A 144,179-nucleotide genomic window follows, 5' to 3' on the forward strand; every position below is an offset into this window, starting at 1 on the left:
ACAGAGGGTGACATGATGATGGAAGCAGAGAAAGAGAAGCAGTTGCAGTGATGGAAGCAGAGGTCAAAGTGACATCAATTGTGGAAGGGAACCACAAACCAAGGAATACAAGTAGCCTCCAGAAGCTGGAAAAGGTAAGGAATGGATTCTCCTCTGGAACATCCAAAGAAATACAGCCCTGTCATACCTTGATTTAGTCCAGTGAGACTTATTTTGGATTTTTGAACTCCAGAACACTCTCAGGGAATCCAGGAATCAGCTAAACACTCAGAGAAGCAACTGCTTTTAAAGACCTGGGACTGACATTCTGAAGGTGGCTAAGAAACTCCTGGCCTTGGGCAAGGTTATGAGAAGGACACAGGAGCCAAAACTGAGGGCGGGGCTTTGAAGAGTGAGCTATGATTCCATGAGTCTGGAGCTTCCTGATAGTTGAATACTTTTCTCCCTCTCAGGAGATAGCATAGACAGTTTTATGTTGAAGGGAGCAGCAAGGTCTTAGGGTCAGCACATCCTGTCAGCCTGGGTCTGAGAGAAATGCTGAAGAAGGAACCAAAGAACTAAATTTGTCAGAGCTGGAGATTTTTGAGACAACCTATTTTGGTAGTGTAATTTCCTGGTGAGCAGGCCACTCCTCCTTGCTCAACATCCCTGAACAAAGACTAAATCAATTATGACATCTCTTTTTGCCTTAGCCCACTGAGTACCAATACTACCTCAGAATCATTTTCGGCCAGCACCCCACACAATAACGATCATGGCAGGCATGGATGTCCCTGCTCAGAACTCCCTTCATGAAAGCACTTGCTGCCCAGCTGCCAAGAGTACAGCATTCTTCAGCTGTTAGCTCCTTCAGGGTCTGTCTCAGCTTTCGAGAGGAAATTGGATTCTTTTCTGGGCAACCACTGGTCAATGCCTGAGCAGGGCCATAGTGTAAGGGTCCAGTTGTTAATAACTCCAGTTATTATGCCATAATAAAAATTTTCCATTCCAAAAAGTGTGTATCAATTCGCCAGATATTTCAAACTCTTTGATAAACTTTTAAAAATAAAGCAAATACAATGATGGACCTAAGTGGTACAGCAGTACTATGAAGCAAGCTACCTAAGATGGAAATGAGCAGTCTAAAAAGATAATCAAGGAGATGGGAGAGAGGCTTGACAGAATACAGAAGGCTCTAAAAACATGAGGTGCCCTAGACAACAACAGATAGCCATACTTAAAAAACAAAACTAAACAAAACACTGCTATAGCCAAGTGTCCACTTTGTGAAATTTCCTGACCTATATTTTTACTAAAATGAAATAATTAGAAAAACAATTACAGAGCAACTTAGCCAATAAGTCGGGAATAATATTATTAAGGAAAATAGTAGAGAAAAAAGAAGAAAAGAAGTAGGATTACAGATTATTACAGGGTTAAAAAAAAAAAGACTAGTGAGAAAGACAAAACTCACACACTCAGTGGGGAAGTTTCAGGGATGTAAACAGTTCAGAAAGATGGGGTTTCCTTGTTTTCCTCCCAGGGTCCTTGCCAGAAGGTTGAAGAAGACAGGCTTAAAAATTTGAACTTACTACTCTTGGAGTGTCTCATCAGACGCATCTCATCCTCGAACAGGGTACCAGTGCCAATAACATCCACCCAATGGCCTAGAAAGGGGCCGTCTGACTCTGAGCAATGACACCCTGAGGCAGCCCTGTTCCTCCTGCACAGCAGCACCGTACCACGATGAACAGCAGCACCAAGATCAGGAAGAGCAAGGAGAACAAGGCCAAGGCCATGACCGCATATTCTTTTATTTTTTTTTATTCCTAGGTGTGCATTTGTTTTTGTAAATATATTTTTTATTTATTTTAAGAGATACTTATATTATGTAAAATGTTACATAAAAAAATAAAAGGGATTCCCATATGCACCACTCCTCACACCTCCCACTTTTCCCACATTAGCAATATCTTTCGTTAGTGCCCTATCCATTGGGCCAAGTCCATTTCCCCAAAGAAATTTTAGGTCACAGTAAAGTGACCTCCCCCATTCCCCCTTCCCTATTAATAACCTTTTTACATGTGGATGGTACATTTGTTACAACTGATGTTCAAATATTGAAATCATGGTCAGTGGTTTACATTATGGTTTACATTTTACACCATACACTTTTATCAATTTTTGATGAAATTTGACATGGCCTGTATCCATCATTGCAAGACCATGCAGAACACTTCCATTGCCCCCTAACTACTACTCTTCTATCTATTCTATTCCTCCCTCCCCCCCACCCCTCAGGGCCCTCAGTGACCAGACTTCACTGCTTGAAGGACAAGATTCATAGATACTTGCAGCAATGCTGAGGGCTTGACACACTAGTGTATCCTGCCCTATTAGGAACCACCCATGCTCTCGAGAGACACCTACCCTCTAAGAACATATTGAGCCTCCCCAATTTGGTAGTCCAGCTACTTCATTATGTTGCTTTCCTCCCACTGATACAACACACTATGACCAAACGATCACTCACACATTCTCTGGAAGATTGCCCCAGGTTTACCCTGTGCCGAATGCCCCTCCCCCATCCAGCACCCTGAACCAGTAACCTTTCCTTGTCATATTGCCAAAAGAGTTTTCTTAATATAGTAGTTTCAACCACATACCTGCAATCCCCCATGTTCACCTGCTCCCTGCCCTAACCCTCCCCCCAGTTCCATGGACCTTCCAATCCATCCTCCTCATCCTACCCCCTGTCAAGCTTGCAGCACCCAACCCAATAATATCCCTACACCACTGTCATATCCCTTCATTGCACAGCTACTCACTTCCACTTGATCATAGATTTTGCTGGTGTGGGTGTTGGCTCACAACCTTCTTCTCGCTTTCTATTTCCTGTAAACCTACCTATCTTCCAGACTCTAACTCTCTGAGTCAGCTCAGTTTCCTTAATTCATATCAGAAAGGTCATGTAATATTTTTCCTTCAATGCCTAGGTTGCTTCACTCAACATAATATCCTCAAGATTCATCCATGTTATCCCATGTATTAGTACTGTATTCCTTCTTACAGCTGAGTAATATTCCATTGTATGTACATACCACATTTTGTTTATCCACTCATCTGTTAATGGGTGTTTTGGTTGATGCCAAATTTTGGCAAAAATGAAGAATGCCACTATGAATATTGTTGTGCATAAATCTGTTCATGTCCTTTTTTTCAGTTATCCTGGGTTTATACCCACCAGTGGAATTTCTGGATCATATGGCAGATATATAGTTAGTTTTTTGAGGAACCACCAAACTGTCCACCACAATGGTGGGGCCATTCTAAATACCTACCAGCAGTGCATGTGTTCCCTTTCCTCCACATCCTCTCGAACATTCGTAGTCCTCTGTTTTTTCAAAGGCCACCAGTCTAATGGGTGTAAGAGAGTATCTCATTGTAGTTTTAATTGACATTCCCATAATAGCTAGTCATGTTGAGTATGTTTTCATGTGCTTTTTAGCCATTTGTATTTCATCTTTGGAGAAGTGTCTGTTCAAATCACTTGCCCATTTTTTAAATGGGTTGTTTGTCTTTTTATTTTTAAGACATAGGATTTCTTTATATATGCTGGATATAAGGCTCCTATGAGATAAATGGTTTCCAAATATTTTTTCCCATTGTTTAGGTTGTCTTTTGACTTCCTTGACAAAATCCTTTGAGGTGCAAAACATTTTAATTTTGAGCAAGTCCCATTTATCTATTTTCTCTTTCATTCATCATGCTTTGGGTGTGAAGTTCATGAAACCATTTCTTATTACAAGTTCCTGTAGATGCTTCCTTATCTTATCTTCCAGTCTTTATGGACCTGGCTCTTATATTTTGATATTTTATCCATCTTGAGTTGATTTTTGTATAAGGTGTGAGATGGTGTTCCTCTTTCATTCTTCTGGATATGGGTATCCAGCTCTCCAAGCACCATTTGTTGAAGAGGCCTTTATCTCCCAGTTGAGTAGGCTTGGTGGTCTTTTTGAATATCAGAAGACTATATATGTGAGGTTCTATATTAGAACTCTCAATTCAGCTCCATTGGTCAGTATGTCTATCCTTGTGCCAATACCATGAAGTTTTGACCACTGTTGTTTTGTAGTATGTTTTAAAATCAGGTAGTGTTACTCCTCTGATTTCAGTTTTCTTTCTCACTATATCTTTGGCTATTCAGTGCCTCTTGTACTTCCAAATAAATTTAATAGTTAGTTTTTCCAATTCAGCAAAAAAAATGCTGGGCTGATTTTTATTGGGATTCCATTAAGTCTGTAGATTAGTTTTGGTAGGATAGACATCTAATGATATTTAGTCTTCCTATCCATGAACAGGGAATATTCTTCCATTTATTTAAGTCCTCTTTGATTTCCTTTAACAGTATTGTATAGTTTGCTATATATAAGAGTTTTACATCTTTAGTTAGGTTTATTCCTAGGTGTTTGATTTTTTTAGTTACTATTGTAAATGGTATTTTTTCTTGATTTCCTCCTCAGATTACTCATTATGGGTGCACAGAAATTCTACTGATTTTTATACATTGATCATATAACTGCAACTTTACTGAACTTGTTTATAAGTTCTAGAAGCTTTATTGTAGATTTTTCAGGGCTTTCTATGTAGAGGATCATGTCATCTGTGAATAGTGAAATTTTCACTTCTTACTTTCCAATTTGGATGCTTTTTATATCTTTTTCTTGCCTCAGTGCCCAAGCAAGTACTTCTAACACAATGTTAAATAGGAATGGAGATAGTGGGCATCCTTGTCTTGTACCTGATTATTAGAGGGGGAACTTTTAGGATTTCACCATTGTATGTGATATTAGCTGTTGGTTTTTCATATATACCCTTTATCATGTTCAGAAAGTTCCCTTTCATTCCTATCTTTTGCAGTGTTTTTATCAGGAAAGTGTGCTGTGTTTTGTCAAATGTTTTTTCTGTGTCTATAGAGATGATTGTGTGATTTTTTCCTTGAGATCTGTTTATGTGGTGTATTACATTGATGGATTATCTTATTTAACCATTCTCGCATACCCGGGATGAAACCAACTTGGTCATGGCGTATAATTTATTTGATGTGTTGTTGAAATGATTAGCAAGTATTTTGTTAAAGATTTAAAAATCTATGTTCATTACAGAGATTGATCTGTAGTTTTCCAATTCTTGTGGCATCTTCATTTGGCTTAGGTATTAGGGAAATGTTAGCATCATATAGTGAATTAGGCAATGTTCCTTCTACTTCTGTTTTTTGGAAAAGTTTAAGCAGCATTAGTGTTAGTTCTTCCTGGAATGTTTATTAGAATTCACCTGTGAGGCTGTCTGGTCCTGGGCTCTTCTTAGTTGGTAGGTTTTTAATGACTGATTCTATCTCTTTACTTGTGATTGTTCTGTTGAGTTCATCAATTTCTTCTTTCATTAGTGTAGGCTGCTTGTGTGTTTCTAGGAATTTGCCTATTCTAAGTTGTCCTATTTGTTGGCATATAATTTTTTCAAAATATCCTCTTATGGTTCTCTTTATTTCTGTGCAGTCAGTGGTGATATAACCTTCCACATTTCTTATCTTTCATACTTGCATCTTCTCTCTTTTTTTCTTTGTTAGTTTAGGTAAGGGTTTGTCAATTTTATTGATCTCCTTGAAGAACCAGTTTTTGGTTTTGTTTATTTTTTTCTTGTGCTTTCTTATTTTCTATTTCATTTAATTCTAATCTTTGTTATTTTCTTCCCTCTACTTGCTTTAGGGTTAGTTTGTTGTTCTTTTTCTAACTCCTCCAAGTGTGCAATTAGATCTTGAATTTTCGCTCTTTTTTCTTGTCTGATATATGCATTATGGCTATGAATTTCCCTCCTGGCACAGCTTTTTCTGCATCCCATAGGTTTTGATATGTTTGCTGTCATTTTTGTTCATTTCAAGGTATTACTGATTTCTTTCAAAATTTCCTCCTTGTCCCACTGTTTGTCTAAGAGTGCGTTGTTTAACTTCCATATCTTTGTGTCTAATCTAGTTCTCTGACCCTTACTGATTTCCAGCTTCATTCTATTGTTTTCAGAGAAATTACTTTGCATAATTTCAATCTTTCTGAGTTCACTGAGAATTTCTCTGTGGCCTAGAATGTGGTCTATCTTGGAGAATGATCTATGAGCACTCAAGAAAACTTTATCCCACTGTATTTGGGTGTAGTATTCTGTATGTGTCTATTAGGTCAAGATCCTCTAATGTATCATTCAAAGTTGTTGTTTCTTTATTGACTCTCTGTCAAGAGGTTCTGTCTAATGGTGATAATAGTGTATTAAAGTCCCCCACTATAACTGTAGAGGCATTTATTTCTCCACCTTAGTTTTTCCAGTCTTTGCCTCATATATTTTGAGGTACCCTGGTTAGGTACATAAATGTTTATAATTGTCCTTTCTTCTTGAAAGATTACCCCTTTTACTAATATATACTGTCCATCTGTATATCTTACAATACTTTTGCATTTAAAGTCTATTTTGTCCAATATTAGTATAGCTACTCCCACCCTTTTTTTTGGTTGCTTGCTTGTAAGATTGCTTTCCAGTCTTCACTTTCAGCCTCCTTGAATCCCTGGGTCTCAGGTGGGTTTCTTTTAGACAGCATATAGGTGGGTCATATTTCCTTATCCTTTCTGCCCATCTGTGTCTCTTGACTGGTGAGTTTAGTCCATTAACATTCAGTGTTATTATTCTCAAGGAATTACTTACATTAGCCATATTTTCTTTGGGTTTAGTTTATATATGTCATATGTTGTTTTTATTTCTCTTTTTGTTCTTACACTCTCCTCCAAACTCTTTCTCCTGTTTTTTACTTTCAGCTTAGAGAACTCTTTTTAGTATTTCTTGAAGGGCAGGGTTCTTGGTGACATACTCTCTTAATTTCTGTTTATCTGTGACTATTTTCATCTCTATCATTTTTAAATTCCAGTTTTACTGGATAAAGAATTCTTGGCTGAATGTTTTTTTCTTTTAGTATCTTAACTATGTCATACCATTGCCTTCTTGCTGCCACAGTTTCAGATGAGAAATCAGCACTGATCTTATTGAGTTTCCTTTTTATGTGATGGTTCTTTTTTCTCTTGCTGCCTTCATTATTTTCTCTTTGCCTTGAGCTTGAAGAGTTTTGCACATATATGTCTTGGAGTAGGCCTGTTGAGATTTATACTGTTTGTGGTGTGCTGCACTTCCTGGGCATGTACATCCATCTCCCTCAACAGGGTTGAGAAGTTTTCAGCCATTTCTTCCTCCAACAATCTTTCTGTGTCCTTTCTCTTCTCTTCTCCTTCTGGAATACATAACCATACTTATGGACACCATGGTAGGAAAAAATGAGCAGTTATAGCAGAACAAGATGCAATGTCAAATTCATAAATTGTATTTCTAATAATGGGTTTGTTATCAGTGGCATAATCAAAATATTCTATTTCTAACCTGATCAGTGTAAAGAAGGTAAATTATGAATTTGTATTTCACAATTTTACAAGTGTGTTTGAATTTAATAAACTTTATATTTTTTGTCAAGCAACTTAATTTTAGAATCACAAAGAAACATACCAACAATCATTCCTCCTCAACTTTTTCATTGTTGAGCAGAGGTCAAGAGACCTGCAACATGTGCTTTGGAGTTGGACAGACTTGATTCAAAACTCAGGTTGGCCTTTTATTTGCCATGTGATTTTGACAAGTTACTTTATCTTGGTTAATCTCAGTGACAGCAAATTGACTATCCAAGACCCATTCTCCCTTTCGTCCCTATACACAAACACCAATTAGTTTTTGGCATCAATGTGCCAAGTTAATATTCAATTTTCCCTGGCTTAACGTTAGCCATTGAGATATATGAGGAAATTCTTGAGAGGGGCTTCCAAGAAAGATTCTCATCCATGAGCAGAATCACCAGGCAATCAATTTTAGCCCTTTCTCTTCTGCTTTCCCCTTTGTTTCTGATGTAGACACAGTACCTGGACTAGAAGCAGCTATATTGTACATGAGGAAGCACACTATACAATAAGATGGCAGAGGATTTCTTACATACCATGGAGCAAATGCACCATCCCTGGACATTAAACCTCTGAACATTTGATATATGGAAAAACTTAAAATCTCATTTGCTTACGCCCCTTTTTTCTGGGGTTTCTGTTGCTTGCAGCAGAGCACATTCTAATAGTCTCCCATTTTGATGTTATGGCATCATACTTAATGTTATTTGCTTATTAAAATATTTAGCACATGGTAAATGCTAGGAAATGTTAATTACTAATGTTGTTAGCAGGAATTCTATCAAAAGCCTTAAAAGGCATACTTGAGATCCCTAATGTCTGAGGCAAGACATGAGTTGGGGAGGGACATGAACCCAAATATAGAGTTATCAATTTTTATAACTATTTAGTTTCATAAAATCTGTGTGGCTTCTAGTTGCGCCTTCACTCAGCTAAGGAAGGCTTCTATATTACACACTTAACCTTGGAGCTTCTCTATTCCCCATGGTTTTGAACATATCAATAACTAATTGATAACTTTTCTGTTACTTTGGGCAGTTAATAGAACCTACACAGCTTTTGTTATATCAATTTTTCTGTATCTGAGGAGCAAAAAATTGATTTCACAAACTTACTGGTGCATATTGATCCTATACCTATCCCTAGCTCATTTCTATTTAATGCTTTTGTGCAGTCACTGAAAAAGAAAGTCTCAGGACTGTTGAGTGAAATCCAGTTCTGTGGAGTTTTATCTATTACACCACTTTGCAAGTATTTTTAGTATCAGTTACATACTTTCAAGCTTGGAGATCTAGACATTTTCTTTTCAAATGTTTTCATTTCTGGAAAATAAAAATAGGAACCAGCTAAACATTATCTTTCATTAAAATCTGAAGTCTCAGAAGACACTTTGCAAAGGAATTAGAAAGCTGTGTGTGTGTTTTAAACAAAAGAATAGGATTTGTGTTTTAACCCTCTCTCTTAGATTTCATTAACTGAATTGAGATTATATAATACAACTATATCTCCAACACTTTATTCGTGAGGGGTGCTCTCTTTCTTCATCTTCCCCAGGAGCCCTTAGTTATCAAGGGTAACATTAAAAGAACAAAGAGAAGAAAGGCATGATGAGACTTCTATAATAATAAGCCTTACAAGCAAACCTAAATATTCCTTTACTGAAATAGTTCCCTGTCAACCAATATGTATAAATTATCAGTTCTGTGTTGGGCACATTCTAGGTGCTTGGGATAATGCAGTGAGCAAAACAGTCAAGACTTCTGCCCACATAGAGCTTATATTCAAAAGAAATACAGGTGGTTGGAGAAGGGAAAGGTAGAAAGAAAAACAAGTGAATAAACAGTGTCATTTCAGAGAGTTTTAATGCTGTGGGGAATATTCTAGTAATGGAATAGAGTAGGTAGCTTGGATGGGAATTTGCTATCAAGATAGGATGGTCAGAAAGTTTTTTTAATGAAGAGATGACATTTAAGCTAAAATTTGAATGACAAGGAGGAAAAAGAGGTGTACAAAACAAGGTGAAGAACATTCCAGGAATAAAGAAAAGCTTGTGCAAAAGCCCTAAGGCAAGAAAAGGCTTGGTTTGTTCAAGAAGCAGACTTTCAGAAAGCTAGTGGCTGAGTGGTTGGAGAGAGCAAGGGGCAAATGGTAGAGGGTGAAGTGAGAACAGAGGCCAGATTGTGAAAAATTTTACTCTTATAGACCGTGGTAAAAACATTGGCTCGTACATTCTGTGACTTGAGTAGCCACTGCAGGTCTTTAAGCATGGGAATGATTGGATCCAGTTCATATTTTGTTTCTTCAATCCCACTGTCCCTAACTAATTCTACATTTCATAGGAATTAAAATTTTTTTAAAATTACAAAGAATGTAATTGTTTTCCTTCATACTTCAAAATTCAAAAGCTGTTGGTTTGCTTTGTAAATAATGGTTTTCAGCCAAGGATGAGCTTTGTCCTCCAGGGACACTTGACAATGTCTGGAGCCATTTTTTATTTGAACGATGAGGGTGTGATACTGGATCTAGTAGGCAGAAGCCAGAGATGCTACTAAATATCCTACAATGTGAAGCGTCATTCCCCCCACAATGCCCTGTCTGGCCCAAAATATCAGTATTGCCAAGGTTTAGAAACTGTTCTGTAAAAGGAACTCAAACAATAGAATTGGTAGGACAATTATGACACTTGATCTAAAATATAAGAAGCGACTTTTCCTTGACTTGATGCTGGCATCTTTACTCTAAAGATCCAACAACTCGCTAATAAATAAATACATAAATGAATTTATACAAATAGACCAAAAACAAAGCAGTCAGACCTCAGCTATGATCTTTCCAACCAATGATCAGTGTGGCTGAAGGGAAGAGTTCAAGAAAGAAACACTAACCTGTGTGACTGTGTTTCAAAGTCACCACAACTTTCAACCCATTGCTTATTCACTTTGATACAGCCAGGGAATTGTTTTCCAAACTCTTCCCTGGGATAGAAAATCTACAGCTTCTTCATCACCCCTTAACGTAGATCTTATTCACAGCAGTGTTCTCCTGAAAACCGCTATCTCCTTGTTGAGTAGGCAAATGGTCAAACATATGGCTTCAATAAAGTAGTGGTCATGCTATGTATATTTTCACTTTAGGACAACCAACTTTCTTACTGTGGAATTTATTCTCCAGTTGAATTTTACTATCATTTCATCTGAGGGAAAATTGCCTGAAGATGTGATAGTATTATATTTCAGCCATTATATTTTATTCTTTGTAATTAATAATGCAATTTCTGTGTACTTCTCATTTTTGATGCGGCACGAGAGACTTGACAGTTGGAAGAGTTTATGGAATGTGTTCGGTTGTGTTGCTTAATACCACATTAAGGAATCTTACTTGCCTCTGAGGCAGCTCTGTTTGCTACATTCCAATGAGATGGTAAGTTACTTTGACAGGGAAAACAGGAAAAAGAAGTCTGTACTTATAAATATAAATAAGAACCCAGAAAAAAAAGAAACTATTTAAAATTACTCCATAACCTATATGATGATTGAGGATACTGATCTGCGGAAGCATATAACTCAAACATAAGTCTATTTTCTTTTCCTTTGATATCTTTATGAACATAATCAAGACTTTGATACAGACTTTGCTGGCCAATATTATAACCCTGCTAATGTTTATGAATATATATAACTAATTTCCATTTTAAGCATTTACATCTCCCTAAAAATAAATTCCCTATAATTCTATTCAAATTAAATATTGTTTAAAAGTCTACCAGAGCCTGCCTCCTCTGTAAGAAAAACAAAATAAGGTTATTTCATAGATATGTAAGACTGTTCTAGTGTAAAATAGTCATAAAATTAATGGTAAGCTATTACTATGTTCTTCAACATACTATCTAAGTACATAGGAGAGATAAGAAAGGAAAAGGCTACTCAAGATGGAGATTTGTTATTGAATTGAAATAATAGAAGATTACAAAAGATTTTTTTTCAAAGGGAAATAGAACATTCCACTTTCCTGGTGAATTGTTGCAGTGTTAAAGTTAATCAATTTTGCTTGGTGAGTGCTCTGATGCTAAACTCCTAGAATGAAATATTAACTAGTCATCCTAATGCTTGAAAAAGAAGCTATGTTTCTGCTCTAGCCTCCTCTCTCCAAAAAAAAAAAAAAGAGAAAAGAAAAAGAAAGCAAAGAAAAGGAAACCAAATGGAAAGGGAAATGGCGAGGGGAAGAGAAGGGGTAGGGGAGCGGAGAAGATAAGGAGAGAAGAGGAAAATGTGTGGGCTAGGAGGAAGGACATTAACTGAGTTTAGAATTCATTGAAATAATAATAATATAAAAGGTAAGTTTCAGGATGCTCCAGGAGCAAGGAAAAAATAAATTATGAAAATCATAAAGTCAGCTTCTAGTCAAACCACCCACTTCAGTTATGACCACTGCACCACACAGGATGTCAAATTTCACACCCCCTTGGAAGCCATGATTACATAGCCATAACCAACTTCGTACCCTCCTGGGCCAACCTGCTCAGAGAGTTGATAAACTCCCTGAATCTGACTTGAGTCTCTGCCCTCTAGGGCAGCTGAAATAAATGGGCACTCACTCAAGAAGGTGCAGAATAGGAAAACTTAGTCATTTTTGTCATGCCATATGATGGAAATGAGAAGGCTAAAACAGAAAAAGCCCCAGGAAGGGAGACAAGTCCTATTACTGACTACAGCTGAGATGAGAAGAAGATGGGTCCATTGAATCTTAAGAGGAAAAAGAAAGGCCTAGTAAGGATCTCCAGCCATCTTGCAGCAACACAAGGCAATAGACTTTGGTGAGAAAGTGACTTTGGCTTGGACTCTTTAAGGCTTTGAATCTGTAAATTTTACTCCCAAACACACACACTTTATTTACTTATTTTTATTTTTATTTTTAAGTTACTCAGATTATATAAATGTTACATACAAAATATAGAGTATTTCCATTTGCCTTACTTCCCACACCTTGCTAATTTTCCCACATTAACAACAACCTTCATTAGTGTGGTACATTCATTACAATTAATTAACACATTTTTAAGCATTGCCTCTAAGCATGGATTATAGTTTGCATTGTAGTTTACACTTTCTGTCCTACAATTTCATAGGTTATGGCAAGATATATAATGGCCTGTATTTTGTATTGCAATGTTATTCAGGACAATTCCCAAATCCCCAAAATGACCACATATTATACTAATTTTTCTCTCTCCCTGCAGTGGCTACTGCCTCCACATCAATGATATAAGTTCTCCCATTGATAAAACCACAATAATCTATAGTAGGATACTGGTAAGTCTCCTTTAGTCCATAGTTAATTCCCCTATCCAGAGGATTCTGAGGTGGTAATGTCCACACCAACTCTTACTGAAAGGGGGCTTTGATCCCATAGGACAGTTGGATGGGATACTCTTACTTGCATCCCGTAGACTCTCTCCCTTCCTGTAGTGATCATTACCTATCATCTCACTTTTAGTTGTCCTGGGTGAGTCCAATGGCATGATGAATTGTAATGCTTGTCTTTATTAAGCTGCTTATTTTCTGATAGTTTGGGTTCAGTATGAAAATAGACCACTATTTCTTTGAAAAAAATTGAATATTTACTTAACAACTTTGAGATGGCATAATCACTAGGCAATTTCCTAGTGATGAAGTGAGGCAATGAATGATGTAGTCATATTATTTCCTGTGTCTCCTTAAACATCTGGTGTTTGTACTTGATCAAAGATTGCTTCTTGTAATGTAAAATTTCAAGTCATTTGATTTCCCCCCTTTTCTCTATTAACTTTTTCTTACTCTCTTAATTAAAAGAACTATGGGAAATGGACTTGGCCCAGTGGTTAGGGCATCCATCTACCACATGGGAGGTCCGCGGTTCAAACCCCAAGCCTCCTTGACCCGTGTGGAGCTGGCCCATGCGCAGTGCTGATGCACGCAAGGAGTGCCGTGCCACGCAGGGGTGTCCCCTGTGTAGGGGAGCCCCACGCATAAGGAGTGCATCCATAAGGAGAGCCGCCCAGCATGAAAGAAAGTGCAGCCTGCCCAGGAATGGCACCGCCCACACTTCCCGTGCTGCTGATGAAAACAGAAGTGGACAAAGAAACAAGACGCAGTAAAAAGACACAGAGAACAGACAACCGGGGGAGGGGAGGCGGATTAAATAAATAAATAAATCTTTAAAAAAAAAAAGGAAATATATCTCTCATGGTCAAAATTTTCCATGGACTGTGATTTGACTGTAATTATCCATACAACATTCCATATTTACTTGAAATGTATTAATTATAGTTGAGCTGGAAAATGATTTGAATTCACCTGAGAACATTCTTTTTATATCTTTCTCTGAAAGCCAATCCACTTCAGACTCTGTGTCAAATCTGTGTGGACATCTAATGGAGAAGATTCTCTTGTTGATATATTCTACATCAGTTTCTCCCTCTTCCTGAATTTGCACATTTAATTAGGTAACTTCTTCTAATGTTAAGTAGAGGCAGGTATCAGAATTATTACTCTTGTCTTTGCTGAAACTTTTATACAGTAAGTTAAATGAATTTATTTGCATGAAGTTTATGTAAACAATTATTTTAGTCAGCGGTTTTATTTCTAAGAAAATCTTCAAGACATATATTTGATTAAAGAGATTTGATTTTTCCACTTGTAAATACTCTGTATATATTCTGTCAAAGAAAATCAAGCAAAGGAAACAATTTAGCACAGTTTGCTATGATTTTTATCATTTTAATGAGTTTTGGGTTTGCATAAGATGAGCTTGTGGTTTGAAAAGGAAACTAGTCATTGACGTGTTGATTGGGGAACCAGGAATAGTCTCTCTTCACTGGTATAAGCAGGAGAGGTAGCTCTGTGCAGGAGTCAGTATACCTCAGAAATAATGCAGTTGTTAGTTGATTTCTCTCTTTTAAAATGCTGTCAGGGATGGTAGGACAACAGAGGCTATGTCTTGAGTCTCATTTTATGTTTTGGAAACTGAAACTCAACTGTATTTGTAGATTTCTCCATTTCAAATAGCAAGTCTGTGTCTGAGTGTGACTAGGAATCAAGTCTCCTCCATCTCATTACACATCATTCCAATAGGCATAATTTTCTTTTTAAATTTTATGCACTTTATGCTCATTTAAGTGAATAGATGAAGTGTATTAAGGGGATGTAGTTGGAAGTAGGATACTCCTCTGAAGTTTAATGTTTTCTTGGATTGCACAGTGAGAAGAGAGAAAAAAAGTACTCAGGTGTAAGGATCCAAATACCCTTCTGCTCAGGCCATTTTGAAACAAAATCTGGCTAAGTCATTACATTCTCAGAAATAATTGTAATCCCAAATGAAGTGGTTTCTGTGGAGTGAGGTGAGTGACTTAAACTGTTCCAGTATATGTATTTATTCCATGAAATAAAGTGAATGCATATTATTTTGACCTTGGACAATATTTGAGAACACAGTGATACAAAGATGAAGTAAGGACTCCATCCCCATATATATCATTCATGTCCTCTTCTCCAGTCCCTCTCTAATGTTAACACTTCATTCTCAGGTGTAGAGGGAGTAATTAGGGAACATTTATCCAAAATGCTCCCTGGCTTCCTCAGTTGACTTAGGTTCAGGAATTGGAGTGATGGAATATTTTATTGCTCACCTAAAGACAAATCAATCCCGAACTACATTTGTTTCTCAGATCATATATGAATTTAAAATAGAATTAGAAGCAGGATATTTTACTTAAATATTTTATTCAGTACATATTACAAGTAAAAAGCAATTCATTAACTATTTCAAGAGGTGTGTGTAATGGTATATATACATGTGTGGAGGGGATTGTGCCATTTTTATAGATGTGTTAACTACCAATGATTTATTGATGAATGAATCAATGAGCATTTGATTACCATTGGGGACAGATACAATAGATATTTCAGATGGATAGAGAGATAGACATAGATATAAACATAGACAGCAACATTAACATTAACATAGACATAGATGCAGACATAAACATAGATACAGATATAAATAGATAAGTAGATAGATTAGATTAACAGAGAGATACAGCCAGATAGACATAAAATGCAAATATTGATATTATATGTAGATACTACATTTATTTACCTGTAAATGGATACTATATATTCTCAATTATAAATTACTAACAATTGAAAGAAATTTTGATTCCCTAACAGTTTTAAATAAAATTATGTTTTATCATTTTATAAGGTTTTTCTCTTTCGAAACAAAAATGTGACTTTTCAGTTAAGGGAATATGAATGTAAGTTCATCATCCTCTACAAAACTGATTAGGGCTGTCAAGTAGAATTTTACATCTATAAGCAAACTAATCTGGGGTACATTTATCTTATTGATGATTTTTCCAGGGAGGGTTGTGACCTCTCATCTCTTTGCAGAAGTGCTATAAGCCCTGTTTTTTGGTTGGGAAACAGAGAAATAAATCCACAAAAACATGCATTTTTCTACTTAACTCATTAAATTTTATTAATAATAAAAAGCTAATAGTAAATTTCACTCAATTTAAGCATCACTGTGTCTCATTAAAACATTTTATAATGAATACCAAAAATGTGCAAAAGTATTACAGAATATATAACAACACCTGAGTACCCAATATTTTCTTTTAATAAATCCTAACAATATAAATATTTTCTACCATTCTTAACAGTTTAAATAGGTGGGATGTCTTATTAGATATATAATGCCAATGACCATTCCTACTCCTGATTATTAAATTTATAAATTAACATTCAATTCATAATACACAAACATTCCAGTCCTTCTTTGACATTCAATATACACAATATTAAAAATATAAAATATTCCAAATCTACCTAAATTTAGAGAATATTACCCCAAGTTTTATAACCACTTCTTTTTATCATTTATATTATTGCTTTCTTTTTTCTCAGCATGATTCCTAAGTATTTTCATTTGGTGCACTAAGAATCAAATTTTGTATTACATTTTACTTTATTCTCTAATTATTATAGTCCCAATCTCTGTTGGTTTCCTGACACACATGGTCAAAAATGAATAATTTTAACAGTTTTTCAAAAATAAATTTTCCATTTTATGAAATATACTGTCTCATTCCCAAATTTGATTTTGTTCTGTGTTTCTGGGAGAATGGCAGGAAATAATAAAACAAATTTTCAGAGCAGTTAAAAATTTGCATCTTCCTTTACTCATTATTACAAGAACTCACAGCAAGCACACTGTTTTTTTATATACCCCTTTATCTTTGCATGGGGCCATCTTTCCTAGGTTTATAAAAGATCCACACAAGTTCAAGTGTTTAGATAAGCTACTTCACATATTTATCTTGTTATGCCAGGGATTTATTTATAGAGAATTCCTATGTTCTAATTAATAGTTTAAACTTTTCATTAACACATTCTTCTTAACTTTTCATAAATAACAGAATCACAAATAGAAAGTTCACCATGACATTATTTAAAACATTAGAGATGAAAAGTTCTAAGACCAATTGGAAAATAGGTAATTTTGGAATTTGCCTAAGAAGGGGATTTGGCTATAAAGGTATCAATTCCTCTGAATCTTTGGTAGGGGGAAATGGTTTTGATTAGTACTTAGGATCTGGAGCTAACAGACATATACAGAACATTTCACCAAAATAGAGCAGGATAAGCATTCTTTTCAAGTTAACACAGATCATTCTCCAGTATATGCCACATATGAGGTCACAGAACAAGTCTCCTTTTGACCCCTCTATGGTTTTATATAATGTATTTAATACCATCATATTTGAGAATATTACTGTTGGAGAAAAATACAGCACTTACTGGGACACAGAGATGATATGGCTATAGACAAAGAAAGAATTTATTGGGAAGATCTCCCAATAGAGGGAGTATGAAGAACAGAGAGTAATCACACTGAATATTAATGAATAATACTCTCCAATCAAGAGACACAGACTGGCAGAATGGTTAAGGAAATATGACCCATCTATATGCTGTCTATAAGAAACTTACCTTGGACCCAGGGTTGCAAGGTAGCTGAAAGTAAATGATTGAAAAAAATTTACATGCAAACAGTAATCAGAAAAAAGGAGTAGATATACTAAAATTAGACAAAAGAGACTTTAAATGCAAAACTATAAGAGATAAAGAAGGACACTAAATATTAATAAAAGTAATTCAACAAAAAGAGCAATCATGAATATTTCTGTACTTAATCAGGACACCTCAAAGTACATGAGGGAAAGATTGGAAAAACTAATTGGAGAAATAGATGCCTACACACTTATAGTGGGGGACTTTAATACACCATTATCACCATTATACAGAACATCACAACAGATGATCGATAAAGAAAAAGATGTCTTGAATAATACATTAGATGATATGGACCTGATAGACATATGCAGAACATTACATTCAAATACATAGGGATGCACCTTCTTCTCAAGCACATTTGGATCATTCTCCACATTAAACTACTTACTAAGTCATCAAACAACTCTCATTGAATTTGGAAAGATTGAAATTATACAAAGTAATTTGTCTAAACACAATGAAATAAAGCCAGAAATCTGTGAAGTCAGAGAAGCAGATTAGGCATAAAAATATGGAAGTTAAACAACACAATTTTAGGCAATCAGTGTATCAAGGAGGAAATTGCAAAATAACTTTCTTGAAACAAATGAAAATGACAACACAATGTATCAAAACCGATGGGATGCAGCAAAAGCAGTGCTGAGAGGGAAATTCATAGCCATAAATGCCTACATTAAAAAAAGAAGAAAGGGCTAAAATCAAAGATGTAACTGAAAACAGGAGGAATTAGAAAGAAAAAAGCTAACCTCAAAGCAAATAGAAAGAAAGAACAGAGATTAGAGAGAGCTCAATGAAATTGAAATTGAAAATAAGAAAGCACTAGAAAAAATAAACAAAGCCAAAAGCTTTTTCTTTGAGAAAGTTAATAAAATTAACAAATCATTAGCTAGACTAACAGAGAAAAGAAGAGAGAAATGAAAATACATAAAATAAGTAAAAAGGAAGGTGATACCTCCTCTGACCCTACAGAAATAAAGAAAAGATGTGGATACTTTGATAAATTCTGTGCCAACAGAATGGATAATTTAGAGGAAATTGACAAATTCCTAGAAACTCACAAGCAGCCTACACTGTCAAAAGAAGAAACGGATGAAACCAACAGAACAATTACAAATAATAAGATAGAATTAGTCATAAAAAACCTCCCAAATAAGTGTCAAAGACCAGATAGCTTCACAGTTGAATTCTACAAATATTATGCAAAGAATGACCATCAATCCTGCTTAAACTCATCCAAAAGATGGAAGTGGAGGGAATATTGGCTAACTCATTCTATAATGCCAACATCACCCTAATGCCAAAACAAAATAAAGAAACCACAAGAAAGAGAAACTATAGACAAATCTCCCAAATGAACCTAGAAGCAAAAATTCTTAATGAAATCTTGCTAATCATATTTAACAACACATCAAATGATTTATGCACCATGATCAAGTTGATCTCATCACTCATGTGCAAGGATGTTTCAACATAAGAAAATCAATCAATGTAATACACCACATTAAGAGATCCAAAGAAATAAATCAAATGATCATCTCTATAGATGGAGAAGAATTTGAAAAAATACATAACCTTTTCTAATAAAAGCATTTCAAAAATAGAAATAAAATGACAGTTCTTCAACATGATCAAAGGTATATATGAAAAACCTACAAGCATCATATTTCATGGTGAAGTTCTAAAAGCTTTCCCTCTAAGATCTAGAAGACAAGTATGCCCACTTTCACCTCTCTTATTTAAAATTGTTTTAGAAATACTTGCTTGAGGATTTAGACAAGAAAAAAATATAAAAGGTATCCAAAATGGAAAGAAAGAAGAAAAATTTTATTTGCTGATGACATGATCTATTCATAGAGAGACCTGAGAAATCTACAACTAAACTTCTGGAGCTTATAAATGGTTTCAGTAAAGTGACAGTTTATAAGTTCAATGTGCAAAATTTAGTAGCATTTCTGTACAACACTATTGAGCAATCTGAGGAGGAAATCAAAAGAAATCCCATTTACTATAGCAAATAAAAGAATCAAATATCTAGGAATAAATTTATCTAAAGATGTAAATTACTTACACACAGAAAATAAGACAACACTGTTAAAGGAAATCAAAGAAGAGTTAAATGAATAAAAGTATATTCTGTATTCATGGATAGGAAACAAATATAATTAAGATATCTATCCTACTCAAAATGATTTACAAACATAATGCCATCCCAGTAAAAATAACCACAGCATTTTTCATTGAATTGAGAAAGCTAACTACGAAAATTATTTGAAAGGACAGGAATCCCAAATAACAAAATTCATATTGAAAAAGAAAAATAAAATTGGAGGAATCATACTACCTAACTTTAAAACATACTATAAATCTAAAATGGTCAAAATTGCATGGCATTGGCACAAGGATAGACATACTTACCAAAGGAACTGAATTGAGATTTCTGAGATAGAGTCTCACATATACAAACAACTGATATTCAACAAGGCCACAAATTCCACTCAACAGGGAGAAAATGGCCTCTTCAACTAATGTTGCTTTAAGAACTCTATACTCATATCCAAAAGCATGAGAGGGGAACACCATCTCAAACCTATATAAAAAATAACTCAATATGGATCAAAGATCTAAATATAAAAGCCTGGACCATAAAGATCTTGGAGGACAATGTTGGGTAGCATCTACATGATCATGTGTTAGAGAAAGGATTCATGAACTTTATAATCAAAGCATGAACAACAAAAGAAAATAAAGATAAATGGCACCTCCTCACAATTAAAGACTTTTGCACCTCAAAGAAGTTTGTCAAGAAAGTGAATAGGCAGTCAACCCAATAGAAGAAAATATTTGGTAATCATATAACTGATAGGGCTCTATTATCCAGCACAAATAAAGAAATACTACACCTTAACAATAAAAAGACAAATAACCATTTAATAAATGGGGAATTGATTCAAATAGACACTTCCAAAATAAAAATTAGAAATAGCTAAAGAGCATATGAAAAAAATGCTCCACATCATTAGTTATTAGGGAAATGCAAATCAAACTACAGTGAGATATCATCTTACACACATTAAACTGGTGGCTATTTTAAAAAAACAGGACTATAAGTGTTGGAGAGCATGTGTAGGAATGGGAAAACTTATCCACTGCTGGTGGGAATGTAGACTGGTACAACGTTTGTTGAGAAAATTTTGGCAGTTACTCAGGAAGCTTACTATAGAACTGTCATATGATCTAGCCATTCCACTGCTGATTATATACACATAAGAATTGAAAGTAGGTACATGAACAGATTTATTTACATCAACGTTCATAGTTGCATTATTCTTGTTGACAAAATGGAAAACAACACAAAAGTCCATCAAAAGAAAAATGATAAACAAAATGTTATTCAGGTGTAAGAAGGAATGAAGTATTAACACATGGGATAACATGGATGAAACTTGAAGACCTTATGTTGAGTGAAGGAAGCCAGGCACTGAATGATAAATATTACATAATCCCACTCATATGAATGGAGCAAATTGAGAAGTATCATGGAGCTAGAGCCTGGAAGATAGATTTACAAGATATAGAAATGGAGAAGGTTGTAAGCCAATGCCTATGTGGTCAAAATCTATGATAAGATGGAAGTGTGTAATTGTGCAGTAGATGGGCATGAAAATTTTGTAGCAATGCCATTGAACAATGCAGTGCCTGCTTGAGAGTGAAATACTATTGGGAACATGGATTGGTCTGTCCATGGAACTGTGGATGGCTGGAGGAAGAAGTAGGTGAACTCAGGGTATTTGTGGGCATGTGACTGAAACTTCAAAGTTGTGAATGCTGTTTTCTCAAATATTGCAGGGAGGTTTATTAGATTAGGGTGTTGAATGTGGGAGACATTCTGGACATGGTGAACCTGGGACAGGGCTCTAGGAAGTGTGTGAGTGTTCATCTTGTCAGGATGGGTTATTTCAACGGGTGGAACCACATATAATGAGTGGGAAAGTGTTGGACTTCCATTCTGGGGAGTCCTGCTAACTTCTCAAGTAGGAGGGCAGGAGTTCTTGAGAGCATAGGAAATGCCTAACAGCAGAGGACAAGCCAGTATGTCAAGCACTCAATGTTGTTGCAAGTACCTATGAATTTTGTTCTTCAAGGAGTGAAGCTAGGTGGTTGCTGTGGGTCCTGGGGGCGGGGAGGGAGGAAGAGAATAGATGTAACATGAGACATTTTGGAGGTGATGGAACTGCACTACACTATCTTGCAATGATGGATATAGACCATGTTAAATTTCATCAAAATTCATAAAAGTGTATGGTCCAAAAAGTAAAACATAATGAAAATCATTGACCAGGCTTAGTGACAATACTTCAATATTTATAAATCAGTTGTACCAAATGTTCCCTCCACATGTAAAATGCTATTAATAAGGTAAAGGGAAAAGGGAGAGGATGTTGGGTATAGGGGAACCCCATATCTTCTGTACATGACTTTTCTGTAACCTAAAACTTCTTTGAAAACAAAATGAAAAAAATAAGACACTGGAGGAATAAATGATAAAAAATGTCAGTGCACATACAAGACAATAGAAATTAAAGTGATGAAAGACAATGTCAACATTTTAAAAAATATTTTTCATTATTTTTAATTCCCAATTTTTAATATTTTTTCTATTTTTAATGCTATCATTATTTCATTTTCTTATTAAATTTATTTCGTTATTTTCTTGGCTTATTTTTTGAAGAAACTTTGGATCACAGATATGTTAACAACTGTAACAGGAGGATCATTGATGTGGGGTATTAGTGATGGGGATACATGGGAGGATGTTCACTTGTGGTGTATATATAATGAATATATATGTGTTCAAATGTTTATAGGACATTGTCATGGTGTGTGGAGATTCGCACAATAACCAAAATTATATCAAATTCTCATCCTAGGGAACTCTGCCGCGTTGTCTAAAGGAATTCTCCAACTACAGTGACAGTGACTAGTGAAGGAGGATGGTCCATTGATGGGTCCTTGATATTAATGACTGTACTTATGAACTTTTACTTTTTTATTTATGAAACTTAGTTTATAGTATTATAGTAATATATAGCCTAGTATTATAGGGTTCCTTAGAGTTTCCTCATGACAGCCTACTTTTTGCTCAAATGTGGCCTCTCTCTAAGCCAAATTTAGCATATAAATGCATCACCTACCCCTCAGCAATGGGCATGGCTCCCAGGGATGAGACTTCCTAGAACTGAGAGATCACTACCAAGAACCAACTAAAAATGCAACTAGAAAAAGACCTTAACAAAAAGTGGAAAAAGGTAAATACAAATGATTTCATAAGGCTAAGAAACTTCAAAGTGAGTTGGAAGATCATCCCAGGTAACACTTATGTACTTCTCATCAGTATCTCATTGACTACCAAAATAAATACTATATTAAATAGTGGGGCTCCTGAGGGCTATGGAGGCAGGGAAAACAGCTTAGGACTTTGGTACTCTGTCAAAGGGTCCTACTTTGGAATTTATGCTCCCCAGTGTGACAAAGTTGAACTCAGTTTTGATTTCCCTACACATGACTTTTCCGTCTGTGCTCTTTGAATCTATAATTAGTACTAGAATTCATAGGTGTACATCCAAGAGACTTAACTCTGGGCTGTACATGTCAGTTGGATTCTGAATCTCAGCAAAGTTGCAACACCTACTCTCCATTTGATTGAATCCACCCAGGACAACTAACTAGGAGATGATCATGGGCAACAATCATCCCAAGGAACAGAGAGAACCTGCAATTGCAAGCAAGTTATTCTCATTCTTCTGTTCTATGACATCAATGTCCCTCCTCAATTAGAGTTGGAATGGGTATCACCATCCCAGAATCATCAGAATTGGAGAATGAACTATGGAATAAAGTTTACTTACTGGTATTCTACTTGGACTTACTGTGATTCTAGCAATGGAAGAAATTATATCATTGACATGGAGGCAGTGGAGACTGGTGGTTCTGAAAGGAGGGAGATGGAAAAACAGGTGTAATATGGGGGCATTTTTGCAATGTGGTATTTGCCCTGAATGACTTTGCAATGAAAGACAGAAGCCATGACATATCTTGCCATAATCACGAAATTGGGTGGGAGAGAGTGTAAACTATGATGTAAACTATAATCCATCCTTAGTAGCAATGCTGCAAAATGTGCTCATCAATTGAAATGAATGTACCACACTAATGAAGGAGGTTGTTAAGTTGGGGAAATGTGGGAGGGTTAGGGAATGAGGTATATGGGAATCCCATATATTTTTAAGTAACTTTTATGTAATCTATGTATCTTTTTAAAGCTTATAAAAGAAAAATGGTGGAGGAAGGTTACTGTCCAAGAACAATATCACTGTTGGGGGGACTGATTTGGTAGAGAAATATAAATAAGGGGGACTCTATAATAATTTATTTTCTAGGTTAAAGGAGAAAATAAATAGATTTAAAGTAGCCACTGTGTCTAAACCTGTGCCTTCAAGATTTCTCAAGTTAATTTTTAAACAATATAATTTAATTATATTTGATGACCAATATTGAATTCATAGAAAATGTAAGGAAGGGACAATTATAAATTTGTGATAATTTGTGTGGTGTGTGAAAATGCTTGAGTGATGCCAATGCTTACAGGTGTTTCCTTTCCTCATCTTGGTTGAGTAGGTGTTCTAAGTTGAGAGGTATTAAGAATGAAGAACATATGGAAATGTTCTTTATTTTGAATCAAGAAAATAGCGTCAATATTTTTTCTCAATTGTAAACTCTTGAGCAAGTGAGTCAAATATGAATACAATTTACTAATATGTATTTCATCAGCCAACTTCTCTCTCTGCTCCTACCATGTAAAGGGTATTGATAGTTGCAAAATTTGGTAAGGATATAGAAGGAAAATGCCTAAAGTTCCATAAGTGAAAAGTTATTATCCTGATAATTGTGTTAAATTGCTGTTGCCATAGAACAGATATTAAGGACTTTTGATAATCTCCTGAAAATATATATCAGATTTATCTAATTTCTATCTATATAATGCCATAAAAAACTGGAGATGATTCCTCTTGGCTACCAAACTCTAAAACAGACAAGGTATATAAAATCTGCATTTATTCACTTAAGAACTTTCTCTGTTTCCAAAACCATCTTTTAGGCGAAAAATCTAATGGGTCATTTGTAGATTTCACTTAATTTGCACAGAGCATCTTCTCTAACTCAGCCACTCTAATAATTAGATGTTAAGAAATCAGTCAAGGTGGTGGACTTGGCCCAGTGGTTAGGGCATCCATCTACCACATGGGAGGTCCACTGTTCAAACCCTGGGCCTCCTTGACCCGTGTGGAGCTGGATCATGTGCAGTGCTGATGTGCATGCAAGGAGTGCCATGCCAAGAAGTGGTGTTCCCCACATAGGGGAGCCCCAAGTGCAAGGAGTGTGCCCCGTAAGGAGAGCCACCCAACGCGAAAGAAAGTGCAGCCTGCCCAGGAATGGTGCTGCACACACGGAGAGCTGACACAAGATGATGCAACCAAAGAAACACAGATTCCCATGCCACTGAAAACAACAGAAGCGGACAAAGAAGACACAGCACATTATCACAGAGAATAGACAACTGGGGTGGGGGGAGGGGAGAGAAATAAATAAATAAATAAATAAATAAATAAATCTTTAAAAAAAAGAAATCAGTCAAACTCTCAAGATATTTATTTGCCACCTCAACCCATAATTTTTGTTATCTAAATTGAAGTGGTTTCTAACTGTAGGCTCCCCTGATGAAGCCATATCCTAAAGTTATGAATTAAAGGTGACAAAAGTTGGATTTGATGTTCTTGTTCTTCAACTTGTCTGTATTTAAAGTTTTCTTGAAATAGTTTCTTAAGTTTCATTTTAAATCTGCATTCTAATTGAGATCTTAAGATTCTTTGCAGAGATAGAAAGACAAATTAGCTTTTTAAAATGCATTTTGTTCTATGTTAAATAATGCCCAAATATTCAAAGAATGACACAGCTTTTTAATAATTGCTCATAAGTAGATTCTTTTTTTTAAATTTTCACATCAATTTGACATAGTTTTCAGTGATAATTGAGATTAGAAAAATTTGAGAAAGGTAGGATTTTATCAGGAAAAAGATTTACTAACTGCATAAAATAAGTTTTTATCAAGAAAAAAGAGCATTACACTAATATCTGTATTAGTTGGTGATTTTAATCCATTTATATACAAAGTGATACTTTTTGCCATTTTCTATGGCTTTTCTTCAAGCCTCGGATTGATTTTATTCCTAAATTCATATGGTACTACTTTCTTTGCATTCACTGATTTTATAATATACCAATTTGAACCTCCCCTAACTTCTATTTCTGTGTATTTTCAGTTATTGTCTTGGAGATTACTCAGGTGGCTACAAATAACATCCTAAATTGACACAAGGTAATTTAGAATGATACCAAAATAGCATCAATAGAATAAAACTGTCTGCTGCTATGAAACTCCATATTCATTTATGTTTATTTCACAGATTAATTCATTATACATTGTAAGCCTCTTAACATGAATTTAACAAAATTTTTATCCATTTCTGGCTTAAATCATATAGAAAATAAAAAGAGGAGTTACTCTTCCATTGCTCTACAATGATGGATAGAGGACATGTTACATTTCACTAAAAATGCATAGAAGTCTATAGGCTAAAATGTAAACCATAATGTTACTAAAAATTTAGAAAATTTTACAGTCTATCATATAAACCATAATGTAAACCGTAATGGAACCATGTTTGGTAGCTATGTTTCAATATCTGTACATCAGTTGCAGCAAATAGAACATGAACATGTAAAAAGATCATTGTTGGTAAAGGGGGAAAAGGATTTGATGTTGGATATATGGGAGTCCCCTATATTGTATATGTGACTTTACTGTGGTCTACAAATTTTCTGAAGACAAAATTAAAAATTAAAAAAAAAGGATGTGGACAATGAGGAAGGATGAAAGAAATTGCCTTGGCATTGTACATAGAGGGCAACCCCTGTGATGAAAGACAAAATGTCAAAAACAAAGTATTATGGTATTTTTCATTTTTTTAATAGCCCAATTTACATTTTACTTTATTTTGGTATTTTTCTAAATTTGTGTGTTTTCTATTTCTAATCTTTAAAACTATCATTCTACTTCATTTTTCTACTAATTGAATGTGACAACATATTAGGCTTCATCTTTGAAGAAGTTTTGGACCACAGAGAGGTTCAATTATGGCAGGGGAGGAACACTGGTGTGGGGTGTTATTGATGGGGGACACGTGGTTGGGAGGGAATTCTTTAGGGCATGTATGTAGTGTATATAAACATGTTCAAATATTTGTTGGGTATTTCCATAGTAGGTACAGTTACAAACTGCTGACTTCCTAGCCATGGGAGCTCTGTCACATTCCTCAATGGAACAGCAAAAATCTCCCAAGAGCAAGGGTAAAGACCAGTGAAGATGGATGGTCCAATGATGAGGCTTTGATATTGATGACTAAGCTTATGAGCCTGAGTGCCTGAAATTTCAACTAGGCCTAGACCTGCAGGGTGCTTAAGAATTTCCTCCTGAGAGCCTCCATGTTGCTCAAATGAGGACACTCTCTAAGCCAAACTCAGCATATAAATGTATTAACATCCCCCCAGCATGGGCTATGACACCCAAGGATGAACCTCCTTGGTGCTGAGGAATTACTACCAATCACTAGCTGGTGATGCAGCTAGAAAAATACCTTGAATAAAAGAGGGATAATGGTAAAGACAAATTAGTTTATATGGCTAAGAGTCTTCAAAAAAGAGACAAGAGGTCATCAGAGGGGTTGCACTTTTGCATGTCTCAGCAGAATCCAAGAGACAGCAAAAGTAGATAACAACCCCAGGTATTGGTGCTCCTGGGGGCTACAGAGACACATAGGTTCTATAGTCATGGAAGATGACTCTGGAGTTCTGTGCCTTTTCAGTGGGCCTTACTTTGGAATTTGTGCTCCTGAGTGTGATGGAGGGATGCAGATGTGACATTTTCATACATACCTCTTCTGACACTTTCGCTGAACCTGTGGTTGACACTGGGATTTGTGTATACTTAGGGGACTTGAATCTCTGGACTGGTCATGTGCCAGCTGGGCCCTGAGCATCAGCAGAGTTGCAGCTCCTACTCCCCAGTTAATTGGAATTCCCCAGGTCAGCTAACATTTTCTATGGCTTTTTTCAAGCCTCAGATTGAAACCAGGAAACCATGAGTGCCTACAACTGCAAGCAGGAGAATGCATCCATCAACTATGTGGGATCTAAGCCCCTGCTTGATTTAGAGGTGGAGTGGAAATTACCATTCAAGCATCCACAGGGAGGAGGAATAAAATATGGATTAGAATGAACTTACTGTTTATTCTATTATAGAACTATTGTAACTCTAGCAATTGATGAAACTGTCATTGATGTGGAAACGGTGGCCATGGTATTTGCTGAGGTCAGGGAAAGAGAAGAAGAGGTATGATGTGGGGGCATTTTTGGTACTGGGAGTTGTCCTAAATGATATTGCAGGGACAGATGCTGGACATTATCTATCCTGACATAACCCACTGAATGTACTGGGGGAGAGTGTAAACTGCAATGTAAACTGTAATCCATGTGGTGCAGCAGTGCTCCAAAATGAATTCACCAAATGCAATGAATGTGCCACAATAATGAAAGAGGTTATTGATGTGGGAGGAGTAGGCTGGGATGTGGGGTGTATGGGAAACCTCTCATATTTTTAATGTAATATTTTTTGTGATCTATGTATTTTTAAATAAAAAAGACAAAAAAGAAAAGTTATAAACAAAAAAGGAGTAATATTGGATTTTATATTTAAATGTATATTTACCATTAAATATTTTTTCTTCATATAGCTTGAGTTAATATCTTGTGTCATTTCTTTTGAACTACAAGGATTCCCTTTGGTATTTTTTATAAGGCACATTTTCTAACAACTTTCTTCAGGTTTTGTTTATCTTGGAATGACTTAATTTCCCCTTCATTTTGATGGATAATTTTGCTGGATATGGAATTCTTTGGTTGAATATTTCATTTATTCTCATCAGTTTAAATATGTACTCCTACTTTTTAAAGGCATTCATGATGTCAGTTAATAAAGCAAGTGTACATCTTATAGTGGATCTCTTGTATACCATGAGTTGCTTCTCTGCTTCAATATTTTCTCTTTTTCTTTGACTTTTGATAGTTTTATTTTGGTATGTCTTCATGGGAATTTTTCTTGTTCATTCTATTTGGCATTAGTTGAACTTTTTGATGTGTAAGTTTTTGTCTTTTATCAAATTTTGGGGGATTTTGGCCATTATTTCTATAAATATTCTTTCATCCATTCCTTCACTCTCTTTTCTGACCCTGCCATGATTCATATGCTGGGATATTTGAAGATGCCACACTCTACTTAGGCTCTGTGATTTAAGTCTTCATTATTTCTTTTCATCCAACTGGCTATGTTCAATTGACCTATCTTCATAGTCACTGCTTCCATTTCTGCCTTGTTCCAAACTGTTGCTGAAATCCTTTTTCTTTTCAACTCTAGAATTTCTATGTATGTAGCATTTCTCATTTCCTTTAACTTTTTGTCCATAATTTATTCCATCTCTTTGATCAAATTTAGGACAGTTGACAAAATATTTTTCTAGTAAAGTGTGTCAGATTCCTTAGATTCAGATAATGTCATTTTTTTCCCTATGAATCAGCCAAAATTTCCTGTTTTATTCAAATGAATAATAAGTGTCTTGTTGAAAACTTGCCATTTTCAATATTATAATGTGGTAACACTGGAAATATGATGAGTCCCCTTCTCCAGGTTTGCTGTTTGTGCTTTCTGTGGGGTACAATTTTCTGTTTCCTAATAACATTTGCAATTATATTTTGCAAAGGTTCTATTTCACATCATTTGTGGTCGTTCAAGTCAAAGGTCCTTTTTACCATTCTAAGTGATAAGTCAGTGATCTGAGAAAGATTTTCATACATAGCTGGAGCTAAAAAGGAAAAAACCTCTTAATCTTTGAAAATCAGCTGTATTCTGTGGGACACCTTCAGCAATTAGTCTAGCAGCCTGCAAATCTGTCTCATCCTTCTCTTCTTTCTCGTGCAAAGTCCAAGTATTAGTTAAAGGCATAAATCAGGTAACTCTATTGTTTTTAATGTATGTGTCAAGCCCTGGTGATGCGTGTTTCACTCCAGTTATCTCAGTATATATAGTAACCCTTCAAATCCCTTATTTTGGCAAGCATCCTCCTCCTCACACTTATCTAGGATTTTGTGCATGTGAAAATCTCCCTTTATTCCTTCTCTTGCACACATGTAAAAGGGAGTTTATCTTTAAATGTTTCTAAAAATTGCTGCCCAGGAAGTCAACCAAAATTTGAAGGGGATAAAAGAAAGGCAAGTCTAAGCACTTGTCCCTCAGGGAAATGCCATAAAATCAACTAACACAACCATAATTTTTTGAGATCTATGTCCATTTTCTCCACATAGCAACACCAGATTGCTCTAGGAACAAATATCACAATATACACAGCCTCTGATAAGCTGAGAAATGGCAGATGGTAGATGGCTAAGCAAAAATGGAAATGCATTCTCAACCAAATTTCACAGCTTTTTTCATGATTATGTATTCCTCTGTTTTACATATTTTTATTAAGCCCTAAAATTCTGAAAAAAAAAGATTTTTAATGGTTTTGTTTTTTGTTAATTAATTTAACATTTTTATTCCAATTTTGTCTATTGATTTAATGAAAACCTTTATAATATTTTCCCTTCAACACAGCAACCAATTTAAGATCAGCTATTGCATTTAGTTGTAATGCCACTGATCCTTGTGAATTTTGATATTATTGCTTCTTAACATTTACATATCTCCAGAAAGAGGTAGCATTGAAATAATTGTTATAATCTTTATCTTTCATAAAACAAAACAATAATTTGTTAAAAAGCACTTTTATAGCATCATGTTTTCATCTGTTCTCTTTCTATTTCTTCTGCACAAAGCTTCTTAAATGTATGTTCTACATTCCCCCTTTATACATACATAATGCTTAACTATCTTTACTTTGGTTTCACTATTGTATGAAAACTTCTTTTCTCTACCCCATTTTTTCCTTTATTTTAGTTTCTCTAAATTGTTATGTAATTTATTTCTGATGTTTAAACCTATTGTTACTATTTCACTTAATTATTAAATTAATTTGGCAATATATTAGTCTTCTTTTTTTAAGAGGTTTTGGATCACTGAGGAGTTCAACTATGGCAGGGGAGAGCATTGGTATGGGTGTCACTGATGGGGGATGAATGGGAGGGAGTTCACCTTGGCATGAATATAGGGTATACAGATACACTCAGATGTACATTTTGTATTGACACAGTGGGTATAGATTCACATGAAAACAGAGTGAGTGCTAGGTTCCCATTCTGGGGAGCTCTGTCACATTCCCCCATGGAACAGCAACAATCCCCCAAGCACATGGGCAATGACCATTGAAGAAGGATGGTCCAATGATGAGCCCTTGAATCTGCCCACTAGCTTTATGAGCCTGTTATGCTTGAAATTTCAACTTGGCCTAGAGCTGCAGGGTGCCTAAGAGTTACCTACTGGGAAGCAGACATGGCCCAATGGATAGGGCATCCATCTACCATATGGGAGGTCCACGGTTCAAACCCTGGGCCTCCTTGACCCATGTGGAGCTGGCCCATGTGCAGTGCTAATGCACTCAAGGAGTGCCCTGCCATGCAGGAGTTCCCTGCCACACAGGGGTGTCCCCCGCATAGGGGAGCCCCACAAGCAAGGAATGCACCCTGTAAGGAGAGCCACCCAGCATGAAAGAAAGTTCAGCCTGCCCAAGAATGGCACTGCACACACGGAGAGCTGATGCAGCAAGATGATGCAACAAAAAGAGACAGATTCCCGTGTTGCTGACAACAGAAGCAGACAAAAGAACACACAGTGAATGAACACAGAGAGCAGACAACTGGGGTGGAGGGGGAAGGAGAGAGAAATAAATAAAAATAAACCTTTTAAAAAAAAGTTACCTACTGAGAGCCTCACTGTTGCTCAAATATGGCCACTCTCTAAGTCAACCTCAACATGTAAATACATTACCTTACCCCCAGTGTGGGACTTTACTCCCAGGGATGAGGCTCCCTGGCACTGAGGGATTTTCACCAAGCACAAGCTGATGAATCAAATAGACAACTTAAATAAAAGGGGAGAGGGGTAAAGATCAATGAGTTTACATAGCTATGAGACTTCAAAATGTGTCAGGAGATCATCAAAATGCTCACAATTATGCATATCCCAGCAGGATCTCAGAGACAGCCAAAATAGATACAACTCCAAGTAGTGGTGCTTCTGAGGGTTATGGAGACACTCATGTCCTACAGTCGTTGCAGATGGCTCCAGAGTTTGGTGCCTTGACAGTGGACCTTACTTTGGAATTTGTGCTCCTGAGAGGGAGGATGGAGTTGGATTCAGAAGTGACATCTCTGCACTTTCCTTTTCTGTCCCTTTTATTGAACCTGTCATGGGTGCTGGGGTTGGCGTATACCCAGGAGATTTTAATATCTGGACTGTCCATGTGCCAGCTAAGCCTTAAGCCTCAACAGTGTTGCAGCACCTACTCTCCAGTACATGGGACTTACCCAGGTCAGCTGACAGAGAGGTGAGGATGAACAACCACCACACAAATGAACTGAGAGAGGCTACAGCTGCAGGCATGAAGTCCCATCCACCAAACATGTGGGATTGAATGCTCCTCTCAATTGAGATGTAGAGTGGGCATCATCATCCCCAAGTCCTCAGGACGGAGGAATAAAATATGAATTAGAATGGACTTACTGGTATTCTACTATAGAATTATTGTGACTCTAGCAATGGAAGAACGTATACCATCGGTGTGGAGGCAGTGGTCATGGAAGTTGTTGAAAGCAGGAAGAGGGAAAAAGAGGAGTGATATTGGGGCATTTTTGGGACTTGTTTTTTTGTTTTTGTTTTTGTTTTTTGTAAATCCAGGATTTCCTTTATTTATTAGTTATTTGTTGCCACATAGAAAATTGCCAAATTGATAGGGCTGAAACATCCCACAATTATTATCTCACAGCCTATGTAAGTTTGGAGTCTTCTCCAGGGTCTCTCACAATCAAGGCATCAGCCAGGATTCAAGGTTCAACTATGAAAGGATCTGGCAGAACACAGTGCCTCAAGGGCTGGTGAACTGGACACCTCAGTACATAATTGGTTCTGGGTTGGTGGTCACGCTCCTTTCCTCGGCATGTGGATCTCTCCAAAACGGTCACTCATTTCAAAAAGTACAGGCCAAGAAGGCAATAGAATCTACTAGTAAGGCTGGAGTAAGAATCTTATGTAACCAAATTGTTAGTGACATTCCATCATCTTTGCCTATTCTACTGGCAACAAGCACATCACAGGTTTCTCTTTCACTCAAGAGAAGGGGATTACATAAGTGCATGGATGCCACAAGATGGAGATCAGTGGAATCCATCTCAGAATTTGCCAACCAAAATTGTTATTTACATTTTGTCTATGTATCTGGAAACTTCTGGCCATAATTAGCATTCCCTTTTTAGCAGCTATATTTTCTTGAAGGAAAACAATAGCCAGGTCAGTGGACATTCAGGCAAAGGCAAGGTACAAACATCCTGGATGTTCAGATCAAGGACATAAAGGGCCACTCATTTACCCTTTGTTTGTAGTTTTGTCAAATGGAAAGAATATGGGATCCCAGTATGACTTAGTATTATTTCCAAGTGATTCTTTTCCATAAATATAGACTTTGATTCTAACCTTCAAATGCAGGGAAGGTCCCATTAAAACACTGCAACATTCCCCATATCCTTTATTCTGTTTATCTTTCCCCATGTCTCTTCTTTTCAAACCTACCAAATTTTCTGCATGTTTTCCTTCTCCTTCTGCTAGAGTATATCTCCATAGTGGCAGGGATTCCTTCTTTTGCAACAGTGCTGTATCCCAGCACCTATGTTTCAGGTTATAAAGATACTAGTGCCTATGTGCTAATGAAGACATGCATGCAGAGATGAAACAGAAGAAATGAATGACTATGAGCCCCCACCCTTGAATTGAAGAAGTACCAAATATAATGAGCATAGGTTTCTAAGTATGTATTTTCTTCTTTAGTAATGTCAAAATATTTAGATTAAAAGCTTGGATCCTCAATGTTATGGTCCATAAATTAATGACACTTATGATATTGCCTGTGAGAACATAGACATACATGTGTAAAAAGTTTTGATTGCAGTGTATCAATAATCATATCTAATAACATATATCTGTTATTCCTATTAAATTCTGTTTTCCTCCAAATTCTACTCAATTTATTCATTTTCTAAAGATATTACATTAAAAAAATATGAGGTCCCCATTCACCCCCAACACCCCCATCCCACCACTCCCCACACAGTAACACTCTCCCCCATCATCATGTCATATCCATTGAATCTGGTGAGTACATCTCCGGGCATCGCTGCACCCCATGTCCTGTGTTCCACACCATAGCCCACACTCTCCCACGTTCCATCTAGTGGGCCATGGGAGGACATACAACATCTGGCAATTGTCCCTGAAGCACCACCCAGGATAACTCCAAGTCCCGAAAATGCCTCCACATCTCATCTCTTCCTCCCATTCCCCACACACACCAGCCACCATGGCCACATTTTCCACACCAATGCCACATTTTCTTGATTATTAAACACAATAGTTCATGAATAGAATATCATTAAGTCCACTCTGATCTTTACTGTATTCTTCCTTCCCGTGGACTTTGGCTTGGTTGTGTCCATCCCACATCTATGTCAAGAGGGGGTTTAGATTCCACATGGATATTGGATGCAATCCTCCTGCTTTCAGTTGAAGGCACTCTAGGCTCCATGGTGTGGTAGTTGACCTTCTTCAACTCCATGTTAGCTGAGTGGAGTAAGTCCAATAAATCAGAGTGTAGGAGCTGAGGTCTGTTGAGGCTCAGGGCCTGGCTATCATATTGTCAGTCCAGAGATTCAAATCCCATAGATTTATCTTAAGCCCCAGCACCAACTGCAATTCCAGTAAAGTAGCATGAAAGGTTTGTGAATAGAGATCCCATCTGAGTCCAGTTCCATCACATAGAAACATCAGCTCCAAAGAAGGGCCAACTGGTATGGCAGTGAACCCCATCTGCCATGACCATAGAATCTGTGGGTCTCTTCAGCCCTCAAAAGGACCAATATCTGGGGTTGTATCTACTTTATCTGTCTCTGAGACTCTGCTCAGGTGTGCCTAAGGGCAATCCTTCTGACAACCTCCAGACTCTTTTTTAGAGACTCATAGCCATATGAACTAATTTGTCTTTTCCATTTCCCCCTTACTTTAGGTCAAACAGCATTTTTAACTCCTGTTATTATATGTAGACAGGGATAGTCTGCTGGTCTGCATTGAACCTTTAATTTAAGGTCATTTTCTAGTTATGTCATCAGCTGGTACTTGGTAGTGATCCCTCGGTGCCAGGGAGGCTCATCCCCGGGTGGGGGAAAGCATTGCGTTTACATTTTGAGTTTGGCTTCGAGACTGGCCACATTTGAGTAACATGGAGGCTGTCAGGAGGGAACTCTTAGGCACAGTGCTCCTCTAGGCCTTGTTCTTATTTCAGGTATATAGGCTCACAAGCATAGTCATTAGTATCAGGGGCTCACTGTTAGACCCTCATTCCTTCCTGGTCATTACTGCTGCACCTGGGGGACTGCTGCTGCCACCCTAGGGACCATGACAGAGCCCCCCCAACCAGGAACCCAGTACCCCCAGCTGTTCTTTTTAATTGTTTCCACTATGAGTATATCCAAACATTTCCATGCACCCTGGACACATGCCCTGTATAACCCCTGTCAACCATATATCGCCTGTCAATAACATCCCATACTAGTATTCCTCCACTGCCATTGTTGACCCACTCTGTGATCCCAAACTTCCTGAAAAGTGAAGCCCAATATAATGTCAGGTTCCCTTACTAAGAAAATGGAATATAGCGATGGGTTTAAAGGTTAGATATAGAATACATATTGATTTGGAAAAATTCTACATCCTATCTTTTTCTTTTCTTTTTTCCTAATTATTGAGCTTCTCTTCACAAGAGCCTTAGATCACAGTAATTCATATATACAATATACAATACTCCCACACATCTGCCATAAAACCTTTTCCCTTACACAGCGATAATCTTTTAACTTATTCATACCATATTTACTGAAACTGATGTACAGATATTGAGACAATAGCTTTCTACATCTGTACTTACATTTTAGCCCATACTTTAGGCTATATAGTTTTCCAAATTTTTTAGTTATCCTATGTTTTACATTATGGTTTACCTTATTAGTCTGTCATCCCCTATATGTTTTTGGTGTAATATTACATGCTTTATAGCCATCCTTGTGTACTCTCACGAAACACCTCTCTTGCCCCCACATTTACCTTGGTTCCATCCATTCAACATCCATTTTCCCCTCCCCTCGGGGCCCATAGCGCAAGCCAATCTCCATTTTCCCAGGAGCCACATCCAGAGATACTTGCAACAGTGTTCAGAACCTGACTTGCTCAACTGCCCTAATGCCCTGGGAGCCACCCTTTCTCTCAAGAGATACAGTTCCCTCTATTTGATGGCAGTAGTTCTCCCCAGGATGTGGGTCCACCCCCACTCTCGCTACATGGTTCTCTACCCAATGGTACAACCCACCCTGGAAAAATGAGCATTCAGACCTTCCCCAGGAGTCTGTCCTGCATCAGACCATCCCATCCGAGCATCCTAAACAGGTAACCCTCCTAATTATATTTTGATATGGTTTTCTCAGCATTTTACTCTCCACCCACACCTGACAATCTCCTATGTTCGCATGTTGCCCCTTCCTCCCCCCAATTTTTTGGGCAATATTACCCATCCGCCCATCCCCAGCCCCCCTCAAACCTGCAAAGCCCCACCCAAAGGCAACCCCTTACCCCATTTTATCTCTTCTTTGTGCACATACTTACCACCAGCTCATCATAGATTCCACCCATGCAGATATCAGCTCACATCCTTCCTTCATCCCCCGATTTCCTGTAAGCCTATTTTCCAGTCTCTAGCTCTCTGAGGCAGCTTGCTTATTTCATATCATTGAGGTCATGTAGTATTTGTCCTTAAATGTCTGAGTTGCTTCACTCAATATAAGGTTCACAAGATTCATCCATGTTGTCACATGTGCTTGTAGTGTATTTGTTCTTAAAGCCAAGTAGTATTCCATTGTATGTATATACCACATTTTATTGATCCACTCATCTGTTGATGGGCATTTTGGGTTGATTACAACTTTTGGCAATAGTGAACAATGCTGCTATGAACATTGGTGCGCAAATATCTGTTTGTGTCCTTGTTTTCAGTTCTGCTGGGTATATACCCAGCAGTGGTATTGCTGGGTCATATGGCAAATCTATGGTTAGTTTTTTGAGAAACCGCCAAACTGTCCTCCAGAATGGTTGGATCCTTCTGCATTCCCACCAGCAGTGAATGAGTGTTCCCATTTCTTCACATCCTCTCCAGCATTTGTATTCTGCTTTTTTCATAGCTGCCAATCTTATGGAAGTAAGATGGTATCTCATTGTAGTTTTGATTTGCATTTCCCTGATAGCTAGAGATTTGGAGAATTTTTTCATGTGCTTTTTAGCCATTTGTATTTCCTCTTTGGAGAAGTGTCTCTTTAAATATTTTTCCCATTTTTAAAATGGGTTGTTTATCTTTTTATTTTCAAGATATAGGAGTTCTTTATATATGCAAGTTATAAGTCTCTTATCAGCTATATGGTTGCCAAATATTTTCTCCCATTCCGTAGGTTCCCTTTACTTTCTTGACAAACTCCTTTGAGGTGCAGAAGGCTTTAATTTTGAGGAAGTCCCATTTATCTATTTGTTCTTTTGCTGCTTGTGCTTTTGGTGTGATGTTCATGAAGATGTTTCCTATTACAAGGTCTTGTAGATGTTTCCCTACACTGCTTTCCAAGGTCTTTATGGTCTTGGCCCTTATATTTAGGTCTTTGATCCATCTTGAGCTGATCTTTGTATAAGGTGTGAGATGGTAATCCCCTTTCATTCTTCTACATATGGCTATCCAGGTCTCCAGGCACCATTTGTTGAATAGGCCATTCTCTCCCAGTTGAGAGGGTTTGGTGGCTTTATCGAATATTATATGGCTATATATATGAGGTTCTATATCAGAACTTTCAATTCAATTCCATTGGTCTGTGTGTCTCTCCTTATGCCAATACCATGCTGTTTTCACTACTGTAGCTTTGTAGTATGTTTTGATGTCAGGTAGTGTGATTCCTCCAATTTCGTTTTTCTTTTTCAAAATGTCTTTGGCTATTTGCAGCCTCTTTCCTTGCCAAATAAATTTCATAATTTATTTGGAAATCTTCTTTGATTTCCTTGAACATTCTTGTATAGTTCTTGGTGTATAAGTTTTTTACATCTTTAGTTAAATTTATTCCTAAATACTTGATTTTTTTATTTACTATTGTGAATTGTATTTGTTTCTTGATTTCCTCCTGATCTTGCTCATTATTGGTGTACAGAAATGCTACTGATTTTTGCGCATTGATCTTATAACCTGCAACTTTACTAAACTCATTTATGAGTTCTAGAAGCTTTGTTGTAGACCTCTCAGGGTTTTCTATGTATAGGATCATGTCATCAGTAAATAATGAAATTTTGACTTCTTCCTTTCCAATTTGAATGTCTTTTATATCTGGTTCTTGCCTCAGTGCTCGAGCAAGTACTTCTAAGACAATGTTAAATAGAAGGGGAGACAGTGGGCATCCTTGTCTTGTTCCTGACATTTGAAGGAAGGATTTTAGGATTTCTCCATTGTAAACAATGTTGGTAGTAGGTTTTTCATATATACTCTTTATCATGTTCAAAAAATTTCCTTGTATTCCGAACTTTTGGAGTGTTTTTATCAAGAAAGTGTGCTGTATTTTGTCAAATGCTATTTTGCATCTATAGATATAATCATGTGATTTTTTTCTTTCAATCTGTTTATACGGTGTATTATATTGATTGATTTCCTTATGTTGAATCATCCTTGCATACCTGGAATGAAGCCCACTTGGTCGTGGTGTATAATTCTTTTAATGTGTTTTTGAATACGATTAGCAAGTATTTTATTAAGTATTTTTGCGTCTAGGTTCATTAGAGAAATTGGTCTGTAATTTTCCTTTCTTGTGGTGTCTTTGTTTGGCTTTGGTACTAGGGTAATGTTGGCATCATAGAAGGAGTTAGGCAATGTTCCTTCTGTTTCGATTTTTTGGAAGAGTTTCAGCAGGATTGGTGTTAGTTCTTTCTGGAATGTTTTGTAGAATTCACCTCTGAAGCCGTCTGGCCCTGGGCTATTCCTTGTTGGGAGTTTTTTAATGACTGATTCTATCTCTTTACTTGTGATTGGTTTGTTGAGATCATCAATTTCTTCTTTCATCAATATAGGCTGCTTATGTGTTTCTAGAAATTTGTCCATTTCCTCTGAATTGTCATTTTTGTTGGAATATAGTTTTTCAAAGTATCCTCTTACGTTAGTCTTTATTTCTGTGGGGTCAGTGGCGATATCTCCTTTCTCATTTCTTATTTTGTGTATTTGCATCTTCTCTCTTTTTTTTTTTGTTAGTCTTGCTAAAGGTTTGTCAATTTTACTGATCTTCTAAAAAAATCAGCTCTTGGTCTTGTTTATCTTTTCAAGTGCTGTCTTATTTTCTATTTCATTTAGTTCTGCTCTTATCTTTGTTATTTCCTTCCTTCTTCTTCCTGTTGGATTACATTGTTTTTTTTTTCTAATTCCTCCAAATGTGCAGTTAGTTCTTCAATTTTTGCTCTTTCTTCTTTTTCGATGTATGAATTTATGGCTATAAATTTCCCTCTCAGTACTGCTTTTGCTGCATCCCATAAATTTTGGTATGTTGTGTTATCATTATCATTTGTTTCAAGGTAGTCATTGATTTCTTTTGAGATTTCCTATTTGACCCACTGTTTTTCTCAGAGTGTGCTGTTTAATTTCCAAATCTTGGTGTGAAATCTGTGCCTCTGGCCCTTGCAAATTTCCAGCTTCACTCCACTGTGGTCAGAGATATTATTTTGTATGATTTTGATCTTTCTGAATTCATTAAGCCCTTTTCTGTGGCTTAGCATATGGTCTATCTTGGAGAATGATCCATGTGCCCTTGAGAAAAATGTATATCCGGTTGTGTTTGGGTTTAATGATCTGTATATGTCTATTAGATCCAGCTCCTCTAATATACTGTTCAAATATTTTGTTTCTTCAGTGATTCTCTTTTGAGATGTTCTGTCCAGAGTTGATAGTGGTGTATTAAAATCCCCCACTCTAATTGTAGATGCATCTATTTTTTCACTTAGTTTTTCCAGCGTTTGCCTCACGTATTTAGAGGTGCCCTTGTTAGGAGCATAAATGTTTATGATTGTTCATTCTTCTTGACAGATTTTCCCTTTCACTAAAATGTATTATCCTTCTTTGTCTCTCACAATTGTTTCACATTTAAAGTCTATTTTGTCTGATATTTATATAGCTACTCCTGCCTTTTTTTCATTATTGTTTGCTTGTAAGATTGTTTTCCAACCATTCACTTTCAGCCTCCATGAATCTCTGGGTCTAAGATGTGTCTCTTGTAGACAGCATATAGATGGGTCATATTTCCTTATCCAATGTCCCATTCTGAATCTTTTTTTTTTTTTTTTTTTTAATTTTTTTATTTTTTATTGACTTTGTAATAATATTACATTAAATATATATGTGAGGTCCCATTCAACCCCACCCCCCCACCCCCCCTCTCCCCCCCCCCAACAACACTCGTTCCCATCATCATGACACATCCATTGGATTTGGTAAGTACATCTTTGGGCACCTCTGCACCTCATATACATTGGTTCACATCATGGCCCATACTCTCCTCTATTCCATCATGTAGGCCCTGTGAGGATTTACAATGTCCGGTGATTACCTCTGAAGCACCATCCAGGGCAGCTCCATGTCCCGAAGACGCCTCCACCTCTCATCTCTTCCTGCCTTTCCCCATACCCTTTGTCCATTATGTCCACTTTTCCCAATCCAATGCCACCTCTTCTATGTGGACACTGGATTGGTTGTGTCCATTGCACCTTTATGTCAAGAGGAGGCTCAGATTCCACCTGGATGCTGGATGCAATCCTCCCATTTTCAGTTGTAATCACTCTAGGCTCCATGGTGTGGTGGTTGTCCTTCTTCACCTCCATCTTAGCTGAGTGTGGTAAGTCCAATAAATCAGATTGTAGGTGCTGGAGTCTGTTGAGGCTCAGGATCTGGCTATCACATTGTCAGTCCAGAGATTCAAATCCCCTAAATATATCTTAAACCCCAACATTAACTGCACCTCCAGCACATTAGCATGAAAGTCTTATGAAGGGAGATCCCATCTGAGTCCAGATTCATCACACATAAACACCATTTCCAAAGAGGGGCCATCTGCCCTGGTAGTTAACCCCATCGGCCATGACCATAACTCCCATGGGTCTCTTTAGCCCTCAAAGGAACCAATATCTGGGGGTTGTATCTGCTTTATCTGTCTCTCTGACTCTGCTCAGTTGTGCATGAGGGCAAACCTTCTGCCAGCCTCCAGACTCTTTTTTAGAAACTCGTAGCCATATAAACTCATTTCTCCTTTCCATTTCCCCCTTACTTTAGGTCAAACAGCATTTTAAAGTCATGGTATTTTATGTAGACATGGATATTCTGCTGATCCGCATTGAACCTTCCGTATAAGGTCATTTTCCAGTTGCATCATCAGTTGGTAGTTGATAGTGGTCCCTCGTTGCCAGGGAGGCTCATCCCTGGGTGTCATGTCCCACGCTGGGGGGAAGGCATTGCATTTACATGCTGAGTTTGGCTTCGAGACTGGCCACATTTGAGTAACATGAAGGCTGACAGAAGGAAATTCCCAGGCACAAAGTTGCTCTAGGCCTTGTTATTATTTTGGGTTTATCAGCTCACAAGCATAGTCATTAGTATCAGGGGCTCACTGTTGAACCCTCACTCCCTCCCGGTCCCCACCACTGTACCTGGGAGACTGTCGCTGCTCCCCTAGGGACCACGACAGAGCACCACTGGCCGGGAACCCAGTACCCCCCCTACTGTGGTTTTTAATTGTTGCCACTATGAGTATATCCAAACATTACCATGCACCCTGGACATATGTTCTGTACAGCTCCCTGTCAGTCATATATCATCTGTCATTGGTATCCCATACCAGTATCCCTCCATTGCCATTGTTGAAACACTCTGTGATCCAGAACTCCCCGAAATTTGAAGCCCAATATAATGTCATGGTCCCTTACTAGGGAATGGCATATAGCGATGAGTTTAAAGGATAGATAAAGAACTTGGATAAAGTTACCATTCTGAATCTTTTGATAGTTGAGTTTGATCCATTGACATTCAGTGTTATTACTTTAAAGGAATTATTTATGTTAGCCATATTTTGATTGGACTTGTGTTTGTCATTTTTGTTTGTTTTTTTTCTTTTTCTTTTTTTTCTCTTACACTGTCCTCCAACTCTGCCTGTCCTGTTTTTTCCTTTCTTCCTGCAGAACTCCTTTCAATATTTCTTGAAGGGGAGGTTTCTTGTTTGCATACTGTTTCAGTTTGTGTTTATCTGTGAATATTTTGAACTCTCCATCATTTCTGAATGCTAGTTTAGCTGCATAGAGTATTCTTGGTTGGAAATTTTTTTTTCTTTTAGAACCTTGACTATATCATACCACTGCATTCTTGCCTCCATGGTTTCAGATGAGAAATCAGCACTTAATCTTATGGTGTTTCCCTTGTATGTGATAGTTTTCTTTTCTCTTGCTGCTTTTAGAATTTTCTCTTTGTCTTGAGCATTTGATAATTTGCCTAGTATATGTCTTGGGGTGGGCCTGTTGGGGTTTATGACGATTGGGGTGTGCTGTGCTTCTTGGATATGTACATCTGTCTCTTTCAGTAAATTTGGGAAGTTTTCAGCCATTATTTCCTGCAACACTCCTTCTGACCCCTTTCCCTTCTCTTCTCCTTCTGGGATGCCTATAATACGTATGTTTGAGCGTTTTGCATTGTCATTCTGGTCCCTAAGTCCTAGCTGGATTTTTTCTATCTTTTTATCCATCAATTCTACTATCTGTTTGATTTCTGATGTACTGTCTTCCATATCACTAATTCTCTGCTCTGCCTCTTCTAGTCTGCTGATATTTGCAGCGAGTGTATTTTTGATTTCTTGAACTGTGGTGTACATTCTCATCATATCTGTTATCTTTTTGCATATGTCTGCAATTTCCCCTCCAAGTGTTGTCTTCATGTTGTTAACCTCTTCCTTTACTTCATTAAATTTGTTGGTGATAAATGTTCTGAGAGCTTTCATTTCTTGTGTGAAGTTCTGCTCTCCTTCCTGATTTTTAGTTTGTTCATTGGATTCAGCCATGTTTTCCTGATTACTGGTTTGGTTTGTAGATTTTTGTTGCTGTCTGTTCATCATTTTATCTTGACGGGTTTCATCCCTTCCTTAGCTTCTTTGTCTAGTCTTGGGGATTAATTAGCTGTTGTTTTTGCATAAGTGTTATATCTTCTCTTTGTCACTTTGTTCTTCTCATTCTAATTTCTCATTGCTGGTTGAGTTCACGTTAAAGGAAAGTATTAGGGCCAGGGAAAGGTAATTGTGTAAGCAAGGAAAAAGTGTAAAGTAGTATTGGTGATAAATGTTAACAGAGCAAAAATGTGAGATCTGGGAGGATGGATATTAGATTCATGTAAGTTGTGTAGAGTTATAGCAGTAGGTAGAGTACCTATAATGAAGTAGTCAACTGAATATGGGAGGAATATGGTATGAATTAAAAAGCTAGTGTTTTCGTGAGAGGGGAAGAGAAAAGAAAGGCAATAGTTTCAAGAGTGGATAAAAGACAGAAAACAAAACAAAGATATTTTATTAAGAGTTAGACACTTTGGGGATCAAAGAAAGGGAGGTGGAATACAGGAGAGACAGTAGATGATGGAGGATATCAAGATGTAGGGGAAAGGGGATAGTGTAGTTAGCCAAAATCAATTCACACAGAAATGAGGCAATGGAGGATGAGGAAACCCAGCAAATGTGAGGTGGTCCCTGCAGCACTTATTGTATAATTAAGATAAAATAAATAGAAGAAAATGAGGGACAAGAGAGAAAAAAAAAAGAAGAAAGAAAGAAAGAAAAAGGGGGTGGGTAAAGAGAGGGGAACAAATAGGGGAATGAAAAAAGATATAGAACAACCACAACAGCAACAACAACAAAAAAACACTTAAATAACTGAAGAAAAAAAGACTTTGGGTGATATGCTGGGAGAAAAGACTAAGAGATAATGCAATGTTAGTGATCAGGACAATAAAAAATAAAAAATAATAAAATAAAAACAAAACAAAAAAGAAAAAACACAAATGTTGAGGGCTGGGACATTCAAGGACTGCAAATGGACCTCAGGGCATGATGGATTCAGGGATGGAAAGTCTGTGATATTGAAGACTCAAGAGGTGTGAGCCACCAGGGTTTAGGGGACTCAGACCTGGCAACCCAAATTTGGTTAATAGGGAGCCTAGGAACACCACAGTTCAACACAGCCTTTAGCGATCTCCACACCTGGGTGCCAGCCCTATGGGGGAGGTCCCATCTGCAAACTGTAACCTATGTATCTGTACCTCACAATTCACTCACTCACTTGGGTCTCTTCTGTAGCTGTATCACCAATTCGACTTCAGGACACCTCCCACCCTGTAAGCCCTCCGAATGGCAACCTGGGGGCCCCTCTACACTGCAGCCAATGTAATGACACAGATCAGTAACCAGGCCCAGGGGTGGGGCTCCAGCTGGAAATGCCGATACCAGAGTCCAAAACCAAAATTCCCACACTTCACAAAATATTCCCCTAATCGGCTTCCAGACATCTTCCACCCTCCCAGTTCCTGAAACAGTCTCCTGGTGATGTCTTGTTATTGTGAACAATTTAAGGCTGCTGCAGATCAGCAGCCAGCCTTGTGGGGGCGGGGCTATAGCCAGAAGCGCTATTATTTGTGTCCGCAATCAAAAATTCCCCACCTCGCAATAAAACTCCCTTTTGTCTCCCCAAATCAGTCTGTGAAGGCCTCCTGCCCTGTTAGCCCCCCAACAGCCCTCTCAGGGCTTATGAATTCCCCAGTACCACAGAGCCTCCAGAAATCGCCCCCGCAGCACCGGTGCCGTGGTTCCGTCCACCCCAGGAGGGAGTCTCCCATGCGCAGTTCCCACCTCCGTGTAATAGAGCCTAAATTTTATCTTATACACGAATTTTCTCTGTTACTTTTCCACCAAATCGATGTCCAGACATCTCCTGCCCTGCAAAATCCTGAAACAGCCTGGTCCTGTAGAATTTCCAATGCTGCCCAGCTGCTTCTTTGCAGGAGAAATTATCATGTATGCTCACTCAGCCACCATCTTGCCCCGCCTAGGACTTGGTTTTGTATTGAATGATAATGCAGGGACAGATGCAGGACATTATATATCCTACCATAACCCACTGAATGGACTGGAAAAGAGCATAAACTACAACATAAACTATAACCCAATCTGTGTAGCAATGCTAAAAAGTGTACTCAACAAATGCCATGAATATGCCACACTAATGAAAGAAGTTGTTGATGTGGGAGGAGTGGGAGGTGTGGGGAGTGGGGTATATGGAATCTCTTATGTTTTTATTGTAAAACTTTTGTGATTTTGTATCTTTTTAAAAGATAAAAATTAAAAGAAACAAAAAAACAGTTTATCTATTCACAACAGATGAAGCTAGAAATCAATAAAGAGGAAGTACACATATATGGAAGTTAAACAAAACACTCTTAAACATATGTGGGTTAATGATGAAATTGCCACAGAAATTAGTGACTACCCTAAAGTGAAAGAAAATGAGATCACGGGAAATGGACTTTGGCCCAGTGGTTAGGGCGTCCGTCTACCATATGGGAGGTCCGCGGTTCAAACCCCGGACCTCCTTGACCCGTGTGGAGGTGGCCATGCGCAGTGCTGATGTGCGCAAGGAGTGCCGTGCCACGCAAGGGTGTCCCCCGCGTGGGGGAGCCCCACGCGCAAGGAGTGCACCCGTGAGGAAAGCCGCCCAGTGTGAAAAGAAAGAGCAGCCTGCCCAGGAATGGTGCCGCCCACACTTCCCATGCCACTGACAACAACAGAAGCGGACAAAGAAACAAGACGCAGCCAATAGACACCAAGAACAGACAACCAGGGGAGGGGGGGAAATTAAATAAATAAATAAATCTTTAAAAAAAAAAAAGAAAAAATGAGATCACAACATAACAAATCTTATTGGATGTAGCAAAAGAGTGATATAGGACAATTTATAGTCCTAAAATGACTACATTGGAATCTTGAGGACCTTATGTTGAGTGAAGCAAGCCAAGTATTGAATGACAAATACTACATGACCTCTCTGATATGAAAAAGCAAACTAAGCTGTCTTAGAGAGCTAGAGACTGTGTGTTAGGCTTACAGGAAATTGCGGGTGGAGAGGAAGATTGTGAGCTGATGCCTATATGAGGGAAATCTATGATAAAGTGGAGGTAAGTAGTTGTACAAGGAAGGGATAAGAAGGGAGCATAAGGTTAGTATTGGGTGGGGCTTTGCAGGCTTAAGGGGGTCTAGGGATGGGAAGATGGTACAGATGGCCTAAAGAATTGGAGGGAGGGTTAGGGAGAACAGATGAACATGGGAGATCATCAGGTTTGTGGTTGATACTATAATGTTAATAAAACACTTAAGAAAATACAATAAGTAAGAGTTACTTGTTTAATATGCTTAATGGGAATCATCTCACACAGGGACAGGCTTCTAGGGAATGTGTGAGTCCTCATCTTGTCATAGTGAGTTATATCATTGGATGGAGACCCATACAATGAGGGGGAAGGTGTACCCCCATCCTGGGGAGGTCTAAAGTTCTCAAACATAGGGAATGGTGTCTCTCAAGAGAATTGGTGACACCCAATGGGGGAGGACAGTCTAGTGTGCCAAGCCCTCAGCATTGTTACAAGTATCTGTGAATCTGGTCTTTCAAGCAGTGAAGCTCAGTTTTTACTGTGGGCCCTGAAGGGAGGTGGAGAGAGGAATAGAATAGATGGAAGTGGGGTAACTGGGGGACAATGGAAATGTTCCAAGAGACCATGAAATGGTGAATATTAGACATGTTAAATCTCACTGAAAATTTTTAAAAGTCTATAAGCTAAAATGTAAACCATAATGTAAACCATAATGTAACTAACATTTTAGAAAATTGTACAATCTAAACTATAAACCATAATGTAAACCAAAATGGAACAATGTTTGGTAGCTATGTTTCAATAACTGCATGTCAGCTGCAGCAAATATAGCATGAACATGTAAAAAGATAATTGCTGGGGAATGGAGAAAAGGGTTTGATGTTGGATATATAGGAGTTCCCTATATTGTATATGTGATTTTACTGTGACCTAAAACTTTTTTGAAGACAAAATTAAAAATTGAAAAAAAAGGATATATACACTGAGTAAGGAATGAAAGAATTTGCCTTCCACTGTCCACACAGGGCAATACCGATTACAGTGATGAAAGACAAAACATCAAAAGCAAAGTTTTCTGATATTTTTCATTTTTAATAGCCCAATTTATTTTTTACTTTATTTTAGTGTTTCTAAATTAGCATGTATTCTATTTCTAATATTTGAACCTATCATTATTATTTCCCTTTCCTACTAATTGAATTTGGCATTAGGCTTTATTTATAAAGAAATTTTGGACCACAGAGGGATTCAACTATCACAGGGGAGGAACAATGGTGTGGGGTGTTAGTGATGGGGACACATGGTTGGGAGGGAGTTCTCCAGGGCATGAATATAGGATATATAAAAATGTTCAAGTATTCATTGGATATTTTCATATCCATTAGTTACAGTTACTAATGACAACTGAGAGAGTGCAGAGTTCCAGTCAGGGGAGCTCTGTCACATATCCCAGTGCAACAGCAATGATCCCCCAAGTGCAAGAGCAAAGAACAGTGAAGGATGGCCCAATGATGAGCCCTTGTTACTGATGACTATGCTTATGAGACTGTGTGCCTGAAACTTCAACTAGGCATGAGTTGCTGAATACCTAAGAGTTACCTCCTGAAAGCCTCCATAGTGCTGAAATGTGGCTACTCTCTAAGCCAAACTCAGCCTGTAAATGCATCACCTTCCCTCCGATGTGGGACATGACTCCTGGGGATAAGCCTTCCTGGCATGGGTGGATGTCCACCAATCACTAGCTGGTGATGCAACTAGAAAAAGACCTTGAATAAAAGAGGGAAATGAAGACAAATGAGTTTATATGACTAAGAGACTGCAAAAAATATAAGGAGGTTACCAGAGGGTTTGTGCTTATGCATGTCTCATTGGACTTACCCGGGTCTGTTAACAAGGAGGTGAAGATGGTCAACCACCACTCCAGGAAACAAAGAGTGCCAAATTACAAGCAGTAGAATCACGTTCATCAGCCATGTGGGATCTAAGCCCCCTCTCAATTTAGAGGTGGAGGAAATTCTTTCATTCCTTACTCAGTGTATATATCCTTTTTTTTCAATTTTTAATTTTGTCTTCAAAAAAGTTTTAGGTCACAGTAAAATCACCATCCCAGGTTCCACAGGATGGAGGAATAAAATATGGATTAGAGTGGACCTACAGCTATTCCACTATAGATCTATTGTGACTAGCAATAGAAGCAATTGTTGTCATTGGTGTGGAGACAGATGCCATGGTAGTTGCTGAGGGCAAGGAGAGAGAAGAAGAGTTGTTATGTGGGGGAACTTTTGGGACTTGTAGTTGTCATAAATGATATTTCAGGGACAGATGCTAGACATTTTATATCCTGCCATAAACCACTTAATGTAATGGGGGAGGGTATAAACTACAATGTAAACTACAATCCATGTGGTGCAGCAGTGCTCCAAAATGTATTCACCAAATGCAATGAATGTGCCACAATGATGAAAGAGGTTGTTGATGTGGAGGAGAGGGATGGGGTGGAGTGTGGGGTATATGGGAACCTCTTATACTTTTTAATCTGACACTTTTTGTGATCTATGTATCTTTATAAAATAAACAAAATATATAACTAAATAATAAAGCAGAAATTGATAATGGACCTAACCCCAAAAAGAAATAGAAAAAGAGCAATTAAGTAATCCCAAAGAAAGCAGAAGAAAAAATAATAAAGATTAGAGAAGACTTTAATGAAATTGTGAATTAAAAAAAAAAGAAAATAAGAAAAAAAGCTTGTTTTTGAGAGTAATGAAATTGATAAAATTTTAGTCAATCTAAAAGAAAAAAGAAAGAAGATGCAAAGAAATAAATTCAGAAATAGAGGGATATAACCACTGATCCCTCAGAAATAAAGAGTATCATAAAAGAATACTTTGAATATCTTTATGTCAACAAAATGGAAAATTTAGATTAAATGGATGAATTTCAAGAAACAGACAATCAACCTGCCCTGATGAAAGAAACGGAAGAAATCAATAGACCAATCACATGTAGTGAGATTGAAATCTTCAGCAAAGACCTCCAACCAAGGAAAGCCCAGGAGAAGATTGTTTAATGGAAAAATATATATCAATCATTCCATAAAGACATAATGCCAGTCCTGCTCAAATTCTTTGTCAAAACTGAAGGGGAGGGAAAATTACCTAATTCATTATATGATGCCTACATCATGCTAACACAGCCACGGCCACATAAAGAAGCCATAAGATAAGAAACCTACCTATGAATCACTCTAAAGAACCTAGATGCAAAAAGTACTCAACAAAATACTTGATAATCATATCTACATATACATCAATCAAAATTTAAATGATCAAGTTTGTTTTATCCCTAGTATGCAGGGACATTACTACATAAAAATATCAATTAATGTTAATACACCACATTAATTGATCAAAGAGAAAAATCACATGATCATCCCACTGACACAGAAAAGTCTTGGACAAAATATAGCATCGTTTTTTGAACAAAATTACCTTAAAAAAGAGGAATGGAAGTAAATTTCCTCAACATGATAAACGGTATATAGGAAAAACCCACAGTTAACAGCATACTGAATTATGAAATGCTAAAGAATTTCCATGTAAGATCTGGAACAATATAAAGATGCCTACTGTCACTGCTCTTTTGTAACAATATATTAGAAGTATTTGCACAAGCACCTAGGAAAGAAAAAGAAATAAAAATCATCCAAATTGGAAAAGAAGAACTCAATATTTGCAAATGACATGTTCCTATATGTAGAAAGTTCCTAAAATTATATAACAAAAATTTCTAGACCTGATAAACAAGTTCAGTAAAGTGGTAGGATCTAAGTTCAACAGTTAATAATCAGTAGCATTTCTGTACAGCTAATGAGAACTCTGAGGAAGAAATCAATTGCAAAATTCCATTTAAAATAGCCAGTAAAAGAATAAAATATCAAGGAATAAAATTAACTGGAGAAGTAATGGACTTGTGCAGAGAAAACTACACAACTTGCTAAAGGAAATCAATGGGAGCCTAAATAAATGTCAGTATATTCCATGTTAGTGGATTGGAAGAGAAAATATTAAGTGACTCTCCTAACTAAATGTATTTACAGATTTAATGTAATCCTAATAAAATTTCGAAAAGCACATTTTTACAGACTGGAAAATCCAATTATCAAATTTATTTGGAAGGGTAAGGGGCTTAAATAGCATAAAATATCTTGAAATGGAAAAACAAAATCTGCAGAATTATGCTGTCATTAAAGAATACTACAAATCTACAATATGAAAACTGCATGGTATTGGTACAATGATAGACATACTGACCAATGGAACCAAACTGAGAGTTCAGATAAAAACCTGCACAAAATTGTCCAGCTACTATTTGAAAATGTCACCAAGCCCATTCAACTGGGACAAAACATTCTCTTCAATAAATAGTGTTTGAAGAACTGGATGTCCATAGCTAAAAAATGAAAAATGATTGCTATGTTAGTTTGAAATTATTTTATGTATCCCAAAATGAGAAATATTGTTTTTATTAACTAATCTATTCTTCTGGGTGTGACGTCCTTTGCATTAAATTCAGTTGAGGGGTCTTTGATTAGATTACTTGATGACATTGACTTAGAGCTTTTATTTGTACAATGTTAGTGAGCCATGACTAAGGTTTTGTTTCTGTCCCCTTGGTGGGCCAGATATAAATGGAAACATAGGGAAAGAATTATAAATACACAGACACAAGAAGAGATAGCTCTGACATTTTTTAGCTTATTATGTGACAAAAAGGAGAGGGTCACAGCACTGAGGCCCTCGGAAGAAATGAGCTATTTTCCTAATAGCTTACAGCTGAACTTGGGAAGAGAGCAGAACATGTGTGACTGATATAGAAGGCACTGAAAGTAATAATCTCTATGTCAGAGGAGAGAGAACTACAAGATCATTTAAGCATGAAGCCCCAAGAGACAGCCCACATTGTAGCTGAAGAAGGAAGAGTGAGCCTCAGGGAAAACCTAAATATTGAGCAGGCATTGGTGACAATCTTACTTCACCACCTGGAACCATGCCCGGATCAAAAATAACTTTACTGACAATTGGAAGGAGAGGCAAGATGGTGGCTGCGTGAGCTTGCCTGGTAGTGTCTCTGCAGGGGGCGGCTGGGCAGCGTTGAAGGCTCTTTAGGACCGCGCTGTTTCGTGGATTTTTGCTGGTTGGAAGGTGTCTGGACGTCAATTCGGTGGGAAGGTAACAGAGAGGATATGTCTATAATATATAAACGGAGGTCCCAGCTGGGCACGGGAAGTTCCCTCCTTGGGTGGGTGGAGCCGCGGTAGCGGGCGCTCTTGCAGCTCCGGAGCCGCTGCGGCCAGGGGTTTTTGTTTTTTTTTTCCTCTTTCTGGAGGCTTTGCGGTGCTGAGAAATTCGCGGATACTGGGCTGGCTGGTGAGGGATTGTTGGGACAAGACTCCTTAGCAGATTGATTTGGGGAGACAGACGGTGTTTTCTTGTGAAGTGGGGGACGTTTTGGTCGCCAGACAGGGGGGGAAGCGCTTCCGCCTGGAGCCCCATCCCCACAGGTCCGGCTGCAGATCTGCAACGGAATTGGATTTTGAGCAATAAGGGGACACAATTGGGAGACTGTTGTAGGGTACAGTGAGGGAGGAGGACACGTCTGGAAGCTGATTGGGGAATATTTTGCGAAGTTTGGGATTTCGAATCTTAGAGTCTGTTTTCCGCGTTTCCAGCTGAAGCCCACCCCACCCGGTGGGGCTTGGGATCTGGGTCACTGAACTGGCCGTGGTGTAGAGGTGCCCTCAAGTGGCCATTGTGTGGGAGCACAGGGAGCGAGCTGTCCAAAGGCTGATACCCTGAGGTGTAGGTGAATTTCAGGGATCAGACATTCAATATAGAATTCGCGGATCTGGCTTCCCCCACGGGGCTGGCACCTAGCTACGGGGATCCCTGAGGGCTGTGTTGCACTGCGGGGCTCCTAAGCTTTCCGTGGACCAGATTTGAGGTTGCCAGGTCTGGGTCCCCTGGACTCCGGCGGTCCACACCCCAGACTCACACCTCTTGAGTCTTCAGTGTCTCAGACTTTCCACCCCTGAATCCATCACGCTCTGGGGTCTACCTGGGATCCTTGAGTGCTCTGGACCTTAACCTTTGTGTTTTATCTATATTGGTTCATATTGTTTTGTTTTTATTTTCACCTTTATCTTATTTTTTACTCTGTTTGATGCCCTGATTGCTAATATTGCATTATCCCCTAGTCTTTTCTCCTAGCGTGTCCCCCAAAGTCCTTTTTTTTTTAATACAGTTATTTAGGGGTTTTTTTGGTTGTTGTTTTAGATAGTGTTGCAATTGTGACACGTGTATACCTGTATCACTCTTCCTCCTATCTGTTCCCCACCGTTTGCTTATCCTCTTTTTCTTTCTTCCTTTCTTCTTGTCTTTCTTTTTTTCTTTATTATAATTAGTTTTTTTTTTGGTTTTCTCTTTCCCTCTTGTCCCTCATTTTCCACTTATTTTATTTTAATTCAAGTACACAATAGGTGCTACAGGGAACACCTCACATTTGCTGGGTTTTCCCATCCTCCACTGCCTCATTTTTGTGTGAACTGATTTAGGCTACCTACACTATCCCCCTTCCCCTGCATCTTGATATCCACTATCATCTACTGTCTCTACTATATTCCACCCCCCACCTCCCATTCTTTGATCCACAAAGTGTCTAACTCTTAATTTCTAATACCTTTGTTCTCTTTTCTGTCTGTTATCCACTCTTGAAACTATTACCTTTCTTTTCTTTTTCCCTCTCTCATGAAAACAATAGCTTTGTAGTTCATACCATATTCCGCCCATATTCAGTCATCTACTTCATAAAAGGTACTCTACCTACAGCTATAACTCTATACAATCTACATGAATCTAACCTCCATCCTCCCAGATCTCATATTCTTGCTTTGTTAACATACATTACTAATACTACTTTACACTTTTCCCTTGCTGACACAATTGCCTTTCCCCAACACTAATACTTTTTTCTAAAGTGAACTTAACCAACAAGTAACTTGAATAAGAAGAAAAAAGTGACAAAAAGAAGATATAACACCTATGCAAAAATAACAACTAATTAACCTCCAAAAGCAGACAAAGAAGCTAAGGAACTGATTAAATTCATCAAAATAAAGAGATGACCAGAAAGCAACAAAAATCTACAAACCAAACCAATAATCAGGAAAACATGACTGAATCCAATCAACAAACCAATAATCACGAAGGGGAGCAAAACTTGGCACAAGCAATGAAAGAACTCAGAACATTTATCACCAACAAATTTGATGCAGTAATGAAAGAGGTTAACAACATGAAGACATCACTTGGAGGGGAAATTGCAGACATATGCAAAAACATAACAGATATGATGGGAATGAACACCACAGTTCAAGAAATCAAAAATACACTTGCAGCAAATATCAGCAGACTAGAAGAGACAGAGCAGAGAATTAGTGATGTGGAAGACAGTACATCAGAAATCAAACAGATAGTAGAAGGGGTCAATAAGAAGATAGAAAAAATCCAATTAGGATTTAGGGACCTGAATGACAATGCAAAATGCTCAAACATATGTATTATAGGCATTCCAGAAGGTGAAGAGAAGGGAAAGGGGTCAGAAGGAGTGTTGCAGGAAATAATGGCTGAAAACTTCCCAAATCTACTGAAAGAGACAGATGTACATATCCAAGAAGCACAGCACACTCCACAAGTCATAAACCCCAACAGGCCCACCCCAAGACATATACTTATCAAATTATCCAAAGCTCAAGACAAAGAGAAAATCCTAAAAGCTGCAAGAGAAAAGAAAACCATCACATACAAGGGAAGCTCAATTAGATTAAGTGCTGATTTCTCTTCTGAAACCATGGAGGCAAGAAGACAGTGGTATGATATAGTCAAGGTACTAAAGGAAAAAAACTTCCAACCAAGAATACTCTATCCAGCTAAACTAGCATTCAAACATGAAGGAGAGTTCAAAATATTCACAGACAAACAGAAACTGAAAGAGTATACCAACAAGAAACCTCCCCTTCAAGAAATTCTAAAGGGAGTTCTGCAGGAAGAAAGGAAAAAACAGGAAAGGCAAAGTTGGAGGAGAGTATAAGACCACCACCAACAACAAAAAAGACAAAAAAAAAATATACAAACAAAATATGACAAACACAAATCCAATCAAAATATGGCTAACACAAATAATTCCTTGATAGTAATAACACTGAATGTCAATGGATTAAACTCACCTATCAAAAGATTCAGACTGGGACATTGGATAAGGAAATATGACCCATCCATATGCTGTCTACAAGAGACACATCTTAGACCCAGAGATGCATGGAGATTGAAAGTGAATGGCTGGAAAACAATCATACAAGCTAACAATAACCAAAAAAAGGCAGGAGTAGCTATATTAATATCAGACAAAATAGACTTTAAATGTGAAACAATTGTGAGAGACAAAGAAGGATACTACATTTTAGTTAAAGGGAAAATCTGTCAAGAAGATCGAACAATCATAAATATCTATGCCCCTAACAAGGGTGCCTCTAAATACGTCAGGCAAAAGCTGGAAAAACTAAGTGAAAGAATAGATACATCTACAATTATAGTGGGGGATTTTAATACACCACTATCAACTCTGGACAGAACATCTCAAAAGAGAATCACCAAAGAAACAAAACATCTGAATAGTATATTAGAGGAGCTCGATCTAATAGACATATATAGATCGCTACACCCAAACACAGCAGGATATACATTTTTCTCAAGCGCACATGGATCATTCTCCAAGATAGATCATATGCTAGGCCACAAAGAAAGGCTGAACGAATTCAGAAAGATTGAAATCATACAAAACATTATCTCTGACCACAGCGGAGTCAAGCTGGAGATTTGCAAGGGACAGAAGCCCAGATTTCACACCACGATTTGGAAATTAAACAGCACACTCTTAGAAAAACAGTGGGTCAAAGAGGAAATCTCAAAAGAAATCAATGACTACCTTGAAACAAATGATAATGATAACACAACATACCAAAATTTATGGGATGCAGCAAAAGCAGTACTGAGAGGGAAGTTTATAGCCATAAATTCATATATCAAAAAAGAAGAAGGAGCAAAAATTGAAGAACTAACTGCACATTTGAAGGAATTATAAAAACAACAACAAAGTAGCCCAACAGAAAGAAGAAGAAAGGAAATAACAAAGATAAGAGCAGAACTAAATGAAATAGAAAATAAGAAAGCACTTGAACAGATAAACAAGACCAAGAGCTGGTTTTTTGAGAAGATTAACAAAATTGACAAACCTTTAGCAACACTAACAAAGAAAAAAAGAGAGAAGATGCAAATACACAAAATAAGAAATGAGAAAGGCGATATCACCACTGACCCCACAGAAATAAAGACTATCATAAGAGGATATTTTGAAAAACTATATTCCAACAAAAATGACAATCTAGAGGAAATGGACAAATTCCTAGAAACACATAAGCAGCCCATATTGACGAAAGAAGAAATTGATGATCTTAACAAACCAATCACAAGCAGAGAGATAGAATTGGTTATCAAAAATCTCCCAACTAAGAAGAGCCCAGGGCCAGATGGCTTCACAGGTGAATTCTACAAAACATTCTGGAAAGAACTGACACCAATCCTGCTGAAACTATTCCAAAACATTGAAACGGAAAGAACATTACCCAACTCCTTCTATGATGCCAACATTACCCTAGTACCAAAGCCAAACAAAGACATCACAAGAAAGGAAAATTACAGACCAATTTCTCTCATGAACCTAGACGCAAAAATACTTAACAAAATACTTGCTAATCGTATTCAACAACACATTAAACGTATTATACACCACGACCAAGTGGGATTCATCCCAGGTATGCAAGGATGGTTCAACATAAGAAAATCAATCAATGTAATACACCATATAAACAGATTGAAGGAAAAAAATCACATGATTATATCTATTGATGCAGAAAAAGCATTTGACAAAATACAGCACCCTTTCTTGATAAAAACACTCCAAAAGATTGGAATACAAGGGAATTTTTTGAACATGATAAAGAGTATATATGAAAAACCTAAAGCCAATATTGTTTACAATGGAGAAATCCTAGACTCCTTCCCTCTAAACTCAGGAACAAGACAAGGATGCCCACTGTCTCCGCTCCTACTTAATATTGTCTTAGAAGTACTTGCACGAGCACTGAGGCAAGAACCAGAAATAAAAGGCATTCAAATTGGAAAGGAAGAAGTCAAAATTTCATTATTTGCAGATGACATGATCCTATACATAGAAAACCCTGAGAGATCTACAACGAAGATTCTAGAACTCATAAATGAGTTTAGTAAAGTCGCAGGTTATAAGATCAATGGGCAAAAATCAGTAGCATTTCTGTACACCAATAATGAGCAAGATCAGGAGGAAATCAAGAAACAAATACCATTCACAATAGTAAATAAAAAATTCAAATACTTAGGAATAAATTTAACTAAAGAGGTAAAGAACTTATACAACGAGAATTATACAAGATTGTTCAAGGAAATCAAAGAAGACCTAAATAAATGGAAGACTATTCCTTGTTCATGGATAGGAAGACTGAACATTATTAAGATGTCTATCCTACCAAAACTGATCTACACATTCAATGCAATCCCAATAAAAATCAACACAGCCTTCTTTAAGGAACTAGAAAAACTAACTATGAAATTTATTTGGAAAGGAAAGAGACCCCGAATAGCCAAAGACATACTGAAAAAGAAAAACGAAATTGGAGGAATCACACTACCTGACTTCAAAACATACTATAAAGCTACGGTGGTGAAAACAGCATGGTATTGGCATAAGGAGAGACACATAGACCAATGGAATCGAATTGATAGCTCTGATATAGAACCTCACATATACAGCCACATAATATTCGATAAAGCCACCAAACCCTCTCAATTGGGAGAGAGTGGCCTATTCAACAAATGGTGTCTGGAGAACTGGATAGCCATATGTAGAAGAATGAAAGAAGATTACCATCTCACACCTTATACAAAGATCAACTCAAGATGGATCAAAGACCTAAATATAAGAGCCAAGACCATAAAAACCTTAGAAAGCAGTGTAGGGAAACATCTACAGGACCTTGTAATAGGAAATGGATTTATGATTATCTCACCAAAAGCAGGAGCAGCAAAAGAACTAATAGATAAATGGGACTTCCTCAAAATTAAAGCCTTCTGCACCTCAAAGGAGTTTGTCAAGAAAGTAAAAAGGGAGCCCACACAGTGGGAGAAAATATTTGGCAATCATATATCTGATAAGAAACTTATAACTTGCATATATAAAGAACTCCTATATCTTGAAAATAAAAAGATAAACAACCCATTTAAAAAATGGGAAAAAGACTTAAACAGACACTTCTCCAAAGAAGAAATACAAATGGCAAGAAAGCACATGAAAAAATGTTCCAAATCTCTAGCTATCAGGGAAATGCAAATCAAAACTACAATGAGATATCATCTTACACCCATAAGATTGGCAGCTATGAAAAAAACAGAAGAATACAAGTGCTGGAGAGGATGTGAAGGAAGGGGAACACTCATCCACTGCTGGTGGGAATGCGGAAGGATCCAACCATTCTGGAGGACAGTATGGCGGTTTCTCAAAAAACTAGCCATAGATTTGCCATATGACCCAGCAATACCACTGCTGGGTATATACCCAGCAGAACTGAAAACAAGGACACAAACCGATATATGTACACCAATGTTCATAGCAGCATTGTTCACTATTGCCAAAAGTTGGAATCAACCCAAATGCCCATCAACAGATGAGTGGATCAATAAAATGTGGTATATACACACAATGGAATACTACTCGGCTGTAAGAACAAACACACTACAAACACATGTGATAACATGGATGAATCTTGAGAACCTTATGTTGAGTGAAGCAACCCAGACATTGAAGGACAAATACTACATGACCTCAATGATATGAAATAAACAAGCTGCCCTAGATAGCAAGAGACTGAACGATAGGCTTGCAGGAAATCGGAGGGTGGAGGAAGGATATGAGCCGATGTCTGCAGGGGTGGAATTTAGGACGAGATGGTGGTAAGTATGAACACAAAGAAGAGATAAAATGGGGGCAAGGGGTTGCCTTTGGTTGGGGCTTTACGGGTTTGAGGGTGGCTGGGGAGGGATGGTTGGGTAACGTTGCCCAAAAGTGGGGGGAGGGAGGGGGAGCATACGAACACAGGAGAGGGTCAGGAGGTGGTGGAGAGTAAAATGCCGAGAAAATCATATCAAAATATAATAAAGAGGGTTACCTGTTTGGAGTGCTCGGAGGGGAGGGTCTGATGCAGAACGGGCTCCTGGGGAATGCCTAAATGCTCATTCTGCCAGAGTGGGTGACACCATGGGGTAGAATCCTAAGTAGTGAGAGTGGGGGTGGACCCACATCCTGGGGAGGACTGGTGCCACCAAATAGAGGGAACTATATCCCTCGAGAGAAAGGGTGGCTCCCAGGGCATTGGGGCAGTTGAGCAGGTTAGGCCCTGAACACTGTTCCATCTATTTCTGGAAGTGGCTCCTCATGAAACGGAGGTTGGCTGTCACTGTGGGCACCAAGGTGGAAGGGAAAATGGACGTTAAATGTGTGGAACCAAAGTGAAGGGGGGGCAAGAGAGGAGTTTTTTGAGAGTACACAGGGATGGATATGAGACATGTAATATTACACCATAACTTATAGGAGATGGCAGACTGATAATGTAGACCATAATGTAAAACATAGGATAACTAAAAATGTAAAGAACTGTGTATCCTAAAGTATGCACCATAATGTAAGCACAGATATTACCTTGTTGGAAAGCTAATGTCTCAGACTCTGTACATCACCTTAAGTAAATATGATGTGAATAGGGTGTAAGAGTATTGCTGTGGAAGGAAAGGGGTTTTGTGGTGGATGTATGGGAGTGCTGTATGTTGTATATATGCATTGCTGTGGTCTGGGACTCCTGTGAAGAAATGCTGAATAATTAGGGGGGGGGGGAAAAAAAAAGGATAGGATGTGGAATTTTTTCAAGTCAACATTCTTTATCTAAGTTCTTTATCTAACTTTATCCAAGTTCTTTATCTATCCTTTAAACCCATCGCTATATGCCATTCCCTAGTAAGGGACCATGACATTATATTGGGCTTCAAATTTCAGGGAGCTCTGGACCACAGAGTGTCTCAACAAGGGCAATGGAGGGATACTGGTATGGGATACCAATGACAGGTGATATATGGCTGACAGGGAGCTGTATAGAACATATATCCAGGGGGCATCATAATGATTGGATATACTCATAGTGGCAACAATTAAAAACCACAGCAGGGGGGGTGCTGGGTTCCTGGCCAGTGGTGCTCTGTCGCGGTCCCTAGGGGAGCAGCGACAGTCTCCCAGGTACAGCGGCGGGGACCTGGAGGGAGTGAGGGTTCAACAGTGAGCCCCTGATGCTAATGACTATGCTTGTGAGCTGATAAACCTAAAATAATAACAAGGCCTAGAGCAACATTGTGCCTGGGAATTTCCTCCTGTCAGCCTTCATGTTACTCAAATGTGGCCAGTCTCGAAGCCAAACTCAGCATGTAAATGCAATGCCTTCCCTCCAGCGTGGGACATGACACCCGGGGACGAGCCTCCCTGGCAACGAGGGACCAGTATCAAGTACTGACTGATGATGCAACTGGAAAAGGACCTTATATGGAAGGTTCAATGCGGATCAGCAGAATATCCATGTCTACATAAAATAACATGACTTTAAAATGCTGTTTGACCTAAAGTAAGGGGGAAATGGAAAGGAGAAATGAGTTTATATGGCTACGAGTTTCTAAAAAAGAGTCTGGAGGCTGGCAGAAGGATTGCCCTCATGCACAACTGAGAAGAGTCAGAGAGACAGATAAAGCAGATACAACCCCCAGATATTGGTTCCTTTGAAGGCTAAAGAGACCCATGAGAGTTATGGCCATGGCCGATGGGGTTAACTACCAGGGCAGATGGCCCCTCATTGGAAATGGTGTTTATGTGTGATGAATCTGGACTCAGATGGGATCTCCCTTCATAAGACTTTCATGCTAATGTGCTGGAGGTGCAGTTAACATTGGGATTTAGGGTATATTTAGGGGATTTGAATCTCTGGACTGACAGTGTGATGGCCGGGTCCTGAGCCTCGGCGGACTCCAGCACCTACAATCTGATTTGTTGGACTTGCCACACTCAGCTAAGATGGAGTTGAAGAAGGACAATCACCACACCATGGAGCCTAGAGTGATTACAACTGAAAGTGGGAGGATTGCATCCAGCATCCATGTGGAATTTGAGCCTCCTCTTGACATAGAGGTGCAGTGGACACAACCAATCCAATGTCCACATAGAAGAGGTGGTATTGGATTGAGAAAAGTGGACATGGTGGATGATGGGTATGGGGAAAGGCAGGAAGAGATGAGAGGTGGAGGTGTCTTTGGGACGTGGAGCTGCCCTGGATGGTGCTTCAGGGGCAATCACCGGACATTGTAAATCCTCACAGCGCCCACTGGATGGAATGGAGGAGAGTGTGGGCCATGATGTGGACCATTGACTATGGGGTGCAGAGGTGCCCAGAGATGTACTTACCAAATCCAATGGATGTGTCATGATGATGGGAACGAGTGTTTTGGGGGGGAGAGGGGGGTGGGGGAGTGGAGTTGAATGGGACCTCACATATATGTTTTTTATTTTTTTTATTTTTTTTATTTTTTATTTTTTATTGACTTTGTAATAATATTACATTAAAAATATATATGTGAGGTCCCATTCAACCCCACCCCCCCACCCCCCCTCTCCCCCCCCCAACAACACTCGTTCCCATCATCATGACACATCCATTGGATTTGGTAAGTACATCTTTGGGCACCTCTGCACCTCATATACATTGGTTCACATCATGGCCCATACTCTCCTCTATTCCATCATCACATATATGTTTTTGATGTAATATTATTACAAAGTCAATAAAAAAAAATAACTTTACTGAGAAAGTATTTTTGATGGTGCCTTGGTTTGGACTTTTCATAGCCTTGGAAAGATAAGATTTAACTCAAATAAGTTTCCTGTATAAAATCCAACCAATTTTTGGTCCTTTGCATTAGATGCCATTTGGCAAATGAAAACAATCACCATCTCATATCCTATAGAAAAATTAACATGAGTCCTAAATATAAGAGCTAAGCCTATAAAGCTCCTAGAAGATAATGTAGGGAAGCATCTATGAGATATGGTGGTAATGAAATGGTTTCATAAACTTTATACCCAAAGCACAAGCAAGGAAAGATAAAACAGTTAAATGGGTCCTTATCAAAATTTACAGCAAAAGAACAAAAAAACTTAAGTGCTTCAAAGAAGTTTGTCAAGAAAGAGAAAAGACAGCTTGTTCAATGGGAGAAAATATTTGGGAAGCACCAATCTTATATGGGTCTAATATCTAACATATAACAATATTTACATCTTGAAAATAAAAACAATGACCCATTTAAAAATGGGCAAGATATTTGAATATATGGGCACTTTTCCAGAGAGAAAATACAAGTGGCTAAAAACCATGAAAAGATATTTGCCATCACCAGCTATTAGGGAAATGCAAATTAAATCTAAAATGAGTTACCCTTACACCTATTAGATTGGCACCTACTAAAAAAATTACAAACAAAATCAAACCTACAAGAGTTAGAGAGAAATGGGAACACTCTACTGCTGGTGGGAATTTAGAATAGTGAAGCCATTGTGGAGGATAGATTGAGGGCTCCTAAGGAAGCTAAATATAGAATTGCCACATGATACAGCAATCCCAGCTACTAGGTATATGTCCAGAAGAGTTGAAAGCAGGGAACATGAACAGATATATGCACACCAATGTTCATTGTGGTATTATTCACAATTAACAAGAATTGGAAGCAGCCTAAGTGTCCATCATTTGATGAATGGATGAATCCGATGCAGTATATACATATGATGGAAAGTTACTCAGTTGTAAGAAGGAATGAAACATTGGCACATCCAACTACAAAGATGAATACTGAAGACCTTCTGTTGGTTGAAGTAAGCCAGTCACTCAAGTACAAATATTGAATGATCTCACTGATATGAACTAAGGATATTGAGTAGACTGGTAGAGGTAGAGTCTTGAAAATGTGTTATCAAGAATTAGAAAAGGAGTAACAGTGGTGAGACTATGCTCAATCTGGACAGAATCTACGAAAAGATTGATGGGGGAGTTTGGCTGTGGATAAGGGTGATGGTGGTGCTGTGATGACTGTGGTTGATGAAGTTGGTGTGTGTGAGTGGGGTATGTGCATGGGGTTGGTGAATCCATAGACCTGGGAGGAGGGCTGGAGGTAGTAACACTTGAACCCTAGGGAGATAGAGAAATGTGGTTGAGAATACAATTGCAGGAGTGTTCTTTGCACAACTATGGCAGGGGAGGATCACTGATGCAGGGTGTTGGTGAGGGGGTATGTGTGGGTAATAGTACACCTAGGGCATGCCTCTGTGGAATATTAATGTGTTCGTGTGGTCCTTGGGTGTTATTGCAGGAGATGGAGACCCACACGATAAGCAACAATATATTAAATTTCTTTTCTGAAAGCCTGCTATATTTGTTAATATTGTGGCAAAAATATTTAGTGTACATAGACAGTACCTAATAAAAGTAATAAAAGTAAAAGGACATTATGCCAAGACAATGCTTGTACTTATGAATCTTGTTCTTGTAAATTTGAAACTTAGCCTAATAACATTTATTGCCTAAGAGATATCACCTGAAAACCTTCCTTGTTACTTAAATTAGCCTCTCTTCAAGCCAAATTCAGCAAACAAATTAATATCCATGGTGTGGAACAGGATTCCCAGGTGTAAGTCTCCCTGGCACCAAGGGATTATTAACAACTGACAACCAGTGATGCATTTCAAAAAACACCTTGATCAAAAGGGGGAAAATTAAACACAAATGCGGTGGCTTACTCGTTCGGTAGAGGTGGGGTCTGGCTGCAGACGAGGGGTCGGTCCAGCTCTGGACGAGGGGTCGGTCCCGATTGGGACGAGGGGTTGGTCCCACTTGGGAAGAGGGGTCGGTCCGGCAGCAGACGAGGGATCGGTCTCACAAGGGGTTGCGCGGTTCGGCTGACGGGGTCGCCCGGCAAAGCCGGCGACGAAGGGGTCGCCCGGAGAAGCAGGCGACGAACTGGGGACAAGGGAGGCCAGGCCCTTGTCGGGGGCTCTCAGGACTGGAGGGCGCACGGCAGAAGAACTACCGTGGAGACAAGGTAAACACGCAAGTCCACTTTACTGAGGGAGAGGCAACAGTTTTATAGGGGCTGGGAAGGCTGATTGGTCGAAGCCATGCCCTGTTCTGATCGGTTGCCCGTGAAAGGTAAGTGGGCGGTACTGGATGGGGGAGGGGTGGTGGTTAGGGATTGGCTGTCGCTGTTGCTGGGGGAAGGGGCAGGGTTTAGGGATTGGTGGCTGCTGTTGCTGGGGTGGAGGGCAGACTTGAGTTTCCCACCCACGCCTGGCTGTTGCTGCTGTCGGGGGAGGGGAAAAGGGCAGACTGGATTTTTCTGCCCTGCGCCTGCGCAGGGAGAAGGAAGAAGAAGGGTGCCGCCCCACAAGGCATCGTGTGGCGCCATCCGGGAGGAGGGGCGGCCACGGAAGCATGGCTGCCGAGAAGGGGAGACCCAAGGGCACTCTGCGCCCATGCCGAGCTTCCTTCAGGGGTGGCGGTGAGTCCGACCAGCCACCCTATTATGGGGGCAGCGGCTTGGCCTACCGCGGCCGCTCCCCCGCCAGGCCAGCAAACCACACTTCAGCCAGAGGGGTGACCGCACACAAAGAAGATTTTAAGGCTAAGAGATTGAAAATGAGTAGAGCGATCATTCCAGAGGCTATACTTATGCATGTCTAATGCAGCTTTCACTAACTGCTACAGTAAACAATGTCTTAAACAAGGCTGCTCTTGAAGGTTCTAGAGACATCTGGGTACTTTAGGCAAGGCACAAAACCCCTTGAAATTAGTATCCCATCTATGGTCCTTACCTTGAAATATATGATAGCCCTATTACCAAATATAACAGAGTTAGTCTCACTGGTAATTTTCCTACACATGATTCATGTACACTTTTTATTTAAACTTATAATTGCACTGCAACCATTAAATATATGCCCCAGAGACTCAAATGTTTGGTCAGTTCATATGCCACTTCAGCCCTGAATATCAGTAGAGTTACAGCATACATACATCTACTTTCCAGTTGATCAGACTCACTGAAAACAAGAAACGAAATGATGATGATGGACAATCCCCATTCAAAAGAGCAAAGAGTACCTACATTGGCAAGCAAAACATTTCCTTCCATTTGAACCATAAAATCTAAGGCCCTTCTAAATCAGAAGCAGAGTGGGTACTACCTTCCCCAAATCCTCCAGACTGAGGAATGAATAAACATAAGGGGATAATGCAACCATGAACCAAAGTAGATTTATTATTATTATATTAATGAAAGAACTTGTAAAATTGATATAAAAAAAAGTGGTTACAAGAGTTGGTTAGGATAGGGGAAGGGAAGAACAAGTGGGGCATAGGGAATCTTTAGGTTACTGGCATTGTTCTGCATGATATTGCAATGACAGATACAGGCCATTATACATTTTGCCATAAACTACAAAATTATATATTGCAAAGTGTAAACCATAGTGTAAACTATATACCATGATAAGTAACAATGCTTCAATATTTGTTCATCTATTGGCACAACTGTTTCACACCAATGTAAGATGAGCATACTTCATTAGATTTTAAATTCTGAGAGTCATTCTTTCTATTTATCTTTTTTTAAAGATGCATAGATCACACAAAATGTTACATTAAAAAATGTAAGAGGTTACCACATATTCCATGATGATGATGGATTATTATCCCTGGGGACTTAGGAGTACTCACCCTCTTTCAATTGACTTTTTTTTGTTTCTGCCATCATCAAGCATCTGGGTATTTTCTGAGCTCCATACATCACCCTCCAAGAGCATTGGGGAAGTGGCCACACCTTTCCTATCTCTGAGGTCAAATCTTACTCCTCCTAGTATATTGAGATGAAGCTAACATCCTCCCTGACCTCTGGCATACAGGACCAATCCTCTCAGAGCAATAAATTGTTGACGTAGCCTTCCTTAATCCATGGGAGGCAGTTACAACCCTCTCATATCTATGGGGTGTTTACCTTACCTTCCATAACCCTTGGAGCATGTGCTCCACCCTCCCTAAACCCTGGGGTGGCAAAACTCTCTTTGAATATCTGGCTGAAATATCCACCCTCTTCAAATGTCCCAGCAGGCTCATGCCTTCTTTACACATGAGTGGGGTCCATCTCTTAGCCATAGGAGATGCCTTAATTCCTGTCTTCACCTTCTGTGGTTTTCCTCTTAAAGTCATTTTCCCTTCCATCTCTCCCATCCATGCTCCTTTAATCCATGCTGAGTGTGTTTTTTTCATACAACTCTTGCAAAAATCTTGTTGGTTTAGCATGCAGGAAGCAATGGTCCAAGACATTAGACAATGAGATTTTCAACAAGTCCTTCCTAGATAATTGCATTTTCAATCCTGATTTACAAGTTCCAAGTTTAGTTAAGTCCTTGAATGGGACATTATCATCTTGGGGCTTGATTTCCAAATACTTGGAATTTTCAGAATTAGTTTCTGGTGTCATCGTGTCCAACAATTCAGTTCTCAGTTTATCTCTCTCATCTAACATTTTACAATAAACTGCAAGGAGAAGCCACATCTCATTCTCTGAGTTTATTTTGGAACATTCCTCAGCTAAATTCCCAGGCTCACCATTTTCAAATTCTGCCTTCCATATAATATCAAGAGTAAATCTTTCTAAGTTCTCCACAATTTTAAAATATGAATGCCCTTTCCTACAGTTTCCAGTAATAATTTCATCGTTTCCTTCTGGAGCCTTATAAAAGATCTCTTTACCATTCATATTCCTACTAACTGTCTCTTTAAAGCACTCTTGGTCTTTTCTCTCAAGCATCTCAAAATTGCTCCAAAAAATACCCCTTACATGTTTATAAAACTGTTCCAGCACTTTGGTAATTGCAAAATCTTAACCCCACTCAGTACCAAATTTTGTATTAATCAGCAAAAGGGTTGCTGATGCAAAATACCAGATATTTGTTTGCTTTTTAAAAGGATATTTATTTGGGGTACATGCTTACAGTCACAAGGTCCTAAAAAGTTCAACTCAAGGTACCATACAAGGTATTTCCTCACCCAGTCTGTTGCCATGTGTTGATGCAAGAAGATGGGTGACATCTGCCATGGTTCAGCCTTTCTTCTTCCCTCTTAAGGCTCTGTGCTCCAGCTTTTTCTGACCTCAGTGGTAGGCTGGCATAAGGTTTTTCTCTCTTTCCTGGGCCTTGTTTATTTCTGGACTCAGCTGCTTGATCTCTTCACAATATCAGCTGTAGACTATCAGACTCAGCTCTCTTCCCAGCCCTGCTTGACCTTGTCTACTGAGTATTCCCTTTTCCTCTGTATTCAGCCTCCCCGTGCATTTACTTTTGTGTCAGTGTTTGCCCATCAGCTGGATGGGGAATCAATGTCCTACTGAAATGGCCAAATCAAATCCACAATCTTAATTTAATTCAGTGGAAGTGAAACCTTTGAATCTAAAACAATATATTATGCCCAGAGGAACAGACCAGTTTACCACTATAATCCAATATCTATCTTTGGAATTCATAAGTAATATCTCGCTGCCACACTTGCCATGTGATATGTACTATATACATACCCATTACTATATATCTACCCAGAAGTACTGAGAGCAGAAACATGAACTGACATCTGCCCTCTGATATTCACAACAACATTATACATGATTCCCAAAAGCTGGCAACACCCCAGGTGTCTATCATCTGATGAATGGATAAACAAACTGTGGTGTGTATGTATGACGGAATATTATGCAGTGGTAAGAAGAAATGAAGTCATGAAATGTATGACAACATGGATGAACTTGGCAGACATGTTGAGTGAAGAATGACAGACACAAAAAGACAAGAATTGTATGATTATGCTATTATGAACTAAATATATTATCTAAACTCTTGAAGTTAATAATTAGAATAATGTCACCAGTAAATAAGAGGACAGAGAATGAAAATTTGAGGGTTCATCTGTAGAATTGGTGAAAATATTGTTTGTAATATTTTGGAAATTAATATAAATGATCAAAGCATATCACAGTGATTGGAACTAGCAGAGCTATTATATGGGTATGACAGAGGTTGAAAAGGAAAGTCTAAATTCATATATATTACAAGAAGGAAAGCTGAAAACTGTAACTTGGGAACTGGATAAGATAGTAAAACCACATGGAAAACATGAAAGATAGTGATATTTCATATATGAGATTTTACAAATGTAAATACTAATATACTAGAGAAAAGGATAAAATTATAGAGAGATTGAAAAGTGTTGAGTTTTGTTTGTGTGTTATTATTATTGGAATAATGAAATTGTTTAAGAATGATTGAAATGAATGCAAAAATACATGATTACACTGAATACCATTAATTGTGTACTTCGGATGTATTTATTCATCAATACAATTGGATTAAAAGAGCTTTACTTTTGAAAAAATACATTCAGAAAATAGAGGCTTTGGCAAAGAGAATAAACACGTAATGTTGAGATCAGGTGTGATGATTTATATATTGCTTAGCCTTATCATGATAACACCAGCAGTACCCAACTTTCAGCCTGCTACCATGTGCAGGCTTAAAAGTATTGAAGGAATAGAAACAGAAAATATTAATAGGGAAAATCATGGGCAACTTTTATAGATTGAAGACTGAGAGGAAGGAGTCCTGCTACATGATAGTGAACCAACACAAATTGTGGCCAGCTCTACTCTTTTCTTTAAACAAAAACTCACAAGCCATTTAGCCCTAAGGCACAGAACTAAGCAGCTTTTAATTCAATTAATAATATATATATTTTTTAATTCTCAAGACTACAAAACATTGGAATAAAACCAAATTTTTAAAATCTTAGTTATATTTTTATACTGTCCAGTTTATTTTGAAAGCAATTTTTTCTGATATAACTCTAAATAAATTTGAGATTAGAGCTATTGCAAAGTGCACAGAAATTGCCTAGATTCACATATAAATGAAACATTGATAAAATATCACTTAATGTATTATTATTTATGGACTCTGCCATAACATAATTCTCTTTCTCCAGTCCTTTAAATTTTTTTCTCATCCAATCCATTGTATATTTGACATTTTGGTCATATATGCACATAAAACATATCCTTTGTCAAAATGAGCATAACATAAAATAGAATTCAGTGTGCTTTCTGGATATAATTCAATTTTTAGAGGTGTAGTGGTCCAAATTGGAGCAAAAAGCTGATTTCCTTATTAAGTATGCTAGATAAACTTTAAAAATTAAAATAATAAAAAATGCTAAAATGATTACTTCCACAAATCACTTTCTCTTTCTTATCATTTTAACATACAATTGTGCCCCATAGATGCTTGAATTAGAATACTTCCAAACAAGATTGTGAACTCCTATGACTAGGGATATATAATTTGATGAAATGCCATGGGGTAAAAAGATGAGAGGTAATATAGATTAATAGAGAAAAATTGTGCATCACATTGCCAATATCAACTTACTGAAGAGAGAAATTATTTTAAAGTCTCTATTGATGGACCTTAAAGTTATTTTTATTTCATTTCTTAAGATCATAATAAAGCATATTAGACTGCTGTCACTGGATCAGTATCCTATGATTAAACACAGGAAAGAAATTATGATACAAAACACTGCCAAACAGCATTTTGTGGTTCTACTATGTATTTGTTCCACTTTTTTTGTAATTAGGGCAAAATAAAAGGTTCAGCTTGTTTAAGAACATGTAACTACATCTGAATCAAAAGTTTTTATTTATTCTTCTGCCACAAATAACATTGATTCCATTCACAATTGTTTTTTTAAGATAAGAAATAGTAGGTCAATTGTAAAATCTGTTGCAACCTTGAGCTATAAAATGATACATTTTACCATCTTCTTAGGTACAAAGAGAGGCAAAGGGGGAGACTCAGAATTATCCAGTTAGAATTGGCTAAAAGCATGGCAGCTGTGCACACAGAATAAATCTGGATTTTGAATAAAATATTAGATAAACAAAAAAATTATTTCACATGACTTCAAATGCACTGAAACATTGAACAGTCAAGGAGATATTTCAAAACCTCTAGTTAGTATACTAAAATAAATAAAGGATGATTTTGCATCTGTATTTTGCCATCAGAAAATAAACAGCAGATATATGAATGATAGAATGTTAAGGAAAATTATATATCTGTATAAATATAATTTAAAAAACTAAAGAGTACCTTTAGGATTATTTGTAGAGATTTGAAGAATATTTCTCAAATGTAGAATTAAAATAGAAATAGGTAGAAAGTATCTAAAAATAGATGATTATCCCAATATTAGGATAAAACTAATTTTGCAAGTTAAAAATTACAAGAGAAAATGTGAAAAAATTATTCACATTAGAAAAAGTGAAGTTTCTTGATTGACATACATTAAATATTGCCTGACTCATGATGGTAACATTATTGAAAAATAAGTTCCAGAAATCATATAGAGAATCAGGAATCCATACAAGAAAATATCAAATTGTTGAGAAAAAATCAAAATGAAGACAAAACAGAGCTCTATTTTAACTATTCAGAACTTGATATTAGAAATTCATGAATCTAAATAATCAAATAATCTGCATAAGAATATCTTGGATAATAATCCTACATATAAAAATAAATTTAAATAAAACTTAAGGGTTAATGCAATATGAAGTCACTCTCTCAAATGCAAAGATCCAGCAATTTTTTTCCTGGCCTTTGTAAATCTACTACTTGAATATAAAATTGTACTAACATGTATCCTTCTCAGAAGCTGCTGTGCAGATGACTCTGGTAAGAATGAATTAATGTTTAAAAGAAATATTACCATGTCATCAATTATTGAAATACTGAAAATATTTCAAATATTGGAGGAATATGAACACACTTCAGTAATGTCTGGGATTAATATGTTTTAAAATTAGTTTTTATTTGAAATTATATCTGTCTATCCATTTATAAATCCATTATATGGACACTTGAGAGTAGTTTGTATGTAGCCATTTCTGTGAAAACTTAATAATGTCACACATATTTCCTAAGAACAAGGATATTTACTTATGTAGCCAGCCTAAATGCAAATATCAAACTTAGTCTATATTGCATTTTCCTGGTATATCTCCAAAATACCCTTTTCATTCCCTCGCCTCCTTTATTAGATTCTATGCAGCATCATTATTGCATTTTTAAATCATTTTTCCCTTTGTTGGTTATTCTTTTTTAAAACATATACACACCATATTGTTTTTTTTTTTTTTAAAGATTTATTTATTTATTTAATTCCCCCCCCTCCCCTGGTTGTCTGTTCTTGGTGTCTATTTGTTGCATCTTGTTTCTTTGTCTGCTTTTGTTTCTTTGTCCGCTTCTGTTGTCGTCAGCGGCACAGGAAGTGTGGGCGGCGCCATTCCTGGGCAGGCTGCACTTTCTTTTCACGCTGGGCGGCTTTCCTCACGGGCGCACTCCTTGCGCGTGGGGCACCCCCACGCGGGGGACACCCCTGCGTGGCACGGCACTCCTTGCGCGCATCAGCACCGCGCATGGCCAGCTCCACACGGGTCAAGGAGACCCGGGGTTTGAACCGCGGACCTCCCATATGGTAGACGGATGCCCTAACCGCTGGGCCAAAGTCCGTTTCCCCAACACACACACCATATTGTTAACCATCTCAAATACTGTCAAGCACAGCAACTAGTGGGATCAATCATAACAAGGATATTTACTTACGTAGCCAGCCTAAATGCAAATATCAAACTTAGTCTATATTGTATTTTCTTGGTATATCTCCAAAATACCCTTTTAATTTCCTCTCCTCCTTTATTAGATATTGCACAGCATCATTATTGCATTTCTTTAAAATAACTTTTCCCTTGGTTGGTTATTCTTTTTTTAAAACATATACACACCATAATGTTAACCATCTCAAATACTCTCAAGCACAGCAACTAGTGGGGTCAATCATACTTTTACAGTTCTATGATACCCTCACCACATAAAATAACTAAACTTTCCTATCTCCACAAGAAATCCCATACCTACTAAACAATAACAGCCCATACTACCTACAGCCTCCAACCCTTGCTAACTGTATGCTAAGTACTGTCTCTATGAGCTTGTGCATTTTCTATAATAGTTATGGTTCGTACACTTAATATCCTAAATCTTTAACACTCTCATTTGCTTATTACCAACTTAACCAAAATGACATACACAAATTATTTTCCTAAATCCCTCTGCACCACACCTGTTTCTAGTTTTTGTCATAAATTGTGTATTTATATATAATAAGTCCAAAACCACTGCTTTACAATTACATTTTATGCATGTGCCCTTTAGAACTTGTAGGAAGTAAAAAGTGGAGTTAAAAATTAAAAAAACCACAATAACACTGGCATTTATATTTGCCCATGTTGTAACACTTACCAGAGGTATTGATTTCTTTAAGTGGCTTTGATCTATTGTCTAATGTCCCTTCCTTTCAGTCTGGAGAACTCTCTTTAATATATACTGCTTATCTGGGAATTACTTAATCTCTCCTTATTTTTGAAAGACAGGTTTGATGGATATAGAATTCTTGGGTTACAATTGAGCAGTGTCATACTTTTTGAAACTTTTCTAGATAATATTCTAAAGTAAAATGGCAGCCCTCAAGGGATTGAATTGGATTGAGTTATAAAAAGGTTAATTACTTAAACCATTAAAATGTAGATCAGCATGTGGGATTCAGAAAAATAAAACTGGTTCCATATTGAGAGGATAAGATTTACACGTTTTTTGCTGGTGAATAGTGATTTTTTAATAAAATAAGCAAAATCTAGCATTCTGCATACAAAATCTAATTCCATTTGTTACTACATCTCACTCCCGTCTGTAAACCATTGTGTTTCACTATGCATTTATATTGAGTATAATAAAGCATGACATGAACATTTTCAACTGGATCTCAAAGAGAGATAAAGCTTCCAAATGATATATTATGGCAAGGCACAAGCTTTTATAATTCATTTTTCATTCAGGGAAGCAACCTTAGCAAATATCTCAGGGCTATAACATTATTGTGCTCTTAATTCCACAATTTTATCTCAATCCTATTCAGTTTATTCACTTGCTCAGATGTTTGTATGAAGAAGAGTGCAAAGAGAGCAATTTGAATGGTTTTCTCTAATTCAATACTCTGAATGTTCCCTTCAAGTGTGGTAGCACTTTGCATCTTGAAGTTCTCTGAAGTTCATAGTCACCTGTAAATGTCCCCATCCATATTCTAATCTATTTTATATCATTATTTTCTTTAGCCAAAAAAATCTTAAATTATTAAAAATATTTGAGAAATATAGAAAATATTTTCCAGAAAAATGGATGAATTACAAATTGCAAAGAGCTGAAAAACTAGGACACAAATATTTAGCTTATGATCACATATGTATTCAGAAAAGGGTGTACAGAAAATATTAGACATGTGCATATTTAACAAGGATATACTGAAATTTAAAATAATGTATCAAATAGAAGTTAAACTTCTTTCAGATATTATTCATATGTTTAATCCAAAAATAAAAACCTACATGGCAAATCAAAATATCTGTGGAACAGTCTGTAGGGCAGAGTTAATCTCAATATTCTGCAAGCTGCAGATGATGGTGTTAATTAATGGGGCACCATAGTGTGTAAAACATGGCCATGAGAAGATTACTAAGGGATGCTTCATTTGCAGAGGGACCAAAGAGAGCAGTCAACCCAGAAATTATTACAATATGAGAATTGTCAATTGTAGGGTACATGTGGATAAGGCTTTGTTACAGACTTCCACAAATTGTATCCTAAGCACCGTTGAAAATATATGACATAAATAAAAAGGCAAATAATACTAAGACAATGGAAGAACTAATAGCTAAGACCACACATTCAGAAAACTGAAATTTGAAAATAAGATCCTCAATTGCATCCAGCATCCATGTGGAATCTGAGCCTCCTCTTGACATAGAGGTGCAATGGACACAACCAATCCAATATCCACATAGAAGAGGTGGCATTGGATTGGGAAAAGTGGACATGGTGGCTGATGGGTATGGGGAAAGGCAGGAAGAGATGAGAGGTGAAGGCGTCTTTGGGACATGGAGCTGCCCTGGATGGTGCTTCAGGGGCAATCATCGGACATTGTAAATCCTCACAGGGCCCACTGGATGGAATGGAGGAGAGTATGGGCCATGATGTGGACCATTGACCATGAGGTGCAGAGGTGCCCAAAGATGTACTTACCAAATGCAATGGATGTGTCATGATGATGGGAATGAGTGTTGCTGGTGGGGGGGGGGGGAGAGGTGGGGTGGGGGGGTGAGGTTGAATGGGACCTCATATATATATTTTTAATGTAATATTATTACAAAGTCAATAAAAAAATAAAAAAATAAAAAAAAAGAAAATAAGATCCTCAAAATTTGAGAGATATCACAGAAATATTGATGGATCACATTGCACACTGAGAAGGGAAGCCTGAACATGTTGCCTGTGTGGATAGCAGAATAGACTGACCCACACAACCATGAACCACCAGCTGCCTATGTGCACAGACAGGGGGTGATGGTGAGTCCATAGTTAAGAGTGTGGCAAATGGCAACACAGTGATCATAGGACATCACCAAAAGGAAGGAAATCCCTCTGGATACCAGCAAGAAAGACATGAAAATCTGAGCAGCACATGCTGGGAGAGAAATCATTATACTGCCTGTCAGTGAATACACAATCATTTTGGGAACAGTAACTGAAATACAGCAAAGATCAATTAGGGATATATTGTCTATAAAGAAATACATTGGAGAATGTAGGTGTGGCTCAGTTACAATGACAGGAACAGAAGATTGCCGGTCAGGGCTCCCAGATACATCAATAAGAAAATCAGATCTTGCAGAATTTGGAGATCTCAAGAAGTTGAGATATCCATGAGAAGAAACTCTGTGAAGATAGTGAGATTGTCCATGAGTTCAATTATCTTGGCATCCCTCTGTGGTCAAAGATAAAATGATAAACATATGCTACAAAACAAATGGAGACAACATATATTTCTTACCAATCAAAAGTTGCCATTGATATCAATAAAAGGGTTATCATGAGAAATTCTGCATAGATAAAATGGACAAAATAGTATTTTGATACCAATGAATTAACGGATTACCCATTTTCACAACTCCGGTCATATATGTTAATTTCAATATACATAGGATCAGAAAACATAAGTATATTAAATGATTTAAAATGAAATCAAGGTCCATAAACCTTTCATTTATTGAATTTCATATAGTATCTTTTCAAACTCTACCTGAATACATTCTATGACTATTTTCTCATTTTCTTCTTTGGCATATGGTTATCTCAGACTCGGTAAGAGAACTTCTCCATCACCCTGTTTGAACACTGAACAGCAATTTTCTTCATGTACCCAGTAACTAGGATGGTTTCTCCTTATCTTTAGCTTACTGAGGTAAAGACTCTTTCTGCAACAAAGTTAATGAATGTTCCTGAGATTCTCCTCAGAATGATTTTTTTATTTTCTTTTTTTTCTTCTTTATTTTCTTTTAACTTTTACATTAAAAAAATGAGGTACCCATATACCCCCCACCCCACACATGCCACCCCTCCCATATCAACAAACTCATCATTGTGGCACATTCACTGCACCCGGCTAATACATTCTGGAGAACTGTTGTAGCACATGGACAGTGATCTACATTGTAGTCCACACTCTCCCCCAGTCCACCCAGTGGGCCACGACAGGACACACAATGTCCAACATCTGCCCCTGCAGCACCACCTAGGACAACACCAACTCCTGAAAATGCCCCCATATCATATCTCTTCTTCCCTCTCCTGACCATCAGCAACCACCGTGGCCATCCTCTCCACATCACTACTACAATTTCTTCCCTTACTAATCACAATATTTCCCTAGCAGAACACCAGTAAGTCCACTCTAATCCATACTCTATTCCTCCATCTGTGGACCTTGGATGGCTATGTCCAGTTGCCCTCTACATCAAGAGGGGTTTTAGATTCCACATAGATGATGGATGCAATTCTCTTGCTTGGAGCTGTAGGAATTCTTGGCTGCCTGGTGTGGTGGTTGACACTTTTCACCTCTCTGTCAGCTGGCCAGGGCAAGTCAAAAAACCAGAGGGTAAGAACTGCAAGTCTGCTGAGGCCCAGGGACTGACCCTCACATGGACAGTTCAGAGATTCACCAACCCAAATGGCAACCACAGGTCTGATAAAAGTAACAGAAGAGGCATGTGTAGAAAGATTATATCGGAGTCCAACGCCATAACACTCAGCAACACAAACTCCAAAGTAGGGCCAACTGAAATGGCTCTGAACTCCAGAGCCATCTGCCTTGACCATAGAACCTGTTGGTCGCTGCAGCCCTCAGGAGAACCAGCACCTGGGTTTCCATCTACCTTGGCTGTCTCTGGTACCCTGCTGAGGCATGCATAAGCATCACCCCCTGATGAATTTTCTGACTCTTTTTTGGAGAGTCTTAGCCACATAAACTCGGTTGTCCTTTCCATTTCCCCCTTTTTATCCAAAGTCAAAAAGCTGGTTTTAACACCTCATATTACATGTAGGCTGAGATATTCTGCTGGTCTGAGTTGACCTCTTTGTTCATGGTCTTTTTGTAGTTACATCATTAGCTGGTGCTTGGTAGTAATGCCTTTGTGCCAGGGAGGTTCATCCCTGGGAGTCATGTCCCACGTTGAGGGGAAGGCAATGCATCTACATGCTGAGTTTGGCTTAGAGAGTGGCCACATTTTAATCCAAAGGAGACCAGATGGATTATGCCTATACATTCTTTCATTTCCTTTATGGAAAGGTCCCTAAAATATTTTATTTTACTTGAAGTCTAATTGATTCAAAGTTTCCAATGCAGTAGGTGCCAGAGCTCCCTTGCTGTGTCTAGTTTGCATTCTCACATACACACAAAATCTCAGAAAAGCGTTCCACCCGATTTTATGCTTTGGCAAAATACCCTTCCTTCCATCAGGCATGATTTCCAACATTTGATGAAAGATGCACCTTCTCTGTTTAATTGTTTTTAGTGACAGATATTTAAAACTATTATTAAAAACATAAATTCATATATAAAGGGTGGTTTCCCCTAACATGCTCTAGGTGGTCATCATTCCTGAGTCGGTTGTAGCTCACTTAAATTGCTGTTACATCAAGAAATTGCAACAAAAAATAGACAAAGCAAACCCCAAAGGGGAACGCAAAATGGGTTTGGAAGTAGATTCAGGAGGAAAAGCAAAATAACATAGCATAAATTTGAACCCAATACTAAATGAAGAAATCATCAGTACCTGTATTGCCATTGCACATAGTCACTTTGTCATTAGAAACCAGAGTTTCAGAAGTGGACTGGAACCAGCAGCTCAGGGTAGGCTTCAGAGAAGTTGCCACATTGTATTCACAATCCGGGGTCAGAAACTGCACAGCTGTGGACAGCCGTCTCCACCTTGAATTTCTTCCCCTCTTCGACTCAGTTAACTGCTTGAGGTCTGATGCCCTGGAGTTCAAAAATGTGGGAAAATGTGGCAAAGTGGTTTTTACACTTGGAAATGGAGCTTATCTGCCTACATATCTGTCCACGTGCATTTGCAGAATTTACTGAAATCACTTGGTTCACTATTTTATTCGGGTTTGTCTTGAATCACACCAAATTATAAAGAATTACTCTTTCTCTTAATACCTTACTCCTTCTGTTAATACCTTAATTATTCTTTCAAATTATAAATTAATTACAGTTAGTGGCTTCATTTCAGATTTATTTAATACTGTTTGTGGAAATTTTGAAATTGAGGAGTGACTATAAATGTTAGAAATGGTTTTTTTATTAACACCACTTGTAATTACAAAATAGTATACAATTTGCCATTTTTAAAAGTTAATAGTAATGTTGATTAACTGTCATTGATTATATTCACAATAATTTCCAGTATTTTCCAAATTATTTCATACAAATAGTTTTCTATAATAATCCTTTCAATATGCACATTTCTTCTATTAGCCTCATATTTTATGAGCCAGAGAAAATCCTTAAAGCAGAAAATTTATTTAATATAAAAAACCATAACCAGTGATTAAGTTGATACATGGTGGTGACCTAAGGAGTACATTATTTGATATAACCATATTTCCAGATAAATCTTTAAATTTCCTTTATCAAAACCAGACATTGATATTGTTCCTAAGAAGTCTTCTTCCAGTCCTCCAGATTGCATCATCTAACTTGTCTACACAAATTTCTTAAGTTTATGTGCTATTTTTTACTATACTCTTTGTCATACATCTTCTAATTTAGAGTGCATCATGTTTAAATACATAGCCTTGTTCATAGGAAAGAGAGAGTTCAAGGTTTTATCTCTGCTCCTTAGTGCCTCAGTGATATTTTGAAATTATTTACTTCAAAATTTTAAAATATCAGAAAAACACATAAGTGAATCTGTATTCCTCATCAGTTGCTACACACATGAAACAGATTAGTAAAATAAAAATTTTCTTAGAGTACATCTAGTTCCTAATATCCAGCAAATAAATGTAAAATGTTTATAGTGAAAACTTCACTGGATATCTCTACCTCTATTGATATTTTAAACAATAATTTTGTTTATGAGGATTGCTTTCTATAAAATTCTGTAGTAACTCACTCTTGATTAAAGTTTAAAGTAAATCACAGAATTATACCTGAGAAATGAGGAAACATGCTTATCTTCTAGAAGACGAATATTTCTTCAGGCAGTTATAGAGATTACAAAAATTTGTGATCTATCATTCTTCACAGGATAAAATTTAAGGAGTTACTTTTTCAGGGAGATCCATATCTACAATTGTTTTTCTAGATTCTTAAAAACATGGTTCTCCTTTAGGAATGACATGTATAGGTCATTCCTTTCTGGAGTCCTGGGAAACGATTTATTTCACACTCTAGAGTTGTCAGTTTTCCTTCAAATTCTCGCTGGTAATTATTTTTTCGCCTTACCTCTTCAGATTATTAAATTTGCAATAAAGTTTATTAGCAATAAAATTAGCAAATAATTTTATTTTCTGTTAACTTTAAAAAGAAAGATTTTTAAAAAGTTTCATAGGTCATTGGTAATTCAATACATTTTCAATTTAATGTCAGATTACAATTATAATTTATTTACACTAAAATAAAAACATAAAATGATACCAACCTAATAATTTTTTCTAAGTGTCTGGGCTGATATTATTGCATGAAGGGAAATCAAGTATTATTTAAAATTATCAACAGCATCAAAAATCAACAATAACTGGCAAGTATATATGAAGTTAAAGAAAAAAATTGTACCTTTCGGAGTGGATTTTAAGAAGAAAGTGAAAGTGGTTGCATCACAGTGGGACCCTTACCAAAAGAGCTATGAAAATTTCCTTGATAATGGGATATGATAATAATGTTAGGCATCCCTCACATCATGAGTTACTACCCAAAAAGGATGGAGAAAAATAGCAAATTTGTCATTACTCTGAGAAGTCTGAAAATAGCTGCCAATCAGGATAGTATGAGAATGTGGGAGAGACTAAGGACCCCCAAGGAAAGACTTGGAAATGAGGGCTCAAAAATGGGAAGAAACCTCCTCATAACCTTGTAGGATATCAACACAGTTTCCAAAGTGGACAGGGAATGATTGGTGAGTACAAATAAAAAGTCAAAATTTGGAAAGCACAATTCCCCCTAAAGTTAGTAAAGGGTGTTTTTTACTTCACAAGATCTGGAACAGTCAGCAGAGCCCCACATCTTTTTCACTCCATGTTCTGTCTTTTATATGTATTTTGAACAAAGGAGATTGCTCACCTTGGTAGAGGCTACAGAAATTCCCTAAAATAGCAAAGCTAATTCAGAATGAATCAAAATACATAGAACACATGGGTATATTTATGGTCTGAAGATGATTTTCAGGGAAAATGATGGCAAGGCATTTAATAAAGTGGTATCTACTGGTATATATGAATCTCTCTGAAAAAGTGACCACTTAAATTTTACTCAGTGAAGAACGAAGAAGGATCACAAATTTTGTAATCTCTACGGAATTTTAGCAAACAATATGGTATGGTTGTAATGGGGAAATTGATATTCTTGTATTTCCATATAAAGACTGCCAATAGGATGCTGATTTCATGAGATTGTGTGGCTTGCCTTTGTTGTCTAGTCATCCCTAGAGCCGTCAGGATCACTTTCATTTGAAATTATGTTTACTGTGTCAGTCTGTGAAATCTTTCTGAAACCAGAGTAAGTGTAACCTGTGTAATGAACTCCCAACTTGCTTTGGAATCTCTTTTATTTAATATTTGCCCCTTCTGGGCAATGTCTTTTTCCAAATGCATCACATCTTAAGGCTTGGAAATAATCCCATGGTGCCAGGAAGTCTCATCCCTGAAAGTCATGCACCCCCGGAGTGGGGGAAGGCGGTGGGAAGTAATACATTTATACTAACTCATTGTACTTTTGATCTACATTTCCCTAATAACTAATGAGGTTGAGCATCTTTTATATGTGACTTTTGGCCATTTATATTTCCTCTTGATGGAAAAATGTTTATTCATGTTTTTGTCCATGTTTTGATTGGGTTGTTTGTCTTTTTATTATTTGGTTGTAGGATTTCCTTGTATATGCTGGGTATTAGACCCTATCAGATATGAGGTTTCCAATTTTCTTCCATTGCATAGGCTGCCTTTTAACTTTCCTGATATATTACTTTAAAGCACAAAAGTTTGCAATTTTGATGAGGTCTAATTTGTTTTTTTTTTTTTAATTGCTCATACTTCAGGTGTAAAATTTCTGAAACCACTGTCCACTACAAGATCTAAGGGGTGTTTCCTGACAATATCTTCTATGAGTTTTATGGTCCTTTCTCTAATATTTAGGTATTTGATTTTGTATTGCATGTGTTACAGGGATTCTCTTTTATTCATGTATATGGAAACCCAGTTCTCACAGAAGCATTTGTTAAAGAGACTATTCTTTCCCACTTGAGCAGACATAGTGAACTTTTCAAATGTCAGTTGTCCATAAAAGTAAGGGTAGATTACTTAACTCTAAATTCAGTTCCATTGGTCAATATGTCTATTTTTGTGCCAATGCAATACAGGATTGAAGAATTTAACTTTGTGATATGATTTTAAATAAGGTAGTATGAGAACAACAACCTATGTTGTTCTTCTTCAAGAACTTTTTGGCTATCTTGGGCCACTTACCCTCCAAATAAATTGGATAACTGGCTTTTCAATTTCTGAAAAAAAAAATGCTCTTGGAATTTTTGTTTTGATTGCATTTAATTTGTAAATGAATTTGGGTAAAATTGACATCTTAAAGATATTTAGTCTTCTTATCATTGAACATGAACTGCCATTTCATTAATTTATGTATTCTTTGATTTTTTTTAGCAATATTGTGTAGTTTTCTGTGTACAAGTCCATTATATCTTTAGTTAAGTTTTTTCCTAGGTATTTGATTTTTTTAGTCGCTATTATAAATGGAATATTTTTCTTGAATTTCTCCTTAGAGTGTTTTCATTTCTAATGTAAAAAATCACTACTGATCTTTGCATGGTGAACTTATATCCCTCCAATCTGCTGAACTCATTTATAGTCCTATTACCTTTGTTGTTGATTTTTCAGAACTCTGTATATATATACTGCCAAATCATCTGCAAATAAATTTTTACTTCCTCCTTTCCAATTTGGATGCTTTTAAAATTCTTGTCAAATCGCTTTAATTAGAATTTCTAACAGAATTTTGAATAGGAGTGGTGTCAATGGGCATTAGTTGCTATTGTAAATTGAATTTTTCCCTGATTTCCTCCTCAGATTGTTCAATACAAGTGTACAGAAACATTATTCATTTTTGCATATTGACCTGTCCTGCCACTTTGTTGAACTCATTTATTAGTTCAAGTAGCTTTGTCATAGACATTTCAGAATTTCCTAAATTTAGGGTTATGTCAGCAGTTTTACTTCCTCTTTTCCTGTTTAGATCCCTTTTTTCCTTGTATAACTTCTAGTATGTTGTATAAACAGTGGTTACAGTGGGCCTCCTTTTCTTCTTCCAGATCTTACAGGTAAAGATTTTAGCCTTTAACCATTGAGTACAGAGTTAGCTATGGGTTTTTCATATATGCCCTTTATCATTGTGGAAGCTTCCTTCTATTTCTAACTTTTGCAGTACTTTTGTCATGAAAGATTTTGAATTTTGTTGAATGCCATTTCTGCATCAAAAGATATGATAATGTAATTTTTCTCTTTGATATATTAATGTGGCATATTACATTTGATGATTTTCTTATATTGACTCATGCTCACATACCTAGAATAAAAGCACTTGATCATGGTTTATAATTTGTTTAATGTATTGATGGATTTGATTTGCAAGTATTTTTTGAAGATTTTTGCTTCTAAGTTCATTAGTGGGACTGGTCTGCAATTTTTTTTGTAGACTATTAATGTGGTTATGATGGATACAGGCCATGTTGAAGTCCATGAACGTTTATAAAATAGTATGGCCCAAAATGTAATCCATAAGGTATATAATTTACCATGGTTAGTTGCTATATTTCAATACTTGTACATCAGTTGTGACAACATACATCCATGCATCAAGTGCTATTAATAGGGAAAGAGTGGAAAGGGGGAGGATGTTGCTATATGGGAGTTCCCTGTATTCAGTACATGACTTTTCTGTAAGCTAAAACTTCTTTGAGGACAAAATGAAAAAAAATAAAACCTAAGACATTGGGGGAATATAAACTGAAGATAATGTCACTGTACATATAGGACAACAGAAAGGCAAAATGTCAAAAAAATATTTTTTCTTTATTTTTTATTATACCAACTTTTTATTTTTTAATTTTTTGCCTTTTATTTTGTATTTCTTAAATGATCATTATTATCTCATTTTCTTATTAATTGTATTTGATTATTTATTGAATTAATTTTTAAAGAAGTTTTGGATCACAAAATGGTTACAACTGTGACAGGGGAGGATCTTGGGGCATGGTGTCAGTGATGGGTGACAAATGGGAGGAAACTCACCTGGGTATTCATATAAGACATATGCATGAGTTCAAATATTCATGGAACATTATCATGATTGGGGGATATTCACACAATAACTGAAAGAATATCAAATTCCCATCCTGAGGAACTCTGTCACATTCTGTAATGGGACAGCAAGATTCTCCTGAGTAAGGGGCAGTGATTAGTGAAGTAGGATGGTCCATTGAGGTGTGCTTGATACTGACGACTGTACATATGAACCTGTACTCTTGAAATGAAAACTTAGTCTAGTATTATAGGGAGTTTAAAAGTTGCCTCTTGGGAGCCACCTCATTGCTCAAATGTGGCATCTCTCTGAGCTGAACTCAGCATAAAAATACATTACCTTGCCCCCAGTGTGAGACATGAGACATGACTCCCAGGGATGAGCCTCCCTGGTACTGAGGGATTACTACCAAGAACCAACTAGCAATGCACCTGGAAAAAGAACTTGACCAAAAGAAAAATGAGTTTATATGACCAAGAGTCTTCAAAGTGAGTCAGGAGATCATTCCAGAGGTTATGCTTATGCATATCTCAGCAGGATCTCTTTGACTGCCAAGTAGATACTACCCAAAAGAGTGGGGGCTTCTAAGGGCTCTGGAGATATCCAGACACTATAGTCAGGGCAGGTAGCTCAGGTGTCTGGTGCTTTGCCAGTGTGCCCTAATTTTGAATTTATCCTCCCCAAACTGACAGAGTTGGTCTCAGTGGTGGTTTTCGTAGTATGGCTCTTCTGTTCTATTTGAACCTATAACAAGTACTAGAGTTGGTAGGTGTATGTCCAAGACACTTAATTCTTTGGGCTATGTGCCAGCTGGGCCCTGAATCTCAATGGCGTTGCAACTCCTATTCTCATTGTTCTCCCCCAAGAAAAGAAACATGGAGGTGATGATGGACAACTACCATACCAAGGGTCCCAAAGAGTCACAACTGTAAGCAAGAGAGTCCCATTCATTGGCTTTATGGAATCACAGCCAACTCTTACTTGCAGGTGGAGCATGCCTCACCATCCCAGAGTCTTCAGGATTGGGGAATGAAATATGAACTAAAGTCAACTTACAGGTATTCTATGACAGACTTACCATTATTCTAGCAATGTAAGTAATCATATCATTGATGTAGAATCTCCATGCAAGGTTCTGAAGGCAGGGAGAGGGAAAATCAGGTGTAATACTGGGACATTTTGGGGACTTAGGAATTGTTCTGAATGGCATTGCAAAGATAGGTACAGAACATTATATATCCTGCCATAACCTACAGAGTGGAGTGGGAGAGAGTGCAAACTACAATGTAAACTATAATCCATGCTTAATGGCAATGGTCCAAAAGGTATACATCAATTGCAATAAATACATCTCACTAATGAGGATGTTGTTAATGTGGGAAAATGTTGGAGATATAGGGATCAGGGCATATGGGAATCCCCTATATTTTTATGTGATATTCATTTAATCTAATATCTTAAAAAAAACAATAAAAAGTAAAAAGTAAAGAATGAATATGCACACAAGGGGAAAAAAGAGAATATCAATGTGACTTTGGTATTGTGGTGATGCTGACTGTATAGAATGAGTTAGAGAAGGTTCCTTCCTCTTCAATATTTTGGAAGAGTTTGAGTAAAATTGGTATTAGTTCTTTGAATGACTGGTAGAATTCACTTGTGAATCAATCTGGCCCAGGACATTGTTTGATGGGCATTTATCTGATGACTTTCAATCTCATTACTTTTGATTGATCTGTTAAGGTCTTCTGTTTCGTCTTTTGTCAGTGTAAGTTGATTGTGTGTTTCTAGAAATTTGTGCATTTCATCTAATTTGTCCATCTTGTTGGCTTGCAGTATTTCATGGCATTCTTTTTTATCTTTATTATTCCTGTGGAGTAAGTAAGGATGGTCCTGTCTCATTTCTGATTTGATATATTTGCATTTCTTTTTTGCTTTGTTATTTTAGGTAATTGTCAGTTTTATTAATCTCAGAAAACTAGTTTTTTTAATTGTCAATCTAATTTAATTCTGCTCTAATCTTTGTTATTTATGTCCTTCTGTTTTGGGTTTAGTTTGCTGTTCTTTTTCTAATTTCTGTAAATGTGAAGTTAGTTCCTTTATTTTAGCTCTTTCTTATTTTTACGTAGCCATTTTTAACTATCAGTTTCCCTATCAGTGTTGCCTTTGCTGCATCCCAAAAGACTTCATATGCTGTGTTATCATTTTCATTTACTTAGTGGTATTTAAATTTTTCCTTTCAATTTCCTCCTTTACCCGCTGATTATTTAAGATTTTGATTTCCACATATTTGTGAATTTTCCAGCTCTCTGCCGATTATTGATTTACAGCTTCATTCCATTGTTGTCTGAGAAAGTACTTTGTATAATTCCAATCTTCCTAAATTCGCTGATACTTTTTTTACAACCTAATATGCTGTTTATCCTGGGGAATGACCTTTGAGTGCATGAGAAGAATGTATATCCTGCTTTTGTGGGTGCATTTTTCTCTATATGTCTATCAAGTCTAATTTTTAAAAATGGATTATGGAAGAATATTTTGCTTTACTGATCACCTTTCTATATGGTCTGCTATTGATAACAATGGTGTATGCCCAGGTTTTATTTCATGTATTTTGGGACACCCTGGTTATATAAATAAATATTTATGATTGGTTATTCTTCTTGATAGATTATCCTTTTTATTAAAATATGGTGCCCTTGGCAATATATTGGGCTTCACTTTTCAGGAAGTTTTGGATCACAGAGAGGTTCAACAATTTCAGTGGAGGAATACTGGTGTGGGATGTTATTGACAGGGTACATATGGTTGACAGGGAGTTCTACAGGGTATATATCCAGGGTACATAAAAATGTTTGGATATTTTCATAGTGGAAACAATTAAAAACAACAACTGAGGGAGTGCTGAGTTCCTAGCCAGGGGAGCTCTATCACAGTCCCTAAAGGAAGAGCAACAATCTCCCAAGTGCAATGGCAAAGACCAAAAAGGAATGAAGGTCCAACAATGAGCCCCTGATACTAATGACTATGCTTGTGAGCCTGTGCACCTGAAATAAGAACAAGGCCTAGAGCAGCAGTGTGCCTAAGAGTTCCCTCATGAGAGCCTCCATGTTGCTCAAATGTGGCCAGTCTTGGAGCCAAACTCAGCATATAAATGCAATGCCTTCCCCCCAGCATAGGACATGACTCCCAAGGATGAGCCTCCCTGGTGCTGAGGGATCACTACCAAGTACCAGCTGATGACATTACTAGAAAATGACCTTGAATAAAAGGTTCAACTCGGACCAGCAGAACATCCCTGTCTACATATAATAACAGGAGTTAAAAATGCTTTTTGACCCAAATCAAGGGGGAAATGGAAAAGATAAATGAGTTTATATGGCTATGAGTCTCTAAAAAAGAGTCAGGAGGTTATCAGAGGGGTTGCCCTTATGCACACCTGAGCAGAGTCTCAGAGACAGATAAAGTAGATACAACCCCAGGTATTGGTTCTTCTGAGGGCTAAAGAGACCCACAGGTTTTATGGTCATGGCAGATGGAGTTCAGTGCCATGTCAGTTGGCCCTTCCTTGGAGTTGGTGTTTCTGTGTGATGGAGCTGGACTCAGATGTGATTTCTTTTCACAAGCCTTTCCTGTTACTTTACCAGAATTGTAGTTGGTGCTGGGGTTTAAGATATATCTAAGGGATCTGAATCTCTGGACTGATCATATGATAGCCAGGCCCTGAGCCTCAACAGACTTCAGCTCCTACACTCTGCTTTATTGGACTTACCCCACTCAGCTAACATGGAGTTGAATGTCAACCACCACACCATGGAGCCAAGAGTGCCTACAACTGAAAGCAGGAGGATTGCATCCAGCATCCATGTGGAATCTAAACCCCCTCTTGGCATAGATGTGGAATGGACACAGCCAATCCAAGGTCCACAGGATGGAGGAATAGAATATGGATTAGAGTGGACTTACTGATATTCTGTTCATGAACTATTGTGGTTAGTAATTGAAGAAAATGTGGCATTGGTGTGGAAAACGTGGCCATGGTGGCTGCTGGGTGTGGGGAATGGGAGGAAGAGATGGGATGTGGAGGCGTTTTTGGGACTTGGAGTTGTCCTGGGTGGTGCTGCAGGGGCAATTACTGGATATTGTAGATCCTCCCGTATCCCCCTGGATAGAACGAGGGAGAGTGTGGGCTATGATGTGGACCATTAACCATGAGGTGCAGCGATGTATTCACCAAATGCAATGAATGTGTCATGATTATGGGGGAGAATGTTGCTGTGGGGGGAGTAGTGGGGTGAGGGGGGTGGGGGTACAATATAATATTTTAAAAAATGAATTAAAAATAATATAAAAAAATAAAAATAAAATAAAATAAAATATGGTGCCCTTCTTTTGTTTCTTCTTTGCATTTACAGTTTATTTCTTCTGATATTGTTATTTCTACACCAAGTCTTTTGGTTACTGATTGCATGGAAAATTTTTTTACAACCTTTCAGTAGCAACATGTTGTGTCTTTGGGTCTAAGGTAATTCTCTTATAGGCAGTAATAGATTCTATTTTTTCCTCCATTCTGCCAAGTTTTGTCTCTTAAATGGGGGATTTAATCCCTTGACATTCAATTATATAATAACAAGGGAATACTTACTTCAACCATTTTATCTTTAGGCTTGTACATATAATGCTATATATTTGAATTTTTTAAACCCTTTTAGTTACCCTTACTAATAGTCCTTCTTTCTACACTCTTCTCCAAACCTCTCTTTTCTCTTTGAACTGGCAAAATTTCCTTTAGTGTTCCTTGAAGGAGAAGAATCTTGTTGACAAATTCTCTTGATTTCTCTTTATCTGTGAAAATTTTAAATTCTTTTTCTTCTTCTTTTTAATTTTTAGAAGGCACCAGAGATTGAACTCAAAACCTTGTGCATGGGAAACAGGCACTCAAACACTTGAGCTACATCTACTGTCTCTCTCCATTTTTTAAATTTTAGTATATTTTTATTGAAGTATATCATTCATATATGAGCATACATAAAAAATAAGTGAATAGCAAAAGTTGTGGACTTACAAAATAAACATGCATGACGTGACATAGTGGTCCCATACATCGCCCCTCTACCATTTATTACAATTGCATTGTTTTGAAACATTTACTACAAACTACACACGAAAATCATCAAAAATTTACTAATAAATATAGTCCATATTTTATATCTGGTGCATTTTTGAAGGACACATTTTTTTTTTAAATACAAAATTCTTAGCTGACGTCTTTACTCTATCAGCACCTTAACTGTGCCATACAACCACCTTCTTGTTTCCATGGCTTGAGATGAAAAATCGACACCTCATCTTTTTTAGCCACACTTAGACATAATGGATCTCTTTTCTCTTGCTTCTTTCAGGATGCTCTCTTTTCCTTTGACATTTGAAAATATGATTAGTATATGTATCAAAGTAGATTTGTTAGGATATATTCTATATGGAATATAGTGCACTTTCTGGATATGTACATCAATGTTCCTCATAACAAGTGGAAAATTTGGGACCTTTAATTCCTCAATCACTCCTTATGCTCCTTTCCCTTTCCTTCTTCTAAGACACCAATAATGCATTTCTTTGCATGTTTTGTACTATGAATCAATTCCCTAAGATCCTGCTCATTTTTTTCCCATTTTCTTCTCCATTTTTCTACCTGTGATATTTCAGAGGTCTTATTTTCTAATTTGATAATTCTTTCCTCCCTCTGTTCAAATTTGCTGTACTGGGATTCTAGTGTATTTTTAATTCTTCTATTCTATCTTAAATTACAATAAAAGCTTTCATTTTTATGTATATTTATAATTTCTTCTGAATGCTCATCCAGTGTCTTCTTTTTTTAAAAGTTTTATTCTTTATACTTCATTTTTAAAGTAGCTTTAGATTTCATAAATGTTATATCAAAATATGGGAGGAGTCCCTTATACTCCAACCCCTCCTCCTCTCACACTTTTCCCCATCAACTTCTTCCATAGTGTGGTACATTTAGAACAACTGATGAATGCATTAAAGCATTGCTACTAACCATAGTCAATAGTTTCCATTATAATTTAAACTTTGCATGTCACAGTGTCTTCTTTTTTATTTTAATGGTAAATAGTATCCATTTTTAATTCATTGAACTTTATCACTCTTTCGTAAGCATACATAAACAATAAGTGTATAATAATAGTTGTGAACTTACAAAACAAGCATATAACATCATACAAGACTCTTATAACTCATCCAACCACCAATAACTTGCATTGTTGTTAAACCTTTTTAACTAATGATTAAAGAGCATTGTCAAAATATTACTAGTAAACAAAGTATTTTTCCCTACCAATCCTATTATTATTATCTTTATATCATTTTATATGAACATACATAAGCAATTAAGTGTATAGTAAATGTGGCGAACTATACATCATACAGGGGTCCAATACATCAACCCTCCACCAACACCTTGCATTGTCATGAGACATTTATTACAAATTAAGAAAGAATATTGTCAAAATCTTATTAGTAATCATAGTCCTTATCTTACATTTGGAGTGTCTTTCCCCCAACCCACCCTATTATTATTTTCTAAATATATTTTTTATGACAGAAGTTGTAAACTTATAGAACAATCATGCACATGTGCAGAATTTCCAAACAACACCCCTCCATCAGCACACCACAATGTGGTGTATCATTTGCTACCGATAAAATAATATCATCTGACTTTTACCATGTTCAAAGTGTACATTTGACTCATTTTACATACTGCCTCAGTACCAACACAGTACATCTTTTGCATAGTTGCAAGAATATTATATTATTACTACGAATTACAGGCCATAGGTCACTCCAGCTGTATTTTTCCTGTGTTTCTCCACATTCCCAACACCCTGCAGTAGTGATATACATTTGTTCTAGCTAACAAAGGACACTCTTACATCTGTACCATCAACTACAATTCTCATCCACCTTTGGTTTACTGTGCTACCCAGTTCGTAGATTATTCTCTAGCATTCTGTCAATTGGCATTTACATACCTAGAGTACTAGTTTCAGTCACATCCCCATTTATAAACTAGCTGTTACCCACTGTGTTTTACCATCCACTCTATACATTTACACACTTTTACAATAAAGCTAATTAAAACTTCTACATACATTAAACATTAGTAGTCCACTCAGTCTTCCTCTTTTCTCCTTTAAGAATCCACCACTTACCACCAGGTCTTGAAGATATTTTCCTACAATTTCTTCTAGAAGCTTTATGGTTCTTGCTTTTATTTTTAATTTTTTATCTATTTTTATTTAATTTTTACATAAGATATAAGGGTCCACTTTCCTTCTTTCAGCTATGAATATCCAATTATTTCAGCACCATTTGTTGAACAGATTTTTCTGCCCGAGCTGTGTGAGTTTGACAGGCTAGTCAAAAATATTTTGATCATACCTATGAGTGTCTGTTTCTGAACTATAAATTTGGATCCATTGATCTATTGTGTCTGTCTTTAGGCCATTACCATGATGTTTATATCCCTATAGATAGGTTTTATGATATAAAGTTTGGAGATGAGGATTCACTTTTCCTTTTTATTATGTTTCTGGCTATTCAGGTCTCCTTACGCTTCCAAATAAATTTAATCATCATGTTTTCAATTTTTTCTTTAATGGTGGTGGGATTTTTATCAGAATTGCATTAGATCTATTTATCAATTTGAGTAGAATGGACATCTTGATGATATTTAGTCTTCCAATCCATGACCATGGAATGTTCTTTCAGTTATTTAGGCCTTTTTTATTTGTTTTAACATTAAGTTGCAGTTTTCTGAATACAAGTGCTTTACATCATTGGTTAAGTTTATTCCTATTTGAGTTTTATCTGTCATATTTTATTTTCACCACTCTTTAGACATGTTTAGTTACTTTTATTGATGTAATCTTCATTTCTAGACTATCTTCCAGGCCCTTCTCTCCTGTCTTTTCTTTTCAGGCTCTAGCACACCCTTTAGTATTTCCTGAAAATCTGGTTTCTTGCTTAGAAATTCTCTCAGTTTCTATTTATCTGTGAAAATTCTAATCTTGCCCTTATTTTTGAAAGACAATCTTGCTGAATATATGATTCTTGGCTGGAAGTTTTTCTCTTATACTGTCTTAAATATATCAGACCACTGTCTTCTTGCCTCCATGGTTTGTGGTGAGAAATCAGCACTTAATCTCATCGTATATCCCTTATATATTATGCATTGCTTTTCTCTTGCTGCTCTCAGAATTCTCTCTTTGTCTTTGGCATTTGACATTCTGATGAGTATGTGTCTTGGAGTTGGTCTATTTGGATTTTTTCAAATGGGAGTACTTTGTGCTTCTTGGACAGGGATATCTACATCCTTCAATAGAGTTGGGAAATTTTCTACCATTAGTTCCTCAAATATTCCTTCAGCCCCTTTTCTCTTCTCCTTCTGGGACATCCATGATATATATGTTTGCATGCTTTCTGCTGTCATTTAGTTCCCTGAGACCTTGTTCAATTTTTTCCATTCTTTTCTTCATTTGTTCTTTTTATGTTCACTTTCAGAGGCCATTTCTTCAAGCTCACCAATCCTTTCTTTTGCCTCCTCAAATCTCCTATTACATGATTCTGATATTTTTTAAAAATTTCATTTATTGCATCTTTCATTTCCATAAGATCTGCTATTTTTCTATATATGCTTTTGAATTCTTCTTTGTGCTCATCCAATGTCTTTTTAGTATCCTTAATCTCTTTAGCCATCTCCTTGAATTTATTAAGGAGATTTGTTTGAACATTTATGATTAGTTGTCTCAACTCCTTTATGTCATCTGGAGACTTATCTTGTTCCTTTAACTGGGCCATAGCTTCCTGTTTCTTCGTGTGGATTGTAATTTTTTGTTGGTGTCTTCGCATCTGACTTACTAGAGTATTTTTTCTGGATGCAGTTTTCTCTTTCGTTTAGGGCTTCCTATCCTTTCTCTCTTGCTGGTTGTTCAGTAGGAGCCAAGCATGTAGTTGGTGCTGTAAGCTGTGGAGGCTTCAGCTGCCCTCATTGTGCCAGGGACCAATGAAGCTTCTTCCTACTTTCTCCTTTGATTGGGACAGGGACAGAGTCACAGCTGTGTGGAACAATCCAAGTGCAGGCCTAGACTCTAGCTACCAAGAGAGACTGATGAAACTTCCTTCCCCTTCCTATCCTGCCTGGGACTGGGGTGGAGCTGCAGGTGTGGGCAATAGTCTATGCAGAGCAGTCTAAGATGACTGCAGTTTCTCTGGTAGACTTCAGATTTTAAGTCTATGCCAGCCAACATTATCTTCAGGTACCTGTACAGGCTAGTGCAAGGCTCCTTAGCCCCCTCTCTGCCAGAGGTGGTGCTGAACCCTAGGCTAGGACTGCAGGGTGATCTGCATGAAACAAACTGGTTCCTGCTGACACTGAGAGTTTCAGTCAGATTGGCTTCCCCTCAGGCTGAGGGTGGAGTCAAAATGACAGCTACTGGCCTCTTTCTGACTTGGGCTGGTTCACACCCCAGCTGTTCCCAAGGTTATATCTTAGCGTGCCAAGTATACCACTCAGTAGCCAAAATCAGCACCCAATCATCTCCTCCTGCCCTGTTTCTGGGAAATGGAGCTTCCAGTTCCAGCCACAGAACAGCTCCTGGGGTAGCTCGTGCAGACAGAGTAAGATATTCACCAGCTTCCACATCTTGGCCATTAATTTCCCAGAGAGGCTGGCACAGGTCCCCATAGCTTCCTCCCTGCTGGAGGTGGCACTGGGGCCTAGGCTATATCTACAATGTGATCTGGATGGAAAGAAACCGGTCCCCACCAGCACTGGGATTTTCAGTCCACCCAGCTTCCCCTCGTGCCAGGTGCATAGTTAAGATGGCAGCTCCCCAACCTCTTTCTGAATTGGACAGGTTCAAACTTTAGCTGTTCTCAGGATTATACTGTAGCCTGCTGGATTTACTCATTAGTAGCTGAAATTGGCACCCAGCCATCTCTTCCTCCCCTGTTTTGGGGAAGTGGAGCTTTCAATTCCAATCATGGAACAGCTCCCAAGGCAGCTCCCACTGGCAGTAACCAGTAATCTAGAATTCTCTCAAGTGCTCTACTTACAAGTCTTTTCTGCATATGGGCAGTCTCCTCCTTCCACTTCTTTAAGGTTGTTGCAAGATGCTGTTCTGGTCTCCTGGAACCCCCAAACAGGTGCTTCGGTTAGCTCCAGAGAGTTCTGGGTGTTTGCTAGGTGCTCTGTAGCAGAAGCTGACTCTAGCAGCTCCTTCCTCCACTACTATCTTGCTGGTTCCCAGTGTCTTCTTAATATCCTTTATCTCTTCCTCCATCTCCTTGAGTTATTTAGGAGATTTGTGTGGACATACGGATTAATTGTTCCAAATTTCACATTCTTTTTTAGTCTATACTCTGATCCTTTGACTGTGCCATATCATTCTTTATCTTAGAATGGCTTGTGATTTTTTTTGCTGATATCTAGCACTCTGTTTATCTTATTGCGTTTGCTCTATTGATCAATTTCTTTCTCTCATCTAGGCTTATATTACTGTTTGACTTCTTGTTTAGGGTCTACTTTGATACATGTTTAACTTTTCTATATTTATGGAATTGCCCATGTTAAATTAAAAAAACAAAAATGAAAAAAAGACAAAGCAGAAAAAGAATGAAACAAATGAAAAAAGAAAAGAAAAATAGAGGAAAAGTAAAAAATAGGAAAAAGAATAGGAAAAAATAGGAAGTAGAGAAGAGAAAAAGAAAAAAATGAGCCTCCCACTGAGGCCAAAATTCATGACCTCTTATTCAGGCCACTCTGACTTAGTTCCATTTTATTGGCCTACCATCCATTGGCAGCACTACTCCCAGATACCAAGGAGAGGAGAATTTAAAAAAATGTAAAAAAATAAATAAAACACAAGGTCTTCCCCTCAGACTACTGGTATCCAGCTTGCCCTTCCACAAACCACCTACACTAATTGTCCCACTCTCTCAACACTCCCAGGTGTGCCCCCTGTCACTATCCCCACCAGCCAATCACTCCAGAGTCCTGATGCATACCCGTGTTCAGTTAGGCCCCTCTTAATTTGATCACTTGCACCAATCTCCCCACAGCCCTGCTGCTTCCCCTCTACCTGGCTGGACACTCACTCACTGGCTGCCAACACCAAACACTTTGCAGCCCTGCCACTACCCCATGCCTGGCTTGGCTCTCCATCTCTACCACCTACTTTGATCACTGCACAGCTCTGCCACTTCCATCATAAGTAGCAAACCTACCTGTCTTCCCACTGCTCCTGTAGAATGAGTGGAATATGATGGTCACTATTCTGCCATGTTGGATTTCACTCTTGATAGATATTTATAATGAAATCACAGACTTCTTGTTATTTAACTCTGAAAAATAAAAGTTTAATATATTATTTAGCTATTAAAATGCTGGCTCAGGCATGGGGGATCAGAAAAGTAAAACCCTTCCATCTGGAAATGATACCATTTATTGCTATGTCTCACTCTACTTTGTATCTTTGGATTCCTTTTTCTCATATAGGAAGCTCAGATATAGAATATCATTCATCTTTTCACCCAGAGCTCAAGGAGAGACCAAAAGTCTCCAAACGACTTTCTGTGCTGAAAGCAAGAGTTTTTAAACATCAGCTTTTTAATGAGGGAATCAAATCTTCAAGATTGTCAACTTAAACAGTGGTCTCAAGCTATTTTTTAAATTTATCCTGTTGTCACTCATTTCTAATGCACCTATTACTTTACAGATACTAATATAGCAGTGAGTGCAAAGATAATTTTGAACAGTAGATTTATGTAACCAAAACCACTAAATATACACTTCCATGATGGCAGTAACAAGTAATCTAGAATTCTCTCAAGTGCATAGGCAGCTGTTGATATATTTAATTAATAAGGCAAGGCCTTCTCCATAAGAGACCATTCTTTTTAACATTTTAGTTTAGTATTTTGTTTAAAACTATCTCAAACATATTCCAAAACATTTTTGTGAAGTAAAAATTTTTATCAATTACACAAAAATGATATTGACTACGACAAACCAGGACACAGCAATGCATACTATATTATCTTTTATGTAATATATATATATATATATATATATATATATATATATATATATATATATATATATATATATATATACACACACACACACATACATAATACTGGATATTTTATAGAGACAGACACCTTTCTACACGTCTCCTCTGCCATTTTCTTTTGCTGAATCTGTGGTTGGCACTGGGGTTGGTGTATACTCAGGAGACTTGGATCTCTGGACTGGCCATATGCCAGCTGGGCCCTGAGCCTTAGCAGAATGGCAACACCTACTTACCAGTTCATTGGACTTACCCAGGTCAGCTAACAGGGAGGCAAAGTTGGTCAACCACCACACCAGTAAACTGAGTTTGCCTACAACTCAGGAGAATCGCATCCATCAGCCTTGTGGGATCTAAGCTTCCTCTCAATTTAGAGGTGGAGTGGACCTCATCATCCCAGGGTCCATAGGATGAAGGGACAAAATATGGATTAGAGTGGACTTCCTGTTATTCTACAATACAACTACTGTGACTCTAGCAACGGAAGAAGCTGTATCATTGATATGGAGACAGTGACCATGGTAGTTGCTGAAGGCAGAGAGAGGGAAAAAGAAATTTGACATGGGGGCATTTTCAGGACTTCAGATGGTCCTAAATGATATTGCAGGGACATATGTTGGACATTATATATCCTGCCATAGCCTACTGAATGGACTGAGGGAGAGTGTAAACTACAATGTAAGCTATAATCCGTGCGGTGCAGCACTGCTGTAAAATGTATTCACCAAATGCAATAAATTTGCCACAGTGACAAAAGAGGTTGTTCATGTGGGAGGAGTGGGGGTTGGGAGTGGGGTATATAGGAACCTGTTATATTTTTAAATATAATATTTATGTGATCTATGTATTGTTAAAAAGAAAAAAGAAAAACAAACAAAAAACATATCAAATGAAAATGATATATGCTCATTAGGACATTGCTCATTATATTGGTTAATATTATTGAGATGATGCAATAATTGTCCTTCTGTGTCTGGCTTGTTTGACTGAACCTAATATCATCAAAGATCGTCCAAGTTGTCTTGTGTATCATGACTTCATTTCTTTTCACAGCTGAGTAATATACATATATATATATATGTACACACATATATATGCCACATACTGTGTAGCCATTCATCTGTTGATGGATACAAATTTGATTTCTATATTTTGGAAATTGTGAATAATGGTGCTATGAACATTGATGTGCAATTATCTTTTCATACCCTAATTTTAGAATTTCTGAGTATTTACTTCAGAGTCAGAATGTCAGTACATATGGCATATCTATATTAAATTTCCTGAGGAATCACCAGTCTTCCACAGCAGCTGCACCATTCTACTATCCCATCAACAACAAATAAGCATACTTATTTCGTCACATTTTCTCCAAAACTGGTAGTTTTCCATTTATTTTTCATAGTGGCCATTCTAATATATGTGAAATGAAATCTCATTGCAGTTTTGATAAGTATTTTTCAAATAATAAGGATGTTGAACACTTTTTCACATGCTTTTTGGCTATTTGTATTTCCTCTTTGGAAAAATGTATTCAAATATTTTTTCCCATTCTTAATATGGATGTTTGCCTATTTATTGTTTAGTTGTAGGATTTCCTTATGTATTCTGTATATTAAATCCTTATTGGATATGTAGTTCCCAAATATTTTCTTCCTTTGAGTAGACTAACTTTTTACTTTTGTGACAAAGTCCTTTGAAATATAAAATAATTTAATTTTGAGAAGGTCTCATTTATCTATGTTTTTTCTTTCATTCCTCTTGCTTTGGGTGTAAAGTTCTAGAAAACATCTCTCAATACAAGATCTTGAAGAGGTTTCAGACATTCTTCTAGGAGTTTTATGTTTCTGGCTATTATATTTAAGTCCTTGAAACATTTTGAGATAATTTTTGTATAGGCTGTATAGCAGTTTGATATAGTTATGAATTCCAAAAATATATATTGTATTGTTTTTAATCTGGTCTATTACCAGGCATGATTAAATTATAATTAAGGTTTGTTGGAATAAGATGGTCATTGAGGTCTGTAAAGGATCAGTCTTTCTGGGTTCCTCTTTTCCTGGATCTTGCTTATCTCTGGGCACAGGGTTTCTTTCTCCCCAGGAGCTGTACCATTTTCCTCTGTGTTCTTACTTCCTGGGGCTCTGGCATAAGACTTCAACATCAAACCCCAACATCAAAACCTCAACATTAAAAAACCCTCCAACTCTGGCCTTTGCCATGCCTTTTATCTGTGAGTCCCTGGTGGGTGGGGACTCAACACACTATTGATCTTTATGTCATTATCATTCTGTTTTGGCCACTATAACTTTAAAATATATTTTAAAGTCAGAGAGGGAGGCAGGGCAAGATGGCGTCTGGAGTGAGTGCACCTCATAACCTCTCCTGCAAAGAAGCAGCTGAGTAGGTTTGGAGTCCTGTTGGACTGGGCTGTTTCAAGTGCTTGTAGGGCAGGAGGTGTCTGGACATCGATTTAGTGGGATGGTGACAGAGGAGATTCTTGCAAGAGGTAGAATTATGGGTCTCTTTCATGGAGGTTGGAGTTGTGGGCGGGACCCTTCTCCCTGGAGCTGGTGGCCTGGTGGCAGGGATTCCTGAAGGCTTTGCTGTGCTGGGGAGTTCCCAAGCCCTTAGCGGGCTGTTTTGGGGGCTGGCAGGGTGGGAGGTGTCTGGAAGTCGATTTGGTGAGACAGTGATGGAGGAGCTGCAGGGATCCCTGAAGGCTGTGTTGTTCTGTGGTGCTCCAAGGCCCCCTGTTAACCAGATGCATGGTTCCCAGGTCTGTGTCCCCTAAACCCTGGTGGACCACATCCCAGAGACTAACACACCTTGAGTCTGCAATGTCACAGACTTCCCATCCCTGAATCCACTATGCTGTGAGGTCCATCTGAGGTCCTTGATTACCATAGGCCTCGGCATTTGTTTTTTTTTTTTTTTTTTCTTTCTCTCTCTCCTTGAACTTGGAGGAGTGAACCAGCTGTCTTGGGGAGAGTCTAGGAAGAAAGGAGAAGTGAGTCTACTGAGAAAGCCCAATTTACCTAAAAGTCCTGGGATAGAAAACTTGGTCTGGGAGAAGGTGGAGTCAGAAAATCAATTAGACCTCTCCTAGCACACCTAAGGGGGAGGGACTGTAGGAGGTGCTATCCAAGCTTCCAGTAGCATATTTGGTGTTTCTGGTGAGGTTTAGGTGATCTCACACTGGAAATAAAGAGCCATAGTCCTCTGTGTTGAGTTGGTTCAACAAGGACCTACTTGAATCTCCTACTGGACCTCTCAGGCAGCTTTCCTGCTGCCTTGGGAGAGAGAAGTGAGGAAAGGAGAAAGGGGGAAAGTCAGATCCCTAAGTGTATTATTAAACTGCAAAGAGGATTCCCAGCTTAAAACTTTAGTTCTTTATTTTTTATTTTTTTGTCTTGGTTGCTAATATTGCATTGTCTCTTGGTCTTTTCTCCCATTTTTTCCCCCAAGGTCCTTTTTCATTTATTTAGTTTTTTTTTCTTTTTCTTTTCTTGCTTGTTTCTCCCCCTTTTCTTTGCCCACACCCTTTTTCTCTTCTCTTTTTTCTTTTCTCTCTTTTTCTTATTATTTATTTTATTTTCTTTATATAATAGGTGATGTAGGGAGAGCTTCACACTTGCTGTGTCTCCTCATCCTCCATTTCCACTTTTCTGTGTGTATTGATTTTGGCCACCTAGACTATCCCCTTTCCCCCACATCTTTCTATCCTCCATCATCTACTGTTTCTCTTACATTCCACCTCCCTTTCTTTGGTCCCCAAATTGTCTGACTTTTTATTTATAATACCTTTGTTCTGTTTTCTCTCTTTTATTCACTCTTGATATCATTGTCTTTCTTTTCTCTTTCCCTCTCTCCTAAAAACACTGGTTTTATAATCCATACTATATTCCTTCCTATATTCAGTTGACTGTCTCGTTATAAGTACTCTACTTACTGCTATAACTCTAAACAACTTACATGAGTCTAATATCCATTCTCCCAGATGTCACATTGTTGGTCTGTTAACATATATTACCAATACTACTTTACACATTTGCTTTTCTCACTCATTTTGGTTCCCTGGCCCTAATATTTTCTTTCAAAGTGAAATTAGCCAGCAACAAGAAAATAGAGTAAGAAGAACAAAGCGACAAAAAGAAGACATAATGCTTATGCACAAACAATAACTAATTAATCCCTAAGACTAGACAAAGAAGCTAAGGAACTGATTAAACCCATCAAGATAAAATGATGACCAGACAGCAACAAAAACTACAAACCAAACCAATAATCAGGAAATCATGGCTGAATCCAATGAACAACCTAAAAACCATTAAAGGGAGCAGAACATTGGAAAAGTAATTAAAGATCTCAAAACATATATTAGAGACAAACTTAATGAAGTAAAGGAAGGGATTAACAATATGAAGAAAACACTTGGAGAGGAAATTGCAGACATATGCAGAAATATAACATATATGATGGGGATGAACACCACAGTTCAAGAAATCAAAAATACACTCAGCAAATAGCAGCAGATTAGAAGAGGCAGAGGAGAGAATTAGTGACATGGAAGACAGTACATCTGAAATAAAACAGATAGCATAACTGATTGATGAAAAGATAGAAAAAAATCCAGCTAGGACTTAGGGACCTGAATGACAATGCAAAATGCACAAACATACTATTAAAGGCATCCCAGAAGGAGAAGAGAAGGGAAAGGTGACAGAAGGGGTGTTGGAGGAAATAATGGCTGAAAACTTCCCAAATCTACTGAGAGAGATGGATGTACATGTCTAGGAAGCACATTGCACCCCAAACATCATAAATCCGAACAGGCCCACCCTAAGACATATACTTGTCAAATTATCCAATGCTCAAGACAAAGAGAAAATTCTAAAAACAGCAAGAGAAAAGAAAACCATCACATACAAGGGAGGCTCCATAAGATTAAGTGCTGATTTCTCATCTGAAATCATGGAGGCAAGAAGACAGTGGAATGATATAGTCAAGGTACTAAAAGAAAAAAATTTCCAGCCAATAATAATCTACCAAGCTAAGTTAGCATTTAAAAATAATGGAAATTTCAAAATATTCACAGATAAACAGAAATTAAAAGAGTATGGCAACAAGAACCCTGCCCTTCAGGATATACTAAAGGGAGTTCTGCAGGAAGAAAAAAAAAAACAGGAGAGGCAGAGTTGGAGGAGAGTGTAAGAGCAACTAAAAAGACAAAAAGAGAAGGAAAAAACAAACAGAATATGACAAACACAAGTCCAAACAAAATATGGCTAGCATCAATAATTCCTTGACAGTAATAACACTGAATGACAATGGATTAAACTCACCTTTAAAAGATTCAGAATGGGACATTGGATAAGGAAATATGACCCATCTATATGCTGTCTACAAGAAACACATCATAGACCCAGGGATTCATGGAGGTTGGAAGTGAATGGCTGGAAAACAATCTTACAAGCAAACAATAACCAAAAAAAGGCAGGAGTAGCTATATTAATATCAGACAAAATAGACTTTAAATGCGAAACTATTGTGAGAGACAAAGAAGGATACTACATATTAGTGAAAGGGATAATCTTTAAAAGAAGAATGAACAATCATAAATATATATGCTCCTAACAAGGGCGCCTGCAAATATGTGAGGCAAATGCTGGAAAAACTAAGTGAAAGAATAGATGCATCTACAATTGTAATGGGAGAGTTTAATACACCACTGTCAACTTTTGACAGAACATCTCAAAAGAGAATCAATAAAAACACAAAAACTTTGAACAGTATAATAGAGGAGTTGGATCTAATAGACATTACAGATTATTAAGCCCAAATACAGCAAGATATACATTTTTCTCAAGTGCACATGGATCATTCTCCAAGATAGACCATATGCTAGGCCACAAAGAAAGGCTCCCACATGGAGTGAAACTGGAACTCTACAAGGGCCAGAGGGCCAGATTTCACACCAAGATATGGAAATTAAACAGCACACTCTTAGAAAAATAGTGGGTTAAAGAGGAAATCTCAAAAGAAAGTAATAACGACCTTGAAACTAATGAAAATGATAACACAACATACCGAAACTTATGGATTGCTGCAAAAGCAGCAGTGAGAGGGAAATTTATAGCCATAAATTCATCAGAAGGAAGAAAGAGAAAAAATTGAAGAACTAACTGCACATTTGGAGGAATAAGTAAAAAACAACAACAAAGTAACCCAACAGGAAGAAAACAGAAAGATATAACAAAGATAAGAGCAGAACTAAATGAAATAAAAAATAAGAAATCACTTGAAAAGATAAAACCAAGAGATGGTTCTTTGAGAAGATCAATAAAATTGACAAACCCTTACTAGACTAACAAAGAAAAAAAGAGAGAAGATGCAAATACACAAAATAAGAAATGAGAAAGGAAATATCACCACTGACCCCACAGAAATAAAGACTATCATAAGAGGATACTTTGAAAAACTATATTCCAACAAAAATGACAATTCAGAGGAAATGTACAAATTCCTAGAAACACATAAGCAGACTATATTGACGAAAGAAGAAATTGATGATCTCAACAAACCAATCACAAGAGATAGAATCAGTTATTAAAACCTCCCAACTAAGAAGAGACCTGGTCCAAATGCCTTCATAGGTGAATTCTACAAAACATTCCAGAAAGAACTAACACCAATCTTGCTGAAAGTCTCCCAAAAAATCGAAACAGAAGGAACATTACTTAACTCATTCTATGATGCCAATCTTATCCTAGTACGAAAGCCAAACAAAGAGCACAAGAAAGAAATATTAAGGACCAATTTGTCTAATGAACCTAGACACAAAAATTCTCAACAAAATACTTGCTAACCGTATACAACAACACATTAAACGAATTATACACCATAACCAAGTGGGATTCTTTCCAGGTATGCAAGGATGGTTCAACATAAGAAAATCAATCAATGTAATACACCATATAAACAGACTGAAGGAAAAAAAAATCACATGATTATATCTATAGATGCAGAAAAAGTATTTGACAAAATACGTCACACTTTCTTGATAAAAACACTGTAAAAGATTGGAATACAAGGAAATTTTCTGAACATGATAAAGAGTATACATGAAAAACCCACAGCCAACATCATTTACAATGTTGAAATACAGAAATTCTTCCCTCTAAGATCAGGAAAAGACAAGGATACCCAATATAACCTCTTCTATTTAACATTGTCTTAGAAGTATTTGTTCGAGCACTGAGGCAAGAACCAGGTATAAAAGGCATTCAAATTAGAAAGGAAAATGTCAAAATTTCATTATTTGCAGATGACATGATCCTATACATGGAAAACCCTGAGAGGTCTACAACAAAGCTTCTAGAACTCATAAATGAGTTTAGTAAAGTCACAGGTTAAAAGATCAGTGCGCAAAAATCAATAGCATTTCTGTACACCAATAATGGGCCAGCTCAGGAGGAAATCAAGAAACAAATACCATTTATAATAGTAAATTAAAAAATCAAATGCCTAGTATTAAATTTAACTAAATATGTAAAATACTTATTTTATATTATACTTATATAATATGTAAAATACTTATACACAGAAAACTACACAACACTATTCAAGGATATCAAAGAAGACCTAAATAAATGGAAGAATATTCCCTGTTCATGGATAGAAAAACTAAGTATTAATAAGATGTTTATCCTACCAAAACTGATCTACACATTTGATGCAAACCAAATAAAAATCAACACAGCATTCTTTAAGAAACTAGAAAAACAACTATGAAATTTATTTGGAAAGGAAAGAGGCCCCGAATAGCCAAAGACATATTGAAAAAGAAAAAACGAAATTGGAGGAATCACACTACCTGACTTCAAAACATACTACAAAGCTATAGTAGTGAAAACACATTGTATTGGCACAAGGACAGACAGATAGTCCAGTTGAACTGAATTGAGAGTTCTGATATAGGTCCTCATATAAATAGTCATATAATATTCGATAAAGCCATCAAACCCTTTCAACTGGGAGAGAATGACCTATGCAAAAAATGGTGCCTGGAGAACTCGATATCCATATGCAAAGAATGACAGAAGATTATCATCGCACACCTTATACAAAAATCAACTCAAAATGGATCAAAGACCTAAATCTAAGAGTCAAGACCATAAAGACTTTGGAAAGCAGTGTAGGGAAGCATATACAAGACCTTGTAATAGGAAATGGCTCCATGAGCTTCACACCAAAAGCACGCACAGCAAAAGAACAAATAGATAAATGGGACTTCCTCAAAATTAAAGCCTTCTGCACCTCAAAGGAGTTTGTCAAGAAAGTGAAAAGAGAGCCTAAACAATGGGAGAAAATATTTGGTAACCATATATCTTAGAAGAGACTTATAACCTGCCTATATAAAGAACTCCTCTATCCTGAAAATAAAAAGACAAACAACCCATTTAAAAAATGGGAAAATGATTTAAACAGACATTTCTCCAAAGAAGAAATACAAATGACTAAAAAGCACATGAAAAAATGCTCCAAATCTCTAGCTATCAGGGAAATGCAAGTCAAAACTACAATGAGATACCATCTTACTCCCATAAGATTGGCAGCTATGAAAAAAACAGAAGACCACAAATGCTGGAGAGGATGTGGAGGAATGGGAACACTCATCCACTGCTAGTGGGAATGCAGAAGGTTCCAGCCATTCTGGAGGACAATTTGACGTTTCTCAAAAAACTTGCCATATATTTGCCATATGACCCAGCAATTCCACTGCTGGGTATGTGCCTAATAGAACTGAAAACAAGGACACAAACCAATATATGCACACCAATGTTCATAGCAGCATTGTTCATTATTGCCAAAAGTTGGAATCAACCCAAATGCCCATCAACAGATGAATGGATAAATAAAATGTGGTATACACATACAATGGAATACTACTCAGCTTTAAGAATGAATACACTACAAACACATGTGATAACATGGATGAATCTTGAGAACCTTATGTTGAGTGAAGCAACCCAGGCATTGAAGGACAAATACTACATGACCTCAATGATATGAAATAAGTAAACCAAGCTGCCTCAGAGAGCTAGAGACAGGATGATAGGCTTAAAGGAAAATTGGGGGTAGAGGAAAGATGCACAACTGAGCAGAATCTAAGAGACAGATGAAGTAGATACAACTCCAGGTATTGGTTCCTTTGAGGGCTAAAGAGACCCACGGGCTATATGGTCATGGCAGATGGGGTTCACTGCCATGTCAGATGGCCCTTCTTTGGAGCTAGTGTTTCTGCATGATGAAACTGGATTCAGATGGAATCTCTTTTCATTAGACTTTCATGCTACTTTACTGGAATTGTAGTTGGTGTTGGGGTTTAAGATATATTTAGGGGATTTGCATCTCTGGACTGACAATATGATAGCCAGGCCCTGAGCCTCAACAAGACTTCAGCTCCTACAATCTGATTTATTGGACTCACCTCACTCAGCTAAGATGGAGTTGAAGGACAACCACCACACCATGGAGCCTAGAGTGCCTACAACTGAAAGCAGGAGGATTGCATCCAGTATCCATGTGGAATCTGAGCCTCCTCTTGACATAGAGATGCCACGGACATAACCAATCCAAGGTCTACAGAGAAAAGGTGGCATTGGAGTGGAGTGGGAAAAGTGGACATGGTGGCTGATATGGGTATGGGGAATGGCAGGAAGAGATGAGATGTGGAGGTGCCTTTGGGACTTAGAGTTGTCCTGGATGGTGCTTCAGGGGCAATCACCGGACATTGTAAATCCTCCCAGGGCCCACTGGATGGAATGTGGGAGAGTATGGGCCATGATGTGGACCATTGACCATGAGGTGCAGAGATGCCCAGAGATTTACTTACCAAATGCAATGGATGTATCATGATGTGGGAGTGAGTGTTGCTGGGGGGGGGAGTGGTGGTGTGGGGGTGGTGGGGTTGAATGGGACCTCATATTGTTTTTTTAATGTAATATTTTTACAAAATCAATTTAAAAAAAGGAAAAGGAAAAAATAAAATAAAAAAATAAAAAAAAGGAAAAAGAAAAGGGAAATGGAAAAAAAAAAGATGACACCTACATGGGTGAAATCTATGATGAGTTGGAGGTGACTATTTGTACAAGGAAGGGATAAAATGGGGGTGTAGGGTGATTTTTGGGTGGAATCAGGATAGACATTTAAGCATAATTCTAATCTAGAAAAGTAGAACACCTAATAATCCTGTGAGGCATCTACAGGAGGTCTAGTTGAGGAAACGCGGCAGTCTGGAGGGATGTTAGTGGATACTTAGCAAGGGTTTGAGGGTCCCTGTGCTACTTCACCATTGGGGTACTCCTGGAATCCAATGGACACTGTTGAGGGGTGTTAGGGAGATTCTGTTGGGACATATCTCCAGCCATACCAATGGTTCTGAGGAAAAGCTAGCAGATGTCTAAAGAGATTCTTGGAGAATTCTAGTGGATTTTGTATGTAAACTTTGTAGTTCAGAGGAAATTGATTCTTTTTAGCTCCAGACTGCCCAGTAGAGCTTGTTCACTGGGTCAGATTGGTGATCTAAAAGAAGGTTTTGAGAATGGCTATTAGACCAGATCCTCAGTTATTGTCCAAAGTCCTCCAATTTTGGAACCTGTGAAGGTCAGTTTATGCCCATAAGCTGAACAGCCCTAAGTAAAACCCTGGATGTTGAAAACATGCTCCAAGATGTTGTTGAATCTTAAGGAAAACAGCATTTAGAGCCCTTCAGGATCACCTTGGTCATGACTCTATGATGATAATAATGAACTGAGTTCACCTGTTCAAAACAGAGGTAATCTACTTAATGTTAGTAATGGAGAGTTCTGCCCTGAGGGAAAAGTTCTATTATCTTACACCTTCAGAGTTCCTTGACCACAGCTACTGCCAGGACAAAACTGCAGACACTGTAGATGTTCTGGGATAGTCCTCCCCAAAGTTGCCCTGCAGAGGCAGGGATCATCCTGCAGTAATATGAGCAGTGGCCACAGCAGACTTGGCTGCAGCTACAAAGGCAGATATTTGGATTGTCAAATAGTCCACACTTACAGCAATGGATTCAATGGCAAAGCAATGTAATCTCTTTTTGACTATGTGTGCCCAGGGCTGCCAGTACATACCCGTATCCATGATTAAAGTGCACAGGGATTGAGAGAGACCTAAGATGACAACTGAGTCCCCATCATCAAGCTGTTTCCTAGCACAGAAGAGTCTGCTCTTCATGGTTAAAAGTTTTTTGTGTACTGCCTCTCCATACCAGGAAAGCCTGAACTCTGGCCAAACAAGGATATCATGCCTTGTGACTTTCAGAGAATTACAGCCAGAAAAAAAATGATATTTCCAAGTCCTCAAGTCCCAGTTTACCTCCCTGACACTGGTTTTGTTCCCTTTGTCATTCTCTATGTGCCTCAGCATGGATTAGAGAACCTCCAAAGATTTTTTTTTTTATTGACTTTGTAATAATATTACATTAAAAATATATATGTGAGGTCCCATTCAACCCCACCCCCCCACCCCCCCTCTCCCCCCCCCCAACAACACTCGTTCCCATCATCATGACACATCCATTGGATTTGGTAAGTACATCTTTGGGCACCTCTGCACCTCATATACATTGGTTCACATCATGGCCCATACTCTCCTCCATTCCATCAAGTAGGCCCTGTGAGGATTTACAATGTCCGGTGATTACCTCTGAAGCACCATCCAGGGCAGCTCCATGTCCCGAAGATGCCTCCACCTCTCATCTCTTCCTGCCTTTCCCCATACCCTTTGTCCATTATGTCCACTTTTCCCAATCCAATGCCACCTCTTCTATGTGGACACTGGATTGGTTGTGTCCATTGCACCTTTATGTCAAGAGGAGGCTTAGATTCCACCTGGATGCTGGATGCAATCCTCCCATTTTCAGTTGTAATCACTCTAGGCTCCATGGTGTGGTGGTTGTCCTTCTTCACCTCCATCTTAGCTGAGTGTGGGAAGTCCAATAAATCAGATTGTAGGTGCTGGAGTCTGTTGAGGCTCAGGATCTGGCTATCACATTGTCAGTCCAGAGATTCAAATCCCCTAAATATATCTTAAACCCCAACATTAACTGCACCTCCAGCACATTAGCATGAAAGTCTTATGAAGGGAGATCCCATCTGAGTCCGGATTCATCACACATAAACACCATTTCCAAAGAGGGGCCATCTGCCCTGGTAGTTAACCCCATCAGCCATGACCATAACTCCCATGGGTCTCTTTAGCCCTCAAAGGAACCAATATCTGGGGGTTGTATCTGCTTTATCTGTCTCTCTGACTCTGCTCAGTTGTGCATGAGGGCAAACCTTCTGCCAGCCTCCAGACTCTTTTTTAGAAACTCGTAGCCATATAAACTCATTTCTCCTTTCCATTTCCCCCTTACTTTAGGTCAAACAGCATTTTAAAGTCATGGTATTTTATGTAGACATGGATATTCTGCTGATCCGCATTGAACCTTCCGTATAAGGTCATTTTCCAGTTGCATCATCAGTTGGTAGTTGATAGTGGTCCCTCGTTGCCAGGGAGGCTCATCCCCGGGTGTCATGTCCCACGCTGGGGGGAAGGCATTGCATTTACATGCTGAGTTTGGCTTCGAGACTGGCCACATTTGAGTAACATGAAGGCTGACAGAAGGAAATTCCCAGGCACAAAGTTGCTCTAGGCCTTGTTATTATTTTGGGTTTATCAGCTCACAAGCATAGTCATTAGTATCAGGGGCTCACTGTTGAACCCTCACTCCCTCCCGGTCCCCACCACTGTACCTGGGAGACTGTCGCTGCTCCCCTAGGGACCACGACAGAGCACCACTGGCCGGGAACCCAGTACCCCCCCTACTGTGGTTTTTAATTGTTGCCACTATGAGTATATCCAAACATTACCATGCACCCTGGACATATGTTCTGTACAGCTCCCTGTCAGTCATATATCATCTGTCATTGGTATCCCATACCAGTATCCCTCCATTGCCATTATTGAAACACTCTGTGATCCAGAACTCCCCGAAATTTGAAGCCCAATATAATGTCATGGTCCCTTACTAGGGAATGGCATATAGCGATGAGTTTAAAGGATAGATAAAGAACTTGGATAAAGTTAGATAAAGAACTTAGATAAAGAATGTTGACTTGAAAAAATTCCACATCCTATTTTTTTCTTTCCCCCCCCCCCCTAATTATTCAGCTTTTCTTCACAGGAGTCCTAGACCACAGCAATGTATATATATAATATACAGCACTCCCACACATCCACCAGAAAACCTTTTCCCTTCCACAGTGATACTCTTACGCCCTATTCATATCATATTTACTTAAAGTGATGTACAGAGTCTGAGACATTAGCTTTCTAACAAGGTGACATCTGTATTTACATTATGGTGCATACTTTAGGATACACAGTTCTTTACATTTTTAGTTATCCTATGTTTTACATTATGGTTTACATTATCAGTCTGTCATCTCCTATATGTTATGGTGTAATATTACATGTTTTATATCCATCCTTGTGTACTCTCAAGAAACTCCTCTCTTACCCCCCATTTACTTTGGTTCCACACATTTAACGTCCATTTTCCCTTCCACCTTAGTGCCCTCAGTGATAGCCAACCTCCGTTTCCTGAGGAGCCACTTCCAGAGATAGATGGAATAGTGTTCAGGGCCTAACTTGCTCAACTGCCCCAATGCCCTGGGAGCCACCCTTTCTCTCGAGGGATACAGTTCCCTCTATTGGATGGCATTAGTCCTCCCCAGGATGTGGGTCCACCCCCACTCTCACTACTTGGGTTTCTACCCCATGGTGTCACCCACTCTGGCAGAATGAGCATTTAGACATTCCCCAGGAGCCCGTCCTGCATCAGACCCTCCCCTCCGAGCATTCTAAACAGGTAACCCTCTTTATTATATTTTGATATGATTTTCTCGGCATTTTACTCTCCACCAACACCTGACCCTCTCCTGGTTCGTATGCTACCCCTCCCTCCCCCCACTTTTGGGCAACGTTACCCACCCGTCCCTCCCCAGCCACCCTCAAACCCGCAAAGCCCCAAGCAAAGGCAACCCCTTGCCCCCCTTTTATCTCTTCTTTGTGTTCATACTTACCACCATCTCGTCTTAAATTCCACCCCTGCAGACATCGGCTCATATCCTTCCTCCACCCTCCGATTTCCTGCAAGCCTATCGTTCAGTCTCTTGCTATCTAGGGCAGCTTGTTTATTTCATATCATTGAGGTCATGTAGTATTTGTCCTTCAATGTCTGGGTTGCTTCACTCAACATAAGGTTCTCAAGATTCATCCATGTTATCACATGTGTTTGTAGTGTGTTTGTTCTTACAGCCGAGTAGTATTCCATTGTGTGTATATACCACATTTTATTGATCCACTCGTCTGTTGATGGGCATTTGGGTTGATTCCAACTTTTGGCAATAGTGAACAATGCTGCTATGAACATTGGTGTACATATATTGGTTTGTGTTCTTGTTTTCAGTTCTGCTGGGTATATTCCCAGCAGTGGTATTGCTGGGTCATATGGCAAATCTATGGCTAGTTTTTTGAGAAACCGCCATACTGTTCTCCAGAATGGTTGGATCCTTCTGCATTCCCACCAGCAGTGGATGAGTGTTCCCCTTCCTTCACATCCTCTCCAGCACTTGTATTCTTCTGTTTTTTTCATAGCTGCCAATCTTATGGGTGTAAGATGGTATCTCATTGTGGTTTTGATTTGCATTTCCCTGATAGCTAGAGATTTGGAACATTTTTTCATGTGCTTTCTTGCCATTTGTATTTCTTCTTCGGAGAAGTGTCTGTTTAAGTCTTTTTCCCATTTTTTAAATGGATTGTTTATCTTTTTATTTTCAAGATGTAGGAGTTCTTTATATATGCAAGTTATAAGTTTCTTATCAGATATATGATTGCCAAATATTTTCTCCCACTGTGTGGGCTCCCTTTTTACTTTCTTGACAAACTCCTTTGAGGTGCAGAAGGCTTTAATTTTGAGGAAGTCCCATTTATCTATTAGTTCTTTTGCTGCTCGTGCTTTTGGTGAGATATTCATAAATCCATTACCTATTACAAGGTCCTGTAGATGTTTCCCTACACTGCTTTCTAAGGTTTTTATGGTCTTGGCTTTTATATTTAGGTCTTTGATCCATCTTGAGTTGATCTTGTATAAGGTGTGAGATGGTAATCCTCTTTCATTCTTCTACATATGGCTATCCAGTTCTCCAGACACCATTTGTTGAATAGGCCACTCTCTCCCAGTTGAGAGGGTTTGGTGGCTTTATCGAATATTATGTGGTTGTATATGTGAGGTTCTATATCAGAGCTTTCAATTCGATTCCATTGGTCTATATGTCTCTCCTTATGCCAATACCATGCTGTTTTCACCACCGTATCTTTATAGTATGTTTTGAAGTCAGGTAGTGTGATTCCTCCAATTTCGTTTTTCTTTTTCAGTATGTCTTTGGCTATTCGGGGTCTCTTTCCTTTCCAAATAAATTTCATAGTTAGTTTTTCTAGTTCCTTAAAGAAGGCTGCATTGATTTTTATTGGGATTGCATTGAATGTGTAGATCAATTTTGGTAGGATAGACATCTTAATAATGTTCAGTCTTCCTATCCATGAACAAGGAATAGTCTTCCATTTATTTAGGTCTTCTTTGATTTCCTTGAACAATCTTGTATAGTTCTCAGTGTATAAGTTCTTTACCTCTTTAGTTAAATTTATTCCTAAGTATTTGATTTTTTTATTTACTATTGTGAATGGTATTTGTTTCTTGATTTCCTCCTGATCTTGCTCATTATTGGTGTACAGAAATGCTACTGATTTTTGCGCATTGATCTTATAACCTGCGACTTTACTAAACTCATTTATGAGTTCTAGAATCTTCGTTGTAGATCTCTCAGGGTTTTCTATGTATAGGATCATGTCATCTGCAAATAATGAAATTTTGACTTCTTCCTTTCCAATTTGAATGCCTTTTATTTCTGGTTCTTGCCTCAGTGCTCGAGCAAGTACTTCTAAGACAATGTTAAATAGGAGCGGCGACAGTGGGCATCCTTGTCTTGTTCCTGAGTTTAGAGGGAAGGAGTCTAGGATTTCTCCATTGTAAACAATATTGGCTTTAGGTTTTTCATATATACTCTTTATCATGTTTAAAAAATTTCCTTGTATTCCAATCATTTGGAGTGTTTTTATCAAGAAAGGGTGCTGTATTTTGTCAAATGCTTTTTCTGCATCAATAGATATAATCCTGTGATTTTTTTCCTTCAATCTGTTTATATGGTGTATTACGTTGATTGATTTTCTTATGTTGAACCATCCTTGCATACCTGGGATGAATCCCACTTGGTCGTGGTGTATAATTCGTTTAATGTGTTGTTGAATACGATTAGCAAGTATTTTGTTAAGTATTTTTGCGTCTAGGTTCATTAGAGAAATTGGTCTGTAATTTTCCTTTCTTGTGATGTCTTTGTTTGGCTTTGGTACTAGGGTAATGTTGGCATCATAGAAGGAGTTGGGTAATGTTCTTTCTGTTTCGATGGTTTGGAATAGTTTCAGCAGGATTGGTGTCAGTTCTTTCCGGAATGTTTTATAGAATTCACCTGTGAAGCCATCTGGCCCTGGGCTCTTCTTAGTTGGGAGATTTTTAATAACTGATTCTATCTCTCTGCTTGTGATTGGTTTGTTAAGATCATCAATTTCTTCTTTTGTCAATATGGGCTGTTTATGTGTTTCTAGGAATTTGTCCATTTCCTCTAGATTGTCATTTTTGTTGGAATATAGTTTTTCAAAATATCCTCTTATGATAGTCTTTATTTCTGTGGGGTCAGTGGTGATATCGCCTTTCTCATTTCTTATTTTGTGTATTTGCATCTTCTCTCTTTTTTTCTTTGTTAGTGTTGCTAAAGGTTTGTCAATTTTGTTAATCTTCTCAAAAAACCAGCTCTTGGTCTTGTTTATCTGTTCAAGTGCTTTCTTATTTTCTATTTCATTTAGTTCTGCTCTTATCTTTGTTATTTCCTTCCTTCTTCTTCCTGTTGGGTTACTTTGTTGTTGTTTTTCTAATTCCTTCAAATGTGCAGTTAGTTCTTCAATTTTTGCTCTTTCTTCTTTTTTGATATATGAATTTATGGCTATAAACTTCCCTCTCAGTACTGCTTTTGCTGCATCCCATAAATTTTGGTATGTTGTGTTATCATTATCATTTGTTTCAAGGTAGTCATTGATTTCTTTTGAGATTTCCTCTTTGACCCACTGTTTTTCTAAGAGTGTGTTGTTTAATTTCCAAATCGTGGTGTGAAATCTGGGCTTCTTTCCCTTGTAAATCTCCAGCTTGACTCCACTGTGGTCAGAGATAATGTTTTGTATGATTTCAATCTTTCTGAATTCGTTCAGCCTTTCTTTGTGGCCTAGCATATGATCTATCTTGGAGAATGATCCATGTGCGCTTGAGAAAAATGTATATCCTGCTGTGTTTGGGTGTAGCGATCTATATATGTCTATTAGATCGAGCTCCTCTAATATACTATTCAGATGTTTTGTGTCTTTGGTGATTCTCTTTTGAGATGTTCTGTCCAGAATTGAAAGTGGTGTATTAAAATCCCCCACTATAATTGTAGATGTATCTATTCTTTCACTTAGTTTTTCCAGCGTTTGCCTGACGTATTTAGAGGCACCCTTGTTAGGGGCATAGATATTTATGATTGTTCGATCTTCTTGACAGATTTTCCCTTTGACTAAAATGTAGTATCCTTCTTTGTCTCTCACAATTGTTTCACATTTAAAGTCTATTTTGTCTGATATTAATATAGCTACTCCTGCCTTTTTTTGGTTATTGTTAGCTTGTATGATTGTTTTCCAGCCTTTCACTTTCAATCTCCATGCGTCTCTGGGTCTAAGATGTGTCTCTTGTAGACAGCATATGGATGGGTCATATTTCCTTATCCAGTGTCCCAGTCTGAATCTTTTGATAGGTGAGTTTAATCCATTGACATTCAGTGTTATTACTATCAAGGAATTATTTGTGTTAGCCATATTTTGATTGGATTTGTGTTTGTCATATTTTGTTTGTATATTTTTTTTTGTCTTTTTTTTTGTTGTTGTTGGTCTTATACTCTCCTCCAACTTTGCCTTTCCTGTTTTTTCCTTTCTTCCTGCAGAACTACCTTTAGAATTTCTTGAAGGGGAGGTTTCTTGTTGGTATACTCTTTCAGTTTCTGTTTGTCTGCGAATATTTTGAACTCTCCATCATGTTTGAATGCTAGTTTAGCTGGATAGAGTATTCTTGGTTGGAAATTTTTTTCCTTTAGTACCTTGACTATATCATACCACTGTCTTCTTGCCTCCATGGTTTCAGAAGAGAAATCAGCACTTAATCTAATTGAGCTTCCCTTGTATGTGATGGTTTTCTTTTCTCTTGCTGCTTTTAGGATCTTCTCTTTGTCTTGAGCATTGGATAATTTGACAAGTATATGTCTTGGGGTCGGCCTGTTGGGGTTTATGACTTGTGGAGTGCGCTGTGCTTCTTGGATATGTACATCTGTCTCTTTCAGTAGATTTGGGAAGTTTTCAGTCATTATTTCCTGCAACACTCTTTCTGACCCCTTTCCCTTCTCTTCACCTTCTGGAATGCCTATAATACGTATGTTTGAGCGTTTTGCATTGTCATTCAGGTCCCTAAATCCTAATTGGATTTTTTCTATCTTCTTATTGACCCCTTCTACTATCTGTTTGATTTCTGATGTACTGTCTTCCACATCACTAATTCTCTGCTCTGTCTCTTCTAGTCTGCTGATATTTGCTGCAAGTGTATTTTTGATTTCTTGAACTGTGGTGTTCATTCCCATCATATCTGTTATGTTTTTGCGTATGTCTGCAATTTCCCCTCCAAGTGATGTCTTCATGTTGTTAACCTCTTTCATTACTACATCAAATTTGTCGGTGATAAATGTTCTGAGATCTTTCATTGCTTGTGCCAAGTTTTGCTCCCCTTCGTGATTATTGGTTTGTTGATTGGATTCAGCCATGTTTTCCTGATTATTGGTTTGGTTCGTAGATTTTTGTTGCTTTCTGGTCATCTCTTTATTTTGACGAATTTAATCAGTTCCTTAGCTTCTTTGTCTGCTCTTGGAGGTTAATTAGTTGTTATTTTTGCACAGGTGTTATATCTTCTCTTTGTCACTTTTTTCTTCTTATTCTAGTTACTTGTTGTTGGTTAAGTTCACTTTAGAGGAAAGTATTAGTGTTGGGGAAAGGCAATTGTGTAAGCAAGGGAAAAGTGTAAAGTTGTATTGGTGATGTATGTTAATAAAGCAGGAATATGAGATCTGGAAGGATGGAGGTTAGATTCATGTAGATTGTATAGAGTTATAGCTGTAGGTAGAGTACCTTTTATGAAGTTGATGACTGAATTTGGGAGGAATATGGTATGAACTACACAGCTATTGTTTTCATGAGAGAGGGAAAAAGAAAAGAAAGGTAATAGTTTCAAGAGTGGATAATAGACAGAAAACAGAACAAAGGTATTAGAAATTAAGAGTTAGACACTTTGTGGATCAAAGAACGGGAGGTGGGGGGTGGAATATAGGAGAGACAGTAGATGATAGTGGATATCAAGATGCAGGGGAAGGGGGATAGTGTAGGTAGCCTAAATCAGTTCACACAGAAATGAGGCAGTGGAGGATGGGAAAACCCAGCAAATGTGAGGTGTTCCCTGTAGCACCTATTGTATACTTGAATTAAAGTAAAAATAAGTGGAAGATGAGGGACAAGAGGGAAAGAGAAAACCGAAAAAAAAACAAACAAACAAAAAAACAAACTAATTATAATAGAGAAAAAAGAAAGGCAAGAAGAAAGGAAGAAAGAAAAAGAGGATGGGCAAACGGTGGGGAACGGATAGGGAGAAGAGAGATACAGGTACACACGTGTCACAATTGCAACACTATCTAAAACAACAACTTCCCCCCGCTTTGCCCTAAAACCCCCCCGTCTGTCTGCCCAAATGGGTCTGCAAGCACCTCCCTTCCCACAAACCCCCAATAGGCCGCCCAGGGCCCACGAACTCCCCAGTACTGCAGATGCTCAAAAAAAAAAAAAAAAAAAAAAAAAATTTAAGTAAAATTAAAAAAAACAAACAAACAAACAAACAAAAAAAAAAAAACAAAAAAAACCAGAAACCCCTCCGCAGGCCCGGCTCCGTCCGCCGCGGAGGCTTGGACCGGCTCTGCCCGGCTCCTCACGCCGCCTTGGCCTGGCCTGGCTCCGCCCAGCTCCGCTCGCTACAGCGGCCCAGCCGGCTCCGGCATCCACCTCCCGCCACCGCGGCCTGGACCGGCCCTGCCCGGCTCCGTACCCGCCGCGGCCTGACCCGGGCCCGCCCGGCTCCAAACGCTACCGCGGCCCGCAGCCGGGGCCTGAACCGGCCCCGCCCGGCTCCAAGCGCTACCGAGGCCCGCAGCCGGGGCCTGCACCGGCCCCGCCCGGCTCCAAGCGCTACCGCGGCCCGCAGCCGGGGCCTGCACCGGCCCCGCCCGGCTCCAAGCGCTACCGCGGCCCGCAGCCGGGGCCTGCACCGGCCCCGCCCGGCTCCAAACGCTACCGCGGCCCGGCCCGGCCTGGCTCAGCCCCACCGAGCGGGGCTAGATGCCTCGTCTCCGCCTACCCAAGAAGGGAATCCTCTGCAGGTAGCTGGGATCTCCGTGTATATTTCACAGACGAATCCTCTCTGTTACCTTCCCTCCAAATCGATGTCCAGACACCTCCGGACCAGCAAAAATCCCGAAACAATCCGGTCCCAAAGAGTCTCCAACGCCGCCCAGCCGATTCCCTGCAGAAGACTCTAACAGGGATGTTCACTCAGCCGCCATCTTGCCCCCTCCCTGACTCCAAAGATTTTTAACTACATTTGTCCAATAAGGTCGAAGGTCCTATTGTGTGCAGGGAAATGAAAACATTATGCTAAGTTGAGAGTTCAGTTGGAAAGTGGAGATTAGGGGTTATTCTTAGGTTTATAAAAAAACCTTTGACATATTAAAAGTTTTAGATACCATTCACAATTGATAGTGATCTCTACCACCACTGACAATATGATAGTGGGAGGACAAATGATACTCTGAGATTTGGGGTCAGAGGTCACCACCACTGAGACACTCGTCAAAGCTAATAACTGTATAATGGATATTGGAGGGCTGTCTATGTGCGTCCTTATAGATGTTGCAAAAAAACCCTAATGGGAATTGCTGTCAGTGGGGTCATATTAGTGGGTGAAAGAAAGAATGTGAACATACACAGATATATTTTCACAGATTCATGGGCAGTGACTTCAGCTTGGCCATCTTCCCTTTAATAGTTTTTTGTTACCCATGTAGATGTTTGAAAGAAAGGACAAGTGGAACATATTTTGTAAACAGACAGTGCTTCTTAGGTAAATGTATAGTCTGCATTATCCTCCCCAGAGCAAGAGAATATATGACCTAGTACCTCCTTTATCCACAAGAGAATGGTCAGTGGGATTCAGTCAAGATCCTGATGTGGGCCTGTACACATGGACTTTATCTGATAGCAGAACTTCCAGAAGAAAATAAAAAACTTGTCCCGCCTGTCAGACCCTTCTGCAAGTTGGAAGAAAATGCTATGGGAAAATTGGGAAACATGGTAAACCTCTAGGATTTTGGATCATTTCCTTTAAGAGTGTTATTATAATTATGGATTTACATCTAAATGTGTTTTGGAATATATTTTTCCTTCCCAAATAATAGTATAAAGCAACTCTACCCATATGAATATAGATTGAATTTATAATATTAACTTTGTTCAACAAAGTCACCACATATCCATTAATATTCATTTATTCCCCTTAATGTTACTATGAAAAACTTGATTTATGTTTGGCCTTGATTTGTGAATTATTTTTTCTTTTTTTTTAAAGATTTATTTATTTATTTCTCTCCCTCCCCCCCCCCTCCACCCTGGTTGTCTGTTCTCTGTGTCTATTTGCTGTGTCGTCTTTGTCCTCTTCTATGGTTGTCAGTGGCATGGGAATCTGTGTTTTTTTTGCTGCATCATCTTGTGTCATTTTTCCATGTGTGCGGCACCATTCCTGGGCAGGCTGCACTTTCTTTCATGCTGGGCGACTCCTTACAGGGCACACTCCTTGCACGTGGGGTTCCCTTATGCGGGGGACACCGCTGTGTGGCAGGACACTCCTTGTGCACATCAGCACTGCGCATGGGCCAGCTCCAACGTGGGTCAAGGAGGCCCAGGGTTTGAACCGCAGACCTCCCATGTGGTAGACTGACGCCCTAACCACTGGGCCAAGTCCGCCGCTCCCTATTTTTTTCTTTATTTAAGAAGCATTCATCCTTGTAATGACAGGAAAGAAATTATATTTGATACCTCATCCTCCTGCTGACATCATCATATGTCTGTTTTTCACATGACCACACCAGTTAGTCTTGCCCTGGGCCTCACTGCAAATAGCAAGGCCTTTACATCTACAAGATTTAGGTGATAAGCTGCACTGAATTTCTCCAAACATCCTTTACAGTTCTTTCTCCAAACTATCCTTGCTACTTCCTCTCCAAAATGCCCTTGGAGGTTCTTCTATGAAAGTGCACTTGGCAGTTCTGAATTATAACTTAAAATAATTTTCTATAATTTACTGCAATTTACAAGCAAGGATATATGTCCATATGGCTTTAATGATAGAAGCTGCCCTCAGCTTCCCAAACTGACACTTCCATTTTTGCTTTTCATATTGCCATATAGTTTGAACCTGACAAACTTCAAATTCTGTGGGAAAGTCTTGGCCCTCTCTTCTGTGCCACAATAAAGTCAAGAGCTCAGATCCACATATACAGTCCCCTGCTCCATGGAACCTCTTGGGAGAATAGGTTAAAGACCCATGCTTCTCTGCTGTGCTCCCTTATTTCCACTTTTTGTTTCTGGGGTCTTTGATCTTAAAGAAAAAAATATTTTCATGTGTTCTCTGCCTGCTGGTGCTCTGAGTTTGCACCTCATCAACCTAGGAGCTTCCATATAACATCCAAAGCAATTGGCAAAGCAAAAATGGTGATTTGACATTGATTGTTGGCAGAGAGGAGGAGTGACTTTAGGGTGTTCTAGGCTTTTCAACATGCTCTCACAGGTGGCTGGCACCATTTGGGAAGCCTCCACTGCTTGCTGGTGTTTTGAGCACCACTTTGCTTTACTCTTTGTGATGCAAGGTGTTGCCTAGGATTTCACACCTAATTAATTAAAGGTCTCTGGATATACAGAGAAGCGTAGGCCTGCTCACTGGAGGTCACTTTATTGAGCTACTTGCCTTAGGGCAAAAGGGAATGGAGATTGGGTCTCTATCACTCTCCTGAAAAGGGGTATGGGACTGGGTGAAACCATTGTAAATTTGATGTAAAATTTTTTCCATTATTATATAAAAATATTGAAGCCTACTTAAAATTTGAGAAAGTATGTTCCCAGTTCTGTTCTCTACCATGGTCTGTCTGGCAAGTCACCCAAAATTCCAAGGACAGCATTGTATTGAAATGACATCCTCCACTGCTAAATCCTGTCTGAGCTGTCCAAATGTATTATACCATCTTTAATTTAGGGAATATTTCCCCTGCCAGATATATAGGGAGGTGGTATACAAATGATTGGGATAACATGGAAACCCACTGCCCAAATGTATGCAGGGGTTCATAACCCTTATGTTCCTGCTCCCTTTCTGCTGTCATTTTTTTTTTTTTTTTTGTCTCCTGGCACCATGGGTTATAGAGGGTCCCATCCTTGGCTGAGTACATAACCACTCTGAGATCAATTGGGACACCCTGGAGAGAGGTAGCAGAACATGAGGCAAGTCAGAGGGATTCCCCTCACCAACATATTTTTTCCAGCAAGACATAAAATGTCAAACAATCCTTGGATGGAAAGGATACAGTAATTCAAATCAGAAATTTTACCAGTGTAAAAATTAAATTATTCTTAAGGTCATTATTTGGCAGAAGGGAGAATCAGCAACTGATCACTTGCTATGTGTGTTCAACAAGGGGTCTGAATTAAGAATAGTTGCCCAGGAAATGGGACAACAGACAGATATTGCCATGGACTCCACATCACTAAGGACTTTTATCCATCGATGGAAAAACAAAACAAAACAGAGAGACAATAGGCTACTTTCACTAAATACTCCAAGCCCCTCCACTATTGACTTTAAGAAAACATCAAAGAAGGCTTACTTTGTCCAGAGCTGGTATACCCAGAGCAGATGCCCATGGCCAAACAATTAAAAAGGTCCAATTTTTATTTCAAAAAGATTTAGATGATCCAATGGGCATAGCTTTAACTTTAGCATTAAGACAAAGAAGAACCTGGAGTTCATTTCTAATCTTGAGGAGGTCTTTGTCACTGAGCAATGGAAGAGTTGCTTAAAGGAGATTCCATCCCAAATATTTGGAAAGCACATCTCTGATAAAGATATAATATCCATAAGATAAAAGTAATCCTAATTAATAAAAAGAAAAACAACTGATTTTTTAAATGGCAAAGACTTGAATGCAAATTTCTCCAGATATTAGCAAATGGCAAAAACAAAAACAAAAACAAAAACAACAAAACACAGGAAAAGCTATTCAACATTATTAGCTGTAAGGTAATTCAAATCAAAACCAAAATGAGATACCATTTTGCAACCCCTAGAATTGCTACTTATAAAACAAATGAACAATTAGAAGTGTTGAAGAGAATGTGCTGAAATAGGCACACCCTTTCCTTGCTGGTGGGAATGTAAAAAGGTACAGCCACTGCAGAAGGAAATATGGTGGTTCAGCATAAAGTTAAGTATAGGATTCCCATATGACCTGACAATCTAATTCAAAGAATATAGCCAAAAGCTATGAAAATATAGTATTGAGCAGATTTTTACATACTGATGAGTCCATAGTGAAATTAATCACAATTTCCAAAGGTTGGGAGCAACTCAACTATCCCTCAGCTGAGAAGTAAATACAAAGTGGTATGTGCATACAATGGAATACTATGTAGTCTTTAAAATAATTAAAGAAATTGGTGATGTGGGAGGAGTGGATGGGGTGGGGAGTGGGGGGTGGGGTATATGGGGACCTCTTATATTTTTTAATGTAATATTTTTTTGTTATCTATGTATCTTCAAAAAAACAAAAAAATTTTAAAAAAAGAATTATGTTCTGATAACTGAGACAACATGAATTAACATTAACAATATAATTTTTAAGTGAAATAAGCCAGACACAAAAAGGCAATGATCTTGCCTGACATGAAATAATTCTTAAAGATTCAGAATCTAGAATATTGGTTACCCAAATCGGGGTTGTTGTATGGAATGGGTCAATTTCATATCACTATCAACAGAGAAATATGAAACACTTAAAAATAGTAATAAAATATAGAAAATCAAATTTTAAAAGAAACAAATTCAAAATAGGGTGAAATATATATGCAGCAGTAATTTGCTATAACTTGTGGAAAAAATCCAAATTTCAACTGACAGTTATGAAATAGCTAAATTAAGGGAAAGACAGGCCATACTCAAGATTGAAAAAACTCAGTATTATAAAGATGTCAATATATATTCATTTATTAAATATACTTGAATAAAAATTTTTGCAGACTTTTCAGAAATATTTATTATGTAAATATTGTGGCATAAAGGCAAAAAACAACAAGTAAACATTCAATAGAATAGATGGTACATATATGAACACTAAACAAATGACAGATGAAACAAGGAAGTGCAGTGGGAATTACATTTTTATCTTCCAACCCACACAAAACCAATTCAACTGGATTAAATAATAAATTTAGGAAATGGGATTTACAATAATCTTGAAGATATCTTCAAAACCATGAAGGAATATTTTACAAGGAGGAGCAGGAAGGATAATGAGAGCAGAAGGAAGAGGAAAAGATAGAAGATATACACATGGAAACATATTTGTGAATTTGATTGCATTAAATGAACAATTTCTTTCCTATAGTCAACACAAGGCACATAATTCAACATCATTTGCCACTTAAAAATAAGTAAATCTTTTAGGGCCTAGAAAGGAAATCTTGCAGAAGATGTACAAATAATTTATTTTACCCCTGACAGTTTATACTGCACCAACAATTTTGAAGGATATCAGAAAGTGAATCCCTTAGTGCTGATACATATTCAGTGGGCTGGAGAATATAAATTCATATTCTACAATTGTTGGTAAAGATTTGTGGGAATTCTACTTGTTTTTGTGCATATTTGGCTCAAATGCTTTGGAAAAACAATTCAATGTTTTATTAGCAAGCTTAGACTAGTTTGCAGTAACAAAAAAAAAAACTTGTTAGTGCTAAGAGTAAGAAACATTTCCCACTTACCACATACTAAGTTTTGGTTTGCCTTTTATCTACATGCTATGGCACATTCTGTGTCCACATATGATCTACATTCTGTGACAAGGCTACTGGAGCAGACCGCATATGGGATGTTACTGGCTTTTGTGGAAGAATAAGATACAACCCTAGGTGCTGGTTCTCCTGAAGCCTGTGGAGATCCACAGGGTATATATCATGGCAGATGGATTTGGAGTTCTGTGCCATGTCAGAGGGCCCACTTTGGAATTTGTGCTCCTGAGTGTGATGGAACTGGACTCAGATGTGACCTTCCTACACATGCCTTTTCTGTCACTTTTACTGAATCTGTGGTTGGCTCTAGGGATGGTGCATACTCAGGGGATGTGAATCTCTGGACTGCCCATGTGCCAGCTGGGCCCTGAGCCTCAACAGAGTTGTGACGCCTAATCTCTGGTTTATTGGACTTATCCAGGTCAGCTAACAGGGAGGTGAAGATGGTCAACCACCGCACTAGGGAATCAAGAGAGCCAACAACTGCAAGCAAAGGAATTGCATCAATCATCCATATGGAATCTAAGATGCCTCTTGAACTAGATGTATTGGACATCACCATTCCAGGGTCCACAGAATGGAGGAGCAAAATATGGATTAGAGTGGAATGACTTACTGATATTCTACTGTAAAACTCTTGTGACTAGTAATACAAGAAATTTTAGCATTGAGATGGAGAAAGTGGCCACAGTAGTTGATGAGGGCAGGAAGAAGAAAGGAGAGATGTGATGTGGGGGCATTTTTGGGACTTTGGTTGTCCTAAATGATATTGCAGGCTCAGATGCTGGGCTTTATATATCCTGGAATAACTCACTGAATGTACTGGGAGAGAGCATGAACTACAGGGTAACTATTATCTACGTGGTGGAGCAGTGCTCCAAAATGTGTTCATCGAGTGTGATGAGTATGCCATAATGATGGAGGAGGTTGCTGGTGTGGGAGGAATGGGGTTAAGGGGTGGGAGGTATATGGGAACCTCATATTTTTTAGCATAACTTTTTTGTGTGATGTATATACCTTCAAAAATACAATTTACAAAAATGATAGGGTGGGGGGGTGGGAAGTGGGGTATATGGGAACTTCTTATGTTTTTTGTTTTTTCTGTTTTTTAACATAACTTTCTTTGCTATCTATTAACTTTAATAAAAATGTGTAAAAAGATGTTATAAAGAAAGTTTCATATGTTGGTTCTTACACTCATACTCATTAGTTTAGAATATATTATATTGGTCAAAGAATATCATCTGATCCAATCTGCTATTAATGCATTAAAATACTCTTCTTTCTTATAAAGGATACAATACAGAAGGCCACCTAAGCATGGGTATGGCTATTTTGATTAATAAATCAAAGTTTTACTTGTACCTTGTGTATACATATGCTAGGGGTCTCCATTTCCAGTCAGTATAGTGAATACCTGTAAAATGGAGAAAACTTTATGAAAAGAGATCCTCATATTCTGAGGTATTTACATTTAGAATATTTTTATAATCATTCCTTAAAAGTGACTTGGAATAAAAAATGCTTCTTCCTTATTGAATAATCAATATATAGTTGAGCAATTCCCAAGTCCTGAATTGTCCTAAATGACATTGCAATGAGAGGTACAGGCCATTGTATATCTTACCATAACCTACAGAATTGGGTGGGGGAGAGTGATATTGTGCCCCCTGCTCTGATTCATTAAAACTCCAAATTTTATTGTTTCTAGCAGGATGTGTGGGGCTTATGTTTCTAACCTTGGACATAGAGAATTACTGAACCTGAAGCTACAAATGTAACATGTTAATGTAGGGAAAAGTTGGAAACCAATGACTTGAGGATGAGATTAAATGGTCTTGATATAGAAACAGTAAGACCAACATTCTTGTGTGGACTGAATGACTAAAATCCAAATACATATATCCAGCATCCTATTTTCTTAAGATTAAATAGGGTATATATAATAAATATTTTCCTCAATGGGCCAGAGCAGACTTACTCTTATTCTACTATAGACTTATTGCTATTCTAACAATAAAAGAAATTTTATCACTGATGTGAAGGCAGTGGCCACTGGAGTTTCTGAGGGGAGGGAAAGTGGAAAATATGTGTAATATGGGAGCAGTTTTGGGACATTGTAATTGTCCTGAATGACATTGCAATGACAGATACATGCCATTATGTATCTCATCTGAACTTAGAAAATTGTGTGGGAGATAGTTTAAATTATAATGTAAACTATAATCCACCCTTAGTGGGAATGCTCCAATGTGTTCATTAATTGTAACAAATGTACAACACTAATGATGGATGATGTTTATGTAGGAAAGTGTGAGAGGGATAGGGAGTGGGGCATATGGAAATCCCCTACATTTTAGTGTAAATTTTATGTAATGTAAGTATCTTTTTAAAAATAAAAAATAAAAAAATAAATTTATTCATGAATTATCTCCCTTTAAACTTTTGAGTATAATTTTAGACCAAGTAAAATACACTTATAGTTTATCCTGATGAAGACTCCACTAAAATAACAGTCAAATAACACAAAAGTTATGATCTACAATTATGCAGACAATGAAAGTATAACCATTATTTGATATTTACATATTTTAGAAGACAACATTTGAAAATTGGTGTCTAATGAACAAGAGAAGGTGCCTTAGATTATAGTATATATGGAAGGAGAAAGAGAGATTGATACTGTTAGAGTCCTTAAATTTTAGAATAATTGAGTTTTTGGCTTATGGAAGGCCATGCAATACCGAGGGTTCATATGTTTCTTTAGAATTCACTTAGTTTAATCACATTAGCACTAGCAGTACTCAGTGGTTTGGTGGCTGGCATGAACATGTTTAAAAATACCTGAGGTAAATTTTCTATTAAAATAGAAAAAGAGAAAATAATGAAGGGAAACCATGGTCAGTTATTGTGAAATGAAGACTTAGAGGACAGAGTCCTGCTCATGACATTGAGGAGATCGAAAGCAAATTGTGGTTAGCTCTATTCCTACATGTAATTAAACAAAACCTCACCAGCCATTACTTCCAAGGTATGGAGATCTTAAACAGCTTTAAGTTGGCTCACTCTTAATTTTAAACAAATAGCTCAAGGCTAACAAATATTGGAAGAATTCCAGATTTTGATTAAGAAAGGCAAAATTTTTTTAATGATCCAAATGAACTGTGATATTTAAGAGGACAAGGGGATGTGTAAAAGCTCTAATATACTCAAAGACACAAAAACTGATTTTGAATCTGTATTTTGTTAACAGACAAGAATTCTACAATACCAAAGTAAATTATGTATGTGTATATAAATAATTTTAAGATTTAATATAATATAGGGTAATTTGAAGATCATTTCTCATAACAGAAGATTTAAATACAAAGATAAAATAAGGAAGCTATAAATGATTGATGTAACTATGAGATAAAATTGAATTTGGTGATTTAAAAATTACAAGAAAAAATCTAGAAAAACATGGGCGAAATCTTGATAAGCTGGAGGTAAGTATTTGTACAAGGAAGGGCTAAAATGGGGACATAGGGATACCTTTGGGTGGGGCTTTGTGGGCTTGAGGGAGGCTAGGGTTGAGAGGATGGATAATATTGTTCAAGAAATTGGGGGGAGGGTGGCGGAACATATGAACATAGGAGATTGTCAGGTATGTAGTTGAAAGTGTAATGTTGAGAAAATTTTTTCAAAAATATAATAAGGAAGGTTATCTGCTTAAGATGCTTAAAGGGAAGACTCTGACACAGGACAGGCTTCTAGGGAGGTGTGAATGCTCATTTTGTGATAGCGGGTTACATCATTGGATGGAAACACATAAAACGAGAGTAAAGGTATACCCACTTCATGTTCTCAAAAAAAGGGAATTGTATCTCTCGAGAGACATGGTGGCTCTCAATGTGTTAGGGCAGTGAAGCATGTCAAGCCTTCAGCATTGTTGCAAGTATCTCTGAACATGGCCCTTGAAGCAATGAAAATTAATTGTCACTGATTGTCACTGATTGCCCTGAGGGAAGGGAGAAAGAGGTGTTGAATAGATGGAATCAATGTAACTGTGGGGCAATGGAAGTGTTCCACAAGATTATGCATGGATGGATATAGGACATGTTAAATTACACCAAAAATGTATAGGGGCTTATAGGCTAAAATGCAAATCAATGTAAAACATAAGATAACTAAAAATTTAGAGAATTGTGTAGTCTAAAATATAAACCACAATGTAAACCAAAGTGTAACCTTGTTTGAAAGCTATTGTCTCAATATCTGTACATCATATTTTTTAATGTAACATTAAAAATATAAGAAAAGACAAAAATAAATATATTTTAAAAAGAAAAAAATGTAAGCTAATAAAGCTTCATGACTTATATACCCTACCTTGTTAGAATTCATTAATTGAAACACATCACATATTTACTGATGCCTGTATAACACTTAAAAAATTTGTAAAATAAAATATCAAATTATAGAGAGAATTTACCTTTTATTTTTTAAAGATTTATTTATTTATTTAATTCCCCCCCTCCCCCAGTTGTCTGTTCTCTGTGTCTATTTGCTGTGTCTTGTTTCTTTGTCTGCTTCTGTTGTCGTCAGCTGCAGGGGAAGTGTGGGTGGCGCCATTCCTGGGCAGGCTGCACTTTCTTTCGCGCTGGGCAGCTCTCCTTATGGGGTGCACTCCTTGCGCGTGAGGCTCCCCTACACAGGGACATCCCTGCATGGCAGGGCACTCCTTGCGCGCATCAGCACTGCACATAGGCCAGCTCCACATGGGTCAAGGAGGCCTGGGGTTTGAACCATGGACCTCCCATGTGGTAGACGGATGCCCTAACCACTGGGCCAAGTCCGTTTCCCTATAGAGACAATTTAAAAAGAAGATATGCAACACTATTTTGCCACTTGAGGGATGTAAGTGAATATCAAATTGGTACTAGTTCTTTATATTGAAAGTTTTTTAAATAGGAAACTTTAAGTAAAAAGGCAAATTCCATATGGTTCACTTCTAAGTCATAAAGTGGATAATTATATTAACCATAGAATGATGACTCCAACTGTGAGAATCAGAATAATACAGCTCTTTCTATATTGAGGTGATTAGTTCATATACAGGTTTTGGTTGTTGTGGTAGTTTGGAGTGATATACCACAGTAAATAATATTCTTAAACCTAATCCATTTCTGTGGATGTGAACACATTTTAACTAGTCCTTTTTATTTCTTTTTTTAAATTATTACCCTTTTTAAGAGATACATAGATCATATAAAATGTTACCTTAAAAATATGAGGTTCCCATATATACCATTCCCCACAAGCCCCACTCTTCCCACATCAATAACTTCTTTCATTAGTGTGGTACATTCATTGCACTTGGTGAATACATTTTGGAGCACTGCTAAACAGAATGGATTATAGTTTACATTATAGTATACACTCTCTCCCAGTCCATCAAGGGGTTATGGCAGGATATATAATGTCCTACACCTGTCCCTGCAATATCATTCAGGACCATTCCAAGTCCCCAAAATGCCCCCATATCACATCTCATTTTCCCTCTCCCTGCTTCAGCGACTCCTGTGGCCACTGTTGCCAAATCAATGATATAATTCCTTCCATTGATAGAGTCACAATAATTCTATAGTAGAATACCAGTAAGTCCACTCTAATCAATATTTTATTCCTCCATCCAGAGGGCCCTGGGATGGAGATCCCCACTCCACCTCTATATTGAGAGGGGGCTTAGATCCCACATGGCTGATGGATGGGATATTCCTGCTTGCAATTGTAGACTACCTCAGCTCCTTAGTGTGGTGGTTGGCCATCCCTGTTACTGACCTGGGTAAGTCCAATGAACTGGAGAGTAGGTGCTGCAACTCTGCTGAGCCTCAGGATCCAACTGGCACATGGACAGTCCAGGAATTCAAGTCTCCTGGGTATACACCAACCCCAGCACCAACCTGGTTCAGAAAAAGTGACAGAGAGGCAAATGTGTAAAGAAGCCACATCTGAGTCCAACTACATCACACTCAGGAGCACAAATTCCAAAGTAGGGCCCACTGGCATGGCACTGAACTCTAGAGCTATCTACCAAGATTATAGGGCCTGGGTGTCTCTGTAGCCCTCAGGAGGACAACTATTTTTGATGAGGTTACTTGAGTAATCGTATAGCCCAATCCAATCAGGAGAGTCTTAATCCTTTTACTGGAATCCTGTTAAAACAATGAAATTTAGACGGAGGGAGATAAATCCATGGGAATCAAGAAGAAGTTTAAAGGAACACTGAAAAGACAGGAGAGATAAGGTGAGGTTTCCACATGCATTGGTATTTGGAAGAGGAGCCTAGGAGCAAGGATACTGGAAGCATAATGGTGCACTACTCTAATAGATGTCACTTGTGTGCACCTTTAAAAAAATAGGTAATATTTGAGAAGGGTAACTAATATTATTATTCCCAAGAGGAAGATCAGGCTTGCTTGGAGGAGGGATGGTCTCACCTGAATTAGTTGAAATGGTCTAAGGCTGATTTTTTTCAGTCATGTGGAAGACATTTACTGCAGTTTTATTTTCTGTATATTATTCACATGCTCACATTTATTTATGTAAAAGGAATACTTTTATTCTAGTACAGTGCATACACTCCTAGTTTGTACCTTCAATATATCCAACAAAACAGAGCAAAGGCCACTGCACTTTACAACTCCAGCTGCAGTAGTCCAGTGAATTGAAGGTAGAATTAAACCCCCTCATTATAATATTAATCACGAGATATACAGCCATTTTGTTTATGCATGACAATTCTAGAGATCCTGGATATGTCCTGCCCTGTGCATTGCAGGAAGAATTTGTCTGTTGTGCAAAGACTATGATGTGAAAAAAGGTCCAGGTTTGAGAGTTTAGGAGGTATTATGGACTTTTTCCCATGATATTGAGAACCATATATCCTGTGGCAGTTTGATATTAGTTATGAATCCCCAAAAATGAGAGACTATGTTTGTAAACTGGTCCGTTCCTCTAAGTATGGTACCCTTTGAATGCATTGGATTCAGTCGACATGTTTTGACTAAATTATTTGTTAAGATTAAGGCAGCTTTGATTCAACCATGTCAGAAGGGCATGACTGAGATTGAGTCTATACACTTGTTAGACAGATTAAAATGGAAACTTCCTCAAGAAGACACATGACAGAGGCAAGAGCCCTGTCACATTGGGTATGAGGTCTCCAGAGAAAGCTGAACTGTTTGCCTAATAGTTTCCAGTTGAGCATAGGCACAGCTGAGAAAGCCTGGAAAGAAAGAACACCAGATATATGAAGCTCTGAGGGATGAGACAAATTTCTGGAAGTCAGTGCATCCCCATGGCATGCTTTGTTGCCACAGGCTCCAGGCCCCTAGGGTTAAGAGTTGCCAAGATCTGTAATAATACAGGAATGGAGGGACCCATTGGCCCTAGTGGCAGAGCTCTGTCACTGCCTGTTGCAGGACCTCCAGAACTTTTGTTGTTAGGGGTTCCCTTTAAAAGTTTTTGCCTTACTGGTGACCTTAACTAGATGGGCCTAAAAAATGCCCAATGTGGCACATGTTGTATTCAGTAGTCAAACAGGCCTATCTCAGTATTAGGTGATTTCAGTGAAAATAACTACAGTTTGTCTTTGTCTCATATGATTCTTTGTCTATTGACTCAAGTGGACCCTGGAAATTGTCCTCTTTGGGCATAGTATTGGACTTAGTCATGGTTGAATGCTCAATGTCTAAATGTTATAATAGTCAAGATTTTTTGTAAGACTTGCTCAATCAACTTTCGTAGGGGTCTGCAATGTGGATGTCATCAATATAATGGAGGTTATAAGAACTTTGGGGGTAATCATGTCTGATATAAATCTAGCCCTACTAAGAGATTACAAACTGAAGGGGATTTAAGACATTCCTTCATGAACATGTTAAGTGTATAATGGAGGCTGTTCCATATGAATGTAAATTGATCTTGAGTCTAACTTGCAGAAGGATGGTAAAGTCATTAGGCTTCTCAATATCAGCATCCCCTGTGTCAGCTGTTACCCATCAGTGACAGCAATGATATTAGGTACTGCAGAGTACAGGGGTTGCAAGCTCCAGTTTCCTGAGGATTTTTTAAAGACCAGTCTGTGCTGCTGAACTGTGACAGGGTCAACACACTTGCCTGCATGGAGTCCTAACCTTTAAAGTAATGACCTGGGGTACTTTTCTCCAACTTTAATTTTTAAAGGGGGATAATATCATTGTACAAACCACGGGAAATCTTCCTTCTTATCTGACACATCAACTCATAGTTAAAATTGTCTTCCTCACTGTCCTGTGCAGGGTATGGGGAGACCTTATTAACTGTCATTTTCCTCCACCCAAGACTGTGTTCAGGGATTTAAAATGTGGCAATGCTGGATTCAAAACATTTTTCCAATCCTGGGACCCCTTTCCCCACTCCTTTATGGGTCTTACTAGGGTCTTAATGATTAACTTAGAAGGACACCACTTTCCCAATAGTGTTGATGAAATTCTCCTATAGAATTTACATTAAAATCTACTCTATTCACCTCTTAAATTAGTACCCAAAGTCACATTTCCCAATGAGTGGACCCAGCCCTCCTTTGTCTTTTCCTGGTTGCATTTTGTTTTGCTCTTATGACCCTTTGGGTGTGGATGCTTCCAATTACTTTGATCCCGAGTCTTGTCCTCCCTGACCTGACTCAGTGAAGACAGCAGATACCTTCCTATGTCCATCACAAAACAGGATGTTATGATGGAGCTTTCTTACAACTTCCTCCACTGTTATCTCAGGGACAACAAAAGGGACAGAGGGGTGGGTGAGTCTACTTTTATGAATGCCTCCAATGTTGCCAAAGACAGTAAATTTTCATCCATGTCCTTCCACAATCAGACCCTCATAGTCAAGTGTTTATCACCTTTACCCTCAGCAGAGTTACAGCAAAATGAAGAGCTTTCCATGGAGTTCTATATTTAGGATGTTTCTTGTGGTTAGGAATATGACATTTATACTCCCAGCAACACGGACTGAAAGCAGCATGGGTTTACCTACATCTCCCTTCTTTCAGCTGCCCTGTCTGATACAGGAAAAATATCTTGTAGCAGAGGATTAGGATTAACATTAACATTTCCAAGACTGTACCTCTCAGCCCTAGACATCTGAGTTTGCAATGCCCTCTCTTTGAACCTATGCACGAACCAAACTTCATGTTCTGTTGCTCTCTTACAATATTTGGCTTTTAGCTTCCATATTTTGCTCTTAGAAAAAATGCCTCATTATAACAGCTTGGTTTTTATTTTTTTCTTAATTTTTTTTAATGTTACATTAAAAAAATATAAGAGGTTCCCATATACCCCCACCTCCCTCACCCCACTCCTTCCACATCAACAACCTCTTTCAATATCATGGCACATTCATTGCATTTGGTGAATACATTTTGCAGCACTGCTGCAGCACATGAATAATGGTTTACATTGTAGTTTACACTCTCCCCTAGTCCACCCAGTGAGCCATGGCAGGACATAAATGTCCACAGCTTGGTTTTTAGCAATCCTACTATTTGTTCTGTGTTTGAAAACCAGCCAAATCTGAGGTTTGTAAGTAGCCCAGACAATGCAGTGGAGCTCCCTTCAGGGGGACTGCAGACTCTCCATTGGAGTCTTTTCCAACATTTGACACCTTGTGTGTTATGAGTGGCATGGGAGCATGAAACAAGTCAGGAGCCAAGATATAATTTCCAGCATCTACCAAACTCACCTCCTTCCATTCCACCCTTATCTACCATGTTACATCTTGCTTATAAACAGGAAAACTGCTTATGTCCCTTGTGTCCCCATGTCAATCACCCCTACAGAAGTTGGCATCACCTTGGGGAAATGGGAATGACAATAACTTAAGCCTACACCATGCCATAGTGTGATTTTTTTGGTAACCCAGCCAAGTATGCAAATCTGTTGGTCAGGAAGAAGGGCACCTAAAGAGATATCAACCCACTTCAGTGTAAGTGTCTGCATCACTAAATAGTGCATGACTCAAACAGGACTGAACAGAAGAACAACATAGCAAAGAGATAGGGCATGGTCAGGTTCATAAGTAAACCATGGTTCCCCTTAGCCAGCAGGTCTCAATCCATGACCAATAAAGGGAGGTATTTTAATTACAGCATCACTCACTGTGTTTGTTGTCCTAATGGAGAACCTGGCTCCTTTCCCACCCAGTCATATATATATATGACCAGGGTGTGGATTGGATATCATAAAACATCCCCATCCACGTCAGTCTGTCTCCAATGAATATTTATATATTGGGGCAATAGGGAGAGGAATGTATCAATAATACTTTATTTAGTAGCCTGACACTCAAGGTCCTTGAGCAAAGGAGGATCTGTAGGTCCAAGAATATTGGAGCAAACACTGTCACCACACACTCCAATATGATTACTTATTTTTCATCATGCAGAAAACGTGAATGAATTGAGCATGACAAGATCCTTTTCAGCCAGATCAAATGGAGAGAGTGAAAGTATCCAAAGATAATCTGTATAAAAGGCCAGGTTTATAAAATAGTCCACATTTAAATGAGGAAAGCACCTTTAGAATGGTTCTCAGTGCTATAATGCCATTTTTTACTTATTTTGCAAATGCATCTCAATTTTAAACATTTTATTACTTGGTGTACACTTTTGTATAAAGGCAAATTTATAATTCCATAATTTGAATTGAATTATCTAATTCAAAACAGTCAATATTCTTTTAACAGGTAGCAATATCCAGAATCTTGAAATTGTCTCAAATGTATAGATATCTGTTTAGGAACTAATCTATGGGTTTCTCTGTATGATACCATTTTTTTGTTTGTAGCTCATAAACATTCAGTACATTATTCAAAGTATTTTATATGTGGAAAATCTTTTCCAGAAGAATACATAAACTACACATGATTATGGACTTGAAAAATTAGGATACAGAAAGGTATCACTCACTATCACATATGCAAAAAGCAAAAGGATAATAATTACATAAAACCTGACATTTACTAGGGCTTGATTCAATTTTTAGAACATATATTAAATATAATTAATCTTCATTTAAATGTTATTCAGAATTTCTTAAATAAAATGAAAACTCTCCTTGGGAACTCAAAATATCTGTGAAACATTCTGCCTAGTGCTGTGTTAATTTCTCTGTTCCGCAAGCTATACATGATGGGGTTTATGAATGGGGGAACCATGGTGTAGAACATGGCTATGAGAAGATTACTATAAGATGCTTCATTTGCAATGGGACCAAAGGCTGCCATCATCAAGGAAATTACAAATAAAATGAGAGTTGCTAACTGTGGGGTACATGTGGATAAGGCTTTGTTACGGGCTTCTACAGAATTCATCTTAAGCACCGTTGAAAATATATCAATATATGACTTAAACAAAAAGGCAGAACATACTAACACAATACAAATGCTTATAGTTAAGGCCATAAACTCAGGAAACTGAACATTTGAAGATGAGAGTCTCAAAATTTGAGGTATATCACAGAAATATTGGTGGGTCATATTATATTTTGTGAATGGAAGCCTGAACATGATACCTGTATGGATAGAAGAATAAACCAAACCGCTTCCCCATGAGCCACCAGCTGTCTGTGTGCACATATGTGGGGTGATGATAAGCCCATAGTGCAGAGGGTGGCAAATGGCAACATAGCGATAATATGACATCACCACCAGGAAGGCTAGTTCTGTGGATACCAAGAAGATAAACAGGAAAATCTGAGAGGCACAGGCTAGGAGAGAAATTGATTTATTGCCTGTCAGAGAATTCACAATCATGTTGGGAAGAGCAACTGAAGTGCAGCAAAGATATATAAGGGACAAATTGCCAATAAAGAAATACATTGGTGAGTGTAGATGTGGGTTGATTACAATGGCAGTAAGAGTTAAAACATTACCACTCAGGGCCCCTAGATACAATGTTAAGAATATCAGACCTTGCAGGACTTGGAGCTCTTGGGAGGTTGAGATATCCATGAGGAGAAATTCTGTGAATATTGTGAGATTTTCCATGTCTTCTAAAATATTATATTAACCCAGTAATTAAAGTATAGTATGATAAAATACACTAAAATTTAAATAGAGACAATACACATTATTCACAGACAAAATGTCCTGTTTGTATCAATATAGGACTAAAAATTCATCAGAAATCCATCATAAAGGAATTGGATAAAATATTTTGAAAGTAATGAATGGTCATGTATCCATTTTCATTTTCTTTCCTGATGTTAATGTTAATTTTAGTATTAACATTAATAATGTTCATTTTAGTATTTACTGGTTCAGAAAATCTGTTTATTAAATGATTTAAAATTAAATCAATATCTATGAACAGTTCAGGTATTGAATAACTTTTACTACATTTCATTAAAATTATTTTAACACACTGCCTGGACATGTCATGTGATATAGCCTCATATTCTTCCTTAGTGAATGATCATCCCAGACATGTTCTAAAAGAGATCCTCTGCACTCACCCATTTTTTTTTTTGCATAATATACAGCTGTTTTTTTATGCTTTTTAATGTAACGGCTTACTAAGATGTTTCCTCATATTTCTTGTTCTTTGGTTGTCTGTCTTAGCATTTGATCCTCTAACAAATTTTATGAATATTCTGAGGCACTTCTTAGAATGATTAATCCAAAGGAGACCAGATAGATGTCTTGTCACTCTTTTCTTTCAGTTTAATATAAGGCATAAATGTGAACTCCTTCCTTCCTCCTCTGTCCCACAATCTATAAAATATTTTATTTGTTTCAGATGATAATTTATTCCATTTTCTGTTGCTTTATGTACTAGAGTTCCCTTGCTATCTCTCTACTTTACCATTTCACTGGCATGTGGTCTCTAATAAAAGGATCCCACCTGATATTATTCATCCTCAAATAACCCTTCTTAAATTGACATGAATTCTAATATTTGATGAATGACTCATTCCTGTCCATATATTTTGACTCTATGCTTACCTAGATTTTTCTGGAACCTCCTTAATCAAATTAGCTATTGTTATTGTATCTATCTTATTTGTGCTTAACTTGGAACATTCCAAATCATAAATAAGTTCTTTTTCTGTTTTAATTATGCTTTCAACTCTAAAACACTATCTTCAAGGTTATAATTGCAGAATTATTTAAATTTTTTTGGTTTGGAAACAGAATAGAGGGTTAAAACTATAAAAATGCTAGAATTTACGTTCTTATTAATATTTATTTATTTATAATTATATGTAATTGAAAAACTAGTACACAATTTGGATAACATTATATATGTATAGTAACAGTAATACTAATTTTCATTTACTTTCATTGATCATATGCATGAATTTGTAGTAGTTTGCAAAATATTTTATGAAAATTTTTATATAATCTTTCATTTATGAATTTTTTCTATCAAATTTATTTCATGAAGAAAAACATTTTAAATGAAGTATTTTATTAAATATCATATCAAACTCTATGATAGTTCTAACCTAAGGGTAGGTTATTGGACCTATCCAAAATTCCAGTTGATTTTCTTCTATCAAAATCATGCATGGCTTTTAATCATTAGAGATCTCATTCCTCTCACAGATTGCATCTTTCTCCTCAGTCTGTACAAATTCTCATTCCCCTACCTAAATTTCCATATATCTGCCACTTCACAGTCCACTGTGCACTGGCTAAATTTCCATACATCTGCTACTTCACAGTGCACAGTGCACTGTGATGATTAAATGCATACTCTTAGGTGTATGAGAAAGTTCACACTTTTCTCCCTGCTCTTTATTACCTCAAGAATATTTAGAAATTATTTACTTCACAGTACTATAATATGGAAAAACCAAAATGAATGGGAAAAGTATTCCTTATGAAATTTTAAAGGCATGAAATATTTTAGTAATTTAAAACCTAGATAGAGCATTATCTAGTCCTAATATCCAGGCAATAAATATAAGAAACTGTTTCCAGTAAAAACTTCACTGGATATCTCAACAAATCCATTTGATATTTAAAGAAAAATTATTGCTTACATGCATTTATTCCTATGAAATGCATTGGTAACTTATCGCTGCCCTTAAAGGTCTTAACTATCCTTTACTAACCAGTTGAGTTTCATTCTTAGTTCTTGTGCTAGTTTAATTTCTTGATAATTTCTGTAATATTATATTTTCCATATTTTGAGTTATTCTATATATCACATACATTTCATCAGGTACCATTTTTAAAACCTATTGTAAAAACAGAAAAATGACATTCAGACTAATTTAGAGCAGAAATAAAGTATGCTAAACAGATAGAGACATATAACTGCTATGCATCTAAAGTTTTCATTAGGCATTTAAAGAAATACGTGAATTAAAAAAAATATATATATATACCTGATAAATGATGAATTACATTTATCATCTATAACTTGAATATTTCCCTTGCACCTTATAGACACTTTACAAAATCTGTGATCCTACCACTTTTTAATGATTAAAATCCACAGAGTTACCTATCAGAGAAGTCTACATTTAACTTTAGTGATATGAACAATTCTACTTTTAGTTTCTTTGTACAACATGTTTCTACATTATGAAGTAGACCTATGGGTCATCCGTCTCAGGAGACCTGAAGGAATGGTGACATCACCTTCCAGAGAGGCCAGTTCTGCCTCACCTCCTGATTGGTAAGAATTCCTTGGTTATACATTTGAGATTAGTTAAACTCATAATAGTGTTTATTATCAATAAACTTAGCATAAATTTTTTTGTTAAAGTTAACAAAAGACATGTATTCAGAAGCCTTTCACATGTCACTGGTGATTCAATATATTTTCAATTTTAAGTCATATCATAAATACAATTTGTTGATATTATAATGTATCCACAACAACAACTCTAGGAAAATATCTTTTATAGAACTTTTAACTAACATTATGTCATGAAACAAAACCACATACTGTTTAAAATTATCAACAACAACAAAAAATTTTCCAGTAGCTGGTAAATTAAAGAAAAATAGGATATATATTAGAATGGGTTTTAAAAGAATACAAGTAAAATGATTGTGGCACATTTTTATCAAAATTGCATTGAAGAGATCCTCATACATGGTATATCACAATAATGAAGGGGTACATCTCAGATTATCAGTTACTAGGAACAAAAGTAGATTTGAGGAACATAGATTATTGAGAATTTTCTGAAAATTCTTTTTAATAGATGTCAATCAGAAGTGTATTGATATGGGGGAGGTTAAGAAACTTCCAGGAAAGTCTCTGATATGTATGCTCAAAAATAGAAGTGTCCATATCCACTGCCAGTAATTAATACAGTTACAAAATCTTCAGGGAAGTATGGTGACTAGAGAAATGAAAAAAAAAATCAACTGGAATGGATTTTGCCTGCAAATCTTTGCAAATAGTGTTCATCTGGAAAATATTTGTTTGAAGAGTAATGCATATCTTCAAATATGACATATTTCATTTACTATACCAAAAATACACATTTATCAATATCACCATTAAACCTCTCAAAAAGAATAGCAAGTGTCAGTAAGCAAAGACATTAATTTGGGCATCACAACTTTTTCTGAAATTGTAATTTTCACTTGAAACTAATTTTTTCATTACAGAGTGATTTTGGTAGTTCTTTGCATTATATTCATTTTTTTAATTAAGTAGTTGTAATTTTATGGAAAATCATGCAGGAAATACAGAGTTCTTATATACACCACCACACACTGTTATCTACTACTAACATATTCTAATAATGTGTTTTTTTATTACAACTGATGCAACCATATTGTTATAATTATACTGTGAACTATAGTCCTTAGCTTACCTAAGGATTCAAAGATTGAATTGCACACTTCTAAGGATTTTTTAAAAATTCTTATACTGGTAGAATATATATATGACCTAAAATTTTTCATTGAAATACAAGTGTGCAATTCAGTGGTATTAATTATATTCAAAATATTGTGCTACCATCACTACTATTACCAATTTTTTCCAGTACCAAAAACAGAAGCTATCCCTATACCAAGTAAGCATTATATCCTTATTCCCTACCTATGTACTGGACATTGGTAACATATATTCTAGTTTCTGAATTTATGAGTTTGCATATTCATATTACTTCATATTAATGAGCTCATACAATATCTGTACTTTTGTACCTGGCTTATTTCAGAAAACGTATTGTCTTCAGAGTTAACCCATATAGGAGCACGTCTCAGAATTTCATTTTTATATATTCAATGTTTACACCACATTTTGTTTATTCATTCTTCAGTTAATGAACATATAGATAGTTTCCATGTTTTGTCAAATTGTCTATAATGTTGCTATTAAATTTTTTTGACAAATAGATGTTCAGATCCCTACTTTCAATTCATCTATGTTAATATCTAGAAGTAAGATTTAGGTCACGTAGTAAATCTTTGGTTAACTTTTTGATGAAATGCCCAACTCTTTTCCACAGTTTTACTTTCTTACCATAATGAACTAATGCCCTTATTTTTCCATACCAACTCCAAAATTTATTTTCATTTGTTTAATAAGAACAATTCTAGTAAGTGTGAAATGAGAGGTATTGATTTTCCTTTACTTGTACCAAATGCTTAATGATGTTGAGCTTATTTTCAGGTGTTTATTCTTCATTTGTATATTTCTTTGGATAAATGTCTATTCATATATTTTACCTATTTTTTAAATTGGATTGCTTGTCTTTTTGTTGTTGAGTTGTAGATTATTTGATATATTCTGAAATTAAGCCTCAAAAAGATATGCTATTTCCAAACATTTTCTCCATTTATTCTGCTATCCTTCAAATTTCATAAGGATATATATTGACACACAATTTTAAAACATATATTGATAAAATCACAATTAATATATTTTCTTCCTATGGCTTCTGCTTTTGGGGTATAACCTTAGAAACTACTGCCTCAACCTGAGGTTCTGAAGGTATTTCCTTAGGTTTCCTGCCAGGAGGGTCGAAGGATTATTTCTTATATTTAGGACATTGATGTACTGAAGGTATTGATGTTCTGAAGGTATTTCCTTAGGTTTCCTGCCAGGAGGGTCGAAGGATTATTTCTTATATTTAGGACATTGATGTACTTTGAGTGCAATATTTTTTTATGGTGTGAGAGAGGGGTCTCTATTATTTTGCAGACAACAACCCAGTTCTCCTAAATCAATTTGTTGAAGAGATTTTCTTTCCCAATTAAGTGGACTTGGCCTGTCAAAGATAATTGCCCATAATTGTGAGGGTTTATAACTGCACTCTAAATTCTATTTCATTGTTATATATGTCTGCCCTTGAGCAAGTATCATACAGTTTTAATTTCCATAGCTTTGGAATAAGTTTTAACATGGGAAAATATGAGTCCTTCAAATTTAATTTTTCAAGGTTTTTTGTCTATTTAGGGCTTTTTGCCATTCCATAAAAATTTCAGGCTAGAGTTTACCATTTCTGCCAAGAAGGTTGTTAAATTTGAATGTTACTACATAGAAATTATAAATTTGTTTGGGTAAAACTGAAATCTGAAAAATATTTAGTCTTCCATGAATGTGGACTATCCTACCATTTACTAATGTCTCTATTTCTTCTAGCATTTTTGATCCTTGAATAGATACATTCCTATGCACTTCATACTTTTAGTTGTTATTGTAAATGAAATGTTTTTCTTAATTTCAACTTCAGATTATTTGCACTTGAAAATAGAAACACCATTGAATTTTTGGATGTTAAACTTTTACTTTGCAACTTTGTTGAACTTACTTAATAGCTCTAATAGTACTGCTGAGGATTTTTCAGTGTAGTCTACATATCAGATCTTATCATGAGCAAATGTGCAATATTTGTTTTTGCTTTCCAGGTTTTATGTATTTTATTTCTTTCACTTGCCTAATCAGTCTGGGTAGAAATTCCAGATATTGAATTACAGTAGTGAAAACTTTCAGTACTTCAAGATTGAGTCATTTTTAGCTTTTATTTTCTAAATATGTCCTTTATCTTGTTGAGATAGCTTTCTTGTAGTCCATGTTTTCTGTGTTTTTTCATCAAGGACAGGTGCTGGATTTTTTCAAATGTCTTTTCAGTATCAATTGAGATGTTCATGATTTAAAAGTATTATTATTTTTACTAATATGGTGAATTATATTAATTGATTTTCTTATGTTGAACTCTGTGCTTGCACACTTGGGATATATCCAATTTGATAATGGTGTAGAATTTTTCTGATGTGTAATTGTGTTCAGTTTACTTGAATTTTATTGAGAGTATTAGAGTCTGTCTTAATACGGTGTGGTAGTTTGTGTACCGCCAGAAAATATGTTCTTAAAACTTGTCCATTCTGTGGACATGAACCTATTATGGGTGGAACCTTTTAATTAGGTCATTTCACTAAAGGATCATTAGAATAGCCTACCTCAAATAAGGAATGGCCCAGGATAGTTCATAATCCTTTTACTGCACTCCTATATAATCAAGTTGATTATGTAGGAAAAGACAGAGAGAAAGCCACAGAATTAGAAAAAAAGCCATGGAAGCCAGAAGCTGAAAGCATGATACCTGGAAGGGAAGGGAGAGATCATATGTCTTGCCATGTAACAGAAGAATACAGGATTGTCAGTTCTAATATAAAATTATTGTGACTCTAGCAATGCAAGAACCTTTACCATTGCTGTTGAGACAGTGGCCGTAGGAGTTCCTGAGGGCACGGAGAGGGAAGAAAAGGTGTGATATGGGACATTTTGGGGCTTAGAATTGTCCTAAATGATATTCAGGGACAGATAAGGGACATTATATATCCTGCCATTACCCACTTAATGGACTGAGAGAGTGTGTGAACTATAATCCGTGCTTTATAGCAGTGTTCCAAAATGTATTCATCAAATGCAATCAAAGTGCCACACTGATGAAAGAGGTTGTAGATGTGGGAGGAGTTGGGGGTGGGGAGTGGGGGTATATGGAAACCTCTTATATTTTTTAATGTAAATATTTGTGCAATCTATGTATCTTTAAAAAAGGATAATAAAAAGTGAAAAAAGAAGAAAGCATTGACTGATGATGTGTGCATTTTGACATTTTCAAGAAATCAGAACTTTAAGCTTTAAATCTAATAAATCCCCATTTTAAAAGGCAATTCATTTTTGTTATATTGGTATTGCAGCCTAACAGACTAAAAAATATGGGATATTTGTATTTCATTTTCTTTAACTGTGATATGTTTACATTCATTTAGTACTAGGGTGAAGATTACCTCAAAGAATGAAATAAGAATTGCTACTTCACTTTATTTTTTGGAAGTTTTGAAAAGTATTTGTATTAAATCTTTTCGGAATATTTGTTAAATTGATCAATGAAGCCACCTGGTCCTGCTTTACTTTTTAGGGAGATATGTGATTATTGATTCAATCTCTTTATTTATTTGCCCATGGATATCTTTTCCTTCTGAGTCAGTTTAAGCAGTTTGTGTGTTTCTAGAATTTTGTCCTTTTCACAAAGGTTATCTAATTTGTTGGCATACAGTTTTTCATCCTATCACCTTATAAACCTTATTTTGAACATACTTTAATTTCTGATTTTAATTATTTGCATACTCTTTTTTCCTTTGACAGCTTAGCTAAAATTTTGAGGATTTTGATCAAAGAATCAAATTTCGCTTTTGTTAGTACTATTTTTTGCACTACATTATTATTATTATATTATTATTATTATTGGTTCTACATTCTCTTTTTTTTAATGTTACATTCAAAATATATAAGAGTTTCCCATATACCCCAACCGCCCTCACCCAACTCCTCCCACATCAACAAACTCTTTCATGAATGTCGCACATTCATTGCATGTGGTGAATACATTTTGGAGCACGGCTGCTCCACATGGATTATAGTTTACATTGTATTTTACACTCTCTCCCAGTACATTCAGTGGGCTATGGCAGGTTATAAAATGTCCAGCATCTTTCCCTGCAATATCATTTAGGACAATTCCAAGTCCCAAAATTGCCCCCACATCACATCTCTTCTTTCCTGTCCCTACCCTCAGCAACTACTGTGGCCACTTTCTCCATACCAATGCTACAATTTCTTCCATTACTAGTCACAGTATTTCCACAGTAGAATATTAGTAAGTCCACTCTAATCCATATTTTCTCCCTCCATCTTGTGGACCCTGGGATGGTGATGTCCATTCCACCTCTATATCAAGAGGGGGCTTAGATTCCACTGGATGATGGATGCAATTCCCCTGCTTGCAGTTGTAGGTACTCTCAGTTCCCTGGTGAGATGGTTGACCATCTTAACCTCCCTATTAGCAGACTTGGGTAAGTCCAACGAACCAGATGGTTGGAGTTGCAACTCTGCTAAGATTCAGGGCCCAGCTGGCACATGGGCAGTCCAGAGATTCAAGTCTCCTGAATATACACCAACCCTAGAGTCCACCACAGGTTGTGTAAAAGTGACAGAAGAGGCATGTGTAAAAAGGTGACATCTGAGCCCAACTTCATCACACTCAGGAACACAAATTCCAAAGTAGGGTCTGCTGACATGGCACTGAATTCCAGAGTCATCTGACATTACCATAGAACCTGTGGGTCTCTGTAGTCCTCAGAAGATCCAGTACCTGGGGTTGTATCTATGTTGGCTGTCTCTGGAGTCCTGCTGAGGTGTGCATAAGCATGATCGCTCTGATGACCTCCCAACTCTTTTTTGAACACTCTGAGTCATACATAAAAACTCATTTGTTTTTGCCATTTCCCTCTCTTATTCAAGGTCAAAAAGCAGTTTTTAACATATGATTCTACATGCAGGGTGAGATATTCTACTGGTCTGAGTTGACCCTTTTATTCAAAGTCTTTTTCTATTTACATCACCAACTGGTGTTTGATAGTAATCCCTTGGTGCAAGGGAGGCTCCTCTCCAGGGATCATGTCTCATGTTGGGGGGAAGGTAATGCATTTACATGCTGAATTTTGCTTAGGGAGTGGCCACATTTGAGCAATATGGAGGTTCTCAGGAGGTATCTCTTAGGCACCCTGCAGCTCTAGGCATAGTTCATATTTTAGGAACACAGGCTCATAATCATTATCATCAGTATCAATGGCTCATTGTTGGACTATCCTTTTTTGTTAGTCTTTGCCATTGCACTTGGGGGATTGTTGCTTTTCCATTGGGGAATGTGATGGAGCTCCCCTGGCTAGGGACTCAGCACTCCCTCAGTTGTCATTTGTAACTGTAACTACTATGAAAATACCCAACATATATCCAAACATTTTTATGTACCCTCTATACATGCCCTGGATAACTCCCTCCCAATCATGTGCCCCTATCAATAATACCCACACCAGTGTGCCTCCTCTGCCATAGTTGAATCTCTCTGTGGTTCAATACTTCTTCAAAAATGAAGCCTAATATATTGCCAAATTCAATTAATAGCAAAATAGCAAAATGATATGTTTAAAGATTAGAGATAGGTGGCAGACTTGGCCCAGTGGTTAGGGCATCTGTCTACTACATGGAAAGTCCACAGTTCAAACCCTGGGCCTCCTTCACCCATGTGGATCTGGCCCATGCATAGTGCTGAAGCACGCAAGGAGTGCCCTGCCACACAGGGGTTTCCCCTGTGTAGGGGAGCCCCACATGCAAGGAGTGCACCGCATAAGGAGAGCTGCCCAGCATGAAAGTGCAGCCTGCCCAGGAATGGTGCTGCACACATGGAGGACTGACACGACAAGATGAATCAACTGAAAAAGAAACACAGATTTCCATGCTGCTGACAACAACAGAAGGGGACAAAGAAGATGCAGCAAATAGGCACAGAGTACAGACAACTGGGGTAGGGGGGAGGGGAGAGAAATAAATAAATAGATCTTTAAAAATAAATAAATAAAGATTAGAGATAGAACACATACTAATTTAGAAAAACTAAAATATAGTAAAAATAAATTGGGATATTAAAAAATGAAAAACAATATAAAGCTTTGTTATTTTTGTTTTTTTCTCTATTTTTAAAAAATGTTACATTAAATATGAGGTTCCCATATACCCCCACCCCCTTGCCCCACTCCTCCCACATCAACAACCTCTTTCATCATCATGGGACATTCATTGCATTTGGTGAATACATTGAACACATTTTGGAACCCTACTGCACCATCTGGACAGTGGTTTACATTGTAGTTTATACTCTCCCCCAGTCCACCCAGTGGGCCATGGCCTTATTTTTGACAATTTCCCTTTCATCACTGCAATAGGTGTTGCCCCGTATGTACAGTGGCAAGGAAATTTCTTTCATTGCTTCCTCAGTGTCTACATCCTTTCATTTTTTTTCTAATTTTTAATTTTGTCTTCACAAAAGTTTTAGATCACAGTATTTCACATATACAATATAGGGGACTCTCATATCAAACACTTTACCCCTTCCTCAGCAATGGTCTTTTTAAGAATCAAAGTTCAGTGTCAGCAATTTCTCTAGTAGTAGCTGACCTAAGGAGAACTTTTCAGGGATAATTGAGTTTCTTTCACAAATTTATTTCTCACAATCCTGGTGAAAAGTGTGTCTTCTGGGCATTCCTTTATTGAGTGAACATGTCTTACATGATAAGTCCACTCTAACCATCCAATTTCTCTAAGCATTTGGATTCTCTCGTGTTCTGTAACAGGACAGTTCTTGCATTTCAACATCAGGCAATGTCACCCACCTTTGGTTCATGTTTCAGCCAAGTGCCAGAACAAACGGTTAGATCTCTTTCTAACAAACTGATTT

This window comes from Dasypus novemcinctus, chromosome 28 (assembly GCF_030445035.2).
Source record: "Dasypus novemcinctus isolate mDasNov1 chromosome 28, mDasNov1.1.hap2, whole genome shotgun sequence".
Lineage (NCBI taxonomy): Eukaryota > Metazoa > Chordata > Mammalia > Cingulata > Dasypodidae > Dasypus > Dasypus novemcinctus.